General features: G+C 45.7%; 8 protein-coding genes and 1 pseudogene across 8 annotated transcripts in view; 6 read left to right on the forward strand and 3 right to left on the reverse strand.

Moving 5' to 3' along the window:
• Window positions 1-8,030, forward strand: part of LOC120645438 (formin-like protein 3) — a 17,759-nt gene extending 9,729 nt beyond the window's left edge. The window contains exons 3-4 of the mRNA XM_039922222.1: window positions 6,711-7,594; window positions 7,669-8,030. Of these exons, the coding sequence (XP_039778156.1) occupies window positions 6,711-7,594; window positions 7,669-8,030 (1,246 nt within the window). The remainder of the gene's footprint in view (window positions 1-6,710; window positions 7,595-7,668) is intronic.
• A 33,021-nt stretch (window positions 8,031-41,051) lies between these two features.
• LOC120643922 (shewanella-like protein phosphatase 2) lies at window positions 41,052-43,769 on the reverse strand. The gene has a single exon (XM_039920437.1). The coding sequence runs from the start codon at window positions 43,701-43,703 to the stop codon at window positions 42,411-42,413; it is 1,293 nt and encodes a 430-aa protein (XP_039776371.1). The 5' UTR covers window positions 43,704-43,769; the 3' UTR covers window positions 41,052-42,410.
• A 3,125-nt stretch (window positions 43,770-46,894) lies between these two features.
• Window positions 46,895-48,361, reverse strand: LOC120646153. Its single transcript, XM_039922852.1, has 2 exons — window positions 47,951-48,361; window positions 46,895-47,863 (listed from the first exon to the last, which is right to left on the reverse strand). The coding sequence occupies exons 1-2, from the start codon at window positions 48,264-48,266 to the stop codon at window positions 47,139-47,141; spliced, it is 1,041 nt and encodes a 346-aa protein (XP_039778786.1). The 5' UTR covers window positions 48,267-48,361; the 3' UTR covers window positions 46,895-47,138.
• A 15,647-nt stretch (window positions 48,362-64,008) lies between these two features.
• On the forward strand, window positions 64,009-66,665 carry LOC120643925 (protein FAM136A-like). Its single transcript, XM_039920439.1, has 3 exons — window positions 64,009-64,268; window positions 65,063-65,200; window positions 66,209-66,665. The coding sequence occupies exons 1-3, from the start codon at window positions 64,140-64,142 to the stop codon at window positions 66,386-66,388; spliced, it is 447 nt and encodes a 148-aa protein (XP_039776373.1). The 5' UTR covers window positions 64,009-64,139; the 3' UTR covers window positions 66,389-66,665.
• Window positions 66,666-67,006: 341 nt separating this feature from the next.
• LOC120643924 (pentatricopeptide repeat-containing protein At3g12770-like) lies at window positions 67,007-68,895 on the forward strand. Its single transcript, XM_039920438.1, has one exon. It carries the CDS (start codon window positions 67,036-67,038, stop codon window positions 68,728-68,730), a length of 1,695 nt encoding a protein of 564 aa, XP_039776372.1. The 5' UTR covers window positions 67,007-67,035; the 3' UTR covers window positions 68,731-68,895.
• Window positions 68,896-95,597: 26,702 nt separating this feature from the next.
• On the forward strand, window positions 95,598-97,883 carry LOC120643926. The gene is made up of 2 exons (XM_039920440.1): window positions 95,598-96,173; window positions 97,690-97,883. Exons 1-2 carry the CDS (start codon window positions 95,613-95,615, stop codon window positions 97,696-97,698), a joined length of 570 nt encoding a protein of 189 aa, XP_039776374.1. The 5' UTR covers window positions 95,598-95,612; the 3' UTR covers window positions 97,699-97,883.
• Window positions 97,884-109,923: 12,040 nt separating this feature from the next.
• Window positions 109,924-112,563, forward strand: LOC120643927 (pectinesterase-like). Its single transcript, XM_039920442.1, has 2 exons — window positions 109,924-111,112; window positions 111,608-112,563. The coding sequence occupies exons 1-2, from the start codon at window positions 110,065-110,067 to the stop codon at window positions 112,285-112,287; spliced, it is 1,728 nt and encodes a 575-aa protein (XP_039776376.1). The 5' UTR covers window positions 109,924-110,064; the 3' UTR covers window positions 112,288-112,563.
• A 1,236-nt stretch (window positions 112,564-113,799) lies between these two features.
• LOC120643928 lies at window positions 113,800-114,624 on the reverse strand. The gene has a single exon (XM_039920443.1). It carries the CDS (start codon window positions 114,568-114,570, stop codon window positions 114,124-114,126), a length of 447 nt encoding a protein of 148 aa, XP_039776377.1. The 5' UTR covers window positions 114,571-114,624; the 3' UTR covers window positions 113,800-114,123.
• An 18,591-nt stretch (window positions 114,625-133,215) lies between these two features.
• Window positions 133,216-139,941, forward strand: LOC120645439 (annotated as a pseudogene).
• Window positions 139,942-144,179: the final 4,238 nt, after the last annotated feature.

Consider the following 144,179-nt stretch of genomic DNA (forward strand, 5'->3'; position numbering starts at 1 on the left):
CATAACTTATCCTGAAAATGAAGACTCCAAACTTCACAGGCAATCGACTGGGGGCTGCGTACGCCGTACGCCTAGAACTCAGCATCATCTTCAATAGAGACTTCACCACAACTTTCTCCATCTGAGCAGCAGTAAGTAAGGGTGAGTACACTTATGGTTGGTACTCAGCACGGCCACAAAAATAACCAGAATATGATTTAAATCCATCTTTAAGTTAAATTAATCATGTGAGGGTCCAAGCCGCTCGTGACCGTGAGCACAACTGATATATCAGTTTTACACTCTGCAGAGGTTGTACACTTTCACCACAATTCGCGTAAAAGTCCAAAGAACTTTAAACCCAACCACGTATATGTGCTGATCAGACACAATACCACACTTTCGAGGTGTGATTGCATAGGGACGCTACGAGGCTTTTCGAAAGAATCACTATATGTACGCACTGGTCCCTTGCTTTCTGTGGTACCTCAGAAGACGAAGCTTCCTTCACACGCTCCTCAAATCTCGATAACCCAAAATCCACCAATCAAATGCCCCAGGCACGATATATAGATCATCTAATTACTTAGCCAAGACCAGAGCCATATGATATTGTGGTTGTACGGTTTTCTTGGGTGGTTCTCTATGTTCCAATTAAATCAAGTATTCTCATAAATAAGCATAGATAGAAGGATGGTTAGGGTCACTTGCCCTGCTCCAACAAAAAGTTACTCTTACTGCTGTTCAGCTCTTGGTCACTTACAAAACTTGATCTTCAGTCCTCGAACAACGATCCTTTTACTTGAAGCGTGTTCTAAAGGATAGGGCAAACATACATACAAAGAAAACAAGTACCACTAAGAACAATACACCAAACAAAAGAAAAGCTTTAAAAGAGTGTTCTAAAGGATAGGGCTCGCTGCTACGGTTATGAGAGCGCAAGAAACACAGAAAACAGAGCTTGGACACGGAAACTATGAGATAAACGGTGAGTTAAGGATTTAATCGCGATTAACCAAAGGGTTAAGGACTAACAAAAAAGATTTGTAAGACACAACAAAGTGTACTCACAGAGGATAACAAAGTGATAAGGCTACTGCACAAGTTGTAAGGATCACGTGAGCGCAAGAATCGCTGAAAACGGAGTTGAAACGTGAAAGATATGGCTAAAACAGTGCACCAAGGACTTGTTTGTGAGAGTTTAGAACTTCCAGGGGCTAGCATCAAAGAAACTAGGGCTAAAAACCTAATTAAACCCTATACGCAGGGGCTAACAAGCAAAAATAAGGTTCAGGGACGGCGGGTCCTATTTCTGGGAAAGACAGGGGCTAAAACAGAAATGAAAGGACCTTTTTGCAATTATTTTTGAACTGAAGTGGAGTGCGGGTTGATTTTGAATAAACCGAGGGTCTCTTTTGTAAACGAACCTAGGGTTGACTGGTATTAGATCTGTTGACTGAGGTTGGATTGGATATGGGCCACTAGATCTCGATCTGACGGCTGCGAGTGGCTCAGGGAGTTTAGGCGGCGGTGTTGGCTGCCGGCGGCGAAGCGGGGCGGCGGCGCGCGGCGGCGGGTCGCCGGACTTCGCCGAACGTCCGGGGCTCATTTCGAGCGTGTCTTGCACGGGGAGCATGCGGGGGCGACGACGAACTCATCTAGGGTAGTTCCTCGAGCTAAAACGAGCGGAGCAGAGCTCACGGCGGCGAGGGGGCTCGGTGGAGCTCCGGTGAGCAATCGAGCGTGCGCGTGCGAGAGAGAGAGAGAGAGAGAGAGAGAGAGAGAGAGAGAGAGAGAGAGAGAGAGAGAGAGAGATTGAGGGAAAAGTGGCCGGCGAAGCTTCTTACCACGACGCGAAGCTCTGGAGGCGGCTTGTGGAGGCGAGGGAGCGGCAAGACGGCGGCAGCCCAAGCTCGGCAAGCTCCAATGGCGGCGGCGCGGCAAGGGTTTTGCGAAAGGCAGTGGCTGTGGCTCGAAGGGGCCTAGGGGGGGTCACGGCGCCTTAAATAGGGGCGAGTGGACGGCCTCGGCGTGCGGGCCAAGAAAGGCCGCGACACGAGAATGCGGGCGCCGGGCGGCCTCGCCTTGAGTTCGGGTCGTCCACGGGAGGGAGACGACCCCGACAGGTGGGGTCTGCTTGTCGGCGGCGGAGAGGGGAGAGGGAGGGGGCGTCGGGCTGGGCTCGCGGGAGAGGAAGTGGGCCGGCGGAAAGGGGAGTTTGGGCCGCGGGAAAAGAAAAGGAAAGGAGAAAGAGAGGTGGGCTGGGCTAGAAGAGAGGAAGAGAAATAGAAAAGTTTTGTATTTTTGAAAATGATCCTAATCAATCCAATTCAAATTCAAATTCAAGAGAATTTAAACTTGAGTGGAACAACAAGCAATAAAATAATGCATTACGACATGAATGCAAAACAAACCAAACAACCTCAATTTATTTGGAAAACAATCAATATTTTTTACACTAAATTCCCTATGAAGAAAAATAAATGTTGGAAAAATTTTAGAATTATGGGAAAAATGTTGTTTTATTTTTAATTTTAATCACATCCTAAAATTCAAAAATTTCAGGGTGTGACGATACTTCTATGTTGCTGGTGTGCCAAAATTCTCCCACCTCAATTTCTTGTGAGACGATATTTATTATTTTAGTAATGAGCATCATAAGTAGTGCACATGGATACACTTTCATACACTTCTAGCTCCTACTACTTTTTTTTCTCGACCCGGTTAGTCCCTCCAATACATGAGACAAAAAGTAACTACCACAAGCGCCATGCAAATGCCTGCAATGCAATGCAACACAAGCCACCGCAATGTTTTATGTTCAGTAGATCGCCAAAGGGAAAAGCACAAGCACATAGTCCATCGTCCCATAAAAGTGTAACTGTAGATATTTTGAGACAAACTAGTGATGTACTCCCTCCATTCCAAATTATAAGTTGTTTGACTTTTTTAACTCCAAATTTGACCAATTGTTTTATTCAAAAAAATTGTGCAAACATAGCCATATTATCTAAGAACTTTTTGACGGACGAAGAGTATGTCCTCTACAGTAATCTTCTGCAATGACTTATATAAAATGGGATCTATGTTGAATGATTCTCTTGAACTTATCCTGCTTTATGAAATTTATTTACATCATGATCATTGGTTTCGGAGCGATAATCACTGTGAACAGTGCTAACCCGTACCTGCCCTTAATCCATTTCCTCTCCTCTGATCCGCTTCTTTCCTTTCATCATGTTTTTCCATCCATCATCCATGATCTCCATCCTCCCGGTGACAGCAAGGATGATAGCTCCTAACAAACTTCTGCCCTCTGATGGCCCAACTTCATCCAAATCTATCAAAACTCTACATGCTGGCACCATGCCCACCCTTCTCCCGTAGCGGTCAGACACCATATGCATGTTGCACTTAGATCCCCGTGACATGATCCCTGGAATTTATAAGAGAAAAATGAATCAAAACTGTATAGAATAAGCATTATTGTTCGGACTAGAGAACCCTGTACACATTGTTCGGACAGTAAAGCATTAGTTATTGCATAAAATGCATTCAACCAACCGGATAATAAAAGGAAGACAAGAGTAACATGGTATGGAAGGGAGAGAGGCAAGAGTAAATAGCCATGGTTTGGTATTCTGCTACGCAAGTGTCAAAGAATAGGAGAAAATATTTCAAGTTACAGCTATTGTGGGCTTGAGAGGTATTGGGAAGCAAACCGTATCCATCTGAATGAGTCAATCTGAGATACTCCCTCCTTCCCCGTTTATAAGGCATACACGTATATCAAGATTCAAACCTTCTCATCTTTGACCAATAATTTGACTATTAAATTTTTATTTTTATAATGCAAATTTCATATGATTGGATTCATAATCAAACATAGTTTACAATGATTATAAGTTTATAATCAAAAGTGATATAATATATGATAAATAAATGGTCAAAGTGTTGTTTAGAAGACCGTGTCATGTTCCACCATGCCTTATAAACAGGGAAGGAGGGAGTACCACTAAAGGGAGCTCCTACATACTTCTCTCGAGTCTCGATTGATCGGCCAGTCAGTCGTTTTCTCTGACCACATAACACATTTGCGGTTGCTTGGTCCACCAATGGTGACTGGTGAGAGAGCTGCATCTGGGCCGACCGAGTGCAGAATTATGGCTGAACATTGCGTTGTTTAGTAGTTCCAGGAATGAAAACAATTTAAAATTTTGTCTGCAGCTGGGTAAACCATGCATCCATCCATTTCATTTCCTCATTAAATGCAAGATGCCAAGATGCCTGTCATATCAGGACCAATATGCAGCCAAAGTTGACGAGCGCCATGCATATGTATCTTCAACCTTTTCACTATATGAGTAGCATAAGACTTAGCCCGAGTGTTCATTCAGCCAAGTATTGTGCAACACACACCAGTCAATTTCATAACAAAAAGGTGGTCTAAAAGCAAAGTGATACTACCATCGTAGTGGTTTACAGGAGCAGAGAGAGAGAGAGAGAGAGAGAGGATAATCTGGGTAGATGGTTTGGGTATTCATCAAGAACATTACCATAGAGGATTGAGTTTGAGAGGTATCGGGAACTAAACCATAACCGAGGTGCTAATTGTTTTATCTTCTGAAATCAGACCTTCGATTTCCTCATTCTTTCTAGTTTCATGGATTTGTATTTGACTCGCCTCTTGTTGGTTACAGGCAACCAAGTCTTACGAGACCTTGAGCTTCTCTGTATTTGCAAGTTGCTTCACTTTAAGAACTTGCACATCTGCAGAGCTGACATGTGCTGGCTGCCTTCCTGCAGCTCTAGAACTACTGCCTCGTCAATATTATTCAGAACTTTTACCTAGAGTTACAATGAGGTGGTCCATGGGAACTGGTCAATTTCACGCAATAATCACCAGCTCGTCGTCTTGTCTTGGTCAGTAAGTGATAGTCCTCCGTTTGGATTGGCTCTCGGCAAAGTCAAATGTAAAATCTAATCACCGTCGGCCAGTAGACCCAAAATAATACACAAACATGTTTCGTGTCATCACTTAATTAAGAAACCGTTCAGCAAAAACTGTGCTTCGTTCCAGTTGTGTGGGTGGTAGACGTCGTGTTCAAATTGCATGGTAATGATATACATGTACTTGTTTTGCAAGAGTTTCTGTACGCATAGCAATAGAAGTCTAACTACATCTTGCGTACATGCCTGCACAGCACGCAAGCCATGGTGAGTCGGTTTGGTTGCTTGGGTGTATAAAAGAAACTGCAGTATTTGCAGATTTTGTAATATGAGAATGAAAAGAACAAGAAACGGTATGTTGTCGCAGCCACGGAACCTTCTTTGTTTTTGTGTTTCTCGTGCACATTGTATTGGATCCTGGCGAAAAGGTAATATAGTTCAGCAGTTCCTCGTGGATTGGAGGATGTGACTGATATAATGTGCGATTTGTCAAACTTGCCTTGAGGGAGCCTATCTTTTTGTTAATGCTCGCTGCGGCTGCAGTAAGCAACACTTGATGCACCTTTGCTTGCTGCAGCTGCTGCTACAGCCACAGCAAGTACTACCGAACGCGTGACATGGGAGCTGGGTAATGTTATTGGGACCCACCAAGAAGTGGGCTCCATGCGCAACTATTCACAGGACCCACAGGTGGGACTCACGACAAGTGAGTTCCATGACTAGTTGTTTATGTTACTGTAGGTACAGCTATTCGTAATCGGTGGGTCCCATGGGTCCATCCATATTGTTTATAATATTTTTCTACAGAAAACTACAATATCTTATAGAAAAAATTGGTTTAACATATTTGGTACGCTGATAGTGGATCCTACAGGACCCACTAATTTAACTGGTGGTCCTGGTTACTTTGTTTACGACTTTTTATGAAAAGTAACGGTGCTCAAAATATAAAATTGGTTTAACTGTTTAATATAGCAGGGTAATCTTACTAGTCATTCTAGTAAACCATTTTTTAATTTATGCATCAAGATTATTCGACGATCAAATGGTCTTTTGGATCACAAATTGTTGTGCAAAACTGCCTCCATAAGCTGTTTTGCAGGCTCAAGATACTCTCCCCTAGCTTTTTCCTTGAACCAATGGTAATAAAAGAAAGATGCTGTACCAGTCCTTATTAGGAGCTTATGCATTTGTTTGATAATATTTGGTGTAATTCCCTTTTTCATGTCACATACATCAAAGGTAGCCCACCCAAGGACCATCTAGAGCATTGATGCTTGAGATATTGTCACACCCGGTTTTTAAAATAAAATCGAATCACTACTACAAAAACCTTGATTTGTCCCGGTTGGGAAATCTTTTTTGTCCCGGTTTCCCAACCGGGAACGCCATGCCGGGACAAAAGAAGGAACCCTTTTGTCCCGGGTCTGGCAACCGGGACAAAAGACACCCTTTTGTCCCGGTTGGTAATACCAACCGGGACAAAATGTTTTTTTAGCGTCCCCCGCCGGAGCTCCGCATGCACCACCGGTTCCTCCCTCCTCGAGCTCCAATTCTAATCACTCCATCACAAAAACATGCTGAACTCCCTCACAAAGATACAATCACACTTGAAAAAAATTTCAAATTTAAGCTAGAAACATTCTTATCTTACATGGTCATCACACACCACACAAGTAAAATAGCAAAAATCTAATTCACAATACAAGAGACTGATTTGATTCACCATACAAGAATTGACCACCACAGTCACAAACCAAAAAAAAAACAAAACAAAAAAGCATATGCGCGCCCTCCCCGGCCCACGGCGACGGGCGTGCCGGCCCCTGCACATGGCCGCGCGCGGCAGCGGCGGCTTGCTGGCCGCACCCGCGCCCCGTCTCCGTCAACGTCGCTGCGGCTCCTGGCCGCGCGCGACGGCGGCGGCTGGCCGGCTCGCCGGCCCGCACCCGGGCGCGCCCGCCCCTGCCGGCGCCTGGCCGCGGCTTGCCGGCCCGCAACCGCGCGCGCTTCCCGCGGCTCGCCGGCCCGCAGCAGCGCCCGCCCCCACCAGCGTGGCCGCGCCTCCACGCCTCCTGGCCGCGCACAGAGGCGGCAGCGGCGGCTTGCTGGCCGCACCCGCGCCCCGTCTCCGTCAACGTCGCTGCGGCTCCTGGCCGCGCGCGACGGCGGCGGCTGGCCGGCTCGCCGGCCCGCACCCAGGCGCGCCCGCCCCTGCCGGCGCCTGGCCGCGGCTTGCCGGCCCGCAACCGCGCGCGCTTCCCGCGGCTCGCCGGCCCGCAGCAGCGCCCGCCCCCACCAGCGTGGCCGCGCCTCCACGCCTCCTGGCCGCGCACAGAGGCGGCAGCGGCGGCTTGCTGGCCGCACCCGCGCCCCGTCTCCGTCAACGTCGCTGCGGCTCCTGGCCGCGCGCGACGGCGGCGGCTGGCCGGCTCGCCGGCCCGCACCCAGGCGCGCCCGCCCCTGCCGGCGCCTGGCCGCGGCTTGCCGGCCCGCAACCGCGCGCGCTTCCCGCGGCTCGCCGGCCCGCAGCAGCGCCCGCCCCCACCAGCGTGGCCGCGCCTCCACGCCTCCTGGCCGCGCACAGAGGCGGCGGCGGCTGGCTGGCTCGCCGGCCCGCGCCCGCCCCCACCAGCGTGGCCGCGCCTCCTGGCCGCGCGCAGAGGCGGTGGCGGCTGGCTGGCTCGCCGGCCCGCGCCCGCCCCCACCAGCGTGGCTGCGCCTCCTGGCCGCGCGCAGAGGCGGCGGCGGCTGGCTGGCTCGCCGGCCCGCGCCCGCCCCCACCAGCATGGCCGCGCCTCCTGGCCGCGCGCAGAGGCGGCGGCGGCTGGCTGGCTCGCCGGCCCGCGCCCGCCCCCACTAGCGTGGCCGCGCGCAGAGGCGGCGGCGGCTGGCTGCCTCGCCGGCCCGCGCCCGCCCCCACCAGCGTGGCCGCGCCTCCTGGCCGCGCGCAGAGGCGGCGGCGGCTGGCTGGCTCGCCGGCCCGCGCCCGCCCCCACCAGCGTGGCCGCGCGCAGAGGCGGCGGCGGCTGGCTGCCTCGCCGGCCCGCGCCCGCCCCCACCGGCGCCTGGCGCGGCTCGCCGCCCCCGCTTGCGCCTGAGAGGGAGCGAGGAAGGACCGGATCGAGGAAGGAGGGGAGGAGGAAAGCTCGAGGGAGAGAGATGCCAGGAGAAGAAGAGTACGTCGAAGAGATAAGAGAGAGGACAGAGTTAAATAAATGAGAGGAAGAGAGATGCCCGTGAAACTCTTTTATCCCGGTTGGAGACTCCAACCGGGACAAAAGACTATCTTTTATCCCGGTTGGAGACTCCAACCGGGACAAAAGACTATCTTTTGGTCCCGGTTGGAGTCACCCACCGGGACTAAATCCTTTAGTCCCGGTGGGTGACTCCAACCGGGACTAAAGGATATTATTTTATTCTGGTGGAAGTCTTCAACCGGGATAAAATGTCTCTTTCTACTTTTATTGGCTGCTAGACTTTAGACCCGGGACTAAAGCTTTCATTTGTCCCGGGTCCAATAACGACCGGGACAAATGTGCAGGAACAAAGCCCTGTTTTGTAGTAGTGAATGTATAACTATATGTATGCCAGGATCAAGTTTCATACATATAGCGACGTCATAATGGAATAATGAGCAATAATGTCACGTAAAAGATACTTACAACGAATAAAAGCCTATAAGAGATACACAGCTTTATTCTGGAAACGACGGCTCCACACTACACAGGCAATCGACCGGGGGTTGCGTACGCCTAGAACTCAGCAACATCTTCAGCTTCATTGCAACTTTCTTCTCTGAGCAGTGTGGTTATAGCAAGGGTGAGCACATGTCGTACTCAGCAAGTATATTAAGAAAATAAATGACATGCAAGGCTTAAGCAAGGATAAAGGCTGGCTGAATAAAGCGGTAAGTATTTTAATTAACAATTGAGCATTAATAGCCCATTACTATTCATAAATGAACCATCCCACATTTATAAAAAAAAGTATATATATCTGAATAAACAATTAACTTAAAACATTTAATAAATGAATCAATCAATTATTTCTATTAAGTAGACATGTGAGGGTCCGAGCCGCTCTTAACCGTGAGCACGGCTGATATATCAGTTTTCACTCTGCAGAGGTTGCACACTTTACCCACAAGTCGCGTAAAAGTTCAAAAGAACTTTGGACCCAACCATGTTGTGCTAGCTAGGCACAATACCACACTTTCTTAGGTGTGATTGCATAGGGACGCTACGAGGCCTTTACAAAGACTCTCTTACAAGTTGTAGCCCGCTAAGGATTCAGCCGCTAGGGGAGTGCACCCTCCCCCAAAGCGAGTGTACCCCGTGGGCGTACCAACCCCTTTGGCAGGCCGAGTACCCCTCTTAATCCTAGTCCCCCCTCTTGTGCCTTTAGGTCAGCTACTAACAAGCTAGAGAAATCTAATTAATCAGCCAAGACCAGAGACATGTAGTCCTTGTGGTTGCGCTGTTTTCCCGGGTGGTCGCTCCATGGTTGATTTTAATCAAGTGACCAAAACATGATATTGTTCCAAAAGTTATATCCATAAGTCTCATGTATCAAGAATTATTGTTGTAAAGCACCCATAACCATTGTTCAGCAACTAAGCAAACTACCCAAAAGATTTTATAAAAGAAATTCGGCTATTCAAGGACATGGATAACAATAAGGATAATAGGTACCCATCAAAATTAATGCATACAAGCGTAAAGTAAATGTTATTAGGACAAAGCATGATCAAGGAATATACTTGCCTTAAATCCAGATAATAACTGCTCAGAGTCTTCAACTCTTGTTCTTGCAACTCTTCATCTTCATAGCTCTCGACCTGCGTTCCTTTCTACTCGCAATAAGCATCGGGACAAATATAAAAGAAACAAGCAAAACAAGAACAACTAAGAAAAGAGCATTAAACAGAATAAAATCATTACAAGAACGCACTAAAAGAGAGGGCTCGAAGCTACGATCGTGAGAGCGTAAGAAACATTAAAAACGGAGCTAAAACAGTGAAACTATGGAGTAAACAAGGCTGCAGGGACCTACTTACGATTAACTGCAGATTTCAAGGATCATATTGCAAAAGCTCGGGATCCTATTGATGGTGGACAAAAGCTCGCTGCAGGTCAATAAAAAGGGGATGACGTTTTACCGCTTACCCATGGTGGAGGTGGATCGAGGCGATGGGAATTGAAACCGGAAGGGGGCGCTGGTGTTCTGCTCGTGGAATAGGCGAGCAGAACAGGCGGTGGTGGTGCTAGGTTTCACGCAGCGAGACGCAGAGGCAAAGAGGGCAAAGGAGATGGCTGCAGGGAGAGGCGCGGTAGTAGCAGCAGGGCCAGCGTGTTGCCCTTTTCCCGTGCTCACCAGGGAAGGTGATGCTCCGCTCGTCCCTTGGTCGCGTGCAGGGGAGGCGCCGTGGAGCAGGCGCACGGGGAGTCGCGCAGGGGGAGGAGACGCGGCAGCATGGGGCGACGACATGCATGATGGGTGCCTCCACGCGTAGCAGCAAGTGGGCCACGGGGTGCCTTGGCCTCGCGACCCGAAGAACGGCGGCGACGGCGCACAGGGTGCTCGGAGGCTCGCGAGGCAGCAGGCGACGCAGGTGGAGGCCTAGGGCCGGCGCTACAAGGAAAGGGACGCTCGGAGATAAAAGGGAAACACAAGGAGGAAACGAGACTGGCTAGGACTCGGCGTTTCAGGTACCAGGACGGCTGGGAGTCTTGCACGTACGAGCATTCTGCTCCCAAACTTGGCTGGGCTAGGGACGTGAGGAAGCGGCCTAGGGCAGATAAAGAACAAGGTTCTTTAGGCTCACCGTACCTTTGACGTCATTGGCCAGCAGCTTGCATTGTTGGGTTTTGCCCAACTTATGCAGACGTGAGGAAGCTGCGAGAAGGCAAAAACTTGGAGAGGTGGTGGAAATAAGTGTGACCAGATTTTAGAATTTTGCAAAGTCTCTAGAAAATGAAGTGAAAAGAGACTTTTCGCAGATTAGCATAGACACAAAGAAATGAGATATGGATGAAAAAGCTCATGGAGCTTCGACTGTGGCCAAGGACCTCTGGCCGGCCGTCTTACTGGTGCTTCATTAGCCTTCGGTCGCGGTTGAGGGGCGCGGGGAAGAAGCAGCTCATCGAGGCAGATGCCGAGGTGCCGTAGGCTTGGACCGGTGCTTCCGGAAAAGGTCAAGTTGCGTGGCGCGGAGTAGGCCGAACAGCAACAGTGGCCTATGTGCTGCGTCTGGCGATGGAGGGGCGATGGTACTGGTCAAAAGGGTTGACCGCCTCGACATCGTTTGAAGCATGATTTGATCGAGATAAAAGATTAGAGAATCGAAAACTTGACGGGGCAAATCATCTGGAATCCAGTCCGGGAACAAAAGAAAACAATTTCAATCGCTTGGATTATATTTTTGGTTCAAAAATAAATCTAGAAAAGTCTAGATAAATCTTTTAACCCATGAAAAAGAAATATTCTGAAAATCCCAAAAATGCCAAGAAAAACCTGGAGATATTTTGGGACACGCTGAGTCCAAATAAATTACTTGAATCTCATGAAAAAGATTATAAAACTTTCCATTAAATGGATTCCGTTCTAGGAAAAGGTGAGAATAAATGACAGAAATTTCTGGAAAATTCTCGAAATATTCAGAAGATGGATAATTTTATTCAAAAAGTTATCCACAACCCAAAATTAAAATTTTGGGGTGTGACAGAACTACCCCTTAAACAGAATCTCGTCCCGAGATTCGCAAAGTCTAAGGGTAAAGAGAGGATAGGATATAGAGATTCCAATGAGAAGGACACAAGACGGGTAGCGAGAAAGAGAGAGATTTACTGTTGGATCTTCCTTGCTTCTTCTCCTTCAAACGAGCAGACAGTGATGGTGAGATAACAATGGGATGAGTGATGGTACTGCAGTCACAAGTCCCACAACACATCGACGATCAAAACAAATGCCAGGAAAATTCTAGAAAATTCTCGAAATATTCAGAAGCTGGATAATTTTATTCAAAAAGTTATCCACAACCCAAAATTGAAATTTTGGGGTGTGACAGATATGAGTCTAAACATTATATAGGAAAATTGATTCTAAAAACTCGTAAAAGCCATGCAGCCATGCTCATATATACTAGGAATCAGTACTCTAGGAGAGACTATGATCTAGAGCCAAATTAGGAGAGATGTAAAAGTTGTCTCCCTTATTGGTGTGCTAGAATTTTCGATTGGCTTGGCAGGCATCAGGAACTCAACTGTAGCTTTCAGGTTTAGGCAGGGGCGGATCTATTGGGTATGTCGGTTGGGCCACGCCATACCCTGCAAATCCGGCCAGTCCAGGCAGCCCATGCGCACTCGCTGTTGATCAGCCACTGAATCCGACAATTTAACTTTGTAGTGCTGCTCACCCATCTTCACAACAACACAGTCATGGATTTATCCTTTATTGTGGAAGGGGAATTCTTTATTAAATTCCATCTTCGCAATAAATCTGATGACTTTAAATGGATTCTAATGGCAATTTATGGCCCGGCACAAGATGAGTTTAAAACGGCCTTCTTGTCTGAAATGGTTCGAACTTGCCAACAAAATCCATTGCCAACCTTAATCGGGGGGGGGGGGGGGGGGTGATTTTAACATTATGAGGCATAGCGGAGAAAAAAATAAAGACAACTTCAACCACCGATGGCCTTTCCTATTCAATGTTGTCATTGATAGTTTCGATCTTCGAGAAATTGATTTGACAGGGAGACAATTTACCTGGGCAAATTCTTTACCGGATCCAACTTATGAGAAACTCGATAGAGTTTTAATGACAACTGAATGGGAATTCAAGTATCCAATGGTGATGGTGCACGCGTTGGACAGAGGTGTTTCAGACCACACTCCACTACTATTGGACACTGGAGATCCAGCCTACACGGGGCATACCAAACAGTTCAAAATGGAACTAAGCTGGCTTGCCCACGAGGACTTCAAGGATCGTGTGACGGAAATTTGGAACAAACCGGTTGGTGGCCAAAACTCAGTACAACGCTAGAATAGGAAAATGGGGGCTCTAAGAAAACACCTACGGGGGTGGGCTCGCCATCACCATGGGGTGTATAAATCGCAGAAACAGAGACTCCAATCAGTAGTATCATTGTTAGACACCACGGCCGAAATAAGAAGACTTACTGAGGAGGAACGGGAGGAGCTTGAAGTGGCCAGGGATGACCTGATAAAAATCCTTCGTGAGGAAGAACTCAGGTATTATCAAAGGGCTAAAACTTCAAATGTTCTCTTGGGAGACAACAATACTAGGTATTTTCAGATGATTGCCAATGGCAAACATAGGAAAAAAAGGATCTTCTATCTTGAACAAGACGGGATTAAAATAGAAGGGCAGGATAAACTTAAGAGTTATATCACCCAATTCTACAAAGATTTATTTGGTCCCCCGGAGGATAATCACTTTTCGCTAAGCGACAGGATTGATGATATTCCTCAAGTCAGCCAGGAAGAAAACGAATTCCTTACGGCTCCTTTTACTGAAAAGGAAGTTCGGGATGCAGTTTTTGACATGGAACATAATAAAGCACTAGGACCTGATGGTTTCCCAGCTGAATTCTATCAACAGTTTTGGGATGTGATCAAGGGTGACTTGATGTGCATGTTTCATGACCTACACAAAGACGACATTCCTCTCTTCAGTCTGAACTTTGGAGTCATAACGCTACTACCAAAAATAACTGATGCCACTAGAATTCAGCAATTTAGACCCATCTGTCTACTGAATGTGAGCTTCAAGATCTTTACGAAAGTAGCAACACTACGCATCAACTCAGTAGCAGATCACATAATTAGTCCAACCCAGACAGCCTTCATGAGAGGTCGCAATATTCTAGAAGGTGTTGTGATTCTACATGAAACAATTCATGAGCTACATCGAAAAAATCAGAGTGGGGTTATCCTTAAGATAGACTTTGAAAAAGCCTATGACAAGGTCAAATGGAATTTCTTATTGCAGTCGCTTCGGATGAAAGGCTTCTCGTCCAAATGGATAGAGTGGATCAAGTCTTTCATCTTAGGCGGTAGTGTAGCAGTAAACATTAATGATGAAGTGGGACCTTATTTCCAGACTAAAAAGGGAGTGAGGCAAGGAGATCCCCTTTCACCTATCCTCTTCAACATTGTGGCCGATATGCTCACGTTTTTTATAAATAGAGCGAAAGAAGAAGACCAGCTAAGTGGTGTGGTGCCGCATCTCATTGAGGGCGGGTTATCTATACTACAATATGCTGATGACACAATCTTATTCTTAGACCATAATTTGGAACAGGCTCAGAACATGAAGAACATCCTTTGTGCTTTTGAGCAACTATCCGGTCTCAAGATTAATTTCCATAAGAGCGAAATTTTCTGCTTTGGCCAAGCAAAGAACTGTGAAAATCAGTACATGGAACTGTTCGGGTGTAACCCTGGTACTTTACCAATTAAATATCTTGGCATTCCTATTCATTATAGGAGATTGTCTAACAATGATTGGACGAAGGTACTAGAAAGAATTGAAAAGCGGTTAAGCAGTTGGAAAGGGAAAAACCTCTCAACTGGTGGCCGACTGACTTTAATCAATTTGGTCCTCAGCAGTATACCGTTGTACATGATGTCCTTCTTCGAGATCCCGAAAGGAGTCCGTAAGAAGTTGGATTATTTCCGTTCTAGATTTTTCTGGCAATGTGACGAGCATAAGAAAAAATATAGATTAGCCAAGTGGGATATCCTGTGCCAACCTAAGGACCAAGGGGGCTTAGGGATACACAACTTAGAGCTAAAAAACATAGCCTTGCTCAGTAAATGGTTATATCGTCTGCTAACGACAGACGGTACATGGCAGCAACTCATTCGCAATAAGTACATTGAGACAAAGCCACTTGTGCAAGTCCAATGGAAAAATGGAGATTCTCATTTTTGGATAAGCCTAATGAAAATGAAACAGGAATTCCTAAAATTCGAAACCTTCATTGTTAAAGACGGGTCACAAGTGCATTTTTGGGAGGATAGATGGCTAGGCAATATAACTCTCCGGGAACAATACCCTCAGCTTTACAATATAGCCAGGAAAAAACATGATACGGTGGCTGGTGTATTAAATACACAGATCCCAAACATATCTTGGCGGAGAGACCTAATTGACAACAAGCTGATATCGTGGAACAATCTTCTATCTCGGCTAGAGGGAATAGAACTAAGACAGGAGAGAGATGAATTTAGATGGAATTTAGACTAGTCTGGTGTTTTCTCTGTGAAATCACATTATCTGGGATTAATCCATCAAGATACCCCAAACCTGAATAAGAAACTCTGGAAACTGAAGACCCCACTGAAAATCAAAATCTTCTTATGGTATCTCAGGAGGGATGTCATTCTCACAAAAGACAGCCTAGTGAGACGAAACTGGCAAGGAAATTAACAGTGTTGTTTCTGTCATAAAAATGAAACAATACAATATCTGTTTTTTGACTGTAGGTTCACTAGAATGTTATGGGCTATAGTATATGCGGCCTGGGGATTACCCAAACCTCGCAATATGTCTAATATGTTTGAAAGTTGGCTAAATGGAATACCCAAAGATTTTAAGCCATTAGTGCTTGTGGGCGCGGCAACCTTGTGTTGATCTGTTTGGCTCTGCAGGAATGCGGTGGTGTTCGATAACAAACAATCTTCCTTTTTGCAGGTTATCTACTTGACTATACATTGGCTTCGTACGTGGGCTATCCTACAACGGTCTTCTTCGCAGAATATCCTTGTAGCGGCATCTCATTTCTTGGCGCAGGTGGCCAAGGAATTTTTTGCCCAGGCTCATGGGTGGCGGTCTAATCGTAGGATTGACGGTCACTAGTGTACCTGGTTATATTTAAACTCTTTTTAGGTTGTGTGCATTTGCGGCAGAGGCCGGGAACATTTCGAGTTGATGTATCACCTTGATGTATCCTCTTGAAATCAATAAAGTTTCCTCTTTAAAAAAAAAGTGCTGCTCACCCGAACCCCTAACACAAGTTCCTTTCATGATTTGGCCGCCTCAGCTCTCCATCAACTGCCTGCGACAACATGTCAGACTAGAGGCCTTGAACCCACAAGCTACTTCAACCGGCAAAATGCGAACGCGACGGTCCCTGTTACTTTGTAGGCTTCTGCTGACGGGCATCACTACATCGGTGCAGCCGTGCCGGTAATGACTGACATGTAGCCACCACCGATTGGATTTTTGCATCTGTTCTATCAATTCACAGAAATGCTAATGATAAGGTGCAACTTGCAACCTAGCATGTTACTATGATTGTAGAGTCCACTAGGTTTCTGATTGGGAGAAACTGCCGGTCACCAGATCCAAGTCGTGTTCTAGAGAGTGCTTATTCAATTCAACTTTATTGCCACCTAGCGGAAATGCCAGCCTGACTGCTCTTGTTCATTGTGTGCTATTCTAAGATATTAAGATATCATTCAAATTATTGTCGTGTTTTTATTTACTTGTACCTGTATACCAAATTGCTTGGTAAATTTCAAAATTATTTATCAAATTGTTCGTTGTATTTTACCAAAATATATATTGGAGTATTGATCCATCATACCCTTATTTGAATCCTAGATCTGCCTCTGGGTTTAGGTTAGGCATTAACTCCCTATGTCATACCCTTAATGAGGAATGTTGAGTACTCTATCCTGCTTGTGATGAGTGAATTGTCAACCGTACGGTGTGATCGTGCGCTTGGTCTTTGGATTGCAGGTACACGGGCGTCGAGTGTCGACGGGGAGCTGCCGTGGAGGTGCTGTGGCCGATGGACCGTGCGGTGGACGGCGGTGAAGGGCAGCCAGGATCGGAGCTCGGACCGGGCGGCAGCTGTGGCGTCCACTCCTGGATCGAGGGCGCAAGCGGCGACGGAAGGCGGGTTTCCTGGTTTGCGCCACAAAACCAAGAAGGCGGACGGCGGTTGAAGACGCCAAGTCGTGGAGGCACGGGCGTCGGTTTCGGGACTGACGGAGGCGACAGGCGTCGACGGCGTCTAGGGTCTCGCTGTGGGTGAGGAGGTGACGGGCGTCGGGCGGCGTCTAGGGCCGTCAGAAGGCCGAGGCGGGAACGGCGTTTAGGGCCACGGTGTGGAGGCGGGAATCTTCCCGCGCGTGAGGTTTTGGCGGTTTTCTCAAAACCGGCCACCTACTCGGGTTTCGCGGACCCTCCAAAACCGCAGAATGGATCTTCATCAAGACGGCGGCATCGTGGAGAAGACTTCGTTCCGAAGAAAGAACCTCGGCCGTCGGATGAGATCGTGTACAGGGGGTGCTGCAGGCCAACCGGTCTGACCGGTCCCTGGCACCGGTCTGACCGGTCTAACCAACTGGTCTGACCGGTCCAGCGTACCGGTCTAACCGGTCCCGCGGGTATAAATACCCCTTCACTTGTGTTAGGTTAATTGCGGCTTTTGTAATCTACTCGTGGACACCTCTGTTCTCCAGGCCGCCGCCCCTGTGTCTTCCTCCCCCTGTTCCTCTCTTTAGAGTAGATTTGTCCATGGATTTATGAGACTTTGTATTGGATGTGATTGGGAAAGGAGGCCCCATCCTCCTTGTGCCCTCTGGGCCTTTGAATCAATCCAATTATGTCTCTCTTGTGCTTTTTGTGATGGATTTTCGTTTCGATTTTGATGCACTTGATTGTGACGTTTCGTAGAGCTCTTTGGAGTGATTCCCGTGCTTCTAGCTGCGTGCCAAATCTTCTGGAATCACGAGCTCATCAGAATTGAAGTTTTTGAGTATTTGAGAAAACCCCAATCCCTTTTTATCTCCCCCATATTTCTCAAGATTCGTTGATCTTTAGGCCGAGATCTCTTGGGGATATGTTCATGGGGTAGGGGCAAAGCAATGCCCCAAGTTTCATCGATTTTCATAGTCGTTTGGTCAAGATTCACCGTTTGAATCAAAGATTTTCGGGGTTTTCTGGGTGCCACCGGTCAGACCGGTAGGCACGACCGGTCAGACCGGTCCAGCGCACCGGTCAGACCGGTCCAGGCAGATCAGTTCTGCAGTTTTCCCAATTCGCTTCCGATTTGCTTCGTATTTTCGCTCGCTCGTTCGAGGCCTTTTGTGTTGGTTTAGCTTTTCCATAGCTATTCCAAACTTTGGCCAGAATGCTTGACGGCTTGGGTGATTTTCGGGATATAGGCCGATGGTTTGAATTTCGGAAGAAATTTTGATCGGCTCCCATTCACCCCCCCCCCTCTGGTCGCCGGCTTCGGTCCCACAATTGGTATCAGAGCTTGGTTGAGGTTTTCAGTACCTTAACCGGTTCGAAAACCACTCGGCGACCATGGCGAGTCTTGGTAAGATCCCGGTGTTTTCCGGCGAGGACTATGCCTACTGGAAGGTTCGCATGAGAGCCTTCCTGCAGAGCATGGGAGCCGATGTCTGGGAGATTACCACGAACCAGCTCTACGAGGTGCTGGCTGTTCGGACCACGCCTCTCCAGGTGACCCAGCACGAGGCTAACGCCAAGGCCGTCAATGCCTTGTTCGCTGGTGTTTCTCATGCGGAGTTCTCACGCGTCCAGGGTTTTCAGGAAGCCCACAAGATTTGGACGTGTCTTGAGAACTACCACGAGGGTACACCTCAGGTGAAGGCCAGACTGTTCGAGACTCACTGGCGTGAGTACAAGAACTTCACACAGGAGCCGGGTGAGAGCATTGACCTGATGTTCAGTCGTTTTCAGTCGATTGTGAACAAGGTCGATGCAAACAGATCTGCTGGTGCCCTTGAGTACACAAAGCACGAGAAGGCCCTTTAGTTGCTTTACGTACTTGATCGCTCTGTGTGGGATCTCAAGGTGAACACCATCATTGAGTCTGCTGGTTATGAGACTCTGATGGTGAATGATCTTTTCAGCAAGCTCATGGCCATGGAGGTGGATAACCAGACACGAGCCAAGCTCAATGGTGCCCCTCCTTCCAAGAGCGTCGCTCTTGTGACTGGCCAAGGTGGTGGATCGGGATCTAACGCTAACTCTGCTCTTGGCTTTTCTCTTGCCTCTTTGCCTTCTGTTTCAGATGAGCAGCTGGAGACGCTGGGTGACGACGACTTGTGCCTCCTCATCAGCAAGTTCCAGCGCGTCTACCACAATAGGCAGAGGAAGAAGAACCCCGGGTGCTACAACTGCGGCGATTTGAACCACTTCGTCACTGATTGCCCCAAGAAGTCTGGCAGTGGCCAGAACAACTCCTTCGACTACTATCGCCACCATGACCGCGACGAGGGAGGCTGCAACAAGGAGCGTCGGCGCCACAAGCACCGCAGCCGTGACCGGGGAGGACGCTTCGACAAGGAGTCGCTCAAGATGTGCTTCCAGTACAAGGCCAAGAAGCGGGAGAAGGCCTTTCTGGCGCAGCTCAGTGACCTCGACAAGAGCTCCGACACCGACCGCTCTTCTTCACCGACCTCCGACGACGACGACAAGAAAAAGAAGAAGCGGGACAAGGAAGCCACCGGCTTCATCGGCCTTTGCTTGGCGGCCGGTCGGCGCAAGAGCTTCTGCACCATGGCGGGCAAAGCCAATGGTGCTTGTGCGTCTTCGGGTGGACACGCTACACCGATGCACTCCGGCTCTTCTCCTCGATCCGAGAGCGATTCAGAGGTAAACTCCACGATCGACCTGCTTGATACAGAGGTTAGTGAGTTGTACGCTGCTCTTGACAACCAGAAAAGGCTGCTTAAGGAAGCAGCTAGAGAGCGTAGAAAGCTTAGGGCTGAGCTGGCTTGTGATAGGGAGAAGTCTAGTGAGGATGAGTGCGCTGGCTGCATATCTCACATGAACGATCTTGTTGCTCTCCGTGCCAAGCATGATGAGAACATCACAAACTTAGATGTTGCTAAGATTTCGCTTGCTGACGTGTCTCATGAGCTCGCTAAGGCCAAGCATGAACTAGAACTGGTTAAGGATGCTCCTATTATTAGCTATGTGCTTGAATGCGAGGAGTGTCCTATCTTTAAGTCTGATCTAGCTTCGTTGCAGTCTAAGTTTGCTACTGTTGTGTGCGAGCTAGAGGAGGTGAAGTCTAGGCCAATTTTGCTTGGTGCTTGTAAGCTTTGTCCCACGCTTAGGTTGGAGCTAGAGGAGAAGAAGGCTTTGATCAAGTCTTTTGGAAAGACTAAGGTCATAGAGTCTAGCCCACCTATTGACTGCTCTGTTTGCCCTGGTTTGATCTCTGATTTGGATAATCTTGCGGTAGAGAAAGCCAACCTGGAGAATGAGAATACTTATCTTAGGGCGATTCTTAGTTGGGTTTCTGCTAGTGAGCCGCAGTTGGGCATGATGATCAAGCAGTTCAAGCGTGGTGATGGGTTTGGGGTCGGTTATACATACACGAAGTCAGACTTTGACAGGTTGTATGGTAAGATCGGCAAGGCTGCTGGAAACACTGCTAGCACGAGCACGCAGCCTTCGCTTGTTGACCCCGCGGATGGTGTGCTTAAAGAACCACCGAAAGCACCTCCGCAGAAGCAGGTTTTGGTTCCAAAGCCCAATGCACTGAGGAACCCCCTCGACACGCTCCCTGCTGCCACAGCCCAGGTTGCCCAGAAGAAGAGGGCTGCTCCTCCCCATCCGCAGGCTAGGCCTCTACCTCCCAAGCGTGAGGTAAGGTACCACTGCGAGTTCTGTGACAGGGAAGGTCACCTGGAGGAGTTTTGCTTCAGGAAGAAGCGGGCTGTGAGCAGAGAGCAGGAGAGACAGAACGCGGACATGTACTCTGCTCGGGTGCATGGTCCTTCTCGGCGTGGTGATAGGCGAGATGCTAGGGCGCGCCGTGTAGGTGGAGGTCAGGGAGACGGTGGTGGTTACCGTGCTCCAGCGGGTGGTCGCTTTGCCGGCCGTGCTCCTGGTCGTTTTCAATACGGCTATGGACCACAGGACCGAGGCTTTGGAGGAGGTTTTGAGACTCCACGCTTTCCTCGCGGTGGTGTTCGTCAGTCACGCGGTAGACGGGACGGGGGATACGCTTTGTCTGGTTTTGCTAACCCTTCTGTAGAGCAAATGGCTCGATACTGGTTTGCTTCTCACTTTGCTAACCCCAGTGTTGAGACATTTACTCACCCCTTGTCTCACTACTGATGTGCAGGTCGGAGGCTTGGAGAACAGGTGGATCATGGACTCCGGTTGTTCGCATCACATGACCGGAAATGACAAATGGTTCTCCAGCCTCACCCCGATGCGCTCAAAGGAGTACATTGTGTTCGGGGATAATGGAAGAGGAAAGGTACGTGGACTTGGCGCTGTTTGAGTTTCTGATCGCTTTACCCTGAGAGAAATTGCTTTGGTTTCGAATCTTGGCTTTAATTTGCTCTCTGTGTCGCAACTTCTTGATGAGGGGTTTGAGGTTCGCTTTAAGGAGGGCTGTTCGCGTGTTCTTGATTCCAGAGGAGATTTGGTTTGCCGAATTACACCTCGCGATCGAGTTTTCTTGGTTGACTTCTCTGGAACTCCTTTTGGCCCTTCTCATTGTTTGATGGCTGGTCCTTCTTCTGATTTGTGGAAGTGGCATAGGAGACTTGGACATTTGAGCTTCGATTTGTTGTCGAGACTGAGCTCACTTGGCCTGATCCGAGGATTGCCCAAATTGAAGTTTGAAAAGGACCTTGTTTGCCATCCGTTTCGCCACGGGAAGATGATTGCCACTTCACATCCACCTGTTAATCAGGTGATGACCTCTCACCCTAGAGAGTTGCTACACATGGACACTGTCGGTCCTTCTCGGGTGATGTCTGTTGGTGGGAAGTGGTACGTTCTTGTGATTGTGGACGACTTTTCTCGCTATTCTTGGGTTTTTTTCATGAGAACCAAGGATGAGGCTTTCAAGTTTGTTCGAGACTTGATCTTGAGGTTGAAAAACGAGTTACCCCAGGCCATGCGAGCGATCCGCAGTGACAATGGCACAGAATTCAAAAATGCTCGTTTTGACGTCTTTTGCAGTGATCAAGGGCTCGAACACCAGTATTATTCTCCCTACACTCCACAGCAGAATGGAGTTGTAGAGCGGAAGAATCGGACGCTGGTTGAGATGGCGAGGACGATGCTCGATGAGCATAGGACTCCTCGCAAATACTGGGCTGAGGCGGTTAACACCACTTGTTACGTGTCCAACCGCATTTTCTTGCGTGGTTTCATGCACAGGACTTCTTATGAGTTTCGGTTTGGACGCCAGCCCCGTGTTGACCATCTCAGAGTTTTCGGTTGTCGGTGCTTTGTGCTGAAAGAGGGAAATCTTGATAAGTTTGAGTCTCGCTCGTCTGACGGTATTTTTCTCGGTTATGCTTCTCACTCTAGAGCGTACCATGTGCTGATTATTGATACTAACATCGTCAGAGAGACTTGTGAAGTCACTTTCGACGAGACTGCACCGTGCAATTCTTCTGTCTTTGAAGTTGCAGGAGATGATGAGCTCGGCACCTCCATCTTTGAAGATGAGGAGGAAGAAGCTGCAGATGGCGATGCTGAGGCTACCACGCGTGTTGTGGACCCGGCTATCTCTGCTACGAGCTCAGACGATGACGACGGCCCCGATCCGACTATGTCTACTTCACGGGGGGCTGTTCGAGGAGGTGACTCAGGCTTCACCAGCTGCACCTGAGGAGGCACCAGCTTTGGTTGAGGAGGAGACGACTTCGACACGGGAAGCACCGCGACACATTCAGCGTCACCATCCACCTCAACAGATGCTAGGTGATCTCAACGAGCGAGTCACCAGGTCCAAGGTAACAAGTATCGCTGGCTTTGCTCATTCAGTGTTTGTTGCCTCTTTTGAGCCCAAGGATATTGGACACGCTCTTTCTGATTCTAATTGGGTCAATGCCATGCATGAGGAACTTGAAAATTTTGAAAGAAACCAAGTTTGGGTTTTAGTCGAGCCTCCACCTCCTTGTAATCCCATCGGAACGAAGTGGGTTTTCAAAAACAAGCAGGGTGAGGATGGTTTGGTTGTTCGGAACAAGGCTCGTCTTGTTGCCCAGGGGTTTTGCCAAAAAGAGGGTATTGATTTTGAGGAAACTTTTGCCCCTGTTGCTCGTTTGGAAGCTATTCGAATCTTTCTTGCATTTGCTGCTTCCAAGGGTTTTAAGGTTTTCCAAATGGATATTAAATCTGCCTTCTTGAATGGTTTTATCGAAGAAGAGGTTTATGTGAAGCAACCCCCTGGTTTCGAAAATCCCAAGTTTCCAAACCGTGTTTATAAACTTCAGAAAGCTCTTTACGGTTTGAAACAGGCACCTAGAGCTTGGTATGATAGATTGAAAACCTTTTTACTGGCTCAGGGCTATAAAATGTGATGTGTTGATAGAACTTTGTTCCTCATGCGATCTGGCACTGATTTTCTTTTAGTTCAGATATACGTGGATGATATTATCTTTGGTGGCTCTTCTCACGCTCTTGTCTCCAAGTTTTCTGAGCAGATGTCCAGGGAGTTCGAGATGAGCATGATGGGTGAGTTGCAGTTCTTCCTCGGGCTGCAGATCAAGCAAACTCCTCAGGGCACTTTTGTCCATCAAGCCAAGTACACTAGAGACTTGCTGCGGAAGTTCGACATGAGTGACTTGTCTTCTCAGCCGACTCCGATCAGCACATCTACGGCTTTTGATGAGGACTTGGACGGCGAGGTGGTGGACCAGAAGGAGTACAGGAGCATGATCGGCTCTCTCCTGTACCTGACGGCGACGCGACCGGACATCCAGTTCGGCGTCTGCCTCTGCGCGCGGTATCAGGCTTCGCCGCGCACCTCCCACAGGCAGGTGGTGAAACGCATCTTCAGGTATCTGAAATTCACCCCTGAATTTGGTCTCTGGTATTCTGCGGATTCTTCTCTGGTTTTGGTGGGCTTTTCTGATGCCGATTTCGGTGGGTGTCGGTTGGATCGCAAGTCGACATCCGGCACTTGTCAATTTCTCGGTACATCTTTGGTGTCTTGGTCCTCTCGCAAGCAGTCTAGCGTAGCGCTTTCTTCCACATAAGCTGAGTATGTTGCCGCTGCTAGCTGCTGCTCCCAGATACTTTGGATGAAACAAACCTTGCAAGATTATGGCTTGAGTTTCGATAGGGTTCCTATCTTTGTAGACAACATGTCAGCCATTAGCATTGCAAGGAACCCTGTCCTACACTCCAGAACCAAGCACATAGACATCCGATTCTATTTCCTGCGAGACAACCATGAGAGAGGACACATAGACCTGATCCATGTCCCTTCAGAGATGCAAACCGCAGATATCCTCACCAAACCGCTAGAGCAGGACACATTTGCTCGCTTGCGAGGGGAGCTTGGGGTTTGCTACCCCTTTTGATTGCTGACTTTTCTTTGGTTAGCTTTGTAGATTTTATTTGCTTCTCTTTGTTTTCTAGGTTTGGTAGTTGCATTGTGCATATGTATTGTACATGTTTGTATTTTGCATTGTCTCACTTGCACTAGCATTCTTGTATACATTGCTATGATCTTCTAGTGCCTGCTAGTGTGAGTTGATAAACTTGATCATGTATAGCTTGCTCCACTGTGTATATGACATCATCTGAGTTAAGCTATTTTGATTTGAAAACATGATCACCCTATCTTTGCTACTAGCATGTTAGGGCGTGTTAATATGCTTTGCTATCTTATTCATGCTAGTGTGGCTTTTCGTTCAGCAATTCATATTTGAAATGATCTAAATCTGTTAAAATTGCTTGAACTGTTCTTGAAATGGATTGAAAAGATCCAGGTGGGATTGCTTGTCGCACTGATCGAGCTTTCGGGACGGCTCACTTTGCACTTGTGAGAACCCGGGCAAGGCTGTGCATGACTAAAACGAGTGTTTTAAGCTTCTGATTGTCTTTTGGCATAGGCTTGGCCTTGTTGCTAAGTAAAGCATGACAAGCTTTCAACCCCTGGCACTAAGAATTGCTTGCTATAAATTTGATTGAAAAATGAAAGTTGGCAACTTGTTTTGGCTGGTTTGGTTCACCTGTATGAGTTTGAGTAGCACTGCTTTCCATTCCCTACTTGTTAGTGCTAGATCATGGGTGATGCTTTTATTTCTCATAAACTGAACTTGCCTAGCTCTAGACTGATATGATATACCCTGTTGAGCTATATGCAGGTCTTGTTTATGGATGCACACGTGCTTGTGACTAGATGTTGCTCATATCCTTGTATCCCTGAATGCTTTCACTTACACCTCCTGCATTGCATTCATTGCATAGCATCTGTTCAGGGGGAGTTTTAGCTTCAGGGGGAGCTTTGGGTCTTTTTAGGCTTGATGTGTGCATGTGCCAACAAGGGGGAGAATTTTGAGAGAAGTGATCGAACAAGGGGGAGATTTGTTTGATTTTTGAAAAACATGTTGTGCACAGGGCTTTGAGAGTGCATCATTTTGGGAGAGTTGCACTTGTGAGAGGGAAAAACTTTGCTTGGGGAGTTTCTGCTTTGTTCTTGGCTCCTGGTGTTCCTCGTTTTCCCTCTGCTTCTTGCATGACTACGTCGAGCGTTACCTCTGTCTTTGAGGAGTCATGTTTTGGCTTTTGATCGATTGCGTCGAGCCTTTGCCCTTGTCTTAGGGGATCGATTTTGCTTGAGTGAGTGACTGTTCCTGCCTTTGTGAGCCTTTTGTCACTTACTTGTGCTTCTTTGTTCTTTTCTGGTTTCACTTCTCTTGGTTCCTTTGTGGTGTGTTGACAATGCACTCATCAAGGGGGAGATTGAGGAATGTTGAGAACTCTATCCTGCTTGTGATAAGTGAATTGTCAACCGTGCGGTGTGATCGTGCGCTTGGTCTTTGGATTGCAGGTACACGGGCGTCGAGTGTCGACGGAGAGCTGCCGTGGAGGTGCTGTGGCCGATGGACCGTGCGGTGGATGGCGGTGAAGGGCAGCCAGGATCGGAGCTCGGACCGGGCGGCAGCTGTGGCGTCCACTCCTGGATCAAGGGCGCAAGCGGCGACGGAAGGCGGGTTTCTTGGTTTGCGCCACAAAACCAAGGAGGCGAACGGCGGTTGAAGACGCCAAGTCGTGGAGGCACGGGCGTCGGTCTCGGGATTGACGGAGGCGACGGGCATCGACGGCGTCTAGGGCCTCGCTGCGGGCGAGGAGGTGACGGGCGTCGGGCGGCGTCTAGGGCCGTCAGAAGGCCGAGGCGGGAACAGCGTCTAGGGTGAGGTTTTGGCGGTTTTCTCAAAACTGGCCACCTACCCGGGTTTCGCGGACCCTCCAAAACCGCGGAATGGATCTTCATCAAGACGGCGGCATCGTGGAGAAGACTTCATTCCGAAGAAAGAACCTCGGCCGTCGGATGAGATCGTGTACAGAGGGTGCTGCAGGTCAACCGGTCTGACCGGTCCCTGGCACCGGTCTGACCGGTCTAACCAACCGGTCTGACCGGTCCAGCGTACCGGTCTGACCGGTCCCGCGGGTATAAATACCCCTTCACTTGTGTTAGGTTAATTGCGGCTTTTGTAATCTACTCGTGGACACCTCTGTTCTCCAGGCCGCCGCCCCTGTGTCTTCCTCCCCCTGTTCCTCTCTTTAGAGTAGATTTGTCCATGGATTTATGAGACTTTGTATTGGATGTGATTGGGAAAGGAGGCCCCATCCTCCTTGTGCCCTCTGGGCCTTTGAATCAATCCAATTATGTCTCTCTTGTGCTTTTTGTGATGGATTTTCGTTTCGATTTTGATGCACTTGATTGTGACGTTTCGTAGAGCTCTTTGGAGTGATTCCCGTGCTTCTAGCTGCGTGCCAAATCTTCTGGAATCACGAGCTCATCAGAATTGAAGTTTTTGAGTATTTGAGAAAACCCCAATCCCTTTTTATCTCCCCCATATTTCTCAAGATTCGTTGATCTTTAGGCCGAGATCTCTTGGGGATATGTTCACGGGGTAGGGGCGAAGCAATCCCCCAAGTTTCATCGATTTTCATAGTCGTTTGGTCAAGATTCACCGTTTGAATCAAAGATTTTCGGGGTTTTCTGGGTGCCACTGGTCAGACCGGTAGGCACGACCGGTCAGACCGGTCCAGCGCACCGGTCAGACCGGTCCAGGCAGATCAGTTATGCAGTTTTCCCAATTCGCTTCCGATTTGCTTCGTGTTTTCGCTCGCTCGTTCGAGGCCTTTTGCGTTGGTTTAGCTTTTCCATAGCTATTCCAAACTTTGGCCAGAACGCTTGAGGGCTTGGGTGATTTTCGGGATATAGGCCGATGGTTTGAATTTTGGAAGAAATTTTGATCGGCTCTCATTCACCCCCCTCTGGTCGCCGGCTTCGGTCCCACACTTAAAATAAATTTAGGTGCCCATATCAACGATGTCTAGTGTGCAACCGTCGTCAGAGGCCAAAGCCCTTATATAGATGCTAGGGGAATAGGGGGACCTTAATTTTTTCCATCATCGAAAACGGTTAATTTATAGGTTTGTATAGATAACTGGTGGAAATAAAAAGACCTTCAATTTTCAGACACTTCAATCAAAGATAATCCTTCAAAAATTTAATTACAAAATTTCCAATATCCCACACTCTAATACATACACAGTGGCGTAGAACAAAAAGGAGATGAAAACAGTGCTGCAATTCCTCTATCGAGCGAAGAAAAAGCAATGGCTGCAGTTGTGAACTTTAGTGATCAGTGATCACATTTCCGCATATTAACAGAATTTTGAGACACCTTAGTCACGTACATGAAAGGTTTCATATAGATCGAAGTATACCACAACAGCAGAAGTAACGAATTTTCTCCATGATAATCACAATTCCACTAGTCTGACACAAAAAAAAATTAAGAAATACTTCATGCACGCCGCATCGGAACCTTTAACTGCGTAATATAATACACCGGAATTAATAGGTTTGCGGCAGAAGCAGTTTGGGTATAGACTAGATATTCATTGAGAAAGTGCTATAGACCCTTTTTTGCGGGTAGAATGTGCTATAGATCGACCTGCTAATTAAACCCAATACTTCAACTTTATATGCGTTTGTCTTATCTAACAGTAGCATTTCATGGGACTACTGAACTAATATCTTCTTGTGCTTCAATGTGGCTGCATGCAGCTCTATTTTCTTTAGATATATGTATGCAGTGTTCTTGTGTTTGCCTTATGCTCACTCAAGGCTTGATTCCCCGTGTACCGTTGTCAAAACAAAAAAAAAAAACAAACTTAGCCAAAGGTGGATCTGGTAAATAATAATCCAACCTGGCATCTTGGACCTTTGGAAACTGTGTAGCAAACTATACTGTCTACTTTTATCAGAAAGAGTAAGCAAGTCTCTGGGTTTAATTTGTTTATATGAAGTCAAATTAGAATTTCTATATCCTATCTGAATACATGTCCTTGTTTTCAAATCAATCCTGGAGTGTTTATCACCCAAATTGAGTAAAAACTTCATGGAATCGAATTCTTCCTGATGCATAACTAATAGCAATTGTTTTTGTAATATTAAAATGGAGTAGCATTTGTTGTGTAAAAATGGCCATATTCTCAAATCAGTATGTCAACACTAAGCATGTGTTTTAATCTATGTCAGAACCTTCAGATTGTAAGCAACACGTACTAGAACATTATAGTATTGTAGAACTAATGTGTTCATATATTAAAATATGTGAGCTTTAGGCCTGTTAGTTGGCATCGTGGACGTGACAATAGAATTATTCCATGATAGTATCAAATCAAGCCAGTTGAAACCGAATTTTTTTCTCTCAAAATATATGGAGCTTCAAGGTTTTATGTGCCTTTTGCTTATATCATGTACCCATTCCATTGTTCTTCTATATGTGCGATGATGAGATGATTTTTCAGTCTTTTCCCTGTACACATACTGCACTATAAAAACCCTTCAAAATCTGGAGAAAAAACGGAGAAAGAGTGCATGAATTTAAATTTTGACCCAACAGATCTGTAGCATTGATGGCCCAGATACGAGCGAGTATTATATCTTTACAGGTACAACCATAAAAGCTATTCTCAATTTATACACAGAAGCGATTCCGAATTTATAGGAACCATTAGACCACTGTTGGAACACGGAATCACTGGTGTATGTGCTGCATATAGTCGAAGTGAAACTAATTTATTAAAAGGTGGCATGGTGAAGAGAGACCACCATAGTAGTGATAGTTATGCTGCATCGTTTGGTACTTTCAATGTGAGCGAAGTAGAAAATCAGACAGAAGGTCCTCTACAATTTTCTGGTGGGCTTGAGAGGTGTCAGGAACTGGATTCTTGCCATTTCTGGTCAGCTATGTCCACAATTTCCCACCAAGTTTCTTAGTTTTCTAACTTTCTTGCTGTATCTGAATACATTTGACGGACCGCTATAGTCAGCATCTTAAATAGTCTCATTTTTTCCATGATCCAGGAACACCTTGTGCTGATCCTTCGGTACACCCTTCGCCTACAATCAATCCTAGTGCGAGGAACCTTCACGGCGGTGAAATGCTACAAATCTGGTGCTGGCAAGCATTGGTAGGAGTAGGAGCCTTGAAGAGATCTGGTTCCATTGGCTTCAAAAGGCCAAAACGCTTTACTGGTGTTGTTGCGCCACCATGGAAGCAGCAACAGATGTCCAACTGAACTTCTGCTGGCGAAGGAATGGTGCCCACCTTGGGCAATTCTGGAGACGGACTGCCTCCATGGTGAATGCATTGAAGGCGCAGGGTGACCATCGATCGCCACCGAAGATAATCATGGACTTAGGAAGAGTGAGCGGCGAAGGCTTGATGGACTGGACAGCTATCCATACGTGAAGAGTGAGCAGTGGTGTAGCACATGAGCTTGCGCAACTATCAAAATGAACTCAACTCAGCACTTAGCAGTAGTGCGGCGGTCCATAGCTTAGTTAAGCAACTTGTTGTAAGTAATAAAACTCTCTTATCGTCGCCAAAAAAGAAAAGAGAAGAAATGTCCAATTGAATGGCCAAATGCCCAAGTGTACCATGACCTCTGTCGACCATGAAAAATAGATAGGCGAGGAAATTACATCTGGACATTGGAATAAAATTTGCACGAACATTTGTTTATAATAATTATTGGCATTTAGTAAAGTATTTTTTATAATTTACTTCGCAAGTTACATTGAACTGCTCCCTCCAATCCAAATTATAATTTTTTGCCTTTTTTAGCCTCAAATTTGACCACTCATCTAATAAATTTTTTAATAAGACAAGTGGTCAAATTTGGAATCAATATTCAAACAAATTATTGTGGGACCGAAGCCGGCGACCAGAGGGGGGTGTAGAACAGGGCTAGATGCACGGGAATCACAGCTAAGAACTCGTAGCCTCCTCTCAATCAAGTGTGCCAAAAACGAAATCGAAAATCCATTGCACAAGGCACAAAACCAGGGGATTGAATTGAATCAAAAGCCCAGAGGGCACGAGGAGGATAGGGCCTCCTTTCCCAATCAAATCCCTTACAAAATTTCAACAATCCATGGACAAAATCAACTCAAACGAGAGGAACAGAGGGAGGGAGACGCAGGGGCGGCGGCCTGGAGAACAGAGGTGTCCACGAGTAGATTACAAAAGCCGTCATTAACCTAACACAAGTGAAGGGGTATTTATACCCGCGGGACCGGTCAGACCGGTACGCTGGACCGGTCAGACCGGTTGGTTAGACCGGTCAGACCGGTGCCAGGGACCGGTCAGACCGGTTGGCCTGCAGCACCCCATGTACACGATCTCATCCGACGGCCGAGGTTCTTTCTTCGAAACGAAGTCTTCTCCGCGATGCCGCCATCTTGATGAAGATCCAGTCCGCGGTTTTGGAGGGTCCGCGAAACCCGGGTAGGTGGCCGGTTTTGAGAAAACCGCCAAAACCTCACGCGCGGGAAGATTCCCGCCTCCACGCCATGGCCCTAGACGCCGTTCCCGCCTCGGCCTTCTGACGGCCCTAGACGCCGCCCGACGCCCGTCACCTCCTCGCTCGCAGCGAGGCCCTAGACGCCGTCGACGCCCGTCGCCTCCGTCAGTCCCGAGACCGACGCCCGTGCCTCCACGACTTGGCGTCTTCAACCGCCGTCCGCCTCCTTGGTTTTGTGGCGCAAACCAAGAAACCCGCCTTCCGTCGCCGCTTGCGCCCTCGATCCAGGAGTGGACGCCACAGCTGCCCTTCACCTCCGTCCACCGCACGGTCCATCGGCCACAGCACCTCCACGGCAGCTCCCCGTCGACACTCGACGCCCGTGTACCTGCAATCGAAAGACCAAGCGCACAATCACACCGCACGGTTGACAATTCACTCATCACAAGCAGGATAGAGTACTCAACATTCCTCAATCTCCCCCTTGATGAGTGCATTGTCAACACACCACAAACGAACCAAGAGAAGTGAAACCAGAAAAGAACAAAGAAGCACAAGTAAGTGACAAAAGGCTCAGAAAGACAGGAACAGTCACTCACTCAAGCAAAATCGATCCCCTAAGACAAGGGCAAAGGCTCGACGCAATCGATCAAAAGCCAAAACATGACTCCTCAAAGAAAGAGGTAATGCTCGACGCAGTCATGCAAGAAGCAGAGGGAAAACGAGGAAATCCAGGAGCCAAGAACAAAGCAGAAACTCCCCAAGCAAAGTTTTTCCCTCTCACAAGTGCAACTCTCCCAAAATGATGCACTCTCAAAGCCCTGTGCACAACACGTTTTTCAAAAATCAAACAAGTCTCCCCCTTGTTCGATCACTTCTCTCAAAATTCTCCCCCTTGTTGGCACATGCACACATCAAGCCTAAAAAGACCTAAAGCTCCCCCTGAAGCAGAGACTCCCCCTGAATAGATGCTATGCAATGAATGCAATGCAGGAGGTGTAAGTGAAAGCATTCATGGATACAAGGATATGAGCAACATCTAGTCACAAGCACGTGTGGATCCATAAACCGGACCCGCATCTAGCTCAACAGGGTATATCAAATCAGTCTAGAGCTAGGCAAGTTCAGTTTAGGAGAAATAAAAGCATCACACATGATCTAGCACTAACAAATAGGGAATGAAAAGCAGTGCTACTCATATTCATACAGGTGAGCCAAATCAGCCAAAACAAGTTGCCAACATTCATTTTTCAATCAAATTTATGGCAAGCAATTCTTAGTGCCAGGGGTTGAAAGCTTGTCATGCTCTACTTAGCAACAAGGCCAAGCCTATGCCAAAAGACAATCAGAAGCTTAAAGCACTCATTTCAGTCATGCACAGCCTTGCCCGGGTTCTCACAAGTGCAATGTGAGCCGTCCCGAAAGCTCGATCAGTGCGACAAGCAATCCCACCTGGATCTTTTCAAACCATTTCAAGAGAAGTACAAGCAATTTTATCAGATTTAGATCATTTCAAGTATGAATTGCTGAACGAAAGGCTACACTATCATGAATAAGATAGCAAAGCACATCAACATGCCCTAAGATGCTAGTAGCCAAAACAGGGTGATCATGTTTTCAAATTTTCAAATCAAAATAGCTTAACTCAGATGATGTCATATACACAGTGGAGCAAGCTATACATGATCAAGTTTATCAACTTACACTAGCAGGCACTAGAAGATCATAGCAATGTATACAAGAATGCTAGTGCAAGTGAGACAATGCAAAATGCAAACATGTACAATGCATATGCACAATGCAACTACCAAACTAAAACTTAAGAGAAAGACAAAGAAAAGCCAAAAGCTAAGCAACTAAAGAAATCAGCAAATACAACGGCTCAAAGACGCACAGGACTAGACCAAATGGATCCAACTGAGTACCATGGAAAAGGCAACAATCAGAAAACCACAAGTCCATCCTGAGAGGAAAACGTACAAGCCGAACGCTCACATACCTCGATGAAGATCCCGCTGGACCTAGAGCATAGCAAGCTCGAGGTCACCTCCCCTGCGTCCTCAGCGGGTCCACCTTCTGCTCGAACATGTTCTTGTAGAGGTGAATGATCGAAGTGGAAGTAGTGGTATTGGATCGTCCTCCTGAGCTGAGGTAGTCGAAGCAGAAGGGCCGAAGCCTGCAGCCGGCGTAGTAACTCTGGATCATCATCGGCACCTAAGGTAGAGCTCCCCCTCAACAAGTGGTACCTAGCACAAGAGAAGCTAGGACACAAGAAGATAGAAAACACCAAAGATCCAAAGCAAGACTCAAGCAAATGGTTAGGTGTTAGTCAAGCCACATGCAAGGGTATACCAAAAGACACTCTAGAACATATCAAGACAAAAGATATCCCTAGAATAATCTAAAGGTACTCAACAAGATGAACCAAGGCAGCAAGACTATATGAAGAAGATACTTGAGCTAGCAACCAGACCTAAGGAGCAAAAGCTACACAAGCATGAGGGGACTGGATAAAGCACACACCCTGAGCTAGCAAGAGTCAAGACAAGATGAAAACCACAAAAACTAGCATACAGAGTGGCTAGTCCACCATAGCACAAGTACAGACCTAGCAAGCAAAGCAAGTATGAGATAAAGAATCTACAACATGTCACAAGCAGACAATGTACACAGAACTCAAAGGGCAAACTCAAATGTACATAGGATACAACCGCCACCATGGGCTATCCATCAGCCTTGGAGAACCATCAAGTCTTGATCAAACCTGCATAAGACCAAGATCCATGGTGCATTTGTTCTCCAGGCCTCCAACCTGCATCACCATCGAGACAAAGGAGGAGCAAACATCTCGACACTGGGGTTAGCAAAGTGAGAAGCAAACCAGTGACGAGTCATTTGCTCTACAGAAGGGTAAGCAAAGTCAGGTAAAGCGTATCCCCTGTCTCGTCTACCGCGTGACTGACGAGCACTACAGCGAGGAAAGCGTGGAGCCTCAAAACCTCCTCCAAAGCCTCGGTCCCGTGGTCCATAGCCGTACTGAAAATGACCAGGAGCACGACCGGCAAAGCGAGCACGGTAACCACTACCGTCTCCCTGACCTCCACCTACACGGCGCGCCCTAGCATCTCGCCTATCACCACGCCGAGAAGGATCATGCACCCGAGCAGAGTACATGTCCGCGTTCCGTCTCTCCTGCTCACGCCTCACAGCCCGCTTCCTCCTGAAGCAAAACTCCTCCAGGTGACCTTCCCTGTCACAGAACTCGCAGTGGTACCTCACCTCACGCTTGGGAGGTGGAGGCCTAACCTGCGGACGGGGAGGAGCAGCCCTCTTCTTCTGGGCAACCTGGGCTGTGGCAGCAGGGAGCGTGTCGAGAGGGTTCCTCAGTGCATTGGGCTTTGGAACCCAAACTTGCTTCTGCGGAGGTGCTTTTGGTGGTTCTTTAAGCACACCATCCGCGGGGTCAACAAGCGAAGGCTGCGTGCTCGTGCTAGCAGTGTTTCCAGCAACCTTGCCGATCTTACCATACAACCTGTCAAAGTCTGACTTCGTGTATATATAACCGACCCCAAACCCATCACCACGCTTGAACTGCTTGATCATCATGCCCAACTGCGGCTCACTAGCAGAAACCCAACTAAGAATCGCCCTAAGATAGGTATTCTCATTCTCCAGGTTGGCTTTCTCTACCGCAAGATTATCCAAATCAGAGATCAAACCAGGGCAAACAGAGCAGTCAATAGGTGGGCTAGACTCTATGACCTTAGTCTTTCCAAAAGACTTGATCAAAGCGTTCTTCTCCTCTAGCTCCAACCTAAGCATAGGACAAAGCTTACAAGCGCCAAGCAAAACTGGCCTAGACTTCATCTCCTCTAGCTCGCACACAACAGTAGCAAACTTAGACTGCAACAAAACTAGATCAGACTTAAAGATAGGACACTCCTCGCATTCAAGCACATCGCTAACAATAGGAGCATCCTTAACCAGTTCTAGTTCATGCTTGGCCTTAGCGAGCTCATGAGACACGTCAGCAAGCGAAATCTTAGCAACATCTAAGTTCGTGACGTTCTCATCATGCTTGGCACGGAGAGCAACAAGATCATTCATGTGAGATATGCAGCCAGCGCACTCATCCTCACTAGACTTCTCCCTAGCACAAGCCAGCTCAGCCCTAAGCTTTCTATGCTCTCTAGCTACTTCCTTAAGCAGCCTCTTCTGGTTGTCGAGAGCGGCGTACAACTCCCTAACCTCTGTATCAAGCAGGTCGATCGTGGAGTTTACCTCTGAATCGCTCTCGGATCCAGGAGAAGAGCCGGAGTGAGTCGGTGTAGCGTGTCCACCCGAAGACGCACGAGCACCATTGGCTTCGCCCGCCATGGTGCAAAAGCTCTTGCGCCGACCGGCCGCCAAGCAAAGGCCGATGAAGCCGGTGGCTTCCTTGTCCCGCTTCTTCTTCTTCTTGTCGTCGTCGTCGGAGGTCGGTGAAGAAGAGCGGTCGGTGTCGGAGCTCTTTGTCGAGGTCGCTGAGCTGCGCTAGGAAGGCCTTCTCCCGCTTCTTGGCCTTGTACTGGAAGCGCTTCTTGAGCGACTCCTTGTCAAAGCGTCCTCCCTGGTCATGACTGCGGTGCTTGTGGCACCGACGCTCCTTGTTGGAGCCTCCCTCTTCGCGATCGCGGTGGCAGTAGTAGTCGAAGGAGTTGTTCTGGCCACCGCCGGACTTCTTGGGGCGATCGGCGACGAAGTGGTTCAGATCGCCGCAGTTGTAGCACCCGGGGTTCTTCTTCCTCTGCCTGTTATGGTAGACGCGCTGGAACTTGCTGATCAGGAAGCACAAGTCGTCGTCGCCCAGCATCTCCAGCTGCTCATCTGAAACAGAGGGCAAAGAGGCAAGAGAAAAGCCAAGAGCAGAGTTAGCGTTAGAGCTCGATCCACCTGGGCCAGTCACAAGAGCGACGCTCTTGGAAGGAGGGGCACCATTGAGCTTGGCTCGTGTCTGGTTATCCACCTCCGTGGCCTTGAGCTTGCTGAAAAGCTCGTTCACCGTCAGAGTCTTATAGCCAGCAGACTCAATGATGGTGTTCACCTTGAGATCCCACACAGAGCGATCAAGTGCGTAAAGCAACTTAAGGGCCTTCTCGTGCTCTGTGTACTCAGGCACCAGCAGATCTGTTCGCATTGACCTTGTTCACAATCGACTGAAAACGATTGAACATCAGGTCAATGCTCTCACCCGGCTCCTGTGTGAAGTTCTCGTACTCACGCTGGTGAGTCTCGAACAGTCTGGCCTTCACCTGAGGTGTACCCTCGTGGTAGTTCTCAAGACACGTCCAAATCTTGTGGGCTTCCTAAAAACCCTGGACGCGTGAGAACTCCGCACGAGAAACGCCAGCGAACAAGGCATTGACGGCCTTGGCGTTAGCCTCGTGCTGGGTCACCTGAAGAGGTGTGGTCCGAACAGCCAGCACCTCGTAGAGCTGGTTTGTGGTAATCTCCCAGACATCGGCTCCCATGCTCTGTAGGAAGGCTCTCATGCGAACCTTCCAGTAGGCATAGTCCTCGCCGGAAAACACCGGGATCTTACCAAGACTCGCCATGGTCGCCGAGTGGTTTTCGAACCGGTTAAGGTACTGAAAACCTCAACCAAGCTCTGATACCAATTGTGGGACCGAAGCCGGCGACCAGAGGGGGGTGTAGAACAGGGCTAGATGCACGGGAATCACAGCTAAGAACTCGTAGCCTCCTCTCAATCAAGTGTGCCAAAAACGAAATCGAAAATCTATTGCACAAGGCACAAAACCAGGGGATTGAATTGAATCAAAAGCCCAGAGGGCACGAGGAGGATAGGACCTCCTTTCCCAATCAAATCTCTTACAAGGTTTCATCAATCCATGGACAAAATCAACTCAAACGAGAGGAACAGAGGGAGGGAGACGCAGAGGTGTCCACGAGTAGATTACAAAAGCCTCCATTAACCTAACACAAGTGAAAGGGGTATTTATACTCGCGGGACCGGTCAGACCGGTACGCTGGACCGGTCAGACCGGTTGGTTAGACCGGTCAGACCGGTGCCAGGGACCGGTCAGACCGGTTGGCCTGCAGCACCCCCTATACACGATCTCATCCGACGGCCGAGGTCTTCTCCGCGATGCCGCCGTCTTGATGAAGATCCAGTCCGCGGTTTTGGAGGGTCCGCGAAACCCGAGTAGGTGGCCGGTTTTGAGAAAACCGCCAAAACCTCACGCGCGGGAAGATTCCCGCCTCCACGCCATGGCCCTAGACGCCGTTCCCGCCTCGGCCTTCTGACGGCCCTAGACGCTGCCCGACGCCCGTCACCTCCTCGCTCGCAGCGAGGCCCTAGACGCCGTCGACGCCCGTCGCCTCCGTCAGTCCCGAGACCGACCCCGTGCCTCCACGACTTGGCGTCTTCAACCGCCGTCCGCCTCCTTGGTTTTGTGGCGCAAACCAAGAAACCCGCCTTCCGTCGCCGCTTGCGCCCTCGATCCAGGAGTGGACGCCACAGCTGCCGCCCGGTCCGAGCTCCGGTCCCGGCTGCCCTTCACCGCCGTCCACCGCACGGTCCATCGGCCACAGCACCTCCACGGCAGCTCCCCGTCGACACTCGATGCCCGTGTACCTACAATCCAAAGACCAAGCGCACGGTTGACAATTCACTCATCACAAGCATAATATAGTACTCAACATTCCTCAATTATAACTTGGAAAAGGGAGAGGACATATATTAAGGGAATATATATAACTTGAATACATTTGACGGACCACACTATTGTCAGCATCTCAATAGTCATTTTCCATGATCCAGGAACACCTTGTGCTGATCCGTCGGTCCACCCTTCGCCTACAATCAATCCTAGAGCGAGGAACCTTCACGGCGGTGAAATGCTATAAATCTGGAGCTGGCAAGTGTTGGTAGGAGCCGTTCAAAAGGCCAAACGTCATGGACTTTCAAGAAAGAGCGGCCAAGGTCTGATAGATTGGACAGTTATCCATAGGAGAAGAGAGAGAAAGTGGTGTAGCACATGAGCTTGCGCAACTAGCAAAATGAACTCAACTCGGCACTTGGCAGTGCGGACAAAATGAACTCAACTCGGCACTTGGCAGTGCGGTGGTTCGTTGTTCCAATTGAGCAACTTATTGCTCCGTAATGCAATGATCTTTCTAAGTAAAAAAAACTCTCTTCTCGCTGCAAAAAAATGTCAACCTAAATGGCCGAATGCCCAAGTGTACCAAGACCTCTGTCGACCATGAAAAATAGATAGGTGAGGAAAAATAGATAAGTGCGAAAGTTGCATAAACTAACTACAAATAGATCAAACATATTAAGTTCAAAATACGCAAGAGAAAAGTGTACACACCTATAACTGTTTAAAAATGATGAGTCTTCTTCTTATTTTTTGATCTACGCTTTCTAAAGAACATGGAAGTCTTGATTATCACTACAAAAATCATTTGTAGTAAAGATCCGATTTTTTTCCAGAGACGGGTCAAAATGTAACCCGCTCCTGCAAACAGTATTTGTAGATGTGAGAAGTAGGGGCGAGTACGCCACCCACCTCTGGAAATGTTTCTTTTTACCTGCCCCTAAAATCTGTTTTCATAGTAATATATATCGTCTTCATCCCAAATTAAATTGTTTAAAATCAATGTCTCCATTACATGTACACGAGACAATGGAAAAAAGAAATTAGACAATTTACAAAGTAGATAGCTAATACGAATGTTGGATGCCTGGACAATGCCTTTGCTCTCCTGCATGGCTGCACTTGACTGGGCAGTCGGCAATAGGCAAGAGTGACCACGGCAGGCTGTATGTAGGCCACAAGCAGTAGCGATTAGCAGCGGCCGGTACCGGCACGGCAGGCGAGCATGCTCAGCAACAGGTAGAATTTTTAACATGCATGTTTTTTCTTTTTATAATATATATATTATGCACTGGACTGTGTTGAGCCACAGGATAGGATATGCCATGGCACAACTGCATACCCTGTGGCTCTGCCACTGCCCAACAGATCTGTAGCATTGATGGCCCAGATACGAGCGAGTATTATATCTTTACAGGTAGAACCATAGAAGCTATTCTCAATTTATACGCAGAAGCGATTCCAAATCTACAAGTACCATTTGATTTGACCACTGTTGGCACAGGGAATCGCTGGTGTATGTGCTGCATATAGTCGAAGTGAAACTAATTTAAAAGGTGGCGTGGTGAAGAGAGACTACCATAGCAGTGATAGTTATGCTCCATCATTTGCTACTTTCAGTGCGAGAGCAAAGTAGAAAATCAGACAAAAGCTCCTCTACAATTTCTGGTGAGCTTGAGAGGTGTCAGGAACTGGAATCTTGCGATTTTCTGGTCAGCCATGTCCACAATTTCCCACCAAGTTCCCTAGTTTTCTAACTTTCTTGCTGCATCTGAATACATTTGACGGACCGCTATAGTCAGCATCTGAATAGTCTCATTTTCCATGATTCAGGTGCTCCCCGTGCTGCTCCGAAGATACATCCTTCGCCTACAATCAATCCTAGAGCGAGGAACCTTCAAAGCGGTGAAATGCTACAAATCTGGAGCTGGCTAGCATTGGTAGGAGCCGTTCAAAAGGCCAAGACGTTTTACTGGTGTTGTTGACCATGGAAGCAGCACCAGATGTCCAACTAAACTCCTGCTAGCCAGGGTCCATCGTGAATGCATTGAAGGCGCAGGGTGACCACCCATCACGTTTGAAGTTCATCATGGACATAGGAAGAGAGACCGGCGAAGGCCTGATGGATTGGACAGTTATCCATACGAGAAGAGAGAGCAGTGGTGTAGCACATGAGCTTGCGCAACTAGCAAAATGAACTCAACTCAGCACTTGGCAGTGCGGCGGTTCGTAATTCCAGTGTGTGTTGACCAACTTATTGCTCAGGAATGTAATGATCTTTCTAAGTAATAAAACTCTCTTGTTCCTCGCCAAAAAAAAATGTCCAACTGAATGGCCAAATGCCCAAGTGTACCACGACCTCTGTGGACCATGAAAAATAGACAGGTGAGGAAAATATGTATGGACGTTGGAGTAAAATTTGCATGAAAATAAAAGCGTTTCTTTTGGACTCTTTTTAGTAATTATTGGCATTGAGTAAACTATTTTTTGTAATTTGCTGCTGAAGTTAGATGGATGATGGATCTATATATTAAGGAAATTGACCATCCAATTAATTATTCCACGATAGTGTGGTTTTAAGCCAATTTCTATGAAAATAGAAGGAATCTGCCTGGGTCAGAACTTGCCCTGCGTGTTATTTGGTTTATAGCAGGAACTTCTTGCCTGGCCCAGGAAATAATTTCAGGCCCAGGCAGGCACTGAAAAGAATTGCCTGCCTCCGCCAGCAGCGGAAGAATAATGTGTTTTTAATAATGAAAGTAGTATCCGGCATCAACCCCTAAATTAGGGAGAATAAGTCCACTAAATTATTACACGTAATAGCGAAATAAAACAAGCTCCCAAAACTAAATGATGTGTTAATTTCCCTACCCTCCTATGCTTTTCTAAAAAAACTTCATGCCCCCACAAAGGCAAAAGTGTGTGCACCAAAATAACAAGGTTGTTTTTGTGCAAAACAAAGAAAACACGAGGTGGAAAATGGTTAAATCTAATTGGAGAAAAGTAGTAACAAAGAATAAAAGAGGTGAGAAATTATTAAATTTAATTTGAGAAAAAAGTGAACCGTTTGCATTTTTTTCAGGTGCTTCAATCAGAGTATTTTTCATGCTGCACACTCAGATTAGTGGTCTACCAAACATTAGCGAAGCAACAATGCTTCAATCCTTCTGTCACGCGAAGAAAAAACTAAGAACTCATCGGAAAGTAAACTTCAGTGACTGCTTCTGTTTAGGAGCATTTAGAGTCACCCCACATTAAAGGTTCCTTACAATTGGACTATGAACCAACAAAAAAGGTAATAAAACTCAATGTCAATCACATTTCCACTGACCTGACAAAAACAAAGAAAGATTGCACATCACCTCGGGTGTAGACGACAACGAACCAGTGGATAAATTTAGGTGTCCAAATCATTACAAATTGCCTTGAGAACAGTCTGAAGACGTCTTCATCACAATGATTTGAGCACATGAGAAAATCCCTGGACGAAACTTGGAAAACATCAACACCAGACATGTTAGAGATAAGACAAGAGGGGATAGGAACACTGAGACCGATTCAACAGCCAGGTGAGGAGAAAATTGGTGGAAAAAGGCTTCAGGATGCAAATGCAAATCACAATCGAGATACCTTTCCTTGTCTACTACTCTTTTTTCAGATCAAGGCACGATCCATTTGTCAATTTCCGTTTCAGCACAACAGACACATCCTTGTGGCTACTGACTAGGCCACAAAGAAACTTCTCACTAGTAATTGGGATATGCACAGACCCTATCAACCTAGCACATGTTGCACATGCACTGCAACAGTAATCAAATTTCAGGAAACATATTCTAAGCTGGATTAGCATAATTTCAAACATAGGTTATGCTGTGTTTCCAGTAAAACAACAGAAATGTGCATGATTCAACCCATACACATCAATCAGCATTTGTAGTATGATGCTGAACAATAAGTATGGAGAATGTGGAGATAAAGACAATTACCTCCAGTCCAACACTCCCTTAACACTATCTGGTGATAAATTCCCTCCAAGCCAGCTGCTTCATAAACTTGTCAGGAAGTGTTGACTTGGTCACTGCAAGGGAAGGACTGTTTCCTTGATGTTTCTCATAATTGCCTAACTTATGTTGTGTCACCTTCATTTCAGATGGTATTCAGTTTTGCAACCCTGCAGTTTATTGACAGCACTATTGGCTATTTTGCTTGTACCATCGTCAATCGTTGACTATGGTGTTTGTACAGATGGAAACCGATCAGAAATGCCACAAATCCATGAGCTCCAAAGCATCAAATGATGGTTTCAGCTCAAGATTCAGATCAGTGAATTCAATAGGAAGGATCCACAAAGTACAGGTTACACCGGGACCTTGACTACTTAATAAAGTTCTTGGTATTTTCTGCAGGGTTTGGCCACATCCCAAACAGTAGCCAATCTGCCACACTTGACCCAGAGACAGTCCTGGTGGCACCAGCCTTAAATTCTTTATACCAAACACAAGCAAAATTGTTATTCAAAAAAACACAAGTAAAATTGTTCATGATTTTTAGCACCAACAGCAAAGAAACATTGGGGAAACACACAACTGAAGGAGAAATATCCTAGCTGCAAAAATTGACCAATAACTATCAGCAGCAAAGAAACATTGGGGAAACACACAACTGAAGGAGAAATATTGTAGCTGCAAAAATTGACCAATAACTATCAGCAGCAATGAAACATTGGGGAAACACACAACTGAAGGAAAATATTCTAGCTGCGAAAGTTGGCCAATAACTATTGGTATAATCAGTAATCGACTATCATATCTTGACAATTAACCACAATCATGGCAGATTTTCCTTTCTTTCATGGATACCCTTTTTGAATCCACTAGCACTTCCTACAACCAATCCCCCCTCCCACACATAGTCACCCCAAATTTACCATGGCAATCCCAATTGTGAGTTACCAAAACAATACCCTACCATCGAGTTACCCAAAAATTAAGCCTTAGCCTCTACCTCTTTCAACCCATGGCTCTCTCTTACAAGCAATGCAAGCCCATCCTTCACCTCCCCTCTCTTCTCCTTCACCTCCACAGCAGCCTTCTCCGCCTCTTGCTTCCGGTACATCCAGGCCTCCGAGGGAGGTGTCGTGATCACCCTGACTTCTGAGCCACCCCCGTTGATCTCAAGCACTTCAGGCAGCCCATTGCCACACCCCTTTGACAGCCCCACATCAACCCTCACGGCCTGTGCGCCACACACGGCATTGATCCCCACTGTCTGAATCGTGTGCCCCATCACCATCCTCTTCACCCCCGGGATCATCCCAAGCACCTCCTCCAGCCTCTGGCAGTCGCAATCAAATCCATCAGAGAACCTCCTGAGCCAGACCACAGCGTCCCGGCCGCGCACGTACTCAGGCGCCCTTGCATTTTCGCTGCCCTCACCGCGGATCCACTCGCTGACCTCCGCATTGATGCGCTCGAGGCCGTACTCGACGTTGGCCTCGAGGAGCCCCCCGTGGACGAACACCGAGTCGCCCACCACCAGCACGGTGGGGAGGTCGGCCAGGAACCGGCGCGCGATGGGCCCGTCGGGCCGGAGCGCGGCGAGGCGGGAGCGCATCCCGTCCCAAAACTCCGGCTTGACGCCGGGGAAGGACTTGGGCACGCCGAGGAAGGGGTTCCTCGGCTGCGGGTCGAGGTGCTCCCCGCAGCGACGCTTGATGGCGAGCCCCGCGCGGTACCACCCCGCCCAGGCGGAGAACTCCTGGAGGCCCTGCGGCGTGGCGAAGCGGAAGTCGCCGGAGACGTTCATGACCTCGTGGTTGCCGAGGATGGGGAGCAGCGCGCCGCCGCGGGCCTCGGCGGAGAGGGCGAGGCGGCGGAGGAGGTAGAGGAGGCGGAGCTCGTCGCCGCCGCGGTCGAGGATGTCGCCGAGCTGGACGGCGAGGGTGGGCCCCGCGGCCCAGGAGGCCGAGGCGGCGGGGGAGTCGGGGCCGGGGCCGCTGGGCGCGGGCACGAGGCCGGCGAGGCGGAGCGCGGAGAGGGACTTGGGGAGGTCGCCGTGGAGGTCCCCGATGGCGACGAGGCGGGGCGGGGACGGGAGGAAGGTGGTCGGGGCCGTCGGAGCAGGGGGAGGTGATGATGTGGCCGCGGCGGCGGAGGAGGAGGAGGGGGTCGGGAAGAAGATGCCGGAGACGGCGAAGTCGACGAAGGCGTCGGCGAAGGCGGAGACGGCTGCGGGGAGGTCGCCGCAGGCGGGGACGGAGGGGGACGGCGCCGCCGCCATCTCTCGGGCTCGGATTCGTGTGGTCGGCGGGCGGCGTGGGCTGCGGCGGAACCTGGAGATGGGTTGCGGCCCGCCGCCTTATAAAAAGAGCTGGGGGACGGACTAGGAGACTGCCATGGGGGGCCCACCACCCTGCTCCTGTAGCCAGTCAATGTCCTTTTGGAAAAAGTCAACGCAAAAACATTACTATATGTTTTGGAGACTTATAAAAATATATTTGGCCATTGTCTCAAAAAAATCTACTTGGCTATTGCGGTGAATATTTCCATTGATAATTTCAATTTTTTTACTTCTATGTAGAGAAGGAAAAATCTGCTTGGTCTTCGTTTCGTACGTTTTTTACTTGAATTCCATGTACCTGCTGTTGATAAACATTTGGTGAAAACAGGAGCTTCTTTGAAATTTCTTGACTTGTCTTTTGTTGCTATGCGATGGCTTGTGGAGCTATGCATGAATTTGGCTGCTAACGTGTGGTATACTAGTACGTCTGAAAAATGTCTTTTTCAAAGTGGGAGACGAAGGTTCTAAGAAGATGGGATGACCAGCTAGCTCAAATACGTGCCAGTTGTTGAGGGCAACTGCTAATGCATCCAACTTGCGTTTGGTTTTGGTGGACAACGTGGTAATATCTCCAAACAACGATTTTTTTTTGCCTGTCACGTTTCTGTGTGTTGCGCATTGGGCACCGCAAATTTTAGTTGTTCTACATTTCTCAAATAAAAAAGGCATCATCAATTGAAATACAGTTCTAACTTGATGATAGCGAGCCTAAATACTCAAGCATTATTAGATGGCGTTATTGTTGTCAGCACCAAACAACAATGGCCTGCTAGGAATAGTAATAATTTGACCGCTAATTATGATGTCAAACAAAGCCAGTTTACAAAATCAATTTCAGAACCCTTGCGCTAGGAGCCTTGGAGAATCTAATGAGGCTTTTGACGTGTGATTAGAGAATGGTTACTGTAGCATCATTGTAGCCAATCATCGATTAATTACCGTCATTAGATCCATGCGAAATAATCGCACCTCGCTACCTTTGCACATGGGCAAGTACGTACGTACCATTACATATGTTTCTAAAAAAAGCACATACCGTATGCGTAGTCATTAGCCAGAAATGCACTTGTTTTGGTGCAGAGGCAAGAGGTTGGAACCTTTGATTACTAGCATGGACGTACCTGGGTTGAAGAGGTCCAGCAGAGTAATTATTAATCTTGTACAGCTGATTTGATGTTTATGTCAATGTTTTCAGTCGAGTAATGATGGATTTATTCAACTAGCTAGTACAAGTTATTGTATTCAAATAAACCTTCTAAATCTTTAGTACAATCTATTAATGGAGATGAATTTTTTTATAGTGTACATGACTATTTGAACAAAATTGTTGTGCCAAAATTTATCCAAATGTTTATTTATCAAAACTTTAATGTACATAAAAATATGCCATCTAATAAAAATTCATTCTAAAACTGTTTGTCATTATGCATAACCAATTCGCTAGCTACTGCAAGTCATACCAAGTAAGAAGCAAATCTTGCCCCCACACCCCCACCCCCACCCCCACCCCCCGCGCCCCCCAAAAAAAAGAGGAGCGATTTGTGTAGAAAGACAAGGGTGGATCTAGCCCATTATGCAAAACAGCTACTCCATGAATCAGGCCCATATAAAAGCAAAACCACTCAACCAAAAAACAAATGAGCCTAAGGTGCAAAATCAAAATAGCCGAGTAAATTGCACTCTAGGTCCCCGAACTTATAGCGAAGTTCCGCTTAGGTCTCCAAACTCTCAAATCGTCCATCTAGGTCCCTAAAGTACATTAAGTGTTTCATGGGGGTCCCAAACACGCCACGTGTGCATCCGAAGCCGACGTGGCATGCCACATGGCGCCATAGTGGCGAATATTTGCAAAAAAGACCCTAAATTTATTTATCTTCTCATATTTGGTCATTTCTCCCTCTCTTCCCCCCTCTCTCCCATCTCTCACTAGCGGCCTCTCTCTCGTCGCTCCCTTCCGACCTCCACGCGAAGCATCCTCCCCTGTGGGCCGCCGCCGTCATCTCCCATCCAGGGCCACCATTGCTGCCCCTCCCCGCACTAACCATGGTTTGTCAACAAGAAAATGAACGGCGCCGGGACTCACTGTGGAGGTTGACGATGGTGGCGCCGGGTGGTGGCGGCTGGCCGGCAGGGCTACTCCGGCGAGCGGCACACGCGGCCAGTGGGTGGAATTGAGGGAGGAGGTCGGGGGGCTGCTACTGGTGCGGGGAATTGGAGAATGGCGGAGTGAGGTTGCCGGATTTCGAAAGGCGGCGGAGCTCGCCTCCTACGCGACAATGGCACAGGCGGCGATGCCGAGCTCTCACGTGGGCGCGGCGTGCGATGCGCGGGTGGCGAGGCGGGTGCGCGTGTAGTGGACGACAAGGCAATGTACAAGGAGGGTTGTGGTGGTGTCCCGCACTGTCAGATGGGGCCGCCGCCGCTGCTGCCGGACGAGGTGCTACTCGCGCGCCCCTGCCGGCCGCCGCGCACCATCGCTCGTGCGCCGTCGACCGGTGCGCACAGCCACTCGCGCACCCTGCCTCCTCTCGCAGCCCCGCTTGCCTCCGCGTGCAGGGGAAGAAAGGAGAGGCCGCAGGGGAGAGGTGGCGGCGCAGGGTGGAGCCATGGGGGATGGAGGGAGGAGGAAGAAAAGCCCCGCCTGCCCCACTGCCGGTCCGCCCCCCTGTTTGCGCTGTGCCGCGCTGCCTACTCCATGAGCTTCGCTACAAGTTCGGAGACCTGGGGTGCAATTTACTCAAAATAGCCTAGTGCTGGACAGAAGTTCCAAATACTACTCCGTATGTAACGTGAGTTATTTCGTCTCAAAAACTATAACATGAGTTATTTAAAACCAAACGATTTTGCTCAGAAAAATTTAAAACCAACCAATGAAAAATGATAATTTTGAGATGTTTCCTATGTGCCCAATTGCCCATCATAAAAATGGACTTTGCTTGATTTTACTCTCTTCATTCCAAATTATAAATTATATTAATTTTCTGAGTACATAGATGAACCTATGTATACACTATGTCCAGTTTTTATTGTGTATCTATAAAAAATAAATAATTTATAATTTGAAACGGAAGGAGTAGCATACTTCAATTCATGAAAGAATGAAATGTACATTACCAACGTATTTGCCAAAATAAAAGTAACACAGTACAGAACAATTTATTCGTCAGCCAGATTACAAATCAAATAGTTGCATTCGCACATTATAAGTTGGTATTCATCGCATAACAAATCAAAATACACGGCCGGGACATTTTGTAACGTTTAGATGAATCATCATCATGAGCGTACACACAAGACGTATGCATTGGGCGCCGGGACATTGACTTATTTCATGGCACGGATATGATCAGGATTCATGGGTGCCGTACGTGCCATTTACGAGGCGAAGGAGGTGTAGCCGTCGGCGGCGGCGCTGCGGTGGAACCGGGAGACGGCGCAGTCGGTGGCGAAGAGCCCCGACGAGCGGTACTTGTCGGCGCCGCCCATGACGGGCATCTTGGCGGCGATGTCGAGCTTGCTGACGTAGTTGGGGCGGTAGGTCTGTCCCAGCACGCCGTCGACGCCGGCGGTGAGGCCGTGGAACTGGTACCCGACGTCGAGGTGCACGAGCGAGTCCCGCTCGGTCTTGCCGTAGCTGTGGACGCGGGAGTCCTCGTCGGTGATGGGCACGGCGTTGGCGGAGATGGTGAAGACGCCGGCGAGCTCGACGGTGACGGCGTTGGCGTCGGCGGTGCGGGTGACGGAGAGCCCGCGCACGGCCTTGGAGACCCAGCGCGCGTTCCGGGCGGGCTCGAGGTCGACGGGCTCGCCGTCGAGCGCGACGACGACGTGGTCCTCGTCCTCGTCCCACTCGGCGGCGCGACGCGCGCCGACGTAGAGCCTGTGGCCGCCACCGAAGGTGACGCCCAACGCCTGCACCCAGGTGAAGTCGCGAGCGGACTCGGCGTTGCGGTTGCCCATGAAGCGCGCGTTGATGTGGAGCTGGTCGTCGGAGACGAGGCAGAAGCTCTCGTCCTTCTTGCCGTGGAAGTAGAAGGTGTTGCCGTCCGCGCCGGTGAAGCGCGGGTCCCCGCACGAGGTGCCCGGCATCAGGTCACACACTATGGCATACATATATATAAATTAAGATGTAAACATACAAATATATATATATATATGTATAAATATGTATGTAAAGATGTACTGACGGCAGAAGGTGAGGCAGTAGGCGCAGTAGGCGAGGCACTTGTTGGGGCAGCGGGCGGGGCACTTGATGTAGCAGGCGGCGCCGTAGTCGGTGGTGCAGGTGATCTCGTAGTCGCGCTTGTGGTAGCGGTTGGCGACGACGGTGGTGAACTTGCTGCGGTCGGGCGGCACCTGCCCGGGGCTCCCCGGCTTGGACTTCTGGGGCGGCTGCTTGGCCTTGCGTTTCTGGAAGAACTGGGCCGAGGCCGTGTCCCACGACGAAGACAGCGCCAGCGCCACCACCAGCACGGCGACGACCGCGCCGCCGCGGACCGCCATTAACTATCGCCGGCGATCGATCGACGAGAGAATGATGGGTTAATTACTTGGCTTGCGATCGGCTTGCTCTGGATGCTGTGTGGTCGTCTGAGTGAGATAGATCTTGGAGACGGCCGAGGGCGGAGGGAGAGTCTTATACGAGCGGCCGGGAGGCCGAGGAGGAGGAGGGCGTGTGAGTTTCCATGGAGGGGGTCGAGGGGGTGGCTCGCCGATCGATGGATTGCTGGTGATCGAAGTGGCGTAGCCGGCGGCAAAGTGACAGCGCAAGCGTACATCCGCCTGCCGGAATTAAGGGGTCGTCGCCGACGAGTTGACGAAAGTGGAAAACGGTGGCCGACTACGCGGCAGCCACGCACGTAAGGCTGGCTATCGAGCCGGCTCGGCTCGGCTCGACTCGTTACCCGGCTTGTTTTTCAGCTCGAGCTGGCTCGTTTGACTCGCGAGCCGGCTCGAAAAAACAACAGCCAGCTGCCAGAGCAAGCCACCAGCTAGCAAAATGAATGTATGAATATACCTAGTAATATAAATTTCAAGTATACAACAATCACTATGCAAACCAGTAAAATATTAAGTGATCAACACACATACAACACATACAATATGCATAGCCAATACGTATGAGCATAAAAGATTAACATTTCAAGTTCAAATGAGCAGCTCGTTTTGGCTCGCGAGCCGGCTAGAGCTGGCTCGATAACAGACCGAGCTAAAACTTTTGCTCGGCTTGTTAATATTTTTCAACGAGCCGAGCCGAGCCACTAATGAGCCGAGCCGAGCGAGCTAACGAGCCACGAATTTTTCGTCCAGCCTTACACGCACGCACGCATGTGTAATTAAGCTGGATTTTAATTTCGTTCCCAATTGTAGAAGTAGAACCCTGCTGGCCTAGCTTTTGTCTTCTCTGACAATGGGGAACGAATGGGGCGAGTTGACTTGCATTAGTCATATTTTCCACCTTTCTGCTAGTTGCTGCATCAACGCCGCGTCGTGAGGATTACGGATGATTCAATTCATTCCTTGGGCGGTTAGGGAAACTAGTACGTACTACCAGTCTCTCACTAATGTGGCGCCATTTGGTTCCGTGCGTTGCAGATGATGATGACATGCTCGTTGAATTATAGGAACTCCCCTCGGTTATGAAATATAAGGTATTTTTATTTGTACTAAATCAAACTATTTAAATGTCGAATAAAAATAATTAGACTCATTATGAAATATACTTTCATAATACTTATTTGTGTGTTAGATGTAAATATTTTTCTCTATAAATTTGATCAAATTTAGACTATTTTAATATAGAATAAAGTAAAATATCTTATATTTGAGGACGGAGGGAGTAATCATGTAGTACAATTGTCTCTCGTATCAATACAGACATTCAATTCAGTATGTCTAATATATATATATGTATGTATGTATGTACGTTCGTGCATGTGTGAGTATTGTGTTTGCAGTTGTTTTTTTTCTGACAGAAAGAAGGTGGTCCCATTTTGCTACGCAGATGTTCGAGTTTTTTTCATAGAAAATCTACCGAGATAATGAAGTAAAAATGTACCTCGTCCATCTTCTTACCAACTGATTATTAGAATAATCGTTTTGGAAGCGTGTATGTACATACCAGAAAAGAAGAACTAGAGTGTGTTGACCAAACTTACTAGCGCTCTTTTTTTTTTACAATTATTATTACTCGGTAGCGCTTTATTTAGGCTAGGTTCTTCTTCCGACCCTTGAACAGAAAGACTGAGGTGATGAGTTGACCTTCAAATATATATCAAGTCCGGAGGTTCTATTTAATTATCTACCATGATCTTTGCTGGGTAGCTTGCCCCGCTGTGAAGTACTTTCCTCTGCAATTCACTGTCGACGCACGCATGTGTCAGTGTCTTGCACCCAGGGTTCACAATATTTCGTTTTTACTGTTCCGAATTTCGTTTTTTTACCAAAGTTTGACTTTCATATTTTTGAATTTGAAACCGAAATCACGCACTTTCCGGACCAAAATTCGCTTCCCGGTGTAGTCCGAAAACGAAAAATTTCACCGAAATTCAGTGAAATCACTCCGAAATTGTGAACCCTGCTTGCACCACACAAATCAATGAGGCGGTAGTAACTCTCTTTTCTTGAAAAAAAAGATAAGTCAATAAACAAATAACTGATAAATGGCTATATACTACGGTCCTCCGTCCAGAAATAAATAAACCAAAGACATATTTTAATTTGTTTCGTTATAACAGATCTTTGGTCACTCTATGAATACTTGATATTTGGACACGAAATTGTTATTTTTTAAAAAATTATACAGTACAACTTAGACACTTATACCCCTAAGAACACACATACGCAAACTTTACCTTTATAAGCACATTCGAAGAATATTCGCTCCCATCGGGATTCAAACCCAGAATCTCAAGTGATACTGAGACTCTTTTAACCACTAGGCTATAAACCTTATTACATCATCATTAAAAGATTTTATATAAAAATAACATACCAATAGATTTATTGTTACTCAAAGCCTTATCTTAATGAAACAACATACATCAAGTTGCATTCCCTGATTTGACTGGCCTGGTGTACGCCCTACCTGGGGGCATATTTATGCCAAAATAAAGTTTGGTGCCGTGTCGGTCAAACTAATCCAACTTTATAGCACTCGCGTACACGTGCTGTTTATAAGCTGAGGCTAGGGCCAGCGCCACCGGGCACCGGCCCACCGTTACCCGTTGGCGCCTCCGCCCGTCCCCGTTCACCTCCACCCGTAGAAGCCGCTGCCCGACTGGTCAGTGTAATCCCTCCGTCCCAAAATAAATGTAATTCTAGAGTTCAAATTTTATCCCACAAAAAATGTAACTTTGACTCACCTATCACAAAAGACAAGATAATTTCTGGAATATTCTCACAAAAGACAACTAACATCTCATCCACTCCTCATAAAAGACAAGAGGCATTTTGGTAATTTTACACGTATTATTGGTTTGCATACTCGGTCGTAGAATTATATTTATTTTGGAACGGAAGGAGTAGTCATCATGGACTGTGCCAGTTCATTTGCATGGTTTGGCCCGGCAGGATTTTCTATTTGGAAAAAATCATTTTTATCTCTCTAGATTATGCGACGAGTCCGTGTTCGGTGTTTCCTTTCTAGACCTCACACATATGACCTCCCTGGCTAGTTTCCCTAAGTGATTTTCCTCCTTTTCTTTTATATTTATTTTGGCTGAACTCTTGAAAAATTATAGTAAATCATATAAACATCGTAAAATGAAAATTTCAATTTTGTTGGAATCCACATAACTAGATATATGCAGTGAATATATGATACAATATACTTTAGTACAAACTTTTCCTATAGCTTTAGATATATAGTTTTCTGTAATTAATTCGTAGCTATTGTTTGTAAGGTTAAATTATGGTGAAAATTTTATAATGGTCCCACCATTACATTCTGGAGCTGTCATAACAATTTCATGCTCATTAGATCATGCATGCTTGAGTTATAGATTTATCTAGGTAAACCTTTGAAAAATTATAGTACATAACAAACAAATCATAAAAATGTAAAATCCAAATTTTTTTATTCCACATGAGTATATCTATGCATTGAACATATGAATATGGTATACTTCAGTACAAAGTTTTTGCTGTAAATTTACATATATAATTTTTTGTAATTAATTCAAAGCCAAAGTTTCTTGGTTGAATTAGGGTGAAATTTTTATGATGGTCTAATCATTACATTCTTGAGCTACGATAGAAAGTTTATGCTCATTGGATCGTGTATGCTCGAGTTATAGATTTATCTAGATAATTATAGTAGATAACAAACAAATCATAAAATGTAAAATCCAAATTTTTTTATTCCACATGAGTATATCTATGCATTGAACATATGAATATGGTATACTTCAGTATAAAGTTTTTGCTGTAAATTTACATATATAATTTTATGTAGTTAATTCAAAGCCACAGTTTTCTTGGTTGACTTAGGGTGAAATTTTTATAATGGTCTAATCATTATATTCTTGAGCTACAATAGAAAGTTCATGCTCATTTGATCATGCATGTCCGAGTTATTGATTTATCTAGATAATTACAGTAAAAAATAAAAAAAAATCATAAAATATAAAATCCAATTTTTTTTCCGACATGAGTATATCTATGCATTGAACATATGAATATGGTATACTTCAGTATAAAGTTTTTGCTATAAATTTATATATATTTTTTTCTATAATTAATTCAAAGCCACATTTTTTTGGCTGAATTATTACATTCTTGAGCTACAATAAAAAAATTCATGCTCATTGGATCATTCATGCCTGAGTTATAGATTTATCTATGTACTTATCTAGGTTTACAAAGACAAATATATAACTCAGACATGTATGATCCAATGAGCGTGAAATTTTTATTACAGCTTAAGAATGTAATTGTGATTGCCACCATAAATTTTCACCATAGTTGAACCACACAAAATGTAGGTACAAATTAAAAACAGAAAAGTATATATCTAAAGCTATAAAAAAAATTGTACTAAAGTATATCATATCAGATGTTCACTACATAGATCTAGTCATGTGAATTCCAACAAAATTGGATTTTCTATTTTATGTTTTTTATATGATTTACTATGATTTTTTAAAAATTCGGCCAAAATAAATATAAAAGAAAAGAAGGAAAACCACTTAGAAACCAGCCAGGGCGTTCATATGTCCAGTATTGCGAGTCTGAGAAGTCCAAACGGACGGTTTTGTGGTGTAGGGAGAAAATGCGGACTCATCCCCCATAGTCCAGGAGGTAAAAGTGATGTTTTCCTTTCTCTTTAAAGACTTGTTTGGCCTCAACAAGTCTATAAAATAATGAGTGATGAGATGCTTCAAACCAATCAAGTATCCATAAAGAGGCATCAGAATAAAAATACTAATTCAAAACTATAGATTGGTTTAATGCTACCTCACTATGAAGGATGACAAATGTCTCATCCAGAGAAAATAAATATTATATTGAACCAACAAAATGGTGTGGCATCTTTTACTAGAACCAGCATAGACACACACGCACGTAACTTAGAAAACCTTATTAGCTTATAATGTGTTCCTACTTTTACTATTAAGACTAATAAGAATGAACACGAATGACAATCAATTTAATTATAGTATGTGTTGCATCAAATAGCAATATAGCTCCAGATGAGCAAAGGAAAATTCTGACCGCCACGGATCACATACCTTCCCCCAAAAGCTGGACACCTCGTCGTACCAGTAGAAGCTAGCCTGAGCCTGGAAGGCGAGCAGGGCACCCCTGAAGCACCACGAGCTCCTCCGGTGATAGCCTTGATCCGTTGACGTCCTCCACCAACAGCTGATCCGCCGCGCACTCCCGCTTGCTCCTCATGACCAGCTCCACCTCTGCCGCGCTGAGCCGCCGCCGCAGCACACGCGACCCTCGCGGCCTCGCCCCAGCGCGTCTCGCCGATGTAGTCTAGGCACTTGCGCCGCTCCGGCATGGAGCCCTTATGCATACTAATGGTAGTTTACATAAAAATTGTTGGAAATATGGGCTTGGCTCATTTATTCTAATCAATATAATAAAAAAATTTAAAGTCCACTATTAAATGCTAGGGAATCAATTGCTTAATTCCGTATCGGGATTTGAGTAGGATCTCAACCGACTTAAAGGGTGGACTTCATGTACACCACTTGTGAAGCCGGTAAGAGGAGATCGGTGAACCACACGCGCGCGCTCGCTCGCCTCACCTGGCTGAGGCCGTGGAACGTTTTGCTTAGGAGACCTCTCCCTTATCTCTCTGCTGCTTAGGAGACCTCTCCCTTATCTCTGCCGCTTTCTGCCGTTCTCATCGCTAGTGCTACGCGCACATCCAGGTACTCCTGCTTAGGAGACCTCTCCCTTCTCCCTCTGCTGTTTTCTGCCGTTCCCATCGCTAGTGCTGCGCGCACATCCAGGTACTCCTGCTTAGGAGACCTCTCCCTTCTCCCTCAACTGCTTTCTGCCGTTCCCATCGCTAGTGCTGCGCGCACAGCTCTAGCGAGAGCAGGCCTCCGGAACCTCTGCTTGCTGAAGGTCCTGCACGGGACGCGGGCAATCAGGTTTTTGGGGAGCGCCTTGACGCGACTGCTCGCTCCCTGATCGACTACTTCGTCTACTTCCCGGCATGAACAAACGACTACTTCGTCTACTTCCTGGTGACCGTTTGTGGGACTGCACTGCGAACCTCTTCCTACATCGACATCGTTCGGCTACTTCAGGCAAGGCCAGTAGAATAGCATGTCTATTCCAGCTGGTAACGACGCAACCGGTGACTCCGGCACTGGTCCCGCCTTGGGGTACACTCTAAACCTATTCTGGTTTAACTTTTTGTTCATGCTTATTAGTAAGAATAACATGAACACATGCACATATCTTATTCACACATTATCACTCATTTATGCCATAAATTGCTAGTAATATTTGGAATTAAAATATACCGAAAATTGCCTAGTTATCTAACAATCCAAAAACCTGATTTTGTTAATAGGCTTTCGGTATCTAGTTTTGCTACATCAATCAAACCACCACCTTTTGATGGTTCAAATTACAAACGTTGGCAAGAGCAACTTATACTATGGTTAACAATATCGAGAGTGATCCATGTAAAAGAGGGTAAGTCTGAACAGTTCACTCCAGAGGAAGGGAGTGCGTTCGATGCGGCTGATACCCTCTTTCGAGGCTTGGTCATTAGTGTTCTCGGTGAAAACCTGGTGGATTCCTATGTCCGGCTGCCAACTGGCAAAGCGTTGTGGGATGCTCTTGAGGCTCAATATGGAGTGTTTGATGCCGGCAGTGAGTTGTATACGATGGAGCAGTTCCTTGAATATAGGATGGTCGAAGACCGTTCTGTGGTGGAACAAGCTCATGAAATACATACTCTGGCAAAAGATCTCAAAAATTGTAGCAAAGAGTCCCCATGTGTGTTACCCAATAAGTTTGTGGCCGGAGATATTATCTCTAAGCTGTCACCTTCTTGGAGGGACTTTGCAACTTCTCTAAAACACAAGAGATAGGAGTTCACCATAGATGGACTCATAGGGAATCTTGATGTTGAGGAGAAGGCGAGAGCAAAGGACATACGTGGAAAAGGAGTTGTTGGTGCTTCTAGCGCCAATCTTGTTCAGAAGAACAACTCCCACAAGAACAAGAAAAAGCCACCGCAGAACCAACCAAAGACTAAGCAGACAACCACCTTCAAGAAGAAGAAGAAGAAGGAAGCTTGCTATGTGTGTGCTAGTACGGAACACTTTGCTGCAAAGTGTCCGAACCGCAAAGGCAACGACTCCGCCAACATGGTCATTAGCGAGCCTGGATGAACATCGGGGTACGGTAATTTATTACCTACAGTTCTTTCAGTTTTTTGTTCATCCGAATGGTGGGTTGACACTGGTGCTAATATTCATGTTTGTGCTGATGCTTCTTTGTTTTCTTCTTACCAGGACGGCGGGACTTCCTCCTTGCTGATGGGGAACGGATCGCATGCGCGTGTTCTTGGTGTTGGTACGGTAAATATGAAATTTACTTCAGGGAAGACTGTGCAATTGAAGAACGTGCAGCATGTCCCCACCATCAAGAAGAATCTAGTCAGCGGCTCTCTACTGTGTAGAGATGGTTTTAAATTAGTCTTTGAGTCCAGTAAATGTATCTTGTCTAAATTTGATACTTTTGTTGGAAAAGGTTATGAAAGTGGAGGCTTGTTCCGTCTTTCTTTGTCAGATGTTTGTAATAAAGTTGCATACAATGTTATTAATGTTGATGAAACAAATGTTTGGCATTCGAGGCTTTGTCACGTTAATTTTGGTTGTATGATGCGCTTAGCTAATTTTAGTTTAATTCCAAAGTTTACTTTTGTCAAAAATTCTAAGTGTCATGTATGTGTTGAATCAAAACAAACTCGCAAGCCTCATAAGGCCGCGGAGGCGAGGAGCTTGGCACCCTTAGAATTAATTCATTCCGATTTATGCGAAATGAATGGAGTGTTGACAAAAGTGGTAAAAGATATTTCATGACTTTGATTGATGACAGTACTAGATTTTGTTACATCTATTTGTTGAAGTCAAAAGATGAAGCTTTACACTACTTTAACATCTATAAAGCTGAAGTAGAAAACCAACTTGAGAGAAAGATCAAAAGAGTTAGGTCAAATCGTGGTGGCGAATACTTCTCAAATTTATTTACTTTATTCTGCGAGGAACATGGTATTATTCATGAGAGGACACCTCCCTATTCACCTCAGTCAAATGGGGTTACCGAAAGAAAGAACCGCACTCTAACGGATTTGGTTAACGCCATGTTAGATACAGCGGGACTTTCCAAAGAATGGTGGGGTGAGGCTATATTGACTGCATGTCATGTCCTAAACCGTGTTCCTACAAAGAATAAAGAGATAACACCATTCGAGGAATGGGAGAAGAAAATACCAACACTTTCATACTTACGTACATGGGGTTGTTTGGCAAAAATGAGTGTGCCAATAACCAAGAAACGTAAGCTTGGATCTAAAACTGTGGATTGTATCTTTCTAGGTTATGCTATTCACAGCGTTGGGTATAGATTTTTATAGTGAAATCTGGAGTACCTGATATGCATGTTGGTACTATAATAGAGTCCAGAGATGCTACATTTTTTGAAAATATTTTTCCCATGAGAGATGAAACAAGTTCATCTAGACAAGAGTTCATCGATGATGATAGCTCTATTGAGCTGATAGAACACAATGAACATACACTTGTGGAAAATCCTGAGAAGGATAACAATGATGCTCCGAGAAAGAGCAAGAGACAAAGGACTGTAAAATCTTTTGGTGATGATTTCATTGTATACCTCATAGATGATACACCCAGAACCATTGAAGAGGCATATTCATCTCCTGATGCTGACTATTGGAAGGAAGCAGTGAGGAGTGAGATGGATTCTATTATGTCTAATGGAACTTGGGAGGTCGTTGAACGTCCTTATGGATGTAAACCGGTTGGATGCAAGTGGGTGTTCAAGAAAAAGCTTAGGCCAGATGGTACTATTGAAAAGTACAAGGCTAGGCTTGTGGCCAAGAGTTATACCCAAAAAGAAGGAGAAGATTTCTTTGACACTTATTCACCAATTGCCCGATTGACCACAATTCGAGTGTTACTTTCCCTGGCAGCCTCTTATGGTCTTCTCGTTCATCAGATGGACGTTAAGACGGCTTTCCTCAATGGAGAATTAGAAGAGGAGATCTATATGGATCAGCCGGATGGATTTGTATCAAAGAGTCAAGAAGGAATGGTTTGTAAGTTGTTGAAATCTTTATATGGTCTCAAGCAAGCGCCTAAGCAGTGGCATGAAAAGTTCGACAGAACTTTGATGTCTGATGGCTTTGTTGTGAACGAAGCTGACAAATGTGTGTACTATCGCTATGGTGGGGCTGAAGGAGTGATTTTGTGCTTGTATGTGGATGACATACTGATCTTTGGCACTAGCCTTAATGTGATTAAGGAAGTCAAAGAGTTTTTATCTCAAAGTTTTGAGATGAAGGATCTGGGAGAAGCTGATGTTATCCTTAATATAAAGCTAGTAAAAGAGAGCAATGGTGGGGTGATTCTTACACAGTCTCACTATGTGGAGAAGGTGTTAAGTCGCTTTGGTTATAGCGACTATAAACCTGTCTCAACACCATATGATGCCAGTTTAATTCTTAGGAAGAACAAAAGGATAATGCGAGATCAGCTGAGATATTCTCAAATCATTGGTTCATTGATGTATTTAGCTAGTGCTACAAGACCTGACATCTCGTTTGCTGTAAGCAAACTGAGCCGGTTTGTTTCAAACCCGAGAGATGATCATTGGGAGGCTCTTGAAAGAGTAATGCACTATCTAAAGGGGACAATGAACTATGAAATTCACTACACCGGGTACCCAAGGGTACTAGAAGGGTATAGTGATTCAAACTGGATTTCTGATGCTGATGAGATAAAGACCACAAGTGGATATGTGTTTACACTTGGTGGTGGAGCTGTTTCCTGGAAGTCTTGCAAGCAGACCATCTTAACGAGGTTAACTATGGAAGCAGAACTCACAGCATTAGATACCGCCACTGTTGAGGCTGAGTGGCTTCGTGAGTTCCTTATGGACTTGCCGATAGTTGAAAAACTGATACCGGCAATTCTAATGAACTGTGACAATCAAACGGTGATTGTCAAGGTGAACAGTTCAAAGGATAACATGAAGTCATCTAGACATGTGAAAATACGGTTGAAATCTGTTAGAAAATTGAGAAACTCCGGAGTTATAGCCCAGGGTTAAATTTTTCGGTCGAATTTCGCCGAAATTCGGTGTTTTTTTTCGTTTTCGCTAGTTACCGGGAAGAGAAATTTCGGTATTTTTCGCCATTTTTCGTTTTCAAATTTAAAAATTCAAAAATATTTATAAAAAATTCGAAAAAAATATGATAAAAAACTAGGTGTTCTTCTGAGCAAATAGGACTAGAACACACTCAAATCTAAAATCATTTGCTAGGCTAAAATTACATTTTAGTTGAAAAACAAGGTTATTTGTAGTCTAATGAGGTAGAATTTATAGTTTTTTAGTATCCGATGCAGCTTGGCATTTCTCCAGACCCCTCCTCGCTCTATACAAATTACATTTTAGGAATTCTCTATACAAATTGAATCAAACAAAAAATTCAAACACTGTCACATGAATTGATAACCAATTCAAATCATGTTTGTCCTGGATTTAAAATAACTTTCAATTGGATCAACTAATATCCCTAAAAATTTATAGGAATATCCGCCATAACAAGAATAATAAAAGTCCAGTTGTGGCCTAAGAGAGAAAATGAAAGTTGTCACATGAAATGACAAGACTTTTAATTGGTAGTTTTTGAAATAATTAAATAACTTTCAAACCATTGCTCAAATGAAAAAGTTCCTGAAACAAAAGTTGTAGATCTCGAAAAACTGAACAAAGTTGGTATTCAAAAGTTTTTCATTTGACCTCGGGAACAGTACGAAAATCACAACGGACATCATTTTCCGGTCGAAATCACCGAAATTTCGGTCGAAATCACCGAAATTTCGGTCGGAATTCACCGAAATTTCGTTTTTTGAATTTGAATTCTCTTTCCGTTCGGAATTAGCGAAATTCGGCGAAATTTCGGCCGAAATTTCGTTTCCGGCAAACGGCGGGATTTGAAAAAAAAACGAAAAGGTAAACCCTGTTATAGCCATGGACTATGTTCAGACGGCTAAAAATCTGGCATATCAGTTTACAAAGGGTCTTTTACGAAATGTGATAGACAATGCATCTATGGAATTGGGCTTGAGACCCACGCGAGTCATTCTATAGTGAAAACCTGTCCTATGTGATCGGAGATCCCGTGAATTAGGATGGTGAAACAAACTAAAGTCTGACTGAGAGAAGAGAACCTTTGTGAAAAAGGCTCATTCCGTGTATAAGGTGCATTTCTCTTCTAATCTGTATGACAGGTTGGTCTATTCCTTAATGTGTTCCAGGTGGTTTCTTTAAAACAAATGAGCTGTTTTCTTGAAACAAAGATGTTGTCCTACAGAACATCTGAAAGGAACACACATATATGAGTCTGACTACTGGTCATGGTCTATGAGAACTGGGTATTCTCTAGAAACTCATGGAGGGCATGGAGTATGACTTATAAGTTCCAAATCGCGGGGATGCTTTTGCAGCCTAGTACCAGTGTAGGGCTCTGGTCAAACTTGTTTGCACAAGACTGGCAATTCAAAGCATAATCCATTGTATAGTTGTGAATAAGTGTAGCTTTTGTCCTAGATGGAAGTTCAACTTAATAGTCTCTGTCAAATACTGGTATATCAATGAGGGAATGAGGGCATTTCTAGTGTGGTTTGAATTTCTTAGTGGGGATTGTTGGAATTATGGGCTTGGCCCATTTATTCTAATCAATACAATAAAAGAATTTAAAGCCCACTATTAAATGCTAGGGAATCAATTGCTTAATTTCGTACCGGGATTTGAGGAGGATCTCAACCGACTTAAAGGGTGGACTTCATGTACACCACTTGTGAAGCCGGTAAGAGGAGGTCGGTGAACCACACGCGCGCGCGCTCGCTCGCCTCGCCGAGCCGGGCCGAGGCCGTGGGCGAGGCGAGGCGCGGCCGGACGGGCGGTGCGCGTGCGCGGCCGGACGTGACGTGCAGGTGCGGTGCGACGGGATGTGCTGAGATGAGAAGAACGTTTTGCTGTTAAGAGCATTAAAACAGAGAATAAACATTGACAGTAATGACCGGAGAATCACACCAGTAACTGCCGCTCATCAAAGCTCTTTACGACGTCCAGGTTCGTTGAACCTGAGGCACCTCCACGCCTATATAAACCACCCATTCCTCCTCTCATCAACACACACTTCAGCACTTAATCCAGGTACTCCTGCTTAGGAGACATATCCCTTCTCCCTCTGCTGCTTTCTGCCGTTCCCATCGTTAGTGCTGCACGCACAGCTCTAGCGAGAGCAGGCCTCCGGAACCTCTGCTCGCTGAAGGTCCTGCACGGGACGCGGGCAATCAGTTTTTTGGGGAGTGTCTTGACGCGACTGTTCGCTCCCTGATCGACTACTTCCTCTACTTCCCGGCGTGAACGGACGACTACTTCGTCTGCTTCCTGGTGACCGTTCGTGGGACTGCACTGCGAACCTCTTCCTACATCGACATCGTTCGGCTACTTCAGGCAAGACCAGTCGAATAGCATGTCTATTCCAGCTGGTAACGGCAACCGGTGGCTCCGACACTGGTCCCGCCTTGGGGTACACTCTAAACCTATTCTGGTTTAATTTTTTGTTCATGCTTATTAGTAAGAATAACATGAACATATGCACATATCTTATTCACACATTATCACTTATTTATGCCATGAAATTGCTAGTAATATTTGGAATTAAAATATACCAAAAAATGCCTAGTTATCTAACAAAAAGTTCATAATTTTTTGAACATAAAAAACATTTTATTTCAAACTACAATTTAATTAATAAACTAAACATTTAGCAGGTCATGCCCCCACTCCCTAAATCAATTTGTAGGAGCAGGTGAGGCTATGAACTGTTGTAAGGGCGGGCACATTATCAGTATCTACAAATCAATTTATAGCTGCGAGAAGTAGAGGCGGATGCCACACCCGTATATAAAAAATACTTTTTCACCTGCCCCTAAACATTTTTTTATAGTACTGATAAGTATCGCTTGATGGTTCCTAAGAACAGGCACACCGATGCAATTTGGAACCAACAACGATACATGTGTATGCCAAGTTGGCAATGGATCTTCAGTAATGTTCATAGCTGAATTCTTAAAAGGAATTCCTTCTTAAAATGGGTATCAAAATTTTGGATGTCTCTCTAATTAATGACTGCCGCAGATGAAACTGGATAAATATCTGTGATCGGGAACAATACTACTATACTAGAACTGATTGATTGGGATCAATATTATTGGTGAGCATAAATTTGATATTGTATAATTAGCACTCAATAAATGCACCAACAGACAATGCATTATTATCTAGCAGTCATTAAATACATACCTATAGTATATCAGAAAAAAGTCCACACAAAGCTACGGTTTTAAACTTTCAATATGGCAGGAATTCATCAGTCATGATTAATCTGCTTGAGGCTCCCGTCTATATATATAAGCAATGCAAAGACCCCCGCAAAATCAAAGAGCACCAAGAAACCCTAAACAATCCCAGTACCAAAGCTTCTGCTAGCTTCATACATGGCCCCACTCGCGATGTGCTCCAAGAAGAAGACTTTTCTTCTTCTTCTTCCCCTCGCCGTTCTGCTGCTCATGACGGCACTCTTCGCTACGGCTATGCCAGGAGGCCATGAAGCTGCAGGACACCAAGACCTCCGCGGTTGCGCCGAAGTGAAAGGCTGCACGTAAAAGGTGTGCGGGGGGATGTGCGCCGCCATAGGCTCCAATGGTGTCGGGTCGTGCATGATGGAGGGCCAGTCCTCCTACTGCTGCTGCAATCCAAAACCCTCCAACAGCCACATCGGTGGCCACCAGCTTGTTTAGCGATCCATCTCGCGTAATTAAATTTGCTCGTGCGTGATTGAGCAACTGAATTTTTCTGTTGATGACAAATAAAAGGAAAAAGTTTATTTTTGACCATCCAACTCTGACCTCGGTTTTGTTTTGGCCATCGAACTCCAAAACCGGGTATTTTTAGCCATCCAACTATCAAAACCGTTCATTTTAAGATCCAAGGGCTAAATCCTTGAATCTTAAAATGATTACTTTTTTTTTTCTCGTATCTCCGATTTAAGTGATTCTTGTGGTCATGCCTTCGTAACGATAAGCTTTGTCTTTTAAAATATTATTTATATTATTTTGTAAATGTTTATTTTATTTTTCTTATATTATTGTTTTTACACAATAATATAAGAATAATATAACAAATAGTGATAAAATAGTATAAAGAATATTTTAAAAGATAAAGCTCACCGTTAAGAATGCATGACCACAAGAATGACATAAATCGGAGGTACGGGCAAAAAGTAATAATTATTTTAAAATCTAAGTACTTAATTGTAAATAAAAAAATTAAAACCACCCATCAAAATAGCTCGATGGTCAAATTTGAACGGTTTTGATAGTTGGATGGTCAAAGATATCTGGTTTTGGAGTTCGATGGCCAAAATCAAACTGAGAGCAGAATTGGATAGTCAAAAATGGACTTTTTCCTAAATAAAATGTTTTGAGTGCACGATTGGTGTTCAAAATTTGTGACACAAAAGCTGTATTACACGCATCCGTGTGTTTGCAGTACTGTGCAGCTCAGAAGAATTTGGCTGACTAGATTGCGATTGGTGACGAAAAATTCGAATGAGATATGAAACAGTCTGGTCCATTTGCTTGGTCAAACAAAATGGCGATTTAATTATTACACCCACGTTCCAAATTATAGTTCGTATGACTTTTTTTTTACCCCAAGTTGAACCACTCTTCTTATTCAAATTTGTGCAAAATATCACTCATTTTGTTGTGACTCACTTTATCAATGTAACTTTTTGAAGAATAACCAAAATTTGACTATGTTTGCACAAATTTTTCGAATAAGACGAGTGGTTAAATTTGTGGTCAGAAAAGTCAAATAAATTACAATTTAAAATAGAGGAAGTACATGTCATATTTCTATTGGTTTGAAAAATCGACTGCATGTCTGCGCCCCAAATGGAAAATGGACAGTATACTAAAACTTGATCTGCGGGGGTAAGACCGCCCCACGACATTGTTTGAGAGGTAGAATGACCTTCTCACAGCAGGCCAAGAAAACCCCCGAACCCCTGCCCCACCCGTACACGGGGGTCCGTCGCCTTGTGAGTTAGGCCGGGCTCCACAGTGCTTTGGAATGAGTTAGGCCGGGCTCCACAGTGCTTTGGACATGAGGCAGGCGAGGGGTTTTTTTAACCGGAGGCGGAAATTCGTCCCTTCCGGGGATCGAAACCACGACCTCCGGAGTGCCGCCGGACTGACAGAACCAATTGGCCCGACATCCTTTGGCAAAATAGACAGTATACTAAAAAAACAAAGAAATCCACGCCTCGATCCTCCAGTACGAAGTTGCGCTATTGGCGAGTGGGCTGATTTTAGCCCAATGGGCCGCGTCCACAAAACCCTAGCCCGTGGCCTCTAAACCCTCCTCCTCACTGTTTTCGGGTTTCGTCTCGTCTCTTCTCCACCAAGAAAGAAGAGAGGCGCATTCCCTTTCTGCCCCCCTCTCTCTGCGCTGCTCCTCTTCCCCTTCTCCAAGCCGCAGAGGCCACCGCTCACCGGAGGCACCCAGACGCGAGCGATGGACCCCGTGGGCGCGATGGAGGAGCGGATCGTCACGGAGCGGATCCGCCGGAAGCTCGAGGAGGTCAACGCCGCCGCGCAGCAGCACCTCGCCGGCGTCCAGGACCACGTCAACTTCACCATGCAGGTCAGGGGGAAAAAAAATCCTTCCTCAGGTTGCCCCCCCCCCCCCGGCAAGGGGGGAGGGAGTTGCGGGGGCTCGGAGCCTCCGATTGGTGGAGCATTGGTTGTATTCTGGGGGTTTGGTGGCGGTTTGCTTGTTCTGTGATGGGGATTCGTCGTGGGGTGGAGGGGTAGTGGCGCTAATCTCGCCTCTTGTGCGTGGTGTTAGTGGGGGTTTCTCTGTATTCTTCGTTGGCGGGGTAGTGGCGCGGTTGTCTGAACTCTGAACCGGAAGTATTGGGGGTTATGGGCTCAGGTGCTGAATCCTGGATTTCTTATGATTTATTCTGATGTGATTTCAAGCGCGTCAATGGAATTTTAGTGGTTGGAGCTGGAATGTGTAGGAAAGGAATTCAAGCTTATTAATGTAGCTTGGATGCCAGTACTGGGATATGCTGAATTCAGCTATGGATGTTTTTTTAATCTTTTTTTTTACAACTCTTGGGATTTCGTATATCACGGTGTTGTCGTGTTGTACGATTTTCTGGCGAATCCATGAGTTGGTTGCCAAATATATTCATTTCTGTACACTATTCTGGGTATGAGAGAAAATTGAGTTTAGACTAGTTGAGCCTGACAACCGCCGTTCTGAAGATGAGAGAGATGAGAGTGGGAACAGCACTAGTAAAGTAGACTGAGTACAATTTATCATGGGAAAGGTTCATGTGCTTGATACCATTGTTGGATTGGAGAGGGGTGTGCCCCCAAATTGAAACACTAGTGCTGATTCTCTCTTTTGAATCTCTTATTTATTTTCAGCAAGCATACTTCAAGTGTGCATATGATTGCTTCGATCGCCGAAGGAACCAAGAAGGGATTAACAACTGCGTGGAGAACTGTAGTGTGCCTGTTCTCACCGCCAATAATCTTGTTGAGAATGAAATGGCCAAATTTCAGGTACCTTTAATCTTCGGTACTATGTCTTGCCGTTGTTTTTTCCCCCCCAAACAGAACAACATAGATCAGGTCTGTCTCTGTTTAGTCTTTTTAGTTGTAGTAACTTATTTCCTTTGCTCTTTTTTAATACTGAAATTTTGATTGGTTAGTTTTTTGTTGCAGTGAAGTTATAATATAACTTATAATATATATATAATCTTTGTTACTTTTAAGGTGCTGCTATTTGTTTTGCATGCTCAGTAAATTCACCAGTTCTAGCTTTTGAGTTCTGCGTAGTTGAAGTCATATTTTCCAAGTTGTATATAGTCTTAGTCAGTTAGTCCTTTATTTGATAGCAAATTCTTTAACAAAAGCATGGTGTGTGTGGCTGATTATTGGTGGTATATTTATTTCATGCAAACAAGCAACCTGTAGGAAAATCCTCTACCCAGATGACAGTATAGGATTCAAATGCATACTATGGCTATTTTATTTCATCAATTTGCTGTTATGATCGCAATGTCGCAATAGTACAGTTTTGGAAGGTCCCCCCTGCAGCATTTTTGTTCGTAATGCATCCCTGTGCACATGTTACTTCGGACATATAATCTGAGCATTTTTTTCCATACCACAACACTTACCACTCCAAGATGGTCAAGTGCACAAGTTTCAGTGGTATTAAGTTAAAAAAGTGTATTCCTAAATCATTACACCACCTATTTGTTTTTGTTATATTAGGACTACGAGCTGTGGTCAGAGGTTATTGAATATGGTTTCTCAAGTGTCTGGAGTTCTGGGAAGACACAATGTAACACCATGCTTTGTTAGTTTCAACCGAAAAAATGATATGGCCATTTGTAGGTAACACCAACTATATGGAATAATCCTGACTCATATTAATGCTGCATTGGGATCTTTGGAACTTGTTTTGCTCTGACTTTTTGTAATTTTAGGTTCTAGATTATCCATGTATTTCTCTGCACAAGTCACCATCCATGACCCTTTATTAATCGTTGTCCCTTACTCCAGGAACGGTTGAATCGGTCATTGATGGTCTGCCAAGACAAGTTTGAAGCAGCCAAGCTCCAGAAGATGAAAACGGATGCGACTCAGGAACTGGAATCCTGTGTGAACAAATCTATAGATGACAGCATCAGGGTGCTGCCCCATGTGGTGGAGCAGATCAAGTCCTCCCTCAACATCAATTAGAGGCCTGTTACTCTTCCTTTAGGGTCAGATAATACTATAATAGAGTATCTTTCAAATTCACAATTGTGGATCAACTCCACTTTTTTTCAGTGGAAAACCCATTAGCCAGAACTATGCAGAGCTCCTACTGATATCGATATAATACGATCACTGTATCCTGTTACTCTCCTGGCTTCAGAACAGTTTTGGACATCATCGACATTTTGAATTGTACTGAACTCACTGCTTACGCATAAACAGTACCAGGATGGAAGAACATGTTCTGCTCCCATCAGTCCATACTCGTTTCTGTTGCATTGCGATTTACCTTCTAAAGTCCAAACCATGCGGGCACATTTGATGAGACATATACATGGGAAATTATTCATGCTTGGTTTGAGACGGTCCGAATTTCACAATATTCTTGTGTATGGAAGTTGTTTGCTGGGAAATTCACTGGGTATTTCTGCAAACTGTATGAAATTGCCTGATTGTAGCTGACAGGAAAAAAATCTGGAAGAATTTGAAAACAGCATAAGCCCGTTGTAATTTTGCAACTCGATTCAAACCAAACACGAATTTGTGTTATAAAGCAAGTCAGCGTTCGAAATGCAATACAAAACCCAACACAGGCAGGCAGGCAAAACCTGGCGAGCCCAATTCCACAGATGCCCGCTCTGCTCCCCACCTCCGCCGCCGTCGTCCACCACTACAACCGCCTCATCACCGCCGCCGCCACCTCCTCCCCGGCCTCCCTCCGCGCGCTCCTCCCCATCCACGCCCGCGCCGTCGTCCTCGGCTTGTCCGCCAACCCGGCCTTCGCCACCAGCCTCCTCGCCGCCGCGGCGCCCGCCTCCCTCGCCTACGCGCGCAGGGTGTTCGACGCCGCGCCCGAACGCGATGCATACATGTGGAACACCCTCCTCCGCGCGCACGCCCACTCCCAACCGCACGCTGCCGATGCCCTCGCCCTCTACAAGCGGATGCGCGCCGCGGGCGTCGCGCCGGACCACTACACCTACCCCATCGTGCTCCCGGCCTGCGTGGCTGCGCGCGCGCCGCGGCTTGGGCGGGCGGCGCACGGTGACGCGGTGCGGTTCGCGCTGGCGGGGGATGGGTTCGTGCGCAGCGCCCTCATCGTGATGTACTTCCAGGAAGGGGCGGTGGCCGACGCCGAGCGGGTCTTTGTGGAGAGCAATGGTACTTCCCCGACGGTCGTGTCGTGGTCGGCCATGGTTGCTGGGTACGTGCAAAACTACTTCTTTGGCGAGGCAGTTGCGCTGTTTGGCAGGATGATTGCTGAGGGTGTGCTTCCGAATGAGATCACTCTGATCAGTTTCCTGCCCTGCTTGCAGGGCCAAGAATGGCTGGATGCTGGCGAGATGGTTCATGGGTTTGTGATCAAGTTGGGGTTCGATGCAAACATCCCTTTGGTTAATGCACTCATCGCAATGTATGGGAAGTGTGGGAGCATTGCTATGGCAGAGGCTCTGTTTGAAGGAATGACGGTGCGCAGTCTGGTTTCTTGGAACACGATGGTTGCCATGTATGAGCAGCATGGTGATGCGGTTGAGGCAATCAAGTTTTTCCGCAGGATGCTGACTGAGAAGGTCGGGTTTGACTGTGTGACTCTTGTCAGTGTTCTGTCAGCTTGCGCACGCTCAGGAGCCCTGGATACTGGCAAATGGGTGCACGAGTTTGCCCGGAATCATGGGCTTGACACAGATCCAAGGGTTGGCAATGTTCTTGTCGACATGTATGCAAAGTGCGGCGAGATTTCTAATGCAAGGGAGGTCTTTGACAGTTTGCATGTGCGGGGTGTTGTGCCCTGGAGTGCCATGATAAGCGCATACGCCAACCATGGGGAGTCTGCAGAGGCTCTCAAGCTCTTCTCCCTGATGAAAAGTGAAGGGGTGAGGCCTAATTCATTCACATTCACTGCGGTTCTAGTGGCTTGTGGCCACTCAGGCCTTGTTGATGAAGGACTTAAGCATTTCAACAGCATCCTGACAGACTACCAGATGTCACCAACACTTGAGCACTACGCCTGCATGGTCGACATGCTAGGGCGTGCTGGTAGACTTAACGAAGCATATCAAATCATCAGGGGAATGCCAATGTGCCCAGACAAGTGCGTGTGGGGTGCATTCCTTGGTGGTTGTAGGCTTCATGGCAATCTGGAGCTAGCTGAATTCGTTGCCAAGGACCTCTTCCAGTCAGGTTCCAATGATGTCACATTCTACGTGTTGATGTCAAACTTGTACTTTGAAGCTGGAATGTTGGAAGATGCAGAAAGGATGAGAAGGGCCATGAAGGACATGGAACTCAAGAAGACTGCTGGGCGTAGTGCAGTAAACCAATAGGGCAAGACTTCGATTTGTCTAGGGCCCATTTTACTTCATCAGGTTTGGAAAGATCCATCCGCACCCTTTGTAGCATCAGCAACAATCAGGTTGCTTCTCATTGTACAGGAGCTTTTGGGTCTGAACACATATTGCAAAGATAAGGAAACTGAATGTTTGAAAGAACTCTGTTTGAAAGAACTCCCTCCGTCAGCCATGTCTCTTCCGAGAAGAAGGTTTTTAAACCATCACGAACTCAATCGATGCCCCCCACTTAAAAAAGATGCTTAACTTTGTGAAGGCCTTGCCAAGCCCAAACCTTAGATGTACCTTTTCATTTCGAGTTGAAAAAAATTCCCATCTGGCATGTATTTGGCTTGTCATTAAGACTCATTGGTTGTTTATATAGGGCGGGAACTAATTAGGTGCCGTTTGGCAGTGTGATACTTGAAATCAAATCCTTGACCGCAGCATTAATTATTCCCTTCTGCTTGTTGGCAGTGGGATCTGTATTTTGCTTGTATTTGGATAGGGCCGGGGATACATGCATGCCCGACAAATGTAAACCGTTACAAACTGGACAAATTTAAAACGCGTTTTTTTTAAAAAAAAACCTTGAGTAGATTTAGACATGTACCACCACAAGAAAACTAACCACCGAAGTAGATTGTTTTTTACCCTCATGATTGGAAGAAGAGTACACCTGCCGGCTAGGCATTACAACTACAGTAGTAGTCCACAGGAGACGCTCTTGCACTCAGCTGATCCACAACGATTGTACCTAGAGATGGTTCCAAATAACAAAAGCTTATTTGACCCAGCTCCTCTCATTTTAGGTTGCTGCACAGGAGGAATGTCTGCATTCGGAGCGAAATTTCCACGAAAGTTCTTGCTCACGGGCTATATAAATCGCTTCCTAGCTAGTAGGCTCTTATTACCACCACGAGTTGAACAAGCAGACCTTGCTTGGCAATGGACGGCGAAGTCATAGCGCACACGGCCACGACCACGACGACGAAGCATGTCGTCTCGAAGCTCACCGGCCTCGTCGAGATGGAGTGGTGCAAGCTGAGCAGCCTGCGGGACGACATCGACTACATGAGGGAGGAGCTGAGGAGCATGCACGCCCTCCTCGCCAGGCTGGGCGCCGCCGATGACGACGACGACGGCGGCGGCGGCGGCCACCTCGACGCCCAGATGCGGGCGTGGCGGGACGAGGTGCGCAGGCTGTCCGCCGACGTCGAGGCCTGCGTCGACGACTACCGGCGCCGCGTCGCCGCGGAGGACGACGGCCACGACGACGGCCGGAAGGGGAAGAACGCCGTGGCGGCGTTCTTCAAGAAGAGCAGCCACAAGGTGGCAACGGTCGGGGCGCGCCACACGATCGGCAGCAGGATAAAGAAGCTCAAGGCCCGGATCAACGACATGAACGAGCGCCGCCGCAGGTATAGGCTTGACGGCTGATCGACGACGATCTCTCACTGTGGCCGGTGATGTTCCCGGAATGAAGCTCTAGCTGAGCCACGCATCCATATGCTGCACCTGTCCTAGAGTTTGTGTAGTTGTGCATCGCTGATCGCTCTAATAAGATACCCAGCTTCTATTTTCTGTTTTCCTTGTGTTGTTCTACTTCCTGATCTTAGAGGTGCCAGCAAGATAATATTGAGTGTCCGTATGGTTGGGTAGGTCCAAATTATAACCACACTAATAATCTAGCCAACCTATTTTTTTTCACAACTGTACTTGAGCACATTTTTCATTAAGAGGGCTAGCCAGACCTAGTTTGCTGTGTGCCATCGGGCACACGGCAAACAGGTTCGCCATGTGTATTCAAGGGTACATGGTAAAAAAAGGCGAAGACAGCGTGACGACGGCTTGACGGCGTGATGGAGGAGTTCACCGTGTGCCAGGCAGACGGTTTGACGGCGTGATAGGAGTTTGCCGTGTGCCGGGCAGTAGGCACACGGCGAAATTTTCTACTTTGCTGTGCGCCACCTAGCTAGGCGCACGACAAACATGTGCGTGTGGGGCCCAGCTGCAGAGGGCTTCGCCGTGTGCCGTGCGTTGGACACACGGTGAAATTGTTTTCCAGGTTTGGCCAAATGGTCACTTTGCCGTGTGCCGCGTCCCTGGCACATGGCAAACAATGGATAACGCAACCTGTTCATACATATACTATTATATATGATTATTCATCATACTTTTGTGAAGAAATTTGGTAGAATAAATATGATCATGCATGCTTAAGCTTTCAGCAACGTAACAGTACTCTTTTGGTGGAAACCCCTAAAAGTATGGGATGTGTAAATCCGTTGATCAACTGCTTCTCATTGTGGGTTTTGCAGCAAAATTGATCAAGTAGGGCTGGGCCTTGTTGGCATGACGACAAAATTTTATGGATTGTTGAATGTGACGTGGCACTGTATTTTCTGTTTGGATAGGGCTATCGCTTCTGATACATGTCCGACAAATCTAAACAGTTATAAACTTGTTAAATTTTAAAAACTTTTGTTCTTTAAAATTAACCTCTTGAGTTTAGGACAAACAAAACAGTCCAACATAACCGGATGATGCCATCGTTTCATACGCGGATGGACCATCACCGCTCTATAATAACATGTAAAATCAAACAAGTACTAACCTCGGCGGAGAATCAGTCGGACAAGCTATCAGCTATGTATCTCGCAGACTTAACAAATAAAGCAGATGTCAACTTTTTCTTATCGCCGGAGCGGTACAGATCTCCTATGTACTCCACCCGCGTTCTGAATTATTTAGCCACTTTAGTTTTATCATAAGTCAATCCTATCTGATTTTTTGCTAAGTTCATCAGGACCAATATAATGTCATCTAAATATCATGTTATTAATCCATATCAGGCCGAGATGGATTGTCTGGGCTCCGAGATGGGCCAGTACTCACTATTAGAAAAGAGGCCAAATGTCCACTCCAAAAGTACCAGCATGAAGAAGACCCGGTACCAATGCTAGCATAGGTACCGATTCATCTTCATACCGGTACTTTTGGGTTGGATGGAAGCCTATACAGAGCCTAAAATACCGGTTGGTAACACCAACCGCTGCCTAAGGCTATCCATAGGCACCGGGTGGTGTTACCAACCGGTACCTTTATATTAGTACCGGGTGGAAACACCAACCGGTGCCTATGGATAGTCTTAGGCACTAGTTGGTGTTACCAACCGATACCTTAGGCTCATCTATGGGTTATTTTAAAAGAAAAATATCTCCCTCTCAATCACAAATGATGTGTAGATGAGATGGTAAGGTCACTACACGCGAGGCAAGAGGTCACCAGTTCGAATCCCAGCCACTACACGTGAGTGTAGTGGAGTGTGCGGCCTCTTCCCAGGTTTAATATATTTTTTTGACCAAAACTACTTGGGTACCGGGTAGAACCTTCACCAGGTACCTAAGAGAGTCTTAGGCACCGGTTCCTTTACCCGGTGCCAAAGATCGAGGCCAAAGGTCCCGGTTTCGGGGTACCGGTTCAAAAACCAATACCTAAGGCCCTTACTAACCGGTACCTAAGGTGTCTTTTCTAGTAGCGACTATTCGAGGCGGGCCTTATAGCGTGTCTGCCTCGTTAATGTATTAACCGAGGCATTTACGTTAAAACAACTGCCTAGGTTAATTAACCGAGGCGGATATTTTAAAGCTTCCGCCTTTGTTAATCAATTTTATGAGGCGGTTTTTTGTAATTAACTACCTATGTTAATAAAAAAATGATCGTCTCAGTTAATCGTAGGCATTAACTGAGGCAGTTCAAAATCATGTCCGCCTCCGAGGGTCTTTTTAAATGTTGGAGTTAAGTTTTTTTTAAGTAGTATTGTACCCCTCTAGTTCTACTTGCTCATTTGGGTTGCTGGAGTCTAGAGGAATTGCAAGCCACCATAATGCTGAAGTGATCATATATCCAAGGCTTTAGCACTTAGAGTGTTATTGCTAGGTTAGAACTAGAGAATTAAAAGAGACGGAGCAGGTGTAGCAGCCTTGATTTTGGTTCTTGAGTGAATCACTATGGTAATCTTGGTGTGCCATATCATTGGAGTCTTTGTGGCTTGCTAGCAAATCATCAACCGTCCAGCGTGGTCTAGAACAGCGACGATGACCGTGTACTGGGGATGAGAAGACCCCTTCCTTGGTCGAGAAATACCGGAGTGGACACGGTGTTAAGGTGACCAATGAAAAGGAATGACGAGCCTTGCCTTAGTGGCAAGCTTCTTACCCGGCTTGGTGAGAACCTCAGTGGCAAGCTCTAGATCTTGACCACAAGCTTATCCTTAGTGTACTTCAATATGGACTAGGGATGGCATTTGCCTATTCATACCACGAGATAAAATCATTGTGCCGAGTTTGCTTATCTTTAACCTATTTCTTTACATTTTCGCATTTCATATTTACAATTTATATGCTTTTACCTTCTTAGAGTAGTGCACTAGGTTGCAACACTCCTTTTGGGGATAAGGTACAAACTAGATGAACCATAGTTGCATACCTATATACCATGCTCTAGTTTATCTTTGTGCAATTCAGTGGAGGCTAATGTTTAAAATCGTGGGCTATAGAATTTAGCGGGAGCTTGCCCAAAATGCTATTTTACCACTATAGCGGCGCTATTTTTTATCGCTATTTTACCGCTATAGGGGCACTAATGAGCATCGTGACAGCTACTTCTGGCCGCTATAGCGGCACTATTTTGGCACTATAGCGCGCTATTTTTTACACTTGTGGAGGCTATAAGTTAAGTTATTTGGTTTGCCTATTTCATCCTCTTCCTCTCTTTAGGCTATGAGTACTAATTTCTTTCATAGCCCAAATAGTGGCTCTACTTAAATTGCTGCTGGAATTGGTCCGGCCCAGCAAAAAGAAAAAAGAAAAAAGAAAGATGGACTAGCCCAAAAATGGAAATATTTTGGCCCCATGAAGGGGATTTTTCAAATTTTATTGGTTTTTGTTGAGTTTTAAAAAATATTTTCACACAATAAATATATACTAAAAGTTAGGCTACGAGTACCGATTCCTTTCATAGCCTAAATAGTAGCTCTACGTAAATTGCTGCTGGAATTGGTTCGTGTAACAACTCACTTTTTGATGAGCAACAGTTAACTAGATAGTTTGGATGAAGCCTGACGGACTACCAGATTTACTTCATTTTAATAGCATTGGCTCGAATCTCTATGTGTGAGGTAATAAGATGCTCTTAAGCCAGAATAAATTGATCGATTCTATATCACAGTTCACCCTGGCAACAAGAATTAAAAGAAAAGGAGGAAAAAGAAAGATGGAGTAACCAAGAAAAGGAGAGATATTTCCGTCCTGATGAACGAGCTTTTATGAATTTATGGGTTCTCTATTGAGTTTTAGAATACATTTTCACACAATAAATACTTATGCAAACACTGCAGCTACTTAAAAATTTGAAAACGTATAACCTCTACTGATTACTTGTTTAGAAGATACTTATTTACAATAATTTAATGTCCTGCTAACTAACTAATGTTGGAATTTTTTGAATATGTGAAAATGTTGATTATTAGGACCACCTATTGACATTCTAAAACTAGAAAAGTCTGAGAGGTAAATGGTAGATCAGGTTTATTGATGGATATTGCACCGTAGTGAGTTATTTGTTACCATAATTTTTTATGTCACGCATGTCGATTTCTGATGTTAGAGATGTTATTATTTTCGATGTTGCAGTGACCATGGAATGTTCGGTAAGAAATTTCACATTGATAATCCGCCACTAACAGTGCGAACTTCCTAAACATTTTACTTTTTACCTGCAAATAACATTTTTAATTTTCAGAGTTACCTGTGAATATGTAGTGAAATCGGATAAACAGTGGCAAGGTTGCAGCGTTCAGTCTTCTCAAGCGCTATCCATTTTTTTAAAAAAATATGTTTTTTCTTTCTATTTTTAGGTTAATTATCACAGCCCGATATAAAGAGTCATTCTTATCATGAAACAAAAACGCATAAGAAAAATTCATCAACCATTTTTCATTTATATATCAATGATACATATGAAGATGATGAGACTTTGATCAATATTATTAACCAGCAGGTGTATGTTCTCTCGAATTCCTAATTATTTAATGAACTTCATCAACAATGGCCGCATTCCATATCATTCCATCTATGCCAAGACCAAGTCAATAAGAAAAACAGACAAAAGGATAAGTGTTAGAAGGAACAACCAATTCCCTACTTCCCATAGTTATCAATAGCACCGGCTGGCTTATCATCAGCAGCAAACAAATTAAATTCTTCACGGGCAAATCATCGAATTCGTACCTGTCGGCGACGTCTTAGCTCGCAGAAATGTGTTGGAGGCCAAAATTGGCAATAACCGAGGCCGACCGGTCTGACCGGTTAGGCCGACCGGTCAGACCGGTCTGGGCCTATAATTCGAGTAGGGTTAGAGTTTTGTGTTAAAAGTCCTATTGTAACCCGATTTGGATGGGGTACGTCCTCCCCGACCTAGAAATATAAAGGCTGCGGCCGATTGAGGGTTTTCTAACCACAATCGAATCAAAACTATTCTCTTTACTCAATATCTCAAACTCTAATCTTTTCCAACCCCTTTGCTATTCTTTGCTCGTCTCTACGGCGTTCAAGGGCGTCTTGAGTGGCCTGCGGACCTCAAGGCAACCCTAGATCTTTAAGCTCCGATGGGGTCCCTCCCGAACTTGAGATTTTAGGTTTCGCGAGTTTCTGCGTTCAACCGGTCTGACCGGTTGGAGGATCCGGTCTGACCGGTCCTGTCTGAAGCCCGCTGGTGATTGATCATTGCGATCCGCGCATTGGTGTGTTGACCAGAAAAGCGTCAACATATTTTTTGGCGACTCCGCTGGGAAAGAAGAAGCAATCTACATCGGTTACAACGGCCGGTGAATTAGGAGATGCTTCCAATATAGATCCGACGAATGGCATCAACGTCACTTACGAAGATCTATCTGAAGAGCAACGCCAAAAGTTCGAAGCCGATTTGAAGCGGCAGAACGAGGAGATCAGGGCAAAGATGCTTGCATGCTACAGGAAAACCCGGCAAGGTGTGATCGAGAAGGAAAAATTCGTCATGCCGGCATTCCAATCTGCTACACCGCATGCTCCTTCCACTACAACGTCGACTTCTCTTCCCATTGATGTAAGTACTCCTAAAGACCCTCTTGTTCACTTCTTGAGGGAATTTGTGGATAAGTTCGAGAAGTCGCAAACTCTCACGCAGAATCTCATATTCGAGATGCATGAGATGATAGAAAAGGGCAAATCTGTAGATACTTCTTATTCCACTAAGGACATTGCTCAGAGTTCGACAGCGCCTACTTCTAATGATAATGTGCAGTATGGTATGCCACCGAATTATTTCGCTGGGCAGTCACCACCGCCAGGCACCGTTCGGCCAACCACGGCCGAAACGGTCAGACCGGTCGCATCGACCAGTTAGACCGCTGCCTCGGCGGCAGGTGCGGTCAGACCGGTCCCTCAGACCGGTCAGACTAGTGCCGTGGTGCTGGCCTCGGCGTCCACTCCCGCACTTGCGCCAATTCCAAGTTCGGCTGCTATTGGCCAAACCAATGAATTGGAGGGCTTTGTTCCGCCATATACCACCAGATCATATGGGGAGCCACCTTTTCCACCTGCTATGCCACAAGATGTTTGGGACGACTTGACTAGAAATAGCCCTCACAATGCCGTACAGACGATGAGTGATATTGCTCCAGCAGTAAATCGTCTAAATTATGGTGCTCAAACATCAAATGCTGAGAATTATAAGGCCGATCTAATTAAAATAAAAGAAGATCTGAGCCAACTTTTTTGAAGCGAGCTGAGTCAACTAGGGTTAGCTCCTAGTAAAAGCCGCTTATATCAGCGACCGTATCCCGACACTTTCGATTTAGTCCCTTACCCTTCGGGGTGGAGGGTTCCTGATTTCATTAAGTTCAGTGGGGATGACAATCGGTCAACTTGGGAACATATTAGTCAGTATGTGGCTCAGCTTGGTGAGGCTAGTTCCAGTAATTCTTTGCGAGTACGATTATTTTTGTTATCTTTAACTGGGACGGATTTTTCTTGGTTTGCGTCTTTACCCCCAAATTCGGTCCAATCTTGGATCGAATTGGAGCAAAAATTCCATGATCACTTTTATAATGGGGATAATGAGGTGAAAATAACAGATTTGACATCGGTTAGACAAGGCCGAGATGAATCAGTCTCGGACTATTTCAAATGATTTAAAGATATTAAAAACCGATGCTTCAACTTGACTATTCCTGAAAAGGATTTAGCTGATATTGCTCTTGGTGGCTTACGTTCGCATCTTAGGGAAAAACTTGAAGGTCTTGTTTATTATTCTATTAATGGTTTGCAACTTCGAGCTATGAGCCAAGAGACTAAATTTAAAATTCTAAAGATGCATATAAACCTCATCGTTCAAATACCCATGTTGTTGAGTATGATTCTGATTCATCGAGCGATGAGGATAGAGAGGTTTACACTGCTGAATTTGTTTGGCCATCGGCGGCCAAACCGTCTTCATGTGCATCACTTGAGCCGGTTCAAAAGAATCGGAAGGAAGAAATGAATTTTACGTTTGATGTTTCTAAATGCGATCATATATTTGATGAATTATTGCATTTAGGGCATATCAAGATTTCTCATGTTATACCGCCGCTTGAGGAGTTAAAGCGGCAAGCTTATTGTAAATTTCATCTCATTCTCATGCGAGTAATGATTGTAATGTATTCCGTCGCCAGGTTCAATCGGCCATGAACGAAGGGCGATTGATCTTTTCTGAGATGAAAGTTGATAAGACACCGTTCCTTGTTCACACCAACACACATACCATTGATCTGAATAATGCGAAGGTGATGCTTCGGCCGGAACAAGCCGAAGGTGCGGAAGGCAAAAATGTGGTGATTGGTGAAGCAAGGCCGAAGAATGTCAATGACAAGATTTTGGCCAGGGAAGTGGTTATGGAGAAGGCTCCTGATGGCAAGGAGCTAATAAAAATTACTATCAAAGCTCAAGTGCCCGGGGGGCAAGAAAGTTCTTCTGCTACTGCGAGTCGGCCTGCTGTCCAGAACCGACCGGTTAGATCGGTTTCTCCGACCGGTCAGACCGGTCCGCTCTAGGGCCGACCAAGAACTTTCAAACCCATGTGCCCGGAAGAGGGTACTTGGAAGCAGAATGTGCCAAAGGTTCAAGGAAGGATTGTTCCTCAGAAACCAACCTTTGGCCAGCTTCTGAATAATTACTCGAAGGCCGTTCAACAAGATCGGCCACTAAAAAAGAGATCTTGGTCACCTCCGCATCGAGGTGGTTCTCCAATGAGGGAAGGACCCAACAAACGCAGGGGCGAGGTCATCACCATGTTCCCACTTCAAAAGGCTTATGCTACTATGCCATGGATGCCTCCGGCATCAAATGCTACAAATCCGGTATGGGAACACTAAGGAGTCTGGATGCAGTGCTTCCCCATGCCATATCCTCCACATTATCAAGGGGAAGGCTCCAGAACACCGGTGCATGACCGATTTGGCTCGTGCCAATCTGGTCAGTAGCAACATGCTACACTGGTCAGATCGGTCCAACTCGACCCGTTAGACCAGTCTCAGCAGAGACCGGTCCGATCTCATCCTCCAAGGCAAGAATACCGTGTCAAGAAAAAGAAGGAGGATGTGCAGCCCATGCAGGTGGATTTTGGGAAGACCACTACTGATGATGTTGTGAAAATCAGTGATGTGGATGTGGTGGTCAAGGATGTTGGAAAGAAACCGATGGTATTTGGTAAATCGGTTCAAACTGATTCCCAGAAGCGTGTGTTGGCCAATGATCATGAGGCCAGCAGCAGCAGCTCAGCGAGCAAGTCCCATCAACCTAGGTGGTGTCCGCCGGGTTTAAGTCATTCGCAAAAGAGGAGATTGCAGCGCTTAAGGCGCCAGGAGTGGAAGGAGCAAGAGGCCGAGAAGCTCAGGGATGAGCAAATATCGGCCAATAGTTCCTTAGGGCAAAGAATGGCGAGCCAAGCCCGCTGTGCAGTCAATAGGACCGGTCGAACCGCCCCAGGTGACCGGTCTGACTAGTTCAGAAGACTGGTCTGACCACTAGGCGCAACCGGTCAGACCGGTCGAGCCTGTTGTTGAGAAGAAGGCTGAAGCAACTACTTCGGCTTCGCATGATGAAGTTCCAGCAGTTCCTACGGCTTTGGGTGATGAGGAACTGGTGGATTATGAAGCTTCTCTAGAACGCAGTAACATGGAGATAAATGTTGTGTGTTTCTCCGAAGAGTACTATGCTGTTTCGAAGGAGGAAGAGGTGGCTCTTCTGGATTTCGGGCCACGTGAGGCCGTATTCCAGAATCCAAAGGAATAGGACAATCATTTGAAGGCTCTTTACATGATGGGTCATATCAATGGAAGGCCGATTTCCCGTATGCTTGTTGATGGAGGGGCAATTATAAATTTGATGCCCTATTCATTATACAAGAAGCTTGGAGGGACAGATGAAGAGCTGATCAAGACAAACATGACAGTCAGCGGCGTGGGTGGGGCGACCCTATTGGTGCTAAAGGGGTGGCTTTCATGGAGTTGACCGTGGGAAGCAAGACACTAGAGACAGCCTTCTTCATCTCCGAGGTGCAAGGTAATTTCAGCTTAATACTTGGATGTGATTGGATTCATGCCAATCAATGTGTACCTTCTACCTTGCATAAAATTCTTATTCAGTGGATCGGCAATGAGATTGAGGTAGTTCATGGTGATACTTCATCTTTCATTGCAACCGCCGATTCCAATACTCTTGGGGTGCATGATGACATTAAGTATTTATCGGGATTGGATCTATCTGATTTCGAGCTGATCAGTTGCACCAAGGATGGGTTCGTGCCTTCTACTCTAAAGCCGATGGAGAATCGGCTACATTATTGTAAATAAAATGAGTGCAGCAGGCAACTCAGGCGAGACCGGTCAGACCGGATGTCCAGACCGGTCATCATATCGGCACGCAGAGCTGACCGGTCAGACCGGTCAGTTTAACCGGTCAGACCGGTCTGACGCAGATTGGTTGCTGGACAGGATTGAGCACTATCGGTCGCAAACGAACAATATGTGTGAGGCCATCGAAGATACTGAAGACATGGATAAGTTAGGCCATGGATTTACGTCGGCGGATCCTTTGGAAAAGGTAGATATTGGAGATGGTAGTGTTCCTAGGCCGACTTTTGTAAATGCAAATTTATCGACTGAATATAAAACCGACTTCATAAAGTTATTGAAAGACTACGTGGATTGCTTTGCATGGAGTTATTATGAAATGCCTGGTTTGAGCCGTGATTTGGTTGAGCATCGGCTGCCGATTAAGGCTGGTTTTAGATCTTATAAACAACCTGCTAGGCGATTTAATCCTGCAATGAATGACCGAATTAAAGAAGAAATTAATCACTTGTTAGAAGCTGGATTTATTCTGTCTTGTCGATATGCGGAGTGGATCTCTAATATTGTGCTCGTTGAGAAGAAAGATTTGGGCAAGATTAGGGCATGCATCGATTTCATAAACCTTAATAAAGCTACTCCTAAAGATGAATATCCTATGGCTATTGCCGATATGTTGATTAATGAAGCTTCCGGATATCGTGTCATTAGTTTTCTTGATGGTAACGCCAGTTACAATCAAATTTTTATGGCTGAAGAAGATATATCTAAAATGACCTTTAGATGTCCGGAATTTATCGGTTTGTTTTGAGTGGGTTGTCATGACTTTTGGTTTGAAAAATGCCGGTGCTACTTATCAAAGGGATATGAATTTGATCTTCCATGATTTACTTGGTGTTATATTGGAGGTCTATATTGATGATATTGTGATTAAATCGGCCGGTTTGGGAAATCATTTGGCTGATTTGAGGTTGGCTCTTGAGAGGATGCGTCGGTATGGGTTGAAGATGAATCCACTTTAATGTGCTTTTGGAGTATCGGCTGGGAAGTTCTTGAGTTTTATTATTCATGAGAAAGGCATAGAAATTGATCCAAAGAGAGTTGAAGCCATGAAGCGTGTTGAGGCTCCGACTTGTAAGAAAGATTTGCAAAAGTTGTTGGGCAAGGTGAATTACTTGAGGAGATTTATATTTAACTTGTCCGAGAAGATTGATTCTTTTACTCCTATTCTTCGGTTAAAAGATGAAGCCGAATTTACTTGGGGAGCAGACCAGCAAGAGTCATTTGAGAAGATTAAGAATTATTTGTCTTCGCCGCCGGTGCTTAAGGCGCCTAGGAGAGGGGTTCCTTTTAGGCTTTATGTGGCTATCGAAGATAAAATTATTGGTGCTGTTTTGACTCAAGAGACCGTATGGAAGGAGTACATTATTACTTATTTGAGCCGACGACTTATTGATGCAAAAACAAGGTATACATTTATTGAGAAGTTGTGCTTATCTTATACTATGCTTGTTCCAAGTTGAGACATTATTTGCTATCTAGCACATGCATAGTTACTTGTCAAGCCGATGTTATTAAGCATATGTTGCAAAAGCCGATTTTGAGTGGGAGAATCGGCAAGTGGGCTTATGCACTTGTAGAATATGATTTGGCCTATGAATCGTTGAAATCCGTAAAAGGCCAAATTATAGCGGATTTTATTGTTGAACATCGGATTAATGATGATCATGATTTGGAAGTCGGTTATATTACTTGCACACCATGGAAATTGTACTTTGATGGATCGGTTTGTGATGACGGGAGAGGAGTTGGTATTGGTAATGTTCTCATCTCTCCAAGTGGTGCTGTTTTTTGAGTTATCAAACCGATTGGAAGAATTTTGCGCAAACAATCAAGTTGAATATGAAGCACTTCTATTTGGCTTGGAGTTTTTGTAATCTATGGGCGTGAAGTATGTTGAAGCCTTTGGTGATTCACTTCTAGTAGTGCAGCAAGTATCCAAGGTATGCCAATGTTACAATAGAGCTTCGAATGCATATCTTGATAAATGCATTGATATTATCTCTTGCTTTGATGAATTTGTGATTCGACATATTCCAAGAGAAGATAATGAAAAGGCTAATGCTCTGGCTCAACAAGCATCAGGCTATAATGTGACGAAGAAATACTTCAACATTAGAAAGCCGATGCGAATTAAAGCCGAGTCACTGGTTCTGAACGAAACGGTCCGACCGGTCGCTGTGACCGGTCTGACCGCTCCAACTGGTCTGACCAGTCCACAGACCGGTCTGACCGCTGAGGGCGGTGAGAACAGCAATTCGGCTGAAAATCCTACTCAAAAGGTTGAGGCCGAAGTACAATATTGGAGGGTGCCTATCATAGCATATTTGAAAGACCCTGGTCGTGGTGCAGAGAGAAATTTTCGGCGTTTGGCATTTAAATATATTTTGATTGACGATGAGCTTTATTGTCGAGCCGCCGATGATGTTCTTCTCAAGTGTTTGGGTACTGATCAGGCCCATGTTGCTATGGGAGAAGTGCATGAAGGCATCTGTGGTACACATCAATCAGCTCCTAAAATGAAGTGGTTGCTTAGGAGAGCCGGTTTTTATTGGCCAAGTATGATTTCAGATTGTTTTAGATATTATAAAGGATGTGAAGGATGTCAGCGGTTTGGTGATATTCAGTTGGCGCCTACTGCGTTGTTGCATCCTATTATTAAGCCTTGGCCATTCGGAGAATGGGGTTTGGATTTCATTGGTCAAATTAACTCTCCTTCTTCAAAGGGACATCGCTTCGTGTTAGTAGCGACAGATTATTTTACTAAGTGGACCGAAGTGGTACCTTTGAAGAATATGACACATAGAGAGGTAATTGAGTTCATTACGCAGCATATTATTCATAGATTTGGCATCCCTCAAACTTTGACAACAGATCAAGGTTCATCATTTATTTCAAAGGAGGTACGAGAATTTGCCGAATCTTACAAAATTAAGATAATTAATCTCCATATTATGCTCAGGCCAATAGTCAGGCCGAGTCTAGTAACAAGATTTTAATAAGGCTCATCAAGAAAACGATAGAAGAGAATCCTAGGAGGTGGCATGAGGTTTTATCCGAAGCATTATGGGCTTATCGTATATCTTGACATGGTGCTACTAAAGTTACTCCTTTTGAGCTTGTTTATGGTCAAGAAGACATTTTACCCATTGAGGTAAATTTGGATGCTTATAGATTGGCTAAACAAAATAACCTTTCCGCTGCTGATTATCATGACTCGATGATGGATAATATTGATGAAGTGAGAGACAAGCGGTTACAAGCTTTGAAGGAAATTGAGAAAGACAAGCTTCGGGTGGCTAGAGCTTACAATAAGAAGGTAAGAGCTAAATCTTTTCAAGTTGGTGAGTTGGTTTGGAAGACAATTCTGCCGCTTGGGACGAAGAGCAATAAGTTTGGCAAGTGATCGCCATGTTGGAAAGGTCCATACAAGATTGTCAAGGTTATCTTCGGAAATTCTTATACAGTGGAGATGCTGCAAGGAGAACGTCTACCTAGGGCGCTGAATGGAAGATACTTGAAGAAATACTACCCAAATGTTTGACAAGACGTTTGAAGATGATGATGGCCGGTATTTGGATATCGCCCTTAGCATTATTTTTAGGCCAGAGCTCACCAAAAAGGCAGGGGGGCATATATTGGAGGCTAAAATTGGCAATAACCGAGGCCGACCGGTCTGACTGGTTGGGCCGACCGGTCAGACCGGTCTGGGCTTGTAATCCGAGTAGGGTTAGGGTTTTGCGTTAAGAGTCCTACTGTAATCCGATTTGGAAGGGGTACGTCCTCCCGAACTATAAATATAAAGGCTGCGGCCGATTGAGGGTTTTCTAACCACAATCGAATCAAAACTATTCTCTTTACTCAATATCTCAAACCCTAATCTTTTCCAACCCATTTGTTGTTCTTTGCTCGTCTCTACGGCGTTCAAGGGCGTCTTGAGTGGCCTACCGACCTCAAGGCAACCCTAGATCTTCAAGCTCCGACGGGGTCCCTCCCAAGCTTGAGGTTTTTGGTTTCGCGAGTTTCTGCGTTCAACCGGTCTGACCGGTTGGAGGATCCAGTCTGACCGGTCCTGTCTGAAGCCCGCTGGTGATTGATCGTTGTGATCCGCGCGTTCTAGTGCATTGGTGTGTTGACCAGAAAAGCGTCAACAAAATGCTTGAGGTCCAGGATCTTGTGATCATCGTATTCCCTGTCCTCTTTTTTTTTAAAAGCACCCAAGAGCACTGGGGAATCATGTAAGAACTCAGTTGGGCATCCACACGGACCGTGCGCTCAACGCAGATGGGCTGCCGGGAAGTCCGAGGATGCGCCTGCCGGGGCTTACACATGCACACACCACACACCTGTACACACGCACCCCGGTACCCCTCTGGGGATAAACCCCGTGCGACACCCGGAAATTTGGCCCCGACGGGGCTCGAACCCGGGCGGGCAGCTCGGCCACTGCCGGAGCTAGCCACCGGACATTTGGTCCGTTCGCCCCTGTCCTCTTTAGGTGTAAGCAGTTTGACGATGAAATGCATGTCCATCTGTGGCACCTCTCTTGCCGCCTTGCAACAGGGATCATGTGGATCCCTGGGGAACGGATGCGGTGGCCCATGGCCAATGAATTTTTTACAGTGCCCTAAGATTTCGTCCTTCTCCTTTTTAGTACATGTGCTGGACACTATGTGGGGATACATGATCATCACACACACAAGCAGTAGAGCTGCTACTTTCACAGGCAGCATTTTAGCGGGATCTATCAGTGCTAATCTAATAGGTGGTGATTTACTTGATGCAGGAACTACACACCATATGGGCTCCTATTTATAGAGAGATTGAGAGGAAGCAATGCATGCACCACCAACGGCTCTATATTAATGGCTAATCAAGATCCTCAAATCCTTTAGTATAATGGAATATGGATACTCCTACGTATGGGACGGGTATGCTTCATTTATAGAGAATACAATATGGATACTCTTATATATGGGAGCGGATACGCTTCATTTTTGCAGAATATATCTGTGTGGATTTCCAACCTTTATTTACTGCGAATATAGTCATGTTTAGTTCCATGAAATCCTTGCACCTGCGGTTTAGCCATTTGGGGCGCCATGAAGAAATAAATAGTGTAAAGAATTTAATGGATTTTAGTTAATAAATAAGTTAAGATCAAAAGGTAAGGATGGATGAGACGGACACACTTCATTTATAGAGAATATAACAAGGATACTGCTATATATGGGAGTGGATACACTTAATTTATAGAGAATATATCTATGTGGATTTCCAACGTTTATTTACTGGGAATTAGTCAGTAAAGTGGAGTATGGATACTCCAATATAAGGGCTGGATACATTTGATTTATAGAGAATATAGTATGGATACTAACTCCTATGTTGCAGAGCAGATACTCTTCATTTATAAAAAATATATCTGTGTGGATTTCCAACATTTAATTACTGCTAACATGGTCGTGTGTATTTCCATGGAAGTGTGGATCCTCGCTCCATGTTTAGTCCATTTGGGTGCCATGAAATAAATGAGCAGTTTCATTTAATGGTTTTTTTATTAAATGGATTAAGATTTAAAAAAGTTAGGATGGATGCCCTCATCTAATACAAGTAATCTTATTGAAAGTTTCCTTGGGGCATGCAAGAGATCCCACATATGTAGGGCTTGAAATGGATTCGACTTAAATCAAATTGTCCATAATTTAATACAGGTACAAATACAAATATTCTCAAATGCTAGTATTAGTATGGATTGAATGCCTCAAAACTTGAATTCACATCTGACTACCTTCTAGATTCATGTGTATGAAAATATCCTGCAACTTTACAAACAGATGGTGAAACAACTATAGTAACAAGGAATCTCATTTCGTGTATGATTATCCACCAAAAGAGTAGGGAGTCTACAATACCCTAATAACTTCAGATGATCTTGCATTGGGCTGTTGGATGGGCGATGCAAGGTTCAAATTTAATTATCACTAAAGTGTATATACAATAGCAAACAAAAAAGGAATAGGTAAGGTCAAAATAATTTCAGTGAAAGAATAACAGAAAAACCCTACCAAGTTCAGATTCCACGCATGCAGGCTCGGCTCCAGAGTCCTGTTGCACCAAGCAATGTTCTGGTTAGTCACGAGTGTATCGGCCGACTTAGGGAGGCCGCCGGGCCCTGAGTTGCACCGGATTGCACTCGACTTCATCCAAGGGTGCGCACTCAGTGAAGGTTATGTTGTTTCTTTGCGCACTCAGTGAAGGTTAAGAGCTGAGAGTCGGTTTACACAAATGTGCACCAACCAAGAAACAAGGCATGAAGCAAAATTTAGCATCACATCAGCGAAAGCGCCCATAATCTAGTGGCTACAACAGTCTTGGTAGCACCTCAAGTCTACGGTTCGACTCCCAATGAGAGCGAATTTTCTAGGATTTAACGGCGTTGTGCTTTCAGTGGTAGGCGATGTACCCGTCGACAACAAGGCGTTTGTGGTGACTTCGTCAAATTTAAGGATTTGCCATGCGTTTAATGGTAGGGTTTGCATATTGCCTTCACAGGGGGTGTATGTGAGTTCTTAGTGTCTGAGTTGTACTGTGTAATTAAAAAAAGTAGCATCACATAAGAATTTAGGCATTATGTAATTGTTTGTGTTGTGTGGGTATCCACCCTGAATAAAATGGAATCCAATTCAAGCTGGATATACAATTTTTTTTCTCTCAAAGGAGGGTCTTAAAATTTAATCATTTTTATTAATGGCACAAAATAGACAGATAATTAGATATTCAAGAAAATGTGCAACTTTGTTTAAACGAGTAGTTTTCAATTATTTGATTGAATGATTCTCAAGTCAGCAGTGAACGCAGGCATTAATCACGCCAATAAAAGTTGGTGGCATGCGACAAAAGGGACCAAGTTAGGGCACCCGTAACAGTTATAGAGAGCAGCTCTCTGCAACACTTGCCACGTCATCTACAGATAGTAATATAGATTATTCACTCCATGGATCGTCTATAACAGCAGCTTTAAAATTTTGTGGATCCCATATGTCAGAAATTTTTTTATTCAGACGAGATTCTCTCACATTCTCATCTCTCTCCAATCTCTTCGTTCGGCCCGGCGACGGTGGGCTTCGGAGGCCGCGAGCTTCGGCGGCGCCGCCGCACCAGTCCTCTGCAGGTCCGGTCGGCGGCAGCCTCCGCAGGACCGTGCCGCGCCCGTCCCTCCTCCGCGCCGCGGCGACGAGGAGCGCCAGGCTGCGCCACGTCCGTCATCTGCACCACGGCGGCGAGCTCCTCATCTCCGCCCGCCGCACCGGAGACGCACCGGCCGCGGCTCTCCACTCCGTTCGTGGCCGCTGCCGACTCCTGCCCGCTTGCTCAGCTGCTCGTGGTGGCTTGACGCCTCCGCGATGATAACGGCGTGTTAGAATCTTTATGTGCTCTAGGAGTAGATCAGCGGGTTTTCTATTCTGTGCAGGGTTTTCTATTCTGTCCAACGTACCTTGTCACTCTTATTGCTGCCGATGACTCCAGCGCCATCTCATTTGTTGATGAAGACTGTGCACGGGCAGTGGCGGGCAGTGTAGAAGTGGTAGTATCGTCTCGTCGGCGGTGTCGGCATGGCGCAAGGGCGGCGGGATTCCCGTGTCTTCACTGCCTTGTGGAGATCGGGTCGTGAGTAGGGTTTTCAGTGGTCAAATTGGGCGGCGACGAACATCGTCCTTTGTGCCACTTTCCCTACCTTTCTCTTTTATATGGCGTTGTGCGACGGGGGCCTATGAATGGCACAAGTGCCAAAACTTTCCGATATGCCGTATAAAACTTTAAAGACATTGGTAACACATGTTTAATTCAACATTGGTCAAATTAAACATGCATCAAACTCATTTCAACTATCATATTTGCTGTGAAGGACAAAAAAACCATTTTACAATGATAGAACTTTAGTCACAATGACTAAAACATGCACATATACTATCTTTTCTGATTAAATCTTCCCGTTGGTTCCAATTTAATCAGAAAAACCAACAAATTACAATACCATGAAAACTTTAGTGAGAGAACAACCAAAGACTTTTCGAAACAGTTGCGTCTCTTTTCCTTATCAACCATAAGGTCAAATGGACGCAAGCACTTTTCTTTCTTAAGCTCAACTATACAACTGAGTAAGCTCAAAACTTTATCTGTAGCATTGATCGAAATCAACTTTTGTCAGCTGATATCTCTCTACTGGGAAAAATTGAATGTCTTAATTTAACGTTGGTCAAATTTAAAACATACAACTTTTTTGTACTTTCAATTCTTTATCACTATTGGTCAGAAAAAGAATAAATGATTAGATCAAAAATTATAATATTGCCATCATCAACTTTGGTAAAAAAATGACAAAATCATAATTAACTTTAAAGTTCTCTTCTTTAAGAGCAAAAACTAATGCTCAACTTGACACTTACAATGGCAAAACAATGCCAAAAATCAACCTTTCTTTAACTTAAAACAGCGGAAGCTTTTCTCAACCTTAAACTTAAAGGTTGTTTTTCCCACAGGGAAAAACTCATCTGAGTTTATCTTTCTTTATTGCAGCGGAGAACTTTTCTTTCTTTCATAAGCTTTTCTTTGTCTTTATCTCTTCTCTGAAAAAATGATCACTTTGATGCAAAAAAGTCAGAGATTTAACATTGAACTTAAAATCATAATGAAATTATAATATTGTAATCAACAACGTTGGTCAGAAAATAACAATACCATAATTAACTTTCAACCAATATCTTTCTTCTCCTCTATTTAAATTGTCCCATTGGTTCTAATTTAAATAGAGGATGAAACTTTTACTTTGCAATGGAAATATGAAAAACATTCTTATTCAGAAGCTATGGTACTGTAAACTTTAATATTCTCTAAAACAAATTATCCTGTTGGTTCAAATTTGAATAGAGATTCAAAACTGTTCAAAATTTATCAAATAAAAGCTTCTGAAATTAACAAAATACTATAAATTGTCATCCCTGTTCAAGCGGCCCGGCGAGAAATTGGCCCATGGCCCGCTCGGTGCGACACGCTCCCCGCGCCCCAGGCCGCAGCATGGGCCTAGGCCGGGAAAGAGGCGCCAGCCTGGTTCCCTCTTGGGCCCAATCCGGGCTGACTGGCGCCGGCTGCTCCTGGCCGTCGGATCTGATCCAACGGTCGTCCGCCGTTCTCGCGGGATCAAAACCCGCCACCGGCCGGTTCTTCCCGAAACCCTAGCTTCTCATTCTCTCGTCCCTTTCTCTCTGAGCTGCATGGCGGCGGCCGCCCATGGCGACAGGCCACCTTGGCTGTCATCGCCGGCGATGGACTCCACCGCTGGATCCAGTCCAGCCGCCCCTCGCTCCGTTCTTTCTCTTCCTTCCCTGCTTTCTTTTCCTGCCCTTTCATTTCCTCCAACAAGCGGTGGCGGCCATGGATGGCCAGGGAAGGAGGTGGTGGCGCTGCCGCAGCTCTCTCGCCGGGGCGCGCGCTCGCTGGATGGTGAACGCGCCGCCATCGAGCGGGACGGTGACAGAGCCCTTTTCTCGCGAGCCCACGCACGCACGCTTCCGACATCCCGGTGGCGGGTGGCGGTGGCTCCTCTTGGTACGGAGCCCCGGCGAGCCGGCGCTTAGTGCTGGCCCGCGCGGCTCCGGTTGACGGTGAGGGGCGGCGCAGAGATCCAGGTGAGTCACGCCGCCTCTTCCTTTGCTAGGGTTAGGGTTGGTTGAAAACCTGATCTGTCCTTTGAATCTCTCGATTCTAGTTCGAATCACTCTCTCCCAACTCGGTCTACTCACTAGAGAAGGCTCTGGTACCATTGTTAGAATCTTTAGGTGCTCTAGGAGTAGATCAGCAAGATTTCTATTCTGTGCAACGTACCTTGTCACTCTTATTGCCGCCGATGACTCCGGCGCCATCTCGTTTGTTGATGGAGACTGCGCACGGGCAGCGGCGGGAGGTGTAGAAGTGGTAGTGTCGTCTCGTTGGCGGTGTTGGCGTGGCGCAGGGGCGGCGGGCTTCCCGTCGCTTCAGCGCCTCGCGGAGATCGGGTCGTGACTAGGGTTTTCGGTGGTCAAATTGGGCGGCGGCGAACATCGTCCTTTGTGCCACTGTCCCCACCTTTCTCTTTTATATGGCGCTGCGCGACGGGGCCCCACCAGCCGTGTTGGGCTGTGCGTCCCCGATCAGGACGCGAGTCAAGGGCCCAGTTCGCCGTTGGGCCAACTGGCGGAGATCAATACTAACACGGCGGGCTGCCGAGCTTGGCGTCTCTGCTCCACAGCGGCTGGCAGCGGCAGGTCACTCCCGCTTGGCCGGCCTCGCCAGGCCTCTCGCGGTGGCGCCGGGCACCTCGCTCGCTCCAGTTCTCGCTCGGCTCTACCTTGCACTCCTCCCTGGCCGGTCTCCCGCCTCCCTATGCGGCGGTGCCCACAAGGCGAGCCAGAGTGCCCGCTAGGCCAGGCAGACTGACGGCGCCCGCAAGGCGAGCCAGAGCGCTCCACAGTGGCCTGTGCCGACCGCCTAGACTCCACTGCGCGATTCACTTTCTGCGCCGCCTCAGCTCGCCGGTCCGCGCCGCCTCTGCCTCGGCCGCCTCCGCTCTGGCCGGCCTCCGCCCGTGGCTCGCTGGCCTCCTCGTCATCTTCTCTATGGCAAGCTCACCTGCGCTCCACGTTCTCTTGCCTGGCAGAAAAATCGCGTTTGTGGGGACCACTAGCTTTGATCCGTGCGCTGTAGAGAGTCGAGCGACACTTTTTTCTCTCTCCTTTTCTCTCTCCGACGTGGACTCTTATAGAGAGCCACTATCCACCCGCCATATCCTTAAATAACAATTCATACTCCACGCTGACAGCAACTGAAATTGTCAAGCATTCAAAGAGATTTTATTTGAGCATGTATGGAAGTCAATGAAGCGTACTCTTTATTTCAAGCTGTAACCGCAGTGTTCAACAGCTGGTCTCTCTCTCTCTCCAATATATATTTGGTGGTGGTTGGAGAAGGCTTCAGATATAGAGTTCTCATCTCCCCAATATCCGGCCAATATGAGGAACAACATCTCCATCTCCGTGCTCTTGTCTACTATGCTTTTGGGGTTCGTTGCATTTCCTACACAGTGTAAGTAGTATACGATATTGTTGATAAAGATAATTGTATTTATTAAATTCAGTGTATAGTAAATTGGGTTTTTGTATTTATTTAAATTCAGTGTATTGTTGATAATAAAGATAATAAGTAATCTATGCCTTCAAGTAGTGGATGCTGATCAGAGTTCTGTTGCTACGGCTATCAACTCCACATCATTAGACGACACAAGAAAGACCAGCTTGATTTTTTGCGCCCAGGTGCGGTGCAACTACTTCAATCCTCGCTACGATTTTTGCTACTGCTGCCCGGCCGACATCCGCAGAGAGAACTGCTACGCAGAGGTAGAGGAATGCAGAGCCCACTGCGCCTCTTGCAAACCCCAATGCCCATCGTGATGAAAGATCCATCACCTCCTGCCATTTGGATATTGTCCACGTCCAATTCAATCTACTTTCTAGAAAAAATGAATTTGGACGTAGATATTTGGAGTAATTTCGGATGTATCCATAATTCCATATTTGGCACATATTTGTTAATTAATCAAATAAAATATTTCTTACTACACTGGCATTATTTAGTTGAATTGTTGAATGAAAAAAATGTAATACGAATGTATCCATTTTTTCATCCTTACCAATGTGGCTCAATCAAAAACTGATAACAAGGCTGAGTGTACTGCTCGGTATGCCTTTCCCTGTTTCAATTATTTTCTATTTCTCTTTGCTTATTTCAATCAGTATGATTTAGAGATATATACACACGCGGCCCTCGAACTTGTCCTGAGATGTCACTTAGGTCCACGAGCTCGCAAAATCGAAATCTGGCACCCTAAACTTGTTAAGTTGTGCCACTTTGGTCCATACCCCTTGACATGCACCACGTGGCATGAATATATGCAAAAAAAATCCTCCAAACTTGCTATCTTCTACATTCACCCCCTCACTCCCCTCCTCCCTTCTCCTCCCTCCCAGACTCCTTGCTCGACGTGCCACCCTGTCCCTGCTCGACGTGCCGCCCTCCCAGCCCCGGCGGTGAGCCGCCGCACCCCCTCTCCCTGCTCCCTTGCCGGAAGCGGCGCCTAGGAGCGGCGGCGCCGTCCATGTTGTGCCCCAGCTCCGGCCCTCCTATGGTGTCTGGAAGAGAAGGAATGGAGACGAGGGCGACACGCGCACAACGGTCATCAAGATCCAGTGAGCAGGGGCCTGGCCGTCGTCCTTCAGGGGCTCCGGCCCTCTCCGCCGCGGGAGGGAGGAGTGGGCGGAGCACGCGGCGGCAACACGCCGGCACCCCTGTCTCCCGCCCTATCTCCTCTGCCTCAGCTCAGACCTAGCGGCGGCGAGCTGCGGCGGCGGGTGGCCGGCCCCTCCTCGCGAGCTCCGGCGGCCGCGGCCACATCCGGCGGTGCAGGGGCTCGATGCCGGTAGTGCAGGGCTCGTGGCGGCGGCGGAGGAGCCGGGGATAGCGGTGCGGCTAGCGATCCGGCGAGCGCGATTGCCTCCCTCCTCGGCCTCCTTCCCCTACGCCGGATCGGAGGTCTCCTGAGCCTCCTTCCCCTGCGCCGGATCCGTGCAGCCAGAGTACGACGCGGCCGCGGGCAGCAGCGTTCCCATGGCGCGGCCGCGCAGGAGGCAGCTCCGGCGAGAGGCTCCCTCCCTCTCCGCGGGGCGGCCAGATCCGAGCATCTAGCGGCCTCGAGCTCCTCGCGGCGGTGGCGGCGGGGGTCAACACCGCGCTGGCGGGGCGGAGCGGCGGGCGAGTGGAGTGGCGGCGGGTGGTCAAGCTGTCCGCAAGCAGAGCCCCCGTCGGAGGAAGCGTCAGCATGCTTGCCCGTGGCTGCGGAGCGCCTGTAACAACTCATGTGTTAATTCCTAGTAATTAGGAGTAATCATGTGTTTAACATCGTCATTAACACTAACCGTGCATGCAAAAAAAATATTTTTAATTACATTTTGCTAGCTTGTTAACACATGAAATGATGACTATTTTTTCAAATCCAATAAAACATGTTTTAAAAATAACTTTTAAATTTTTGCTCAAATAAACCTTTGCCAAAAAAACAAAGGTTTAGAGTTTTATACTGTGAACAACTTTCATATCGTGTGGTGGTGTTTAATCACATAACCCTGATGCCGCGATGGAACCTAGGGCCACATGTGCGCTGCAGCCACATGATCGAGCCACTAGGAGCGCGCTGGTGTCTAGGTATGTGTGACGTAACTCACTACGATCCCCTTTTATGCAACCTTACTAGTGTCCTATCTGTTGATCCTTCCTCGAGGGTATAGATCTAACAAGGTGTTAGCCATGAGAGAATGGTTACGGGGTGTGAATCATGTGCATCATGCGTATGCATATCATACATGCATACATTAAGAGCTTTATCATCTTTGCATAATGGTGTATGCATCATTGAGTCGGCATCATGTCATATGCACCGTTTCATTTGTGCACGGGACCTTCCCTTATCGCGTTGCACCACCATTGCAATCATCCATCTCTAGGGTGCATCATTATCATGGCTATCGAGCATTTGCACTCTGAGTTGGAATATACTTTGTCATTATTCCTTGATTGCATCGACATAAATGGGCATGTTTTGCAACTAGCATCGTGCAAATCAATCAGATAATAAATTCTGAGTAAGGATGTTCCAGAAGATCCTTTTCAACCAATCTTCCGTGTTATCCTCACTTGTTCTCCCAAGCCTTGTGCTGAATCTCACCGATATCCGTTTTCTTTGTGTTGTGATTTCAACTCGATGAGAACATGATCACTTCGTCTCATCACCATATCCTTGATTTGTTAACCTTTTCCCTGCTGGATCAAGAAGCTTTACGAGACTTCACCAACCGTTCTAGTTGAAGAGCCGTGTACGAATCGAGTATGGTGTTTTCTTAAAAGCATTGTCGTTAGCAAGAGCCATCCCTGGCTGCATGCAAAGAGGAACTTCCTATCACCTTAGTGGTGAAATCCTAAATCTGAAATGCGTGTCTAATCTTTTGAGTTCCATAAATGACCCTGATCAAGGTTTTGAGCTAGAAATCTTAAACGCAGTGCTAGTTACGGTTGTTTGTGTTGCAAAAAATCCAGGATCTATGCATCCTGTAGACATTTTCGTTGACCCGCTTACCCTAGCCAAGTTTCACCAAGTGCTTGTCTATGTCTGTGGTCTGCTCATGTGCCTGATGTTCAAAAGCCATACCTACAATCCTGGTGGAACCTCTCTGTCGCTTATTCTAAAGATGATCTAGTGCAATGCTAATCTCTTTTCTACCTTAGCGTCAAAATCGTTCCTTTGTAAATCACGTCATTGCTTTATCAGGTAAGTCTCTGGAGGGTACATCGGCTTTGTTCCAAGTGTTCTGCTTGTTTCGTTTATAGTTCCCATAGGTTCCTGAATGGTTAGCGATCTTGATCTCATGTTACTGTCCAACCGGACCAAATGACATGTTGATCGTTAAGCAGATAATTTCGTCGATGGACGCAAGCTGTATGTGAAGCTTATGCAAGAGTTTTAATTCTTGCAGTCTGTGGCAGCTAATCTCTGTTGCTCTCATGTTATGCCTCCATTTTTTTTCAGATCACTTCTTTGCTACCCCTCATTCTCATAATGCTCATCCATGCATGCTCCATCTGTGCAACAAGGGAATTCTCATCAGTGGTATCCTCAGTAATGGTGTAATGATTAAGGACTGACAGTGGCGCGATGAAACCAAGAGCCTTCTATGAGTGATCGACACACACTAGGATTGAGGTTGCTAATTATGATCCCTTATACAACTATGTTGGTGTGCTATCTCCTCGTGGACATTTCCCGCATCTATCCTTCGCTATTCTGCCTAGAGATCTCTATGTTGGACCTAAATCTAGTGGGCCTTTCTACCGAAGTTACTTCGAAAGAACTGCTACTGGACGAACATATTAGAAGACTGCAAGAGGTGGTAGACAAGGAACCTTATCCCGATGATCAAGCAACCTGTGCCATTATGGTTGGCACGAGCGGGCATAAAACATGCAAAGTTGGACAAGCTAACCATTGGACAAAATCGTGGGAGATATCGTATTTCTTATACCTTGCTTCTTAAACTTTCTCTAAGTTCTCACTCTTTATCTGCAAAGGATCGTATCGTCAAAGGATCATATCGTCAACATCAATCTTCTCTAGTGTGACTTTGTCCTGCTGGCTTTGATGGTTAGTCTGCTCCTCTCTCCTTGAAAGTATTTCGTTCTGAATCTCGGGACGAGATTCTTTTAAGGGGGTGAGGCTGTAACACCTCATGTGTTAATTCCTAGTAATTAGGAGTAATCATGTGTTTAACATCGTCATTAACACTAACCGTGCATGCAAAAAAAATGTTTTTAATTACATTTTGCTAGCTTGTTAACACATGAAATGATGACTATTTTTTCAAATCCAATAAAACATGTTTTAAAAATAACTTTTAAATTTTTGCTCAAATAAACCTTTGCCAAAAAAACAAAGGTTTAGAGTTTTATACTGTGAACAACTTTCATATTGGTGGATTTTGAGGTTGCTATGCAAAAAGTGAAGAAAACTTTTAATTTTGCTTTGAATAGGACATTAATGTTTTGGTTTTAACATTTCAAATTTTAAACCATAATTTGATCTTCAAATGAAGTTTTGCCTAAAACAAAAGTTGGAGGAAATCAAATTTTGAACAACTTTCATTCTTGAAATTTTTTGAGTTTCTATATGAAATTTTAAGTTTTGGACGGTCAAAATCGAGATAAGTTTCGTTGAACCATTTTCTCCCTCTGTTCACAGCTCCCGGCGCCCATGCCGCACGCCCATGCCAGCGACGACTCCACACGTCGGCGATCCTCGGCCTCCGCTCGAGCGCGTCCTTATCCTCTCCCCGAGGCCACGTTGCCCTTTCGCCTTTCCTCTTCTCCTTCCTCGAGCTCGAGACGAGCAGAGCCGAGCGGAGCGCCGTCGACGTCGCGCCGACCACCCCTCGCTTTCCCGCCCCGTTTCCACTCCCCACAGCCGATTCGCCTCGCCCCGAAGCTCCGCAGCCTCTCCACGAGCCCGACCGAGCCTCTCCCCGGCCGAATCGGCCCGGCGCCGCGCCATGGCCGCTACGGCCACGAGCTGAGCACCAAGCCGCCGCTCCCCTTCTATGCCACTGTCGCCATCGCCGGCCACCCCAAGCCCATGTGCCGCGCCTCTGCGAGCCACTGCGCGCCGCGGACGCCCTTGGCCAGGCTGATCTCCGCGCCGCTCCGCTGCGCCGTCGACCGGCCTCGCCGCTGGCAGGAACGCCGCTCGCCATGGCCGCCGTTTGTCCTGCACGTCGAGCCCTTCCTCCGGTTCTCCTCCGCCCGAATCAAAGCCGTGGTGAGCTCCCTCTCGACGCCCTCATCCTCCCTGGCCCCTTCCCCAACCTACATCGGCTGCCCCCTCACCGGAATGACCTCGCCTCACAGCTCGAGCTGCTGCTCCGCCGCTGCCCCCCCTACAGACCACCTCCGACCCCGGCTCTTGCTTCAAATCGGCCCTAGGCGAGCCTCTTGTGCTTCCCCACCACCCCACTGCAGCCGCCATGGCCTCCCCTTGCCAAACCGAGCTCGTGAGCACCTCCTCTGTTCCAACTTCACGTGGAGGGCCTCGTGCAGCAATTCAGACAAGTGCAGGGGGGTTTCTGCACTGTCATAGACTCATAGAAATAGTGTTTCAGGGACCAAATTGCTTGAAACTTTGAAAATGCATAGTAAATAGTAGAAAAATCGTAAAATAGAAAATTAAGATGTTTTGGAATTCTTGTGAGTAGATATATGCAGTGGAATCATAAAATAATGGATGTTAGTTGAAAATATTTGCTGTAAAGATAGATTTGTGCTTGTTAAGGTTTTAATGCTAGTGTTGCTTGTCTTTTTCATAACTGCAGTTATAATGCTCTAAATGATATGAAATTTTTATGGTAGGCTATTATTGTGATGTGTGTGCTGTGGTAAAAATTTCAAGTTCATTGAGGGCAGTATGACTGAGTTTTTGATTAAACTTGTTGAATGCTAAGTAAATAGTTTATAAATAATAGAAATGTGTAAAAATGGAAAATGGGATTCCAATGCCCTTGTATGATGTTATGTTGGCCTAATAAAATATAATATGGCCATGTGTTTACAGAAAATATAAAGTTTTACATTTAACTTGCTCTCACACGATTAAGTGCAATAAAGATTTGTGTTTTTTTATAATCAATAAAATATAAAACCTGATCATGTGAAATTTGTACAGTAGACTATTAGGAGTATTGGTGATCTACTGTGATTTTGGTAGAATTTATTGTGCACTTTACATGTATGATCATATATATATATGCCTATATGTCTTATTATCTAAATAAATTAAGAAAGGCTTTAAATAAATTAATTTGGGGTTGGATGCTATGTTTTCTGGTGATCATAAGTCATGTATGACATGTTAGTATGTTGCTCAATTGTGTTAGTTATGTTTGAGCTTTCAAATGAGATGTGCATGCTCTCTTTTAACAAAACAAGCAATGCACAGGATATCTGTTTAATGAATTTTTACATAGGTTGCTTGAGTAATTAAAATGTGGCTTAGGTGGAGGCTTAGCTCCTATGGCATGTTTAATGTAAACCTTACTGCTGTGAGTAGTGTTTGAATGTGAGCACCTATCTTGGTTATAGCTCCCTTATATGTGTAGATGTTGCTCATGCAACTCTTGTTTAAGCTTGATATTGTTTGCATGTTTGCTAAAGCTAGCTCATGACCTTCATTCATATGGATGCTCAGTCGTGACCTTGTGTCTGTCTTGCTTGCTCTTTTTGATGCATTGTCTATTGTACCTCTGTGCATTCATATATCCGCATTGTTGCATCTCATTTAGGTACGCTAGATGTGTGACGCGTGGAACTGAAGGGTGATGTTGGAGTCGATCCAGAAGATGGTGTATTGATGAACCGACCCAGAAGATGGAAGGACCGACTGGAGTGCATGCTTGGACTGGGATGATGTCAAGCCGGTGCAAGACTACAAGCTAACTAACTGACTTTGTGTCAAACCCAGGCAAGCCCCGGAGCATAACCCCTAATTTGAGTATTCAATGTTTATTTAAGTATTGTGCATTTATGTTCTAGGAGTTGAATGGAACCATAGTATGCATGTTTTCCCTAGGTACCGTGGGCCTATACTAGTATGCAGGTGTCGATAGAAATGCTTTGCTAAATAGGATTTCGGTAGAAGTCGAGTGATTATTGTCACTCGCGAGTTTAGGATCTTGATCCCTTAGCTTTGGCTTGGAAATATGTTGATGAGTAAAAAGAATTGGAGACCGGGCGGGAATGAGTTGGAATAGATGAGAAAATGAACTTCCGCCTGTGTCAATTGAGGACCGTACCATTGTTGGCCCTGATGACCGAGTTTGAACAGTACTAACCACATACCGGAAGTAGGAGGTAGTCGAAACCGGTGAGCTGTGTACCACTTTACAGCGGTGATTTGAATTCCGTCATGCTACGCTGGGCGTGGGAGTTGGCGGGTGTTGGATAGGATGCCGCCTCCGGGTTCTCCGGGAGTTCACCGCGAGGGGCCCATCACCTGGGTTTTAGCAGGCGTAGTTCAGATGCGGTGGTAATGATGGAAACAGTTGACGCGCGTGACCCGACGGGGTTTACATGCGTCGTGTGAGTTAGGTCCACCTTGCAAGGTTAAATCGGATCGATTCGCCGTGACTCGCGGATATGAGAGCCTTGGTCACTGCGTCACATCGTAGTAAAGAAGTGGAATAAGAATTGAAAGACGAGGGCGGAATATATGTTTATGATACTCTTGGAAAATATAATGTGATGTACCATGTTTGCTCTAGATGTTTATGCAAACCTAGTTGATAATTGTACATTAAACTTGAGCTAAAATAATGAAAGCAAGGATCCACCATTAGTCGCTTTCCAGCAAAAATAAACTTCAGAGCCAAAAGCTTGCATGTCTAGATCGTGGGCTAAGTATACCCATGTCGGGTAAGCCTTGCTGAGTATTAGTATACTCAGGGTTTGTTGTCACCCTGTTTTCAGGTAACTACTGCTGGCTGGAGCTAACCAGGATTCACATCGGTGGGCTCGATGTGACGTCCTCACGTCATCGTAGTAATCGTTGTTTTTCTAAACTAAACTTCTATTTAATTTCCGCTGCATTTTGAACTCTAATATTTTACGTAAACTTGTTTGTAAAACTCCGCATTATAAATTAAATTTGAGAACTTTTATCTGCTTGTAATCATCTGTGCTCGTCTTCGTGCGAGACTTCCAGTGTTTTCGATCCTTAACCCAACAAGCTGCCGGATTACACCGTTTTAAGTGCGTGTTTACTTGATTAACGCTTAAGATGATAGTTAGCGCACTTAAGCCGGTTTAATTTGGGCGGTTCTGCTACAGCGCCCGGCCGAGCTCGCGTCGGCATGCTCGCCCGCCGGAGCTCTTCTAGAGTTCGCGCCAGGGGGTCCCTTGCCGATGTCGCGGCTAGGAGCAGCAGCGGGCAGCTGGGCGAGTGCGCCGTCCGGGCGTACACCGCGGACATGGTCCCTCGGCGGCATGCCGGCGTTCAAGGTGCGGAGGTGGCTCGCGGGGAGGAGCAGCGCCCGGCTGCACATTGGAGACGATGCTTTTGAGGATGTAGATACATAAGATGGTAAAATTTAAGGATTTTTTTTTGCATATATTTATACCTCTTGAAGGGTTATGGACCAAAGTGGCACAACTTAATAAGTTCGGGATGCCAGATTTTGATTTGGCACCTCAGGACAAGTTCGAGGACAGCGGGTGTATTAAACTCTATGATTTAAAAGTAACTATCTTTCATATCTATGACAGATATTGAATGAAAAGTTAAACATAAATTGAGTAGCACCATTGAACGTTTCAAATGGGACTGTACATATCAAATTTCCTTCACTAACCTAGACCTTAGCAAAAAAATAGGTCTGGACTGGTCTGGGACAAACACAATAGGCCGAGCCCGGCAGGTACTAATTTGGGCCGGGTATGGTGCTGTTTCTGCTAGCAAAAAAAAAATGGGTCATTTTGATCCATGCCACTACAATTTCTTGATGTTGGATTTCATGTTGAAATCCATGCCATTGAGTGGCATGATTTTGAATGTGACACCCAATTTCACGGAGTTGTGGTGGCACGAATCGAATTTTCCAAAAAAAAAATGGCCGGCCTTAACCTGGCCGTACACTAAAATACTTTTTTTACACAAAAAAATTGCTCGATCCAATTGGGCCCAATTTGTAGGCTCGATAGAGTTATCATGCAACATAGGCGCTGATTTTAGGCCTAGAGTGAATGGGATATTTCCCAGCCTAGCATTCAAAACCCTTTTGAACCATATCACCTATTTCCATTTAGATATGTCAGTTTTATTATTTAAATTTAAAATATGGATCTGGCTATACCCGTCATACGGTCGCTCCTTCTAGGGGAAGTCCCTAATCAAGATTTTTTATTTTGGCAGTTTTCCCACTCCGCTCAACTTCCGTATTGTGTACAAGAGGATACGATTTCAAACAAAAAAAATTGTAGTTTCAATATCGAGCGTCCAAATCAAAATCCAACGCCACAGGTGCACTCGTTTCTATTAAAACTTCAAACAAGACCCCACACCACTATGTTCAGAGTATATGCAATCAATTCAAAGATATGTCAGCTCTTGCGACTAGCTTCTAGCTGATCAAAAGCAGTGCCGCATCATATATATTTTTTTTTGAAAAAGGGAAGTTTTATTGACCTAAGACAATTGCATCAAGATCATACAATCATACTAAGATCCAACCCGACCTCTGCATAGCTAGGATGCATACAGCCTAAAGAGTAAAAGGAACAAAAAAAATGACGAGACAAAAAATCATGCCATAGTAAACTACAACATACAACTTCATCTTCAGGTCATTGCCTCCTTCATTACCATAGAAACACCTGGACTTCGAATAAGGCTCCCAAAACAATGCCACCAACGAGGAAATGGTACGCGCACGCACCACCGTTGCAGTAACCCAACCAATTAAGGTCAGATCATAGGTTTTCACCCTAGAGAGCAATTCTTCGAAATCCAAACAATGCCTCCCGCAAGGCCACTGCCAAGTACAACTAGTTAAGGTCAGACCTTGGAATTTCTTCCTGGCACCGAAGAATCAGTACCGAACAAGTACTACATAGATAAAGTCACCTGGTGCTGCTCCCCCTTCTTGCCATGCCAATGCTACCAAACAGACCAAACTTGGCCCACTTCAAACAGCAACGAACTCCAAGTCTAGCAAACCTTCTGTAGCCTCGTCTGCCGCGAATACCATGCTACCAAGTGGCCAATATAGATACTTGCATAGTCCACCGGAACGAAGTGCAGATGGAACCAGTCTTCGAAGTAAGAGAATCCGCAGATTCAAGCTAAGATGACACGAGCCTCTAGAACTGCGTGGAAGACACAGTCAAAAATATAAAGATGTCGTTGCCAGAAGTAGTCGTGAAACTTGGAGCTAGCCTCTCTATCGTCGAAGCCGGAGGCCCTCACGACGAGGAACCGCGGGAGCCCGACTGGGTCGAGATCCCGGCGACCCCGAGAGGCGGCGGCTAGACTATGCAGCTGTAGCCTGAAGGTCAGCGACGCCCAAATCGCCACCGCGGCCACCGTCGCCAAGGCTGTTGGACACAACGGCACATGTGGATCATGTGCTGGGGACGCCGGATCGCCCCGGATTGGGCGCCCGAGGAGCCCTGTCGCTGCCGGACGAAGATCAGCCACGTCGTCATGGCCGCCGCCCAGCTCTCGATGTCCGCCTGTACGTGCGGCCTGCCGCAGCTCTGCGCGGATCCAGCCGAGGGCAAGCTAGCCGCCGCCGGAGAGGCGCCGTCATCGTGGTCTCCTCTCCCGACCACCAACCCGAGGCGCGGCACTATGACAACGGAGATCCGCCCCCGGAGGCGCTGGATCCGGCCCCGGGACACCGGATCCGCTGGCTCGGGGCCCTGTTGAAGCCATGGCCGGCGCGGTGCCGCGGGTGGGAGCGCTTCGAGCGACGGAAGATCCCCCCCCCCCCCCCGCCCTCCTAGCAGGCGCTCGGGATTCCGAGGCCCTGCTCCAGTGGCGGCGAGGTGATAGGAGGGGCTCGGAGGGGGTGGCAGCGGAGGTGGATGGGGGGCCGCCCGAGTCGCCCCTTCGGGAAGACGACGCGGGGCAGACTCGATCCTCCCCGTTACGTCACCGCATCATATATATATATATATATATATATATATATATATATATATATATATATATATATATATATATATATATATATATATATATATATATACTCACAAGTCACAAGGACAGTCTCAGTGCTAGTGTCATAAGAGTGTCATAGGTATTAAAGACTATGACACATCAGCAAAATTGCCAAAGCCACGACACGGGTCATCACCATGATCCTCTCGTGGCACAGTTGCCAAAGCCACGACACGGGGATGACACTCCCACTGAGACCGGTCTTTGTTGAGTTCTAGCACATTTGATCACACAACTATTGTACTTTTTAATGCTGTAAGTTGTCTATGAAACACTATCATGACATTGTACATTGAGAGTGACTATGTCATTCCAGTGTCAAGTTAATGTGGCACTCTCGGCAACTGTGCGATGTCACTTTCCACTGAGACTGGCCTAAGTAAGCATCTGGGTTCATCGCATTGTGGCACCTTATATCTGCATGCATGCACTGCAGTTCCTTCCAACCTTTATTTCAAATCAGAAGTAAAGGTATACACATTTTGCGATGATGAGCTTTTGAATTTGCCTAGCTTTGGTGTCTCGTCTTTCTGGTGCGTCCGGCACTTAGGCTAGGGCGGGTGCTGTTCCTTACTCTAGTGAAGGTGTCAAATCTGATGTATTTGGAGCCTTCGTAGCAACTCTTCTGTGATTCTGCACTAAACCATTTTGTTTGGCCAAGTCAACAGATTAGGGACTCTTTGGCAAGCATTGGTGTGGGACTTGATTTCGCTTGATCACTATCCAATTTCGTTTGGGTTTGGCTTAGGTTTTATTAACCACTGATTCTTGTCAGTACACTTTAAACAGCAACTGGATAGCGTTCTGAACAATTCTGTCTGCTAAAAGGAATTCTGTGGAGTGTGGAGAGGAAAGCAAGGTTTGAAGATTGTTTGCACAAGCATCATAGATTCGTTATTAGGTAACCACCAGTGCTCATCCCATTGTGCCATATTTTGATGCTAGTACACAGGAATTGCACTACAAGCAATGCATCACAGTTCTAGAAAGAAGTGAAGCATGGTTAGAGAAAATTCAACTTAACTGTTAACTCATAATAACGAAGTAGTAATCAAGTAGTATAATATTAGTACTGGAATCAAATGATAGTAATCACATCACTACGATGAGTTCAAAAGGCAGATCTGCAGAGTAAAAACTTACAGTTCTAATTCTGCAAGATTTTTTTTCTAATAATCTAAAGTCTTTTTATTTTGCAATTGAATTGCTAATCTTGCAAGACATATTCTCCCATGTAGAAGTACCAATTGGACACCGACAGTGACTACAGCTAGCCAGCTATGAACCTGTGACTGCTCAAAAGCACTGTACCTTCAGAGATTCTTGTATGAGTATCGTATCAGTGCTCATCATCGCATTGGCATATCATGCAATCCTTATTTCAAATCTGAAGTAAAGGCAGCCATGACGAGCTGTTGGAGATGAGTAATTGGGTGTTTCGCCTTTTTTGTGCAAGAGGCTGGGGCGGTTACTTTAACATGTAGACACTGTGCCCCTAGGAGAAAGGTAGCCATTGTTCCCTCTCTTGGATGAATGGGCAGGGCTCCTGCCCTTGCATTCTTTGGGGGAAGAAAATAAAAATTTGAGCTGTTGGCTATTTTCTCTTGCTGTTAAGCATAGAATCTGGATGTGGTTATAGAAAACTCTAACCCGTCATAACTTCAGTCGGCATCTAATCAGCTCAGGTCACTGTTGGGTTAGCACCAATCGGGATCACATGTCAAGTTCAGTCAATCAAGACGAGATGGCCACCCGGTACCTGAAGAAACCTCTGGTTTGACGTCCTGAATGTCTCTCAATGCAAGCAGCTATTCATTTATTCATTGGTAGACAACGTACTCGTGACTATAAGACAATCACGCAGAGACTTCATCAATCTCAGATCTGCTAATAATCTTCAGGACTGTGAATACGTGTTCTTGCGCCACGTGTAGTGGCTTACAGTGTTTATTAAAAAAAACAGTGAATCGAATCTACAGGTTGGTGCTGAGATCACCACATCAACCACAAGCTAATTAACCAGCCGGATCGGATCTGCATATATAGCAGGAACTTCCATCCATACAAACATTGTTTCGTTTCGAGGGCAGCATATGTAACCAACACGGAACAAAAGTTCCCATGATGTACGCACGGGATACGTAAGACAAATGGGAGAAAACAAAACTTGAGCTGCCTTTTCATTGGCACTTCCTCACCTTTGTTCAGCGTGCGCCATTCTCTGGCAGAATGTGTTTTCCGGCCCACCATTATCGATCAGCGTACAACATGGACCATTCCATGCTCCACGTCTGCACATGGCTCCTGTTATATGAGTTGAGTTGAGATTGCCCACTTCCCTACCATGCAATGCTCCATGAATGTGGAGGAGCATTCTGAACCATCTCATCACGAGCGAACGGCCGAATAAAACTATCTATTATCTTATTATTTGGCCAACAAACAGAGCCTCCACGTTCGCGTTCAAGGTCTAGAAATTTCCACATTAATCAGATCTTATTATTTGGCCAACAAATGGAGTCTCCACATTCGCTCTTAAGGCCTAGAAATTTCCATATTAATCGAAAAAAATAAGAGAAATTAAAATTACCCACCACTGCCATTATGATAAAAATCGACCCAAAATACCTTTGTGTCTGACTAAATATAGCCCACCACGCCATTACAAAAAAAATTCATCCAACCACTGTCATTATGATAAAAATCGACCCAAAATATCATGTGTAACTATATATAGCCCACCACGCCATTATAAAGAAATAATCTAATATTTAACATAGTAATGATAATCCAAACAACTAGCGTTGGATAAGCTAGGAGATTCTTAAAAATTACGATCATGATTTTTAGTTTATTTTTTCTACAGGTATAAATATTGATAAAAAAATTCCGGATAAGCTTCAGAAAAATATTTGCACACCATAGCACCATGCTACAAAAAGTAGAAAAGTTGTAGCCTCACGGTGTACTAAGATATCTTATTATTTGGTCAACAAACGGAGCCTCCACGTTCGATCTCAAGGCCTAAAAATTCCTACGTTAATCGGAGAAAATAAGAGAAATTGAAATTACCCACGACTGTCATTACGATAAAAATCGGCTCAAAATACCACTGTGTTTGACTAAATATAGCCCACTATGTCATTATAAAGAAACTAATCCAATATGTAACATAGTAATGAAACTCCAAACAAATAGCGTTGGGCAAGCTAGGAGATTCTTAAAAAATTACTATCATAATTTTTAATTCATTTTTTACATGCATAAATATTGATAAAAAATTTCGAACAAGCTTCAGAAAAATATTTGCACACCACAATACACGCTGGAAAAAGTAGAAAAGTTATAGCCTCACAGTTTATTGAGAAATACTATCATTTTAGTTAAATAATTGTAATATTATTTTTAGCATACAATCGAAACATGTACGGAAAAAGTTAATATGTGTTCTATTTACTAACATTTCAGTCAAAAGTCATGTTGAAACTAATAAATGGCGCTAAAAAAGTCAGAAGCAACCTTATGTTAACCATTGTCTTAGTCAAATCAGTTGCAGCATATTTGAATTGATTAATGAGTACCCAAGGCTAAGAGAGGAACAAAATATGTGCACTAAATCCATATTCCATTGAAAACGATAGGGGGTGAGAAAAAATAAGAAAAAAGGAAAAGGAAAATGAGAAAAAGAAAAGGCCATAAGCCAGCATGGATACGGAGTGTACGACGCGGAGGATTGGAGTGTGGAGTGTGGAGGAACTATTATTGGATTATGGGCAATAATGAAGAAATGAATGGTTGGGATGAATAGGATTCACACGCTCTATCGATTTTACGAATTAAGCTGGAAATGAGAGTGTAAACCTCTCCTTTTTTTTGTCTCTCCCATTGAGCAGCCAAGATAACAGTAAACAAGAAGCAGCAACACCAACAGGTGAGTACTAGGAAGACGCGAAGAAGGTACCGCAAATCATTGACTTATAATCCAAATTAAATAAATAAAAATATTACGCTACAACGTTAACTGTAACACATAAATCTAAAAAAATGCTCAAAAAATTTCTTATGTAAAAAATAATACTACCTTTAAATGAATAATAATTTGTTTGCCATTGCCGCGATCCTCAAAACACAACTTTGAGTACTATTAAAAAATTTACACTTTAGTGAAACTAAATATTTTTTAATCAACGTATACAACAACAAACTTAGAACTATCTCAAAATGGTATCCAATTCAAACCTAGAAAGGAGTATGAAAATAAAATCAAATTATTGATCCTCAAAATAGCTTTAATAGATATAGATTTTGGTCAACAAAAAATTGCTTTATGAAAGTCGATTAAAAAATTATAACCTTAAATATACTTACACCTAGACACACAAATATTAAATATAAATAATTAAATAATTTAAAATGTAACATTAGAGATGGTAACATCTAGCCACGCAAATGCGCAGGTGGCCTTCCTTGTTATATGTGAATATTATGCGTGATTAGGGAATATATATTCTATGCAAATGACGGTGGAGTATTAGAATATAGCGGCCAAAATTTTAAGATTGTATGGCTCTCGTGAGAGGGGTATTAGGCTGTGTTTAATTAAGCAAATTGTGATTAGCTTAAAATATTCTGTCGTATATAATATTGCATTTGTGTTGATCGCGGTATTAGGACGAGATAATTATATTAGCGAGCAGCTATATTCCTGGCGAAACCAACAATACAGTCGGAATGTCTCAGCAGTTGTGTTTGTTCTACTCGGTACTCACCATATTTATCGCAAGCTATCCTAAAAAGGTAACCTTTCTCGGATGTCCCAAGTCGTGCCTATGCAAAATGAGCTCTATCGTCTCCCCCGGCAGTTCCACCCGAAGGGAACACTTCTCTACGGCATGGCTCTCCAACACGCCACTCTCAGGGCTTTAACGAGAGCATCAAACGCAGATGTTTCTCCTGTAGGGTCCCTAGCATGTAGAAACTCGTCTTGCACAAAAAGACCAGAAGACAAAGGGATTTTCAAAGACAAACTACTCTAGTAAAACAAACATGCTTACATATGGCTTTCCGTTTTGGGAAATCCCACAAACAACTAACCTTACAGCAGACACGGTATAGCGGTCTTCTTGAATATTACACAGTGGATTGGCTAAACACTACTCCCTCCTTCCCCGTTTATAAGGCATACACGTATATCAAGATTCAAACCTTCTCATTTTTGACCAATAATTTGACTATTAAATTTTTGTTTTTATAATGCAAATTTCATATGATTGGATTCATAATCAAATATAGTTTACAATGATTATAAGCTTATAATCAAAAGTGATATAATATATGATAAATAAATGGTCAAAGTGTTGTTTAGAAGACCGTGTCATGTTCCACCATGCCTTATAAACGGGGAAGGAGGGAGTACAACTACTACAGATGAGTGCTCTCAGGAACTCAAAGATTGTGTGTCTTCCTTGCTTGCTTCCTCTCTCTCTCCTCCCTCTCTCTCTCTCCGCCTAAACGTCTCTCTCTGCTTATATAGCCAAGTGAAGGGACGCTTTATTTATCTTCACGCCTGAGAGATGGCTCTGAGTCTCTAAACAACGACGCATGGACGATATAAAATATTCCTCATGTGCATGCAATTTGGAGAGCACACATGCATGCAGGGATTAACCCTTAAGTACTTGTAGGAGGCATGCACACTTTGCTCATAACATGGTTTCTTAAGATGCCTGAAACCTTGATAGTACAAGTACCGATGGACAATCATTATATGAATATGGAATCCATATATTCTGCAGCTCCTGAGCACAGAAAATGACAGATGGATGCTGATATTTGCAGACACCTGTGCACTAAAGTGAAAGATGGAGGACAACATGTGACTTCTTTTTTTATTGAAATTCTTTCTGTCGGTGTCCTGACCCGGGGGTCCGGATCCCAACTAGTAATACTGCATGTTTCCTCATCCCAGACGTTGATGCAAGAGCCAACACAGTAACGCACGGGTTTATCCTGGTTCCGGCCACGGGGCCGTACGTCCAGCAAGGGAGTGTGCGAGGGCACTGTATTATCTTGCACCGGTGGAGCCTGTAGTAGGGGGATACATGCGTGGCGAGAGAGGGAGGGAAGCTCTCAGGTCTCTGCTAAAGGAGAAGTCGATTGAGGCGAGTGCTAGTATCGAGTGCTGAGCGTCGTGTTCGCGTGAAGATGATTGCGACCTCCCTTAAAGGGAGCCCGTCTCCTCCTTTTATAGTCACAAGGAGGGACGGTGTACATGCGCAGGGGAACGGGGAAATCGTCATTTCCCCCGAATCGCGGGGGTACAGTGGTCGCATACTGTAGGAAGTACACTGTGGGGCGTGGCGTCGAGCATGGCAGTTGTCCTGGATATCGTCCTTGGTCTTCCGGAGATCGCACCGGAGTCCTGCCAGCCCCAGCAGGTAGCGTGGTTATCGTTGTAGGGTGTATAGTCCTCCAGATGTGGCATGGTGACGTTCCGCGGGCCCTGCAGGTCAGGGTCTTGCGTGCGCCAGTGATAGCGGGTTACGCGGCGGTCCTGGACCACCCTGAACGGAGGTCCGGGAGACACACGGAGATCCCGGACCCCTCGAGGGGGGGGGTCCGGGACTCCGGCTGCGAGTGCTGAGCGTCCCTCCTTGAGGGGCACGTGGCGACGCCGGACCCCTTCCCGGTCAGGGGGCGGGTCCGGGGCCATACGTGTGGTGAGGTGGAGTTCGGTCAGCCGGAGTTGGCAGAATAGTAACGGAAACTGTGCCGAGCACGTCTCGTCCCGCGTCGCAGGTTCCCATAGTGCCGCCACAGCGTCCGGGATGGCGGAGCAGTGGCCAGAGTTGGCGGATGGGACTCCGGTCACAGCCACTGTGGGGAATGGCGGCCTGACGCCGTCTGTCCTGGGCGCTGTGGAGGAGTGGTTGGCATTCAATGCCTCCGTACGACGGACAGGTGAGCGGCAGGGACGTTTGTCTTCTTCGTCGAGGGGTGGCCTCGAGCGAGGCGGAGATGATTCGCCCTGCTCGAGGGTTGGTTCGCTACCCTCGAGCGAGGCGGAGATGTTTTGCCCGCTCGAGGGTTGGTTCGCTACCCTCGAGCGAGACGGAGATGCGGGGCGCAGTCGAGGGTCCCGATGGGAGCCCTCGAGTGAGGCGGAGATCGCCCCGCGAGTCCGAGGGGGTCGCAGATGGGCCGCATGCTGTACTTCTTTGAGTTCTTTCCTTTCTTCCAGATTGGAAAGAGGTTGTGGGCCTTCATGGGCTCAGTCGGCTAATATGTGTTTGCGTTTTTAGAGTGATCTTAGTACCCCGATTAAGGTGTCCCTAATCATGGTACCCGACACTTTCTTCTAGCATGGCCTTCCATGCTCTGATACTATATATACACACACGCGTGCGGGCATACACGGAAAATTCAACAATGTAATGGGCCTTAACGTGCAGTTGTGACATGGCAAGACACTACTCATCCCATTTCTAGCAAATTTAACAATGTAAGGAGTTTGTGATGGTCTATTCTAAATCTTAAACCCTAAATTAATCTGCTTAACTGCAGTTACATTCATCGGCTAATGTTGGAGAAACATATGATGCTCCGGGATTTCCTTGAACACGACCAACACAGGTAAAAACAGTCCGGAGACCGGAGTGTCTTGCCTTGAACCGTTGTGACATGGCAAGACTGTTCATCCCATTTCTAGCACATTGGTGAAATGCAAACGCATTACTCCACTAAACACTCACAATACTCAGTTTGGTACCAACTGCCATTACGCCTATAAATCGACAGCAGAGACCCATAGCAAGTGCTGCAATACACAAGAGACTTGCGTGCACTGAACAAAGAAGAACACGTACACGCAGCAGCTTATTATTAGCATCAACAGTGGAGGCGTGTACGTGGTGGTGGGCACAAAAGCTCCGGGAGAGGCGAGATGCACGGGCTACTATGGCCATGGTCGCGCGCCATTGCCACGGTGCTGCTAGCTCTCTCGACGGCAGCATCTCTCGTCGCTGCCGGAACGCAAGACGAAGCGGCAGCATCGAGGGGCGGCAATGTGGCCGTCGACGACGCGTCGAGGATTGCTGTCTCGGCCGCGGCGGCGCCGGCGGCGCCATGGGGCGCGAACGTCTCAGCCATCTGCCAGTCGACGCCGTACCCGAGCGCGTGCGAGACGGCGCTCACGTCGCCGGCGTCGGGGTCGGCGAGGGACCCGTTCGCGGCGTCCGTGCAGTTCGCGATGTCCCGGGCCGCGTCGGCGCGCGCGCTGGCGCGGAACGTCTCGGGGGAGGCGTCGTCCTCGTCCCCGCGGCGCCTCCGCGGCGCGCCGCCGTCGGGCGCGGCGGACTGTGCCGAGCTGCTCGGCATCAGCCTAGACCAGCTCCGCGACGCGCTCGCCGGCGATGCGGACGGGGTCACCACGTGGCTCAGCGCCGCACTGACGAACCAGGGCACCTGCGTCGACAGCCTCGCCGCCGAGCCGGTCTCAGCAGGGCGCGACGCCGTGCGCGCGCGGGTCTCCGCGCTCACCCAGTTCGTCGCCACGGCGCTGGCCCTGCACGTCAACAAGCTCAACGCCGACGCCCGCGGCGGCCCACCGCCGTCCGGAGCGCCCACGGCGACGACACCAACGACGACGTTCCCGTCGTGGGTAACCGAACACGACAGGAAACTCCTGGTGGCCCCCGCGGGAGCGACGAGCGGCGGCGTCACCATTGACGCAGTGGTGGCGCTGGACGGCAGCGGGACGCACGGGAGCATCAACGAGGCGATCGCGGCCGTGACGGCGGCGAACGGCGGCGGAGGGGGCAGCGGCGGGAGGAAGGTGATCCACGTGAAAGCCGGGCGGTACGAGGAGAGCGTGAGCATCTCGAGCAAGCAGAAGAACGTGATGCTGATGGGCGACGGCAAGGGGAAGACGGTGATCGCCGGGCACAAGAGCGCCGCCGACGGCTACACCACCTACGCCACCGCCACCGTCGGTACGTGCTATACGCCGGCATCTATGACTATGATCTGCTCATGCCTCATGCTTACAGAAGCTACACACCCAGTGATTTGATCTTGGAGAAAACTGGGTTTAATGTTAAAGCTTCAATAATGCAAAGGATTAAACACCCAAAATGGTAGGATTGCAACCATTCTTTTTGTACATCTAGAAGCAAATTTAAATGCGCAAGCAAGTGAAAGATGCCCTGCTGGTTCGATTTGATCGTTAGATGCCTCCCCTTTTCTAGGCTTTGATGCCATCTCTTCTACATGTAGCACACCTACACTAGTAGTGGCACGCATCAATGCATGGTTCGTGGATGCACCGTGGGCACCGTCAAATGCAGCGTCGACAGCGATGTTTCACTTCCCATGTCGCCCACTCTTCACCTTTTCTCGATCCATTGTGCTCGACAGTGTACACTCCCATGTGTCTTCCATACATTCTAGCACCTTAAACCTTTTGTTGATCTTTGCGTGTGGTACAGCTGCCATGGGCTCCGGCTTCATCGCCAAGGGCCTCACCATCGTCAACACCGCCGGCCCCGGGAAGGGCCAGGCTGTTGCGCTGCGCGTCGGCGGCGACCTCTCCGTCGTGTACCAGTGTGCCATCCAGGCATACCAGGACACCTTGTACGTGCACTCCAACCGCCAGTTCTACGCGGAGGACGACATCGCCGGCACGGTGGACTTCATCTTCGGCAACGCCGCCGTGGTCATCCAAAACTGTGACATCCAAGCTCGGAGGCCAAACCCGGGGCAGAAGGACACGGTCACGGCCCAGGGCCGGACCGATCCGAACCAGAACACCGGGATTTCCATCCACAAGTGCAGGATCACCGGGGCACCAGACCTCGGCGGCACGCCAGTGTATCTGGGTCGTCCGTGGCAGAAATACTCACGGACGGTCGTGATGGAGAGCTTCCTCGATCGTTCTATCTCTCCGGCGGGTTGGCTAGAGTGGTCGGGCCAGTTTGCCCTAAACACGCTATACTACGGTGAGTACAGTAACACTGGGTTTGGTGCCGGGACAAGTAAGCGCGTGAGATGGACTGGGGTGCACACGTCACTGTCCAGATCAGATGCCACAAGGTTTACCGTGGCCAATTTTATCATGGGAGACTCGTGGTTGGGTGGCACTGGAGTGACCTATACGTCTGGACTGTGAGGTAGAATGTGGTCTAATACATGTATTTTGTGTACTATAGCCTGGACCAATTAACTATGACCAGATATGAACCAATTTAAATAAAATAAAAGATGGAAAAGGAAATTATTAACTGCGATGCCTTTTATTTGAAGGGAAGCCTTAGGAGTCAGGACTCAGGAGTATATACATTGTGGAGAAAAAAAATGTGTTGAGTTGTATGTGGGGCTTGTGTGATGTGGATGTACTCCCTCCGTTCCAAATTATAAGTCATTCCAAGAATCTTGGAGAGTCAAACCATCTCAAAGTTTGACCAAAATTATAGAAAGAAATATAAAGATTTATGACATCAAATAGGTGCACTATGAAAATATAGCTAACAAAGAATCTAATGATACTTAATTGGTATCATAAATGTTATTATTTTGTCATATAAATTTTGTCAAACTTCAAAAACTTTAACTCTGCAAGATTCTTGGAATTACTTATGATTTAGAATGGAGGGAGTATGTTTGTATCCCGTGCATGGTGGTGGCGTACGTGGAAGAATAATTAGCCACAAGAAAAGGGACTATATACACTTTTATAGCTCTCTCTCTCTCTGTGTGTGTATATATATATATATATATATATATATATATATATATATATATATATATATATATATATATATATATATATATATATATATATATATATATATATATATATATCATCACCACAAAAAGTGTGTTAAATCACTATATTGCTCATGTTCATTAAACAATGAATCAATATGCAACTAAGTACCATATGCTATGCCAAAGCACATGCAGGCATAAAAGTGTGCAAAAATGCACGCATGTTTGTTTATCTTTTATCGGTCCAATCAGGTACATGGATAGAATGGTCAATTGGTCAGATTAAATTACTTGTGGTAAAATTTGCTCCACTAGTGAGGAACTAGTGACTTAGTGAGGACCAATGATGATCACTTTTAGATGAGGAGTAATTGATAATGTTTGTCAGTGTAAGCACTCTAAACGCTAGTCTTCTTCTCCCAGCTTAAATGACAAAGCGGTGCTCCCGCAATTTCTTAAAAAAAAATAATTGACAACCGTTGACTGAATTTGATGTATTTCTTATTAGCTCCGCGGGCAGACGCCGAATATCAGACCCAGATGGTGAGGTACGTTCGGTTCTGAGATGCCGCGCTCTCTGCGGCCCTCGTTGTCGCTCCGGAGGTCGCAGCGCCGCGCCGAGGAGGCTGGCCGGGTCGTCCAGAGGGAGTAAGCACAGTGGCATTTGTACAGATTCAGAATGTCATTGAACCGGCTTATGAAGCATGGGAATGTTACATGCTGGCATCAGATGCATCACAATCAGAAAATAAGGTTACAGACTGAATCTCTTCTCTGCAACTAGGCCAAGTGAGGCACTACACATGCCTGAAGATTTCACCTCAAGAAATTGCATGCTAAAAGCACAAGAAAATAAAATCTCCACAATATGGTCAAAGGAATTTCAACCACAAGAACCTGAGATGACCAGTAATTGTAGATAAGGGAGACAATACTATAATAGCATGTTCATTCCAAGGTCTCACACTCTCACTGCAAAGCTTAACATAGGGCAAGATCAATGCTGCTGGTGCCGCTACGTTAACATCTTACAGATAAGTCCAACAGACGCTTTAAACAAACTAGCAAGCTGAAAAACATAAGGTAAGAGAGACTACTGACGATCCATTAAACCACTAGGCAACGATCCAGAAAGCATGAAGGCAAGCAGAACTGCGCTGCCATTCATGAAAAGTGTTACAAGCCACGAAACACATATATGCCATCTGCATCACCAGTACACATTTCCTTCTTCGTCTTAAAGAACTTGCAACAGCAACTTGAGTTTTTCATGCACTTGAGGCACCCGCGGCATCCTCGGAAGCTCCCGCCGCTCGCCGGTGAATGGGTCCCAGAGAGCGAGGGTTGGGACCCACGGCTGGGAATAGCAGTTCACGCTGTGGAAGAGGACGCGGCCGTGGCGGGCGTCGAGCACCATCCAGCCGCGGCGGAGCTCGGCGTGGACCTGGCGCCGGAAGGAGGACGTGGGCACGAAGCCGTCGTCGTTGACGACGGCGCCCAGCATGGGGGGCGCGCGGTGGAAGCCGCGGAACCGGGCGCGGAAGCGTCGGGCGGAGACGAGGCGGCTCCAGCGTTTGCAGACGAGAGCCGCACGGAGGAGGCTCGCTGGGTCATCAGGCGGGAAGCGGAGGAGGACCTCCTCGACGAGCTCGTCCAACAGCTGCGGCGGCGGCGGCGGCGGCATGCTGCTTGGTTGGAATCGGCGGGCGGCGGCGGTGCGAGGGCGAGGGGATCGGGTGGGTGGGGGGATCTCTCCTCCTCTCCTGTTTTATAACTGGGCTGAATTTGGCTATTTGGGCCGATTTTTTTTTTATTCTCATGCCTTAACTTTAGCCATTCCTTTTCATCTCGGTTATGTTCTACTATGAAGGTAGGCGCGCTAATGCCGCGCCCGTAGAGTGGTCACGCATGCCAGTGTATGGATTTTGTTGCACTGATCATGCACAATAACTTTTGAAGGTTCCAACGAAAATACAAGTTGGAGGCATGGAGGAGCAACATCATCATACAACACTATTCTTGTTTATCTTAACAAAGAACACAAATTGTTATTTATTATAAAGAACTTATGTTGTTGAATGTCTGTAAGAAAGGGCTATCGAAGACAGTACATGTGGCATGCTGTTGATCCTAACAACCTTGTTTGAAAGGGCATTTTCTCTAGATTGGAAAGGGGCACCATAGCAATCGACTACAAATTTTCTCTAGACTGGAAAGGGCAATTTTCTCTAGATTGGAGAGGAGTCACAGCCACACCCGGAGCACGGTAAGAAAGGCAATTTTCTGGAACAGCTCAATTCATGACCAAATCCAATCAACAGAAGCACCTCAAATGCTTCAACCATACCAAACATGTTACCATATCCAAGAAATCTCTATTACCTCTAATAATGATCGCCCGTATCCATGTGCTTCCATTTGTCCGTTGCACATAAGTTTTAAACAAATGAAAATATGATAGCAATAACAATAAAGATATAGAAAGAACAATAGTGCAATGCAAATGGAGCTGACATGCACATAGGGTCACCACAAGTCCACAAACATAGAAAAATTCCCCTTCAAAGCTCATCGGCAGGGAGACCAGGCAGCCACAATCAGAAAACGAAAAGAAGAAACATAGCTGCAAACAACTATAACAAAATAATATGCGACGGAAATGAGCAGCAGTAGAATCTGGAATTGGTAATCTCACCTGGAATGCAGGCCAACAGAAGAGCCAGAGGCCTCGGGAGCACGACGACCAAAGCACATAGCAGGCGACTGGACCCTAGACCATAACAGAAAATATGCATCATCGATAACAACAACAATCTGCACCAGTAAAAAAATATAGCTGAAGAGGAGTTAGCAAATTTTAGAGATTAGCAAAGGGGAACGAAGGAAAGAAAAGGGGTCGAAGATGCAAAGGAGAAGGTGCTGCACTCGATGATGCAACCGAGAAACTCCAGGACACGGTGTAGGCGACGACGCAGCCCGAGAAATCCAGTCGGCGCCGGAAGCAGGAAAACTGCCACACAGGTGTAAGCTGGGGGGCGAGAACAACAGAGCAGCGCTTAGTAATGGTATGGCGATTGGTATAGCATACGAAGTACGCTGGCCCAGGCAGGAGTCTGTCCAGCTGCAACAACGAAAAAAGGCCGAAATAATTGCCACACATCGGGAATACAGCGAGCAGCCTATGACGCAGGAACGGCCCAGGCAAATAGGAACGTGACTGTGGCGAGAAGTAAAGGACGCTCCCATGGGCCCAAAGCACAACCAGCGCAGGTTACACACAATACGTAAAAAAAAACTAACTAAGCACACCAAAGACAGCCGGAGCGACGGGATTGGCAGCAGCAAGGCAGAGGCCTTCACAGGCTCCCTTTTGGTTCGGCGATATAGATTTAGATATTTGTATGTTAGCTATGACTTATATTAGTTTTGAAATTGTCTCTGGTTCTCTCTGATTGGTCTAAATAAAGAGAACCATCATTGCTTTGAGATTACAAGTTCTTATCGAGCCTACATAATATGATAAATAATTTATTGTACTCATGAAAATATTTACTCAATCCTGCTTCTGTGGGTGACCGAATGGAAGCAAACCCACGATCCACCCATCGTGAAGGACCCCACGCCCACATGACTCCTCCCAACCCATTCCTAGCGGCTATCCCTTCCCGTTATCTCCACTCACATTCTCTTTTTTTTTCTCTCTCCTTCCATTCTCTTTTTTCTTTCTCTCTCCCTCCATTCTCTTTCTGGTCTGAATCTAGCGACCCTGCACGCGGAGGATGGGGGCGCCGGCGGCGAGGTCGCTCGCGGGGGATGAGGGAGGTAGTCGCGATGCCGTTCGGGAAGGTGCGGACAAACCCATGTCCATGCCCATAATTATCCATCCCCATATCATCCATTCCCAAATTGGAGGGTAATTATCCAATGGGTGTGGATAACCCAACGGATAACGTAGGATGAGGACTCCGCCTGTGAGCCGCAAATGGAGGGCGGCGCTCTCGTCGCTGACTGCAAGGTCACCCAAAAGTTGAACTTCGGCAAGCTATTGCTCGTGCCCCTGCAAGGCTGCGCTTGTAGAGGCGTCTGATCGCGAGCACGACACGGACGCCGCCGGCAGAGCTGAAGAAGACACAGTAAGCCGCTTGATTTGACGATGAGGACGACGCGCGGCTGCCGCTGGCAGGGCGGAAGAGAATGCTTTTGGCGCTGCTGAGCTCCTTCAGGTCGAACGCTCGCGTAGCTGCTGCGCGGACGACGCGCGTCCGCTGCCGGGAGAGCGCGGAAGAGAATGTGAGCTCTCCTCCTCTTCTGTTTTATAATTGGGCTGATTTGGCTATTTGGGCCGATTTCTTTCTTTGATTCTCATGCCTTAACTTTAACCGGAGGACTATATATTGCGCGCGTTACAGAACCAGTGTCCATTGCCTGAAAGCGTGTCGGACGGGCCACTACGAGGAATCGGCCTGATAGATTTCTGACAGCCCAGCAGATCTATTTTGGTGCATGTATGATCCGTTTGGGTGCATGTGTGTAGGATCAAGAACACCGACTAAAGGGGGGGTGAATAGGCGGTTTAAAAACTAAAACCAATAACACTAGAGAAATTTAATTAGTAACAAAGGAAAGCCCTATGTTATGCTACTACTATCTCTAGATGGGTTTGCAACCTAGGGTGACAAGATACAAATCAAGCTCTAGTAAGGTAAATTGCTCAAAGTAAAACAACAATTAAAGTGAGCAAGAGAAGTAACCAAGCTTGACACAAGAGTTTATCCCGTGGTGTCGATGACTTGCCGGTCACCCCTAATCCACGTTGAGGTGGATTCCAAGAATCAACCGCTCCTCTATCAAGAACCTCTTGATCTTGAGCCGGCTTGAATCAAGAAACCACTCCACACCTCGATTCCACTAGAGTTGCTCTTCACCACTCCGGTGAGGTGAGCACAAAATCTCTCACAACCGAAATCGGGGCTCCTCAACAATCTCCTTGGAGGTGCTCCACGAAATCCACTTCTCCAAGCCGTCTAGGGAGCGGCAACTCCCAAGAGTAACAAGTTGATGACGCTTGTTTGAAGTTTCCCTAATGCCACAAAGCTCAAACTCTTGATGCAATGCACTAGGAAGCTCTCACACTCTCAAGAATGCAATCTCTAAGCAAGTGTGTGTGAGAGAGGGATGCCTTAGCTCTAATGTGTCAAGAATGCTATCCAAATGGCCAAGAGGACCTCCCAATGGCCGGGCATTGGGTATATATAGACACCCCTCAAAAAACTAGCCGTTACACTCTTTTCTGCGAAGTCGCGGACCGTCCGCGTTTCAAAAACCGGACTGTCCGCCGTTATAAACCAGTGAGTCAGAGTGCAATAAATGCATGTCAGAACTAGCCATTAAGCCCTGGCGGACCGTCCGCGCCCCAGTGGCGGACCGTCCGCAGTTAAGAGTTCCAACCCACCAGAGACAAACATCGTCTCTGGAACAATTTTGAGATTAGCCTGCGGACCGTCCGCGCCCCATGGGCGGACTGTCCGCCGTTCAACTTTGAAGCTCACACCAGACAGACACCCTTTCTGGTACACATTTGAAAAACAGTGGCGGACCGTCCGCCCACCTGGGCCGGACCGTCCGCGAGCCCACCAGAGACTCTGCAAGCTCTCTGGAACGGTCGCGGACTGTCCGCCCCACTGGTGCGGACTGTCCGCCGTTACTCAGTCAGCTTTCAAACTTAGTCTTTTTCAAATCTTTTCAAAACGCCGTTAGCCCTCATGCATGCAACTAGACATTTTGAGCAAAATGGCACTAAAGACCCGTCAAGCATGAGTACACAACCCCTCTTGATAGTACGGCTATCTATCCAACAAATCCGGTCACTTTTCATCCACTAAACGCCTTGTGACCGGTAAAATACAAAAGCCCTATTTTATACCTTTGCCTTGAGCTCGAGCTTTGCTCATCATCTCCAAAACTGCATACGCTCACAATCAAATCTCTTTCATCCGTGGATCAACCTATACTCATTATCTCAACTGAAATCGTTAATCCACAAACCGTTGTCATTAATTACCAAAACTCGAATTAGGGGCCTAGATGCTTTCAATCTCCCCCCTTTTTGGTAATTGATGACAACACTTAATTTTGGAGTGATAAAAGTTTTCAAGTCAACTTTATACGCTAGGCATAAGGTGGACTTGGAATTGAACTTTGGAAGAACTTACTCATTTTCATGAAAATTTCAGAATATGGTATGAATAAATTCACCAAGTTCGATGAGTAGAGAGAACTCCCCCTTGATATGTGCATATAAATTTGCATGAATACCAAGTATACATATATATATTTGAAACTTTTGACGGAGTTTTCCCTACAAGTGGAAATCGAGGCATACAAGATACAAAATATATATGATATGGACTTTAGCATGGTTAGCACAACCTCACAACCACAAGATGAACATAAATAGATAAGAGTAGTATAAACTAACATAGTTCATCACACAATACAAACCAAATGTTCAAATCCAAACACAAGTCTCAAATAGAGTTCATGAAAGACACAAATAAAACATGAGAGGCAAGCGGAAGCTGAAAACGAATGATCTCCATAAAAAGTCCATGAGCTCCCCCTAGATCCAAGCACTCCAAAGCTCCTTCTCCCCCTTTGGCATCAATTGCCAAGAAAGTCAAACGGCTGGTGGAGGAGGTGGCGGTGGGTAGAACGGCTGGTGCGGGTAGAACTCTGGAGGCGGCACTGGAGCCGGAAATACCGAGTAGAAGTGATCCGAAAATCCAGTGAAGGCAGTGCTGAAGGCGTCAAAGCGCTGCTCTAACTGCTCCTGTCTCTGCTCAAACTGCTCAGAAGAGGGCAAATCCTCAAAACGTGAGTCAAGAGCTGCTATATCTGAGTGTAAACTCTCATGAAACCCCTGCATCTGAGCCATCATGGGCTGGAGCATCTGCTGCTGCATGTTCTGAAAGTTTAGGGTCATCTGATTCTGTATCCGACTGGCCAACCCCGCAATCTGAGAGGACATGCTCTTCTGCATGGATGCAAAGTATGGGTCAAAATAGCCAGTTGGAGGAGCCCACTGTTGCTGTGCTGGAGGATGCGGTGGTGGCATGGCATGCTGAGCTGCAGCTGCTCCCATGTGAGCACCATCATCACTATCATCTTGCCCCTGTGCTGCATCCATATCATCTCCAGGGAAGGGAGTCAAAGGCCTCAAGAGAAAAGCATTGTCATTCTTGAATGGCCTGAAAGGTGTGTGCTTGCTTTCACATATCCCTCTGAAGCTAGTCTTAACCTTGATGATGGACATAATATATGGAGCAAAACATAAGTTCATTTCCATGTTTAGCCTCAAATCTGCAAGCTGATCCATGATAAGAGCAATGACATTGATTCTATTTCCATTCATGATATGAGATATCACATTCCAATAGTGTCCTCTAATCTTGTCCTTGTTGCCACTCTTAGGCATGAATGTGACTCTAGCAATCTTATTGATCACTGCAGGATGATGCCTCAGACCCTGAGTGCCCCCAAAAGTTCTAGCAATTCCAAGATGTGCAGGCTCATAGAACATGGGATAGTCATTCTCATCTAGAGGGTTTTCTAACACAATATTCATACTTTGCTCACTAGTGATGAAATTATAATCCAATTCATTTGCCTCAGCAAACTGTGCAAATGTAGCACCATAGGTTCTTTTGCCAGTTGTCCACCTAAATGTTTCCTCAACCATGTTGATCTCTAGAGTGGCATAGAACTGGCGTATCACAGTTTCATTCCAATCACACCTATGCTGCAGAAAATTAGCTAACCCCATTTGCTGAAATCTATCTACTAGATCAGTCATGACTTGTTGTTGTCTCATGTAGCCTATGTCAATGGTCTGATATTTGAATACATTTTTCTTAATTAGATGACCAAAGTAAACATCTTTTTGTACCTCGGTTTTGAAGAAGAGAATGTTGGTGTCACGAGGCAAGCTGAACTGATCCACTGCTCTTGCATTTGCATAGCTTTCTGCAGTCCACTGTCGACTAGGTAGATCCAGCCCCATCAAATCTGTAACATCATTGTCAACCCCCTCAGTATCTTCCTCTGAAGACTCATCACCAACATCTCCCACTGAAGATGCAGCAGCCATCTCACTGACATTTGGAGCATAATCCACATCATCCGAGTCATCACTATCTCTTTGTCTCTTGGAAGTCATTGCCTTCTTAATTTTTGAAGCAGTGGCCTTGATGATCTTCCGAGGTGGCCTGAGATCAAGATTTAACCATAAGAACAATTACTAAAGTCATAGAATCAATCCTTAATGATATAACTCAATTCAGCACTGATCTGAAAAATCTGATACTAGCGGACCGTCCGCACTTCTGAATGCGGACCGTCCGCGGTTCATGAACTACCACGGCGGACCGTCCGCGTCCAGCAGGCGGACTGTCCGCGACCCATCTGTTCTGCGCAGGAACACAAAATCGCCCTCATCTTTGATTCACCCACATTTTGAGTTTCGATTCAAATCCACCAACCAAAATTAAACTATAGCATCTCCTCATCACTAGGAATAAGATCCCCCAAGTATTTTCAAGAATCCATGGTCCAAAAAATAGATCGGAGCATCTAACCCTAACTCTTTCCAATAAAGAAATCCAAGCACAAGAGTTAGGGATTCATCGAAATACCGAGAGGACATGATGCACAATCTTGAGAAGAGTCCGGGGATGTGCTCGGACCGTCCGGGAACCACTCCAAAAAGGCTTGACCTTATTGTCTCCCCCACGTGCTTGAGAGAGAGAGAGAGAGTCTTTTGGAGGATATGTGCGGTTTGGTGGGGGAGAGTGAGAGGGACATCCAATATAAGTCAAGTCTGGCCGACCCCACCTTTCTGTCCAGTCGCGGACTGTCCGCGATATCCTGGCGGACCGTCCGCCGTTGAATTTTTTACACTGCCAACCGACTGAAACTGCCTCTGGTAAAAACTGCCCAGCACAGGCGGACCGTCCGCGGTCCTTTGGCGGACTGTCCGCCCCTTACCTGCGGACTGTCCGCAGTACCAAATTTCAGACTGTCCAGAATTGTGCCAATTTTCTCAATTCCAACTCCGGTTTGGGATCATTGCTCATATAAAAATCCAAAAATCTCAAATATTGCATAAAAACCTTCAAAAGACTCATATGAGCAAGTTTCAACAAGAATTCAAAAATAAATCGAGTAGAATCATGAAAACTCATAAATGGCTCAAAAATACCTCAAAAATTCAGAAAAATGAAACAAGGAGAGCATTAAAGAACCATATACCACATGTGCTAGTTTTCAAGCCACATTTGAGAAGTCAATGATATTTAACTCATTTCTCAACTTGCAAAACCGAGATTCATCCAAAGGCTTGGTAAATATATCGGCTAATTGATCATCCGTGCCAATACCATCAATCTTGATATCACCCTTGTTCACATGATCTCTAAGAAAATGATGGCGGATATCAATATGCTTGGTTCTTGAATGTTGAACCAGATTAGAGGCAATCTTCACGGCACTTTCATTATCACACAACAAGAGAATTTCATCAAATTTCACACCATAATCTAGAAGAGTTTGCTTCATCCATAACAATTGTGCACAACAACTTCCGGCCGAGATATATTCCGCTTCGGCGGTTGAAAGAGCCACGGAATTTTGCTTCTTTGATGACCATGATACAAGAGATCTTCCAAGAAATTGACAACCACCGGAGGTGCTTTTCCTATCAACCTTGCACCCCGCATAATCCGAATCCGAGAATCCAACCAAATCAAAATGAGCACCCTTGGGATACCACAAACCAATATTAGGAGAATATTTCAAGTATCTCAAGATCCTTTTGACGGCGGTCAAATGACATTCTCTAGGTGCGGCTTGAAATCGTGCACACATGCAAACACTAAACATGATGTCGGGCCTAGATGCAGTCAAATAAAGCAAACTACCAATCATAGAACGGTAAAGCTTTTGGTCAACCGGGTTACCTCCCTCATCTAGGTCGAGATGCCCATTTGTGGCCATAGGAGTCTTGATTGGTTTTGCATCTTCCATACCAAATTTCTTCAAGATATCCTTCACATATTTTGATTGACACACAAAGGTGCCTTACTTGAGTTGCTTGATTTGAAGTCCAAGAAAGAAACTCAATTCACCAATCATGGACATCTCAAATTCCCTAGACATCATTTCACCAAATTCCTCACAAAAGCTTGGGTTAGTTGAACCAAAGATAATATCATCAACATAAATTTGACAAACAAACAAATCTTTTCCAATATCTTTAGTGAACAAAGTAGTATCAACCTTACCAACTTTGAAGCCCTTAGAAATAAGAAAATCCCTCAATCTTTCATACCAAGCTCGTGGAGCTTGCTTAAGACCATAAAGAGCTTTAGAGAGCTTGTATACATCATTTGGCTTCTTGGGATCTTCAAAACCAGGAGGTTGCTCAACAAAAACAAGTTCACTAATCTTGCTATTCAAGAAAGCACTTTTCACATCCATTTGAAAAAGTTTAATGTTGTGAGAGCAAGCATAAGCTAATAAAATTCTAATAGCTTCTAATCTAGCAACGGGAGCAAAAGTTTCACCGAAATCCAAACCTTCGACTTGAGTGAAGCCTTGAGCTACCAATCTTGCCTTATTTCTCACAACAATTCCATCTTCATTTTGCTTGTTTCTAAAAACCCATTTTGTGCCAATAACATTATAATTCTTGGGCCTCTCTACTAAATCCCAAACTTGATTCCGGGTGAAATTATTCAATTCTTCGTGCATAGCATTCACCCAATCCGGATCTCTCAATGCTTCATCTACATGGTTAGGTTCAAGAAAAGATACAAAAGAATAATGTTCACAAAATGAAGCAATGCGAGATCGAGTTTGGACACCCTTACTAATATCACCCATGATTTGATCCACCGGATGATCCTTTGCAAGAACATGATGAATTCTTTGAGGAACAATGGGTTCTTGAGTTGATGAAGAAGGTGCACTAGATGAACCAACTTGATCTTGTACTTGAGAATCATCCACTACCACAAGACAATAGCAATTTCCACCAATACTTCTATATGTTGTAGGACCAAATAAATCCATATGCAATAATTCCAATGGTCTCTCGGTTGACATGACACTCTTAGTGGGATGAGTATTTGCAACTTGCTTTCCGGCTTGACATGCACTACAAAGCTTATCTTTATCAAACTTTACATTCTTCAAGCCAACTACTAAATCATGCTTCAAAAGTCGGTTGAGTTGCTTCATGCCAACATGACCAAGCCTTCTATGCCATAACCAACCCAAAGATGATTGAGTGAATAAGCCAGTGGACAAATTTGCCTCTTTAGTAGCAAAATCCACAAGATATACATCCTCATGTCTAAATCCCGTAAAGATGTGATCTTTTCCATCCAAACTAGTCACTACAACATCATCTTTAGTGAAACTACACTTATATCCAAAATCACAAAGTTGAGTGACCGCTAAGAGATTAAACTTGAGAGAATCAACCAACAATACATTTGAAAGAGAATGATTGCTTGAGATAGGAATTGTACCAACTCCTTTGACTTTGCCCCGGCTATTGTCACCGAAGATGATGTCACTATAGCCACCCACATTCTCATCTAGAGAGGAAAACATCATTTGATCTCCGGTCATGTGTTGAGTGCATCCACTATCAAGCACCCAATGTCTTCCTCCGGACTTGTAATTCATCTACAAAGAGGAAGTAACTCTTTTAGGTACCCAAACTTTCTTGGGTCCTTGAACGTTAGTGACCACATTAGTGACCAAGACTTTTGGCACCAAAATGACATTCTTTTTAGCACCATTTATAGGTATCCCAACAAATTTTGCACTAACATTGCCATTTGAATTTTTCAAAAGCATGTAACTTGAATCAAAGGATATGACTTGTTGGTGCAATTCTTCTCAACATGGCCAACCTTCTTGCATTTTTCACAATATGGCTTGCCACAACTCTTCACAAAGGTAGTTTTGGTTTGCACAAAAGCCTTCTTCCCTTTCTTAGGAATATATCCAAACCCTTGCTTGTTCAAGGTGAACTTTTGGCTTGCCCAACAATGATTAAACTTTGCTCTACTATCATAGCATTTTCTCAAATCATTAGTCAAGCAAGTAACCTCTTTCTTTAACAAATCATTTTCCATAATGAGAGATTCATTGCAAGAAGGGTTATCAATTTTGGTGCAAAGAGAACTAGTAGAGCTAGAGCCACAAGATTTATCATCAATTAAATCACAACTAACACCAATGCTCAAAGTTGCTTTTCTTTCATGACTAAGCAAGGTATTGTGAGCTTCCTCAAGCTTCTCATGAGTTTCTTTGAGATTCTCATGAGAAGTCTTTAGCTCCTCATAGGAATCTTGAAGAGAAGTAAACTTCAACTTCAAGTCCTTCAACTTAGCTTTTTCTTTTGTCATGAATTCATCGGCATCATTAAGCATTTCAACAAGATCATCATATGAAAGTTCATCAAGTTCACCATCTTGTTGTACCTTTGCACCACCCTTTGCCATAAGACAATGTGGTGTAGAGAAGAGTGATGGAGCCTCCTTGATAGCGATCCCGGCAACTCCCTTGGATGGCTTGTCATCATCATCATCATCATCATCATCATCATCATCGGAGCTTCCATCGGAATCCCATTCAACAAAATAAGCTTGGCCATTCTTCTTCTTCTTGATGAACTTCTTCTTCTTCTTTTCATCATTTTTCTTGTCCTTTTTCTTGTTTGGACAATTGACAATGATATGACCTACTTCACCACAATTGAAGCAAGTCTTGTCCACAAAAGGATTTTTTCTTGATGATTGACCTCTCTTGCCAAAGTTCTTCTTGCTCATCATTCTATTGAATCTCTTGACAAAGAGAGCCATCTCCTCATCCGATTCTTCTTCTTGGCACCCACTTTCTTCTTCATTTTTGCTATCTTGAGCTTTGAATGCCACACTTTTCTTTTTCACATCAATTTCTCCACCATGAGCTTCATCTTGAGATTTCTTGAACATGTCATGGGTGAGAATTTCTCCCAATATTTGTGTGGGAGTTGCGGTCTTCACATTTGACCTTACAAGTAAGGTCACAATTGTGTCATATCTTTCCGGAAGACATCTAAGAAATTTGTGGTTGAAATCCTCATCCAGTACCTCAAATCCAAGTCCCTTGAGGTCATTCACAATGTCATTTAGCCGGTTGAACATCTCGGCTATACTCTCATCCTTCTTCATGGTGAATTCACTAAAATTCCCTTTAAGCAAATACAACTTGGCCTCCTTCACGGTTGATGTGCCCTCATGAATTTCCATGAGCTTCTTCCATATGTCATATGCATTTGTGAGGCTCTTGACTCTATTAAATTCATTCACATCAAGAGCACTAAAGAGCACATTAACCCCTTGATCATTTAGTGTCTCATTTTCCTCATCTAGGGGTGTCAAACTCTTTGGGTCCAAAATGACATATCCATCACTTACTACTCTCCATAGCTTTCTACTCATGGCTTTGAGATGAGCCGACATCCTAGTCTTCCAATAATCATAATTGTTCCTATCAAAGAACGGTGGCTTCCCAACATGAATCCCATGATCACTAGTCATTGTTCTACTCCAAGATGGTTAAATCCGCAATTAATGGAGTACTTAGCTCTGGTACCACTTGTAGGATCAAGAACACCGACTAGAGGGGGGTGAATAGGCGGTTTAAAAACTAAAACCAATAACACTAGAGAAATTTAATTAGTAACAAAGGAAAGCCCTATGTTATGCTACAACTATCTCTAGATGGGTTTGCAATCTAGGGTGACAAGATACAAATCAAGCTCTAGTAAGGTAAATTGCTCAAAGTAAAACAACAATTAAAGTGAGCAAGAGAAGTAACCAAGCTTGACACAAGAGTTTATCCCGTGGTGTCGATGACTTGCCGGTCACCCCTAATCCACGTTGAGGTGGATTCGAAGAATCAACCGCTCCTCTATCAAGAACCTCTTGATCTTGAGCCGGCTTGAATCAAGAAACCACTCCACACCTCGATTCCACTAGAGTTGCCCTTCACCACTCCGGTGAGGTGAGCACAAAACCTCTCACAACCGAAATCGGGGCTCCTCAACAATCTCCTTGGAGGTACTCCACGAAATCCACTTCTCCAAGCCGTCTAGGGAGCGGCAACTCCCAAGAGTAACAAGTTGATGACGCTTGCTTGAAGTTTCCCTAATGCCACAAAGCTCAAACTCTTGATGCAATGCACTAGGAAGCTCTCACACTCTCAAGAATGCAATCTCTAAGCAAGTGTGTGTGAGAGAGGGATGCCTTAGCTCTAATGTGTCAAGAATGCTATCCACATGGCCAAGAGGACCTCCCAATGGCCGGGCATTGGGTATATATAGACACCCCTAAAAAAACTAGCCGTTACACTCTTTTCTGCGAAGTCGCGGACCGTCCGCGTTTCAAAAACCGGACTGTCCGCCGTTATAAACCAGTGAGTCAGAGTGCAATAAATGCATGTCAGAACTAGCCGTTAAGTCCTGGCGGACCGTCCGCGCCCCAGTGGCGGACCGTCCGCAGTTAAGAGTTCCAACCCACCAGAGACAAACATCGTCTCGGGAACAATTTTGAGATTAGCCTGCGGACCGTCCGCGCCCCATGGGCGGACTGTCCGCTGTTCAACTTTGAAGCTCACACCAGACAGACACCCTTTCTGGTACACATTTGAAAAACAGTGGCGAACCGTCCGCCCACCTGGGCCGGACCGTCCGCGAGCCCACCAGAGACTCTGCAAGCTCTCTGGAACGGTCGCGGACTGTCCGCCCCACTGGTGCGGACTGTCCGCCGTTACTCAGTCAGCTTTCAAACTTAGTCTTTTTCAAATCTTTTCAAAACACCGTTAGCCCTCATGCATGCAACTAGATATTTTGAGCAAAATGGCACTAAAGACCCGTCAAGCATGAGTACACAACCCCTCTTGATAGTACGGCTATCTATCCAACAAATCCGGTCACTTTTCATCCACTAAACGCCTTGTGACCGGTAAAATACAAAAGCCCTATTTTATACCTTTGCCTTGAGCTCGAGCTTTGCTCATCATCTCCAAAACTTCATACGCTCACAATCAAATCTCTTTCATCCGTGGATCAACCTATACTCATTATCTCAACTGAAATCGTTAATCCACAAACCGTTGTCATTAATTACCAAAACTCGAATTAGGGGCCTAGATGCTTTCAATGTGCTCAAACTATTGGGTGGCGCGCTGTTCACACATGCTGCATGCATGTAAAGTTTTAGCTTTTTTTCTTTTTTTCTTTTTCTTCTCTATTTTTATTTTTTTCCCATTTCTTTATTCCTTCTTTACTTTATTTCTAATCTAATCAGCGTGACTCCATTTGGTTTATTATTCTATCTATTCTTTTTTTTATGTCTATACCTTTTCCTTGCTCTTTTCATTGTAAGTTTGTGGATAGTTTTCTTGGTACATAAAAATTCAAGTAGTGATAAATTTTATATTTATGTCACTTACCCGGTCTTTTTACTGATATTTTTTATCTTCACTTCATTTAGTTTTTTATTTCTATCTATTTTTTCATATTTAACAATATCTCACACTTATGTATACAAGTTTATTTGCATTCTAGACTCATTAGTTGGCGTGTAATATAATTTACTTATATACTGACTTGTTCATCTCAGGTTCATGTTCCATTTGCATATAAAAATAATTTATTTGCCAGGTGGATGTGTTGTTCTTCATGTAAAATTATTTAACTGCATGAACTAATTTGGTCGTAATATCAAATTATTTGTTCACTTTGTGGACTAAATTGTTCGGTGATGTTGATTCATTTGTTTATGATATACATTTTTCATTATTTATCCTATACAATCAAATGTTCGTGATGTTTAATATTTTGTTCATAATATAATATTATTTGTTCATCATATTTAGTTTTTTGTTCGTAGAATTATTTGTTCATATTATTAAAATATTTGTTCCCAGTAGATAAAATAAATTATTTAGTAGTAAAAAATTATTTTCAAAAAATATCCTGCACAGATTGGCAAGTGAGATCTTGCGTCACAAGAAAGATAATGGTGTAATCGGAATTTACTTTGGATATATATTTTAAGTTTTATAGACTTTTAATTTGAAAATCCTTTGGATGTGGCTGATGTCATCAATTTTTGTCTCTACTTGCATTGTCTCTTTCTCTTTCCTCCCGTGGATTTTCCCATGAAGTTTGTGGAGCGGTGAATTAAATAGAGCCTAGATCTACTTGTTGGGCTACCGGTCCATTTAATCACCGCATGTAAATATTCTTGTGGTGATGGTTCTTGTTTTCATCGCCTCTGGTGATGTATAATCGCACCGTAACTTTAGCCCTTCCTTTTCATGTCGATTAGGTTCTATTTGTATGTTAGCTACGACTTATGTGATTAGTTTTGAAATTGTCTTTGGTTTAGTCCCTCTAATTGGTCTAAAAAAAGAGAATCATCATTGCTTTGAGGTTACAAGTTTTTATGGGGCCTACATAATATGATAAACAATTTATTGTACTCATAAGAATATATACTAAATCCTGCTACTGCGGGTGACCGGATGAAAGCAAACCCACGATCAACTCATCGTACAGGGCCCTACGCCCACGTCACTCCCCCCAACCCATTCCTAGTGGCTAGGCCTTCCTGTGATATCTCCACTCACATTCTCTTTTCTCTTTCTCACATTCTCTTTTCTCTTTCTCTCTCCTTCCTTTCTCTTTCTGGTTTGGATCTAGCGGCCCTGCATGCGGAGGATGGGGGCGTCAGCGGCGAGGTCGCTCGCGGGGGATGTGGGAGGCGGCGGCCGGCGCTAGGGTGCTCCCACCGGGTGCTAGCCTCCAGTTCCGGCGGCTAGGGAGCGCTCAGCGGCGGCGACGGCGAGGCCGCTCGTGGAGGATGGGGGAAGCGGCGGCGAAGGTGTGAAAGGCTCTTGTTTGGTTTTGGTAATTGAGTGACAACTTAGGTGGACTAATAAGTGTTTATGTCGAGATACACAGGAGATTAGTCCACACAAAGACACTAGTATGAGCGACATGTGCCATGGAGGAGAAATGGCTAAGGGTTGATGCTATGCTCATATAGTGTGATGGAGGAACTTATTGCATATGAGACATGACATGGAGTTATGTGACCAAAGTGGAGAAGATCAAGACAAGGCTTTGCTTGATGGACCGGTTGCAATGGAGAAGGACAAGTCAAGGCTTTGAAGCGAGGGACCGCGAGGCGGTGAAGCTTGGGCAGCATTTGGCGCCGATGGACCGAGGCAACGGTGAAGAGCGAACTAGGTCATGATCGATGGACCAAAGAGGTCATGTGATGATATGGAGTGGATCATATCATTCAAGGAAGATCAAGCCAAGTGTTGACTCATGATGATGATCAAAAGGCTTGATGGAGTTTGGTGCTTGTGTGGCATCAACATTTGGGAAGATGAAATGGAATGCGCAAGGCAAAGATATGACTTGTAGAGCATTTCATTTCACCGGTCAAAGGTTGTGTAGAGAAGTGCATGACCGGATTTAGGATAGATGGCCGTACTATCAAGAGGGGCAAACTTGTTTGCATATCGGTCATCTAGTGCCACTTGAGCGATCTAACATTGCGATGTTGCTAGGATCAAGTGGCGTGGTGAGATCAAGTGAAAGTTCTTTGAAAATGATTGTGAAATGCTAACATACATGCACATGGTGTTGTTCATGTGGTGGTGTTGGCACATTTGCAAAGGAGAAAGAGTTGGAGTTGATGTTTATCAACTTGGGGAAGCAAGAGAGGCTTTTCGGTGTTCTTCGGAGATTAGGTTGACTCTTGGAGTGAAATACTGCTTTGATCCATTGTGTTTTGGATCAAATATTCAGTTGGGTTGTGTATCCCTCTGAATAAGCTTTCCATAGAGTCCAAGATCACCAAATTTGGACATTGGAGCTAAGAGTTATGGCCGTTTTACCAAGGTATATTTCTGCTGGAAATAGACCTGCGGACGGTCCGCTCCTTGGGGGCGGACGGTCCGCCGTTATCTCGGTTGAGCTCGAACATAACCGTTTTTGGCTCTGTTGGTGGTCCAAAATGAACTGCGGACCGTCCGGTCCATGGGGGAGGACGGTCCGCCTTAAAAAGTTGAAACGGGCGCAGAAACTTGGTAGTTCTGTCTTGGGTGTCCAAATTGTACTGCGGACGGTCCGGCCCTTGGGGACGGACGGTCCGCCTCCTACTGAAAATTCTGGGACAGAAACACTGTGGTTTCTGTGTGTTCTCACTTTTTGAACGGCAGACGGTCCGCCCCTAGGGAGCGGACAGTCCGCCGGTCACTTCCAGATTTAGTCAGAGACGTTTGCAAATCGGTTGGTTCAACGTTTTGAACCGTAGACGGTCCGCCCCAGGGGTGCGGACAGTCCGCCCGGGGCTCTAACGGTCGACTCTGATATATAATCATTGCAGTTCTAGCCGTTGGTTTTGAATGGCAGACGGTCCGGTCTCTGTGAGGCGGACAGTCCGCGAAAATTCTATTTTCACGGGATTTGAGTGTAACGGCTAGTTTGGGGCCTCCCTCTATAAATAGAGGGTGTGGCCGGCCATTTGAGATTGCTGAGCACCTTGGGGACTTGGTGTCCATGTGTGAGAGTGCATGAGAGCCCTCTACTCACTCTAACTTGATAGTAATCATCCGATCGAGTGAGAGAGCGATTCTAGTGCGAATGCTTTGAGAGATTGCATCAAGTGGCACTAGGTGATCGTGTTGCAAGCTGGTATGCTTGTTACTCTTGGAGGTTGCCACCTCCTAGATGGCTTGGTGGCAAGAGGCTCCGTTGAAGCCCGCAAGAAGATTGTGCGGTGCTCCGAAGAAGAGATTGTGAGGGGTATTGTGCTCACCCCGCAGGAGCCACGAAGAGCAACTCTAGTTGAGCGAGACGTGAAGAGCAACAAGTGGTCCGGCCGGATCATGTGCTAGAGCTCGGTGTGAGCACTCCACATGGGAGAGTGTGACTTGAGAGTCACCACTAGCAAGAGGATCGGCGGCAACCTTGGAGCTTGTCTCAACGGGGATTAGCTTGGTGGCAACCAAGTGAACCTCAGGATAAAAATCACCATGTCAATCTTGTCTACTCTTCTCGGTGGTTTGCATTCTCCAAATCATAAGCCTTGTATTTACATTCATCTATATCTTGTGCTTGTGTAGTTGCTCTCTAGTGATTAGTTAGCTTGTGTAGCTTGCTAATCATCTTTTTGCTTGTGTAGCTAGAAGTAGAGATCCTAGTGTAACTAGTTAGCTTGTGTAGCTTAATTAGTTGCTCGTGCTTAGATTGTGTAGCTAAGCAAGTTGAGCTCTTGGATTTGGATTGTGTATCCTTGTCCTTGAGCATCTAGTGAGTTTAGGTTTGGTTTTGTGCTTTTGCTCATTAGAATTGTGTAGGAGCTCCCCGGTTTGTGAAGTACTAGTATTTAGGCTTGTGTGACTTGGCATTAGAATTGTTAGGAGAGCTCTTACTAGCTTGGCACTCCATTTGCTTTGTGTAGGATCTTTTTGGAGGTGCCTTAGAGTCATAGTTAGAGGGGTGAAGTCTTGGATAAGCGAATAGTTTCAATTCCGAATAAGTTTCGGTTAGCCGGCGCAATTAGTTTTATAAAGGACTATTCACCCCCCCTCTAGTCCGCCATCTCGACCTTACAAGGTGCTCGCCGGCGGTGCCGGTAGGGTGCTCCTCTCGGGCACTCGCCTCCGGCGACGGGGGTGAGACGGGGGTGAGGGAGCGCTCACCGGCGGGAAACTCCAGGGTAGCGGTTTTTTCCTTTTTTTTTGATTTTTGGGTGCAAAAGTTTTTACAAAATTTTTTTCCTAATCTTTTTATTTCGGTTTTTGGACGCAAAAATTTTTTCAAAATATTTTTTCTCAAACTTTTATTTGGATTTTTGGATGCAAAATTTTTCTTTTTCAAATTTTCTCAAAAAATTGTCTTCCAAACTTTTTCTCATTAAAATTTTCTCTTTTCTCTCCAAATCTTTTTTCACGGAAAGTTTCTCTCCAAATGTTTTATCAGAAAATGACAATTTTTTTTGATGCGTGTGATTCCCCCTTGTCGGAAATCGACCGGAAGTAAGGGAACTTATTGGCGCCGGCACATTAAGCAGGCTCCAATATATAGGACGTGGTGGGGTCAATATTACATGAACCATAGCGGTCAATATATGTTAATTTCACCCAAATGAGTTATGCAGAGCAGAGCAACGCGGCAACAACTTCTCCAGTCATGTCGTGCTGCATGAGTTCACTAGCTGAGAACTCATGTTTCATAACAAGCAACATTCTTATCCCGCCCGGCGGAGTGCCCACGCCACCTGTAGCATTCCCGTCGCAGGTAATGGAACATTACAGGAAACTCCTGGAGGCCCCCGCGGGAACGACGAGCGGTGGCGTCACCATTGACGCAGTGGTGGCGCTCGACGGCAATGGGATGCACGCGCGGGAGCATCAACGAGGTGATCGCGGCCATGACGGCGGTGGAGGGGGAGGCGGGAGGAAGGTGATCCACGTGAAAGCCGGGCGGTACGACGAGAGCATGTGTATCTCGAGCAAGCAGAAGAACGTGATGCTGATGAGCGACGGCAAGGGGAAGACGGTGATCGTCGGCCACAAGAGCACCGCCGACGGGCGACGGCTATACCACCTATGCCACCATCGGTACGTACTATACGCCGACATCTATGACTATGATCTGCTAATGCCTCATGCTTACAGAAGCTACACACCAAGTGATTTGATCTTGGAGAAAAGTGGGCTTATTGTTAAATCTGTTATATTGTGATCCAAATTCATTACACAAGAAAAGGCTCTCTAAATGGGCATTTGAGATCCGGTCGGAGATTGTTGGAATTTGGGCTTGGCCCATGAAGTATTTCAATTATTTCAAATAAATCACAAAAGCCCATGTGGTGCAAACTGTTAATCTCACATTGCTAGTGGAAGTTGAGGAGACCATGTGACTCTCCTATATATCTGACCCATAGACTGTACCAGAGAACATTAATCCGATTTATATACCCTTTAGGGCTTGTTCTTCGTTTAGTTGATTCCTCTTGTAAGCCACCACAAGGCGTTGTAAACACACACCCGATATAGTGAAGATTTGCAGGCTGGCGCCCGTGATTTTTCCCTTTCGCATTGGAAGGATTTTCCATGTTAAATCCTCGTGTCTCCTATGGTTTGATCTTGCTGTTCTTCGTCGTTTCTTTGCCGTCGTTTCTAACAAGTGGTATCAGAGTTTTGGTTAGGGTTCCGCGATAGCATCGATGAAGTATGATCTACCGCCGCTGGATTACAAGACGAGGTTCTCGCTATGGCAAGTCAAGGTGCATGCTGTTCTGGCGCAATCTCAAGATCTTGATGAGACGCTGGAAGGCTTCGGGAAGAAGAAAAAGGATGAGTGGACCGCTGAAGAAAAGCGGAGAGATCGTAAGATCCTATCTCTGATTCAGCTTCATTTGTCTAATGATATTTTGCAAGAAGTGCTGCAGGAAAAACATGCTGCAGAACTCTGGCTCGAACTAGAATCAATCTGCATGTCCAAAGATCTAACCAGTAAAATGCATATGAAGTTGAAGCTATTCACGCTTAAGATGCAGAAGGGTGAATCGATGCTGAGTCACCTATCTGTCTTCAAAGAGATCGTTTCCGACCTAGTGTCGATGGAAGTCGAATATGATGATGAGGACTTAGGTCTTCTTTTATTATGCTCTTTGCCCAGTTCGTATGCAAGTTTCCGTGATACCATATTATTAAGCCGTGATGAACTAACCCTTGCTGAAGTCTGTGAGGCACTCCAGTCCAGGGAGAAGATGAAAGGCATGGTGCAGGCTGATGAATCATCCTCAAGGGGAGACGCCTTGCATGTTAGAGGCAGATCTGAGCATAGATCATCGAGCAACAACAATGATCATTTCAAGAGCAATGACGGTAGAGGCCGCTTCCAGTCCAAAGGTCCCAAGAAGAAATTCTGTAAGTATTGCAAGAGGAAATCTCACAACATTGAAGAATGATGGAAATTGCAGAATAAGGAGAAAAGAAAAAATAATTCTGATGGTAAGGCTAGTGTTGCTTCTGCTGCTGATAATTCTAAATCAGATTGCCTGGTTGTCTTTGCTGGTTGTGTTGCTGGTCATGATGAATGGATACTTAATTTCGCATGTTCTTTTCATATGTGCACTAACAGAGATTGGTTCAGTTCATATGAGCCTTTGCAGAATGGAGGTTTTGTGCGTATGGGAGATGATAACCCGTGTGAGATTGTGGGCATCGATTCTGTTCAGATCAAGACCCATGATGGCATGATTCGCACACTGAAGAACGTGAGACATATACCAGGGATGAAGAGAAATCTAATCTCGTTGAGCACACTTGATAAAGAAGGGCTTAACTACACTGGTTCAGGTGGAGTTGTAAAGGTATCAAAAGGTTCTCTTGTATGTTTGCTTGGTGATCTCAATGCTTCAAATTTATATGTTCTCAGAGGTAGTACTGTGCATGGTTTTGTTGCCGCTGCTGCTATAGTTAATAATTCTGAACCTAGTAAGACTAACCTTTGGCATATGCATCTTGGACATATGAGTGAGCTTGGCATGGCAGAATTGATGAAGAGAAACTTTCTGGATGGCTGCATCTTGAGTGGAAAGAAGTTCTACGAGCATTGTGTTTTTGGTAAGCATAAGAGGGTAAAATTCAATACCTCTGTTCATACCACAAAAGGTACACTTGATTGTGTACATGCTGATTTATGGGGTCATTCTCGTAAACCTTCATTTGGTGGTGCTCGTTATATGCTTACCATTATTGATGATTACTCTAGAAGAGTGTGGCTTTATTTTCTGAAAAACAAAGATGATACCTTTGCTGCTTTTTCAGAGTAGAAAGTCATGATAGAAAGGCAAACTGAAAAGAAAGTCAAGGTATTTCGTACTGATAATGGTGGAGAATTCTGTTCGGATGCTTTTGATGATTATTGCAAGAAGGAAGGCATTGTTAGGCATCACACCATCCTGTATACTCCGCAACAGAATGGTGTAGCCGAGCGCATGAACAGAACCATAATCTTGAAGGTTCGTTACATGCTGTCCAATGCCCGCATGAGCAAGTGTTTTTGGGCAGAGGCTGCTAACAGGGCATCCTAATTGATCAATAGGTCGCCTTCTATTTCACTCAACAAGAAGACTCCTATTGAGGTATGGTCTGGTACACCTGCAGATTATTCACAGTTGAGAGTTTTTGGCTGCACTACTTATGTTCATGTTGATAATAGAAAATTAGAGCCTAGAGTTATTAAATGTCTGTTTTTTTGTTATGGTTCGGGAGTCAAAGGATATAAATTGTGGAATCCTGAAACTAGAAAGACTTTCATGAGCAGAAGTGTTGTTTTCAATGAGTCTGTGATGTTTACTGATAGCTTGACCACAGATGATGCTTTAGTTGAAAAATTGCAGCCACATGTCAGTGTGCAGGTGGAGTTTATGGATGACCAGGAAAATAAAGTTGTTGGTAATAATGTTCCAGACAATATTCATGATACTGTTCAGCAATCGCCTCCAGTTTCACAGTCTGTTTTGCAGCAAGAGGAGGATCTAGATGTACCTATTGCTCTTCGCAAGTCAAAGAGGAGTTGTGGACCTCCAAATCATTTAATTGAGGAGTGTAATTTGACTTATTATGCTTTGAGTTGTGCTGTACAGGTGGAGGATGCTAGTGAGCCAGCAACATATATTGAAGCCATTGATTCTGTTGATAAGGACAAGTGAATCTCAGCTATGCAGGAGGAGATGCAGTTCCTTGAGAAGAATGGCACATGGGAGATTGTGCACTTGCCTAAACAAAAAAAGTCTGTCCGCTGCAAATGGGTCTTCAAAAGAAAGGAGGGTTTATCTCCTAATGGGCCTCCAAGATTTAAGGCAAGGTTAGTTGCAAAAGGTTCCAGTCAGATTCCTGGTGTCGATTATAATGATGTGTTCTCTCCAATTGTGAAGCATAGTTCAATTCGTACTTTCTTTAGTATTGTTGCTATGTGTGATCTTGAGCTTGAGCAGTTAGATGTGAAGACTGTATTTTTACATGGAGAGCTTGAGGAGAAAATATACATGGATCAGCCAGAAGGATTCATAGTACCAGGCAAGGAGAATTTTGTTTGCAAATTGAAGAAGTATTTGTATGGTTTGAAACAGTCCCCTCGTCAGTGGTATAAAAGGTTTGATTCATTTATGTTGTTACATGGCTTTAAAAGATCTGATTATGATAGCTGTGTATATATTAAGTTTGTTGATGGATCACCTATATACTTGCTGTTATATGTTGATGACATGCCTATTGCTGCCAAGAGCAGAAAAAAATCACTACATTGAAGAAATTGTTGAGTAGTGAGTTTGATATGAAGGATCTTGGTGCTGCTAAGAAAATTTTAGGTATAGAGATTAGTAGAGACAGGAAATCTAATTTATTGTTTCTTAGTCAGTATAATTACAATAATAAGGTTCTTCATCGTTTCAATATGCATGATTCAAAGCCAGTTAGTACTGCTATTGCACCTCACTTTAAATTGTCAGCCTCTCAGTGTCCTAGTTCAGATGAGGATGTTGAATACATGTCCAAAGTTCCTTATTCTAGTGCTGTTAGTTCTTTGATGTATGCTATGGTTTGCTCTCGCCCAGATTTATCATATGCTATGAGTTTGGTCAGTAGATACATGTCTAATCCTAGTAAAGAACACTGGAAGGCAGTTCAGTGGATTTTCAGGTACCTCAGAGGAGCAACAGATTCTTGTTTGAAGTTTGTGAGAACTGATCAGGGACTCATTGGTTATGTGGATTCAGATTATGCTGCTGATTTGGATAGGCGCAGGTCACACACAGGATATATGTTCACTGTTGGCAGTTGTGCTGTGAGTTGGAAGGCTACTTTGCAGCCTGTAGTTGCTATGTCTACCACAGAAGCAGAATATGTGGCTATTGCGGAAGCATGGAAGGAATCAGTTTGGCTGAAATGTTTGTTTGCTGAGCTTTGTGGAGTTGATTCTTGCATTGACCTATTCTGTGACAGTCAGAGTGCTATTTGTCTCACTAAAGATCAGATGTTCCATGAAAGAACAAAGCATATTGATGTCAAGTACCATTATGTTTGTGATGTCATCTCATAAGGTAAATTGAAGGTATGTAAGATCAGTACTCATGATAATCCTACTGATATGATGACAAAGCCAATTTCTGTTGCTAAGTTTGAGCTTTGCTCAAGTTTAGTTGGTTTGACAGCTTAGCCCAAGAGGCGATTTAGCGCCAGAAATTTTATTTTTTGTTGTGTTCAGGTGATGGTTTGATTTGTGCTACAAGAGAGAATTTGTCTCAAGTTTATTCTTTGTTGTGTTCAGGTGATGGTTTGATTTGTGCTACAAGAGAGAATTTGTCTCAAGGTGGAGTATGTTATATTGTGATCCAAATTCATTACACAAGAAAAGGCTCTCTAAATGGGCATTTGAGATCTGATGGGAGATTGTTGGAATTTGGGCTTGGCCCATAAAGTATTTCAGTTATTCCAAAGAAATCCCAAAGGCTCATGTGGTGCAAACTTTTAATCCCACATTGCTAGTAGAAGTTGAGGAGACCATATGACTCTCTTTTATATCGAACCCATAGGCAGCACCAGAGAACATTAATCCGATTTATATACCCTTTAGGGCTTGTTCTTCGTTTAGTTGATTTCTTTTGTAAGCCGCCACAAGGCGTTGTAAATACACACCCGATATAGTGAAGATTTGCTGGCTGGCGCCCGTGTTTTTTCCCTTTCGCATTGGAAGGGTTTTCCATGTTAAATCCTCATGTCTCCTGTGGTTTGATCTTGCTGTTCTTCACCGTTTCTTTGCCGTCGTTTCTAACAAAATCATCAATAATGCAAAAGATTAAGCACCCAAAATGGTAGGATTGCAACCATTCGTTTTGTACATCTAGAAGCAAATTTAAATGGACAAGCAAGTGAAAGATGCCCTGGTTCGATTTGATCGTTAGATGCCTCCCCTTTTCTAGGCTTCGTTGCCATCTCTTCTACATGTAGCACACCTACACTAGTACTGGCACGCATCAATGCATGTGGTTCGTGGTTGCACCGTGGGCACCGTCAAATGCAGCGTCGACAGCGATGTTTCAGTTGCCAGGTCGCCCACTCGATCTTCACCTTTTCTCCATTGTGCTCGACAGTACACTCCCATTGTGTCTTCCATACATATCCTAGCACCTTAAACCTTTTGTTGATCTATGCGTGTGGTACAGCTGCCACGGGCTCGGGCTTCATCGCCAAGGGCCTCACCACCGTCAACAGCGCCGGGCCCAGGAAGGGCCAGGCTGTTGCGCTGCGCATCAGCGGCGATTTCTTTGTCGTGTACCAGTGCGCCATCCAGGCGTACCAAGACGCACTCTACACGCACTACAACCGCCAGTTCTACGCCGAGGATGACATCGCCGGCATGGTGGACTTCATCTTCGGCAACTCCGCCGTGGTCATCCAAAACTGTGACATCCAAGCTCCGAGGCCAAACCCGGGGCAGAAGGACACGGTCACGGCCCAGGGCCAGACCGATCCGAACCAGAACACCAGGATCTCCATCCACAAGTGCAGGATCACCGGGGCACCGGACCTCGGTGGCACGCCAGTGTATCTGGGAAGTCCGTGGCAGAAATACTCACGGACGGTCGTAATGGAGAGCTTCCTCGACCGTTCGATCTCGCCCGCGGGTTGGCTAGAGTGGTTGGGCCAGTTCGCCCTGAACACGCTATACTATGGTGAGTACAGTAACACTGGTCCTGGTGCCGGGACAGGTAAGCGGGTGACATGGACTGGGGTGCACACGTCACTGTCCAGATCAGATGCCACGAGGTTCACCGTGGCGAATTTTATCATGGGAGACTCGTGGTTGGGTGGCACTGGAGTGACCTATACTTCTGGACTGTGAGGTAGCAGAATGTGGTCTAATACATGTATTTGTGTGTTGTGGATGTGTGCGTGTGTGTATCCCGTGCATGGTGGCTGGAAGAATGATTAGCCACAGGAAAAGGGACGTATATACACTTCTATAGCTCTATCTATCATCATCACCACAAAAGTGTTGATGCACTACATTGCTCATGTTCAAGAAAAAAAGAATCAATATGCAAGTACCATTTGCTATGCCAAAGCATGAAGGGATAAAGATGCAAAATGCACGCGTGATTGTTTATCTTTTATTATCTGTCCAATCATGTACATGTAAAATGGACAGTTGGTCAGATTACTTGTGGTAAAACCTGCTCTCCTAGATTTAAATCTTAGACTTGTATTTTTCTAAATTTATTTCAGGAAGAAATGACCTGGAATATTTGGTGGTAGGCAATATATATACCCATCTTCAGTGAGACATTTACGGTGACTTTGTCAGTAAGATCTGCGCATCCAATCTTTCGTAGGTTTCTCACTTGTATTGCAAGCGGGCGGGAGTTGAATTGATCGGAACTCTACTGTACCGTAAGCTAGCGACGTGATCGCATAGTGCTGGTTCGTTGCATTGGTATACTATGGACTTAATTTCCTAGAACTGTCCAGACCCACTTTGAACCGACTACAGATCAACTCAACCAAACGAGAAGTAACAGTGTTAACCGTTTACCGCTCTAAAAAAACGTTTACCATGGGAAACAGTTCAAACCACAAGCTGTATATGCAGTTTCGGTGGGCGGTTGTGCTTTATAAGATGTATGGTTTACAGTTTGGGCAACGGGAGGATTGCAAGTAAAGAAAGTCTGATGGGTCCTTCAAGACACACTTTTCCTCAACGAAAGATACAAGTTACAATATAAGGATCATTCTTTGATTTATTTTTATCAATTAACAACATAGGTGTATCTTTATTCAATCTCCTTATTGATGACCATGCACTTCGTCGGTCGACGGGGTCTTTATTTACACCATGACCTGGCAGTGAAAGATAATTAAATGAGTGTTCATGAATTTCTGAGGTTAAATTACCGTACACTTGCATGTTGTGCACGCGCTACTAGTCTGAAAAGGATCATCATAACATGACTTTTTACCTCATAGTGAGGAGGAGCAGGAATTGGAGGTTGTGTGCAGTATCTTTTCAAGTACAGCATCACCATAACATCGTATTCCAACCGCTCTTCTCGTGTAAGTAGATCAGCGATGCACTGCATCATCCCCTCACCGTTACTCTGCAACGTTCTCACCTCTATACAACAGATATCATGTTTGGTTGGGAGTACACGGGCGTAATTTGATTTCAAGATGTAGCGGTGGCATACATCCACAATGTAGTTCTTCTGTGTCTTTGTGCATGGTTTCTTACAAAACCAACATCCACCACTCACAGGGTCAGGCAACACTATAGCAAACACTACTAGGAGGAGAATGCCTACTTTCCTGATTGACATCGTCCCGCTGCTAAGTTAGCAGGTACGGTACTGAACACCTGAGTGAACGAATGAACAATGGGCTAAGCCATATTATGTCTAGAAAACCCGCATACAAATGCGCTCCTATATATAGAAGCCAAAGGATGAAGCGGGTGCACAAGGGTCTTTTTGATTGAATCTTAGAGGTCCCTATTTATTATTGAAAGCATCCATTCCTAGTTTAGTGGAATCCTCACTTCACATTCACTATATATTCAAGAGAAATAAATAAGGGATATCCCTCTAGCTAGTAGCTATTTGCTGGCTGCTTTTGAGGTAGAAATAAATTCTGTCAAATTATTATGATCCAAAAGTATCCTCTAAAAAATGCTATTTAAAGATTTTGTAAACTGGATATGGTCACATTTATGTGAATATATGAAGATTACAAACCATGGCATTGCGATATGCAGACATAATAATTAATATATATAGTAGCTATTTGCTGACTGGTTTTGAGGTAGAAATTTGGTCAAATAATTATGATCCAAAAACATCCTCTCAAAAAATGCTATTCAAAGATTTTGTAAACTGGATATGGTCACATTTATGTGAATATATGAATTACAAACAGTGGCAGAGCTCGAACAAAGTGTCACACCCCAAAATTTCAATTTTGGGTTGTGAATATCTTTTTGAATAAAATTATCCATCTTCTGCATATTTCTAAAAAAATTTAGAATTTTCTGACAATTATTCTTATTTTTCTATAGAGCTAAATCCATTTGATGGAATGTTCTAGAATCTATTTCACGAGATTCAAATATTTATTCGGACTCCTCGTGTCCCAAACTATCTCCAGACCTTTTCTTGGAATTTTTGGAATCTTCAGGATATATTTTTCATGGATTAAAAGATTTATTTAGACTTTTCTAAATTTTCTGTAAGCCTGAAAATATATTCCGAGCGATTGAAATCCTTTATCTTTTCTTTCCTATCTGGATTCAACTTGTTATGGGCCATTGAGTTCTTGATTCTCTAATTTTTCACCTCGATCAAATCACGCTCAAAATAGAGTCTTATCTCGATTTTAGTGTTTTCTGGTGATATTTCGCTGTTATCACCATCAGTTCCGACGACCAGCACCGTCGCTCTGGAATACTAGTTCCATCTCAATACCTCTCAACCATCATAGCCTGCCGAGGCCGAGCGCTGCCGGCTTCGCCGACTCGTCTGCCCGCCTGCCAAATCCAAGACTTCCCCGAATATCATCGCAACGTGCTGCAGCCTGGCCACTAGTCGCCGCTCTCAATTCGTCGCGGAGAAGCTTGGCTTCTTTGTTCTAACGTGAGGGAGCACCTTCGTGTGTTTCCTTTCCCTTGCTCTCATCTTCCAATTTCCTCTCTCTCACGTGCCTGTACAAAACATGTTCGTGACCCTTGCTCGCACCCTTGATTTCCCCCGTGGCCCACGCTAGACCGCACGCCACATGTTCCCCTGCCATGAGCCGCTCCCCCTGCATGCCGTCTTTTTGGTTGAACACACCACGTGAAGCCTCGGCCCCGGACCCTATAGAAAATCAAAAGAAAGAGAAGCCGAACCGCACTTGCGATCTCCTCCTGCACCGCCGGCCCTAGGCTTCGACGCACTCCCCTGCTGCCACGCCATGTCTCCAGCACCAAGTAGTCCACGAGGCTGCCTGCGAGCCCCTTCTCCTCTACAGCCGCACGCGCCAGGCTCCGCCGAAGCCTCTACGTCGTGCCTCTTTGCGACCTGGCTGCCTGCACCTCGCCTGCCGCTCGCGTTCTGGTGCCGCACATTGCTGATCAGATCGCCGTCGCTCCTGAGCTCTTAGCCCCTGGCGCCCGTGCGTCCCATCTGCTCGCGTGTGGGCCTCCCTGCCATGCAACCTCCTGCTCCCTGTGCTCTGCTGGTGCAGCCGCACCTCTCCCTGCACCACCGTCGCCATCGTCAGGTTCGCTCGCCAAATCAGGATGCCGCCCCCTCTGATCGATCTCAGCGGAACAGACCAGCGCCGCACCCTTCAACTCCTGCAGCCACGATCCGCCTTCGCTATGGGTAGGAGGTAAAACAGTTTCCTCTGTCGTCCCTTTTCTATTGTCCCGCTCCTTGCACTCTCGTATGCTCTAAATTACTGACAATTTGACCTGCAGCGAGCTTCTGTCCGCCATCGGATCTCGAGCTTTTGCAATCTGCTCCTTAAAATCTGCGGCTAATCGCAAGTAGGTCCCTGCAGTCTTGTTTTTTCCATAGTTTCATCATTCTAGCTCCGTTTTAGTGTGTTATTGTAATGCTTTTCTTTTGTTTAGTAATCTTTTCTTAGTTGTGCTTGTTTTGCTTGTTTCTTGTATATGTGTGCCCGATGTTTGTCGCGAGAAAAAAGAAAAGCAGTTCGAGAGCTGAAGGTGAAGAGTTGCAAGAACAAGAGCCGAAGACTCTGAGCAGTTATTATCTGGATTTAAGGCAAGTATATTCCTTGATCATTCTTGGTCCCAATAACACTTAAATAAGCTTGCATGCATTAATATTGTGGGGGTCTACCTATATATCCTTATTGTTGATCCTTGTCCTTGATTAGCCGGGTTTTTAATATAAAAGTCTTTTGGGTAGTATGCTTAGCCGCTGAACAATAGTTATGGGTGGGTTTTACAAAACTTTTGAGACATGAGACTTCTATATACATATTCTTTGGAACAATATCATGCTTTGGTAACTTGATTAAAATCAACCATGGAGCGAGAGCGACCACCCGGAAAAACAGCGCAACCACAAGGACTACATGGCT

This window comes from Panicum virgatum, chromosome 8K (assembly GCF_016808335.1).
Source record: "Panicum virgatum strain AP13 chromosome 8K, P.virgatum_v5, whole genome shotgun sequence".
Taxonomy (NCBI): Eukaryota; Viridiplantae; Streptophyta; class Magnoliopsida; order Poales; family Poaceae; genus Panicum; species Panicum virgatum.

What these genes read in the sequence shown, in the direction of transcription:
- LOC120643922 (XM_039920437.1), bottom strand. Translation starts at nt 43,703, where the DNA reads ATGGCGGCGGCGCCGTCCCCCTCCGTCCCCGCCTGCGGCGACCTCCCC.
- LOC120646153 (XM_039922852.1), bottom strand. Translation starts at nt 48,266, where the DNA reads ATGGCGGTCCGCGGCGGCGCGGTCGTCGCCGTGCTGGTGGTGGCGCTG. An exon ending in CTACTGCCTCACCTTCTGCC is followed by an intron (nt 47,864 to 47,950) that starts GTCAGTACATCT and finishes TGTATGCCATAG; the next exon opens with TGTGTGACCTGATGCCGGGC.
- LOC120643925 (XM_039920439.1), top strand. Translation starts at nt 64,140, where the DNA reads ATGGACCCCGTGGGCGCGATGGAGGAGCGGATCGTCACGGAGCGGATC. An exon ending in ACGTCAACTTCACCATGCAG is followed by an intron (nt 64,269 to 65,062) that starts GTCAGGGGGAAA and finishes ATTTATTTTCAG; the next exon opens with CAAGCATACTTCAAGTGTGC. An exon ending in ATGAAATGGCCAAATTTCAG is followed by an intron (nt 65,201 to 66,208) that starts GTACCTTTAATC and finishes CCCTTACTCCAG; the next exon opens with GAACGGTTGAATCGGTCATT.
- LOC120643924 (XM_039920438.1), top strand. Translation starts at nt 67,036, where the DNA reads ATGCCCGCTCTGCTCCCCACCTCCGCCGCCGTCGTCCACCACTACAAC.
- LOC120643926 (XM_039920440.1), top strand. Translation starts at nt 95,613, where the DNA reads ATGCCGCACGCCCATGCCAGCGACGACTCCACACGTCGGCGATCCTCG.
- LOC120643927 (XM_039920442.1), top strand. Translation starts at nt 110,065, where the DNA reads ATGCACGGGCTACTATGGCCATGGTCGCGCGCCATTGCCACGGTGCTG. An exon ending in CTACGCCACCGCCACCGTCG is followed by an intron (nt 111,113 to 111,607) that starts GTACGTGCTATA and finishes CGTGTGGTACAG; the next exon opens with CTGCCATGGGCTCCGGCTTC.
- LOC120643928 (XM_039920443.1), bottom strand. Translation starts at nt 114,570, where the DNA reads ATGCCGCCGCCGCCGCCGCCGCAGCTGTTGGACGAGCTCGTCGAGGAG.